This window comes from Quercus lobata, chromosome 2 (genome assembly GCF_001633185.2).
Source record: "Quercus lobata isolate SW786 chromosome 2, ValleyOak3.0 Primary Assembly, whole genome shotgun sequence".
Lineage (NCBI taxonomy): Eukaryota > Viridiplantae > Streptophyta > Magnoliopsida > Fagales > Fagaceae > Quercus > Quercus lobata.
This window is the reverse complement of record NC_044905.1, coordinates 65,366,662-65,499,748: the sequence shown is the minus strand read 5'-3', so window position 1 is coordinate 65,499,748 and position 133,087 is coordinate 65,366,662. Positions and strand designations below refer to the sequence as shown.

At 35.7% G+C, this 133,087-nt stretch overlaps 2 protein-coding genes and 2 pseudogenes across 2 annotated transcripts; 1 reads left to right on the top strand and 3 right to left on the bottom strand.

The window, feature by feature from the left end:
- Positions 1 to 24,805: 24,805 nt before the first annotated feature.
- On the bottom strand, positions 24,806 to 42,802 carry LOC115968502 (annotated as a pseudogene).
- Positions 42,803 to 49,378: 6,576 nt separating this feature from the next.
- Positions 49,379 to 56,695, top strand: LOC115968495 (annotated as a pseudogene).
- Positions 56,696 to 59,758: 3,063 nt separating this feature from the next.
- On the bottom strand, positions 59,759 to 62,005 carry LOC115968488. The gene is made up of 2 exons (XM_031087901.1): positions 61,862 to 62,005; positions 59,759 to 60,555 (listed from the first exon to the last, which is right to left on the bottom strand). Exons 1-2 carry the CDS (start codon positions 62,003 to 62,005, stop codon positions 59,947 to 59,949), a joined length of 753 nt encoding a protein of 250 aa, XP_030943761.1. The 3' UTR covers positions 59,759 to 59,946.
- Positions 62,006 to 79,433: 17,428 nt separating this feature from the next.
- Positions 79,434 to 91,404, bottom strand: LOC115968479 (ankyrin-3-like). Its single transcript, XM_031087890.1, has 5 exons — positions 91,296 to 91,404; positions 87,400 to 87,729; positions 87,261 to 87,313; positions 79,708 to 80,211; positions 79,434 to 79,588 (listed from the first exon to the last, which is right to left on the bottom strand). Exons 2-5 carry the CDS (start codon positions 87,720 to 87,722, stop codon positions 79,434 to 79,436), a joined length of 1,035 nt encoding a protein of 344 aa, XP_030943750.1. The 5' UTR covers positions 87,723 to 87,729; positions 91,296 to 91,404.
- Between the last annotated feature and the right edge of the window lie 41,683 nt (positions 91,405 to 133,087).

Here is a 133,087-nt window from a genome sequence, read left to right as displayed (position 1 = left end):
GTCCATCATCACAGTTGACAACTATGAGGACTTGAGCAACCACGCAACTGAAGCCATGGGGGAGACGGGGCTCTTTAGCATTACTCAGGTAACTATGTCCGTCCCCTTTCTCTTTTTCTTCCCTTCTACTTGCCTCGTTACTAACCCTTCTGTTTTCAGGTGATGTTAATGATAAAGGGGTTGATAAATCGTTGCCTTATAAACTACGAAAATGATAGGCGACTAACCAAGAGCACAGACAGAAATCTTGCAGGTCGAACGAGCAGGACGAGCTGGACTGAGCCGGTAAGGCCTAGAAGGACAGGTCAAGAGAGAAGCTGTGCTGGTCAGAGGAAGGAGGTGGAGGCTAGACAGACAGGAGCTGGCGAGCAGGACATAAGATGAAGGTCAATCAGACACCAAGGACTGCCTCAGAGTGCGAAAGAAAGAACTCGATACATCATACCAGTGACACCTCATAAGCTAGCCACATTCACCTACATTAGTTGTCAACTATATGTCAATAATATCTGAAATAAACATCTTATGACTGCGGACACGACAAAACACTAATTGTATAAGTATCGGAACTAAGTCTCACATACTTACCATAACAAGTCCAAATGGATCATACTACTCGTACTATTAGAACTAACTACTAACAAATCCATTATTCAGGTATATAATAGCTATATTAAAAAAGAGGCTCGAAACCATGAGGCACTACGCAGGCCACCGAGCTCCAAGCATTATAAAAAAAAAGAAAGACACCGACGAAATGCAAATTCACAAGCATAAGACACAGTCCCGATCCAGTATATCGCTCAGGTAACAGTACATTCAATTTAATATCGAAAAGAAAGAAAGAAGAAAAAAAAAAACAGAGAGAGAACAGAGAAGAGATCGGCCCACGCCGAGAGAAAGAGAGAGATCGGAAGGGACAGAGGACAGAGGGCACGACGTCGACGTCGGAGCTCGCCGATCGGCCCGATCTAACTCCGACGAGGGACAGAGGGCAACGGCAGCGACAGTATGGGTTGAGAAGAACTGAGATGTGGTTTCAATTTTCAGTCTAAGAGACTCTAAACTTGCTATATTATTTTAGGGTTATCACAAAATCGATGGTATTGGTAAGTTCACCGATCAAAACTTGTGATTTTTTTTTTCTCTGCTGGCGTGTCGGCGCCGTCGGAACCACGTCGACGCCGCATCGAAGCCGCGTCGACGCCGTTTCGAAGCCGTGTCGAACAAAAAAAAAAAAGAAAAAAAAAAAGAAAAAAAGAAAGAAGGACACCGCCGGACACCGAAATCTAGCGCGTCGTCCCCGTTCCGGTGTCCGACACGTGTCGGACGCGGACACAACGCCAAAAATGGCGTGTCCGTGCAACCTAGGTCAGGTACCTACAAGCAATTATAGAGAAGTAATATTTAGGGACACTCATTCCTATGCTCAAGTTGTGTATCAATTAATTTTAGCATTTTCAAGTAAATACGGTGGATCGAAGTAGAATTGCTAAAATTTAATCAAGAGTTGACGAATTGCAATGAAATATTTTCACATCAAAAAAAAAATAAAAATAAAAACAACATTGATAAGAAAAGCGTACAATATCTTGCAAGACAAACATAAAATATTTCAATAATAAATACAAACCTCACCGCACGTACTTTGTGCGTATAATGAGACTATTTAAATAGTTTTTTTTAATAAGAACTTAGGGTAATTTTTTTAAAATGAACATGGGGTAATTTAGGTTTTGTAAATGGGGTAGTGAGAAGTTTTATAGAATATAGGATGGTTTTCTAAACATGGGTAAGTTATTTGTTTTTAATTTTTATCAATTTATAGCTTTAACCTCATTTTTATGTTTTAGGAATAAAGATAAGTTAATTAATATATAGAGAAGAGACTAATAATTTTGGGAGAAATATTTAGGTGTAAAATTATATTAACATTGGTAAATATTTTTCTAAATAAATAATGGTTTTGTTAAAACTTAAAAGTATAGAAAATTATATATGAATATAAAACCTTAAACCCCGTTTTCATAAAACTTTAAAAACATAACCTTTTTTATTTGATAATTTTTTTAGGTTAATTTCTTTTAATTTGAGCTTAATTTGACATAAAAACACTTCTAAAATGTTATATCTTTTTTTTTAGTAAATATTGATAGCTATCAAATTATTATATATTTAAATTTATTTTTTATAATTATATATTCATTAATTAAATTATTTATTACGTCACTAATTTAACCTTCAATCCGACCCCAGTCAGACCTAAAAATCGATAACCAATCCCTTTTACGATTCTTTGACCGATTCAGTTTTTAAAATCATGGTCACAATACTAGCATTAAATTTTAAATAATTTGAATATTTTCTTTTGAAAAATTCACATAAAAAAATAATTTGTTTTCAAAAGGTAACATATTGTAGTTGATTTTCTCTTAATTTACGAATCAAATAATAATTTTATATTGATTATCTAATTATTTGTCCAATAATATTCTACCTAAAAGACTAATTATTGTTAAAATGTAAAGAATAATACAAGCATGTGGGCAGTGTGCAAAAATTGCACTAATTATTCTCAAATCAAAACTTCTAATTTTTCTCATTATTACGTAATTAATTATGTGTGATATTATGCAATTAGAAAAATGCTATAAGTTACTACAAATTTTACCTTAAAAAACTTATAAACTTTTGTATCAATTTATTTGATGGGTCAAGGGCACACATTAAGCTATCCATTTTTGGAAACATTTTCGCAGAAATTAAAAAAAATTATCAATACTTTTTCAATTACCGAGAAATATTTTTCCAAAAATGAAAATTATTATGTGTCCTTAGAGCACATATTAGCAAAATCCTTATTTGATTGGTGTAACTTTAATAAAATAATATATTATTAGTGTATTAATTACCTTTTTTCATTGGTGACGCATGAATTTGTAAATCTCATATAACGAAACTTGTAATATCTCTAACATCACTCATGAAACTAATTATTCATCCTTACAATAAATTTATTTATTCACATATTGCAATGAATTTTTATGTCATGCAATTATTTATTAATCAAACAAAAAGACATAAATTACCTATGACCCAATCACTCAACCTTATTAATTAAAAATTATTCAACCACGGACCCACTATTATAAGAACTAAGGAAGGTACAAAGACACCCAGACAAAATCACAATAAAGTACTTAAGTCACAAAAACGGTAAAAGTTGAGCTAGATGAGACCAGAGTGCAAAAGGGAGAAACCATATAACTAGATCAAATCTAAGACAGAGTGAGAGCCAGAGAAGCAAGAGAACAAAAGAAGAGACGAAATACCAGTTGTTAGAGATAAATCACGTTAAATATACAGAAATAGGTCCAAAAATAAAAGCATAAAATAGAAAAACCCAAAAGCACGGGGGTTAATATATTGTACAAAAAAGTAGGATGGGCTTGATTCTATACTATTAGATTAATATATCTCTAACACCAATTATAGGGTGGCAACGCGACGAGGACCATCGGCCTGCTGGCGGCAATGGTGTGGCCTCATCTCGTGGAAACAAAATAAAAGAAAAGAAAAGGGTGGCGTGGAGAGAAACAAACCAAAGTTACGAAAAAAAAATCAACTGTATGGACAAAATCACAAATTCAACGACCAACAAACAATCCCTTACAATATGAAAAAAATCAAAAGAGAAAAATGACGGGTTACTGACGTACTTTCCCCAAGATCCAAACACGCAATTGTATAGATACTAAAAAGGAACTGGTGGCAATAAGATAGAACATGAACTCTTGAAGAATGAGAGAGAATTAGTGTGGAAAAAAAAAAAAAAAAGAAGTGAGTCAATGAAAGAGAATTAGGACCGGTTTGATAGAAGAGTATAAGTAATATTGTTTGTAATTTTTTAAAATGCATGTAAGTAAAAAAGTGTAAAAATATATTTAATGCTATATAAAAACTGAAAATAAATTGTTTAACAATTCTACCGAACAGAGCCTTAACAGGGGATGGGAGAGAACATAAATAGAGGGGGAAAAAGCTAGTCCAGAGAGAACCAATGAAGACAGGTTTAAAAAAAAAGGGTTGGCATGCATGATGGCAAAGAAAGTGGGAAAAACGTGGGCCGTAAAAATAATTTTTTTTTTTAAAAAAAACTGACACAAATGTGAAAATCGCGTGGGTAGTAAAAATAAAATTAAAAAAAAAAAAAAAAAGACTGGCACGCATGGCATTTCACTTCTTTTTTTTTTAGGGATAATTATAGCAAACTCACTTGAGTTTGGTCCGTTTTCACTTTACTTACCCATAGTTTAAAATTTTACACTTTACCCACCTGAACTTACTTCCGTTTAGTCTCTGTTACCCACCTCTGTTAAAAATTATGTCTCTCTTCTCTCAAAACAAGAAAAAAAACAAAAACAAAATAAAACAAGATCAAAATGGGCATCTCTTAGAACATGACTCAAATCAAAAAAATTTCAAACCCAGAACACATGATCAAAAATTTTTCAAACCCAAAACAAGATCAAAAATTTCTCATACTTGAAATATCTCTCTGAGATCTTCCTAGACATGGCAAAACGGGTCAGAATTTTCTGACCCGTCCCGAAAAATACCCGACCCGAACCCGATTTTTTTGACCCGAAGCAAAAACGGATTGACCCGTGACCCGACCCGTGTTTTGTGCGGGTCAACCCGACCCGAACCCGAACCATTTTTTTAAAACTTTTTTTTTTTGGGTAAAAAAAATAGTGAAATTAAGACAATATTAGTTTAATTGTTTATTATGAGTTTTAAGGAAACAATTGATACATTTACATAACTGCATGCAAATTAATTGAAAAATAAATGGTTGAGCATTCTGTAATGAGTAAAGATTTTTAGATATCAAATAGCAAAGTACATGCTAAGATAATCTGGTTACAGTAAAGTTAAAAACAGATTTAAAATTGTAGATATGTGTGAGACACATTCACAAGTGTGAAAATAGTAAAGCCAAAGTATCAAATTAACATAAATTATGAATGCTTAGATCTATTTTTTAACAATTTATGTTCAAAATAAACAGCTTTTCAAAATAAATTATGATATTTCCTAGAGTGTGTGCTGCTTAACAATGATATGATCTTCATAAAAGAGACTAGGTATAAATAAGTAAGCAATCAAACTTTAATGTATATCTCAAATTGAAATAGAGTGTCAACCACAATTGATAATAGATTATAAAATTAAATTTTAAAATTGTAACTTTCATATATGTTTTTATTCTTTATCAAATGAGTTATCCAATAAGTCATTTGTAATTTTTTTTTTTTGGAATGTTGATATTGTGTAAAAATAAAACTTGTATATTTGTTTTACTTATCTTTGTGTTATTTTGTTTTAGATAGCAATGTTAGGATTTGTATAATTTTAAAATTATTGAATAAATATTAATAAGTTTAACTGAGTTTATTCTTGATCTAAGTAGTGAATTCAAAATAATGCATTTTACATCAAGTAATATGTTGCATAACTATCCAAATGACAAATACATATTGTTTTCTTTATAAAAAAAAAAATAAAATAAAAAATTTCATGTGAAAAATACAGGTCAACCCGACCCAACCCGCAACCCGATTGACCCGAATCCGATTTCAACCCGCTTAAAATGACTCGTTTTTGACCCGTGACCCGATTGACCCGACCCGAATCCGACCCGACCCGACCGTTTTGCCATGTCTTCATCTTCCTATTGGGTTGGGCGTGAGTATGAGTCAGAGTAGAAGTGTCGTGTGTGTTTCTCAAATAAATAAATAAAAATTTATTCAACCATACAATAAATTTATTTATTCTCATAATGCAGTGAATTTTTATATCAGTTGCAATTAATTATTCAATTAAACAGTTTCTCCAAAAAAAAAATTTATTCAATTAAACAAAAAGACAAAAATTACCCATGACCTAATCACGCAACTTTATTAATTAAAAAATTATTTCGACCACAGAGTCACAGACCCACACCCATTGCAATTTGCTGGCACTATTAACCAATCAAATAAAAATGCTCCAAAACTTTTTTTGACTAAAGAAGGTAAAAATGCTCCAAAACTTTACTACCAGTTCTGTGGTAGTAAGTAGTTTATCCAAAAAAAAAATTCTACTAGTAAATAAAGCCTCGAACTAGAACTAAGAAAGGCACAAAGACACTCGGACAAAAGTCACAACCCACAGATCATCAAAAAAGTCACAACCCACACAGACGCTAAGATAAAAAGTCACAAAGGCGGTAAAAGTTGAGCTAGAGATGAGATTAGAGAGTGCGAAACAGAGAGAAACCATAAAAGTAGATCAAATCTAAAAGAGAGAGAGAGAGAGAGAGAGAGAGAGAGAGAGAAGAAATACCAGGGATGAGGCGGCGACACGGCGAAGACGATCGGCCTGCTGGCAGCGGTGGCGTGGCCTCCTCTCTTGGAAACAACATAAAAGAAAAAATAAAAGGTTGGCGAGAAACAAACCAAAACTGTTTACCAACAAACAATGCCTTACAATATGAACAAAAAAAAAAAAAAAAAAAATGACGAGTTGCTAACGTACTTACCCCAAGATCCAAACACGCCCTTGTATAGATACTAGAAAGGAACTGGTGACAAGAGGAACTCTTGAGGATTGAGAGAGAATTGGTGTGAAAACCAAAAAAGAAAGGAGAACGAGAGATTAATAAAAAGTCACTGAGAGAACCAAGGAGAGATTAATAAAGAATCACCGAGACTCTGAGAGAGAAAAACTAGTGGGAAAAAAATAAAGGGTAAAGAGAGAAGTTGCGAGGGAACCAACGAAGAAAGGTTAAGAAAGGAGGGTTAGAGGTTGTTTGGATTGAGTTTTTTGATAACTCAATTCTCTGTTACCATAACTCATAACTTAAAAATGGTGGGACCCATAGTAAAAAGGTTGTTTGGCCAAACGATAACTCTGTTTCCATAACTCTGTTTCCATCACTCAATTCTCTGATTTTTGAGTTATGAGTTATGGAAACTGAAAACAATAAAAGGCTGTTTTCAGTTTCCATAACTCATTATTCAATGACATTTCCGTAAATAAACACACATGAGGGACCCACAGCCGCAACTTTTGACCACCTTTTGACTTTTTTTTTTTTTTTTTTGGGTTGGCGTTGGCTGTTTTTTTTTTTTTTTTTCTTTTCCTGGTTGGCCGTTCAGTTTTTTTTTTTTTTCTTTTCTTTTTCTTTTCCTGGGTTGGCTATTCGGATTTTTTTTTTTCTGGGTTGGCGTTGTTTTTTTTTTTTTCTTTTTTTTTCTTTTTCTTTTCCTGGGTTGGCTGTTCGGTTTTTTTTTTTTTTTTTGGGTTGGCGTTGTTCTTTTTTTTCTTTTTTTTCTTTTTTTTCCTGGGTTGGCTGTTCGGTTTGGTTTATATATATATATATATATATATATATATATTAGCTTCGGTGAGTTGGGTACTAAAAAAAAAACTGTACTGGCTGATAGGTGTGGGACCCATGAATAGTGTGAAAAAATTGAGTGATGAAAATAAAAGTGATGTTGCCAAATGAGTATGAAAAAATGAGTAATGAGTGATGAGTTATGAGTGATGAGTGATGAGTGAGGGAAATTGAGTGACGGAAATTGAGTGATGAAAAATCATTACACAAACAGGCTCTTAGGTTCTTAGGTATGCGTGATGAGAAAAAATAGTGGGAAAAGAGAGTGCTGTTGGAAATTTCTTAGATGTTCAAATTTTAAAACGCGCACGGCCGTAAAAATAAAATAAAAAAAATGACCGACACACATGGCTTTTCCACTTTCCTTTATTTTTTTAATCACACAAATTCTGGAAAATTTTACTACAAGACAAACTTTGAAGATGCTTGAGCTAGAGCTGTGAGACCAACTCTGCCACTACATGCACATGTCCGCAATCTGAGGAGCCGTCTTGCCCCCATTTGTGATTTTAGCACTTATTGCATGGGGAAGGCCAAGCAACTCCCCAACTCCCCAGCTTCATTTCGATCACCAACGCAATTAAACATGGCAAAACCGGCGGGTCATGTTAGGTTTGGGTCAGGCCAATTAGATTGTAGGACAATTGGGTTACGGGTTAAAAATGGTCATTTTAAGCATGTTAAAAATGGATTCAGGTTAATCAGGTTACCGGTCGGTTTGGGCTAGGTCGGGTTGACCCGTAGTTTTCACATGAATTTTTTTTTTTTAAAGAAAACATGAATTTGTCATTTAGAAAATCATGCAACAAATTACTTGATGTAAAATGCATTACTTTGAATTCATCATTTATATCAAGAATGAATTACACTTATTAATACTTATTCAATAATTTTAAAATTATAGAAATTATAACTGTAGGGACTCAATTCGTAACGACCCCAAGATGATATTGGGCTCGTACGTAAAGGGCCCAAATAATATAATTTGTAGAGCGTGGGTTTGAAAGGCTAGGTTTTGGTCTCCGGACAGTGGTTTGAGTGGCTCCGGCCAGTAAATCTCGTTCGAGGAGTCTGTGGAGTTTTGTGCTCTTATTATCCTCCTTTTTTCTAGGACTCCATGGCTTGGGAGACGGGTTGTCCCCCTCTTTTTTTGGCGCATCAGTCTTTACGTTATATAGACCTTCCCAGTCGATCCTGACCCTCCATCCGTTGATCAGGCAGGTACCTACTCGAGTACCTGTCCCATCAACCGCTTCACCCTACTTTTTGTTAGTTGCACTGACCGAAGCCACACTGTTTAGGAGTCTTTTCCCCTTAATACGGTTAGTACGTTTATGGGCGCATTTAATGCGGAGGTGACGTTTTCTCCTTAAACCAATTACACACTTTATTCCCATATGAGTCCCATTCTGCTCGCCTTCTCTTCTGAGGGCGCTCTGGAAGTTGCCTTTGACGATAAACTGATCTTTCTTTTGAAGTCTTGGGAAGCCGAGGACAGGGATATCCTCGGCTGCGCCTATGGGTCATTTGGCCTTTCACTATTTGTCCTCTGCAACACCTATCCTCGGCACTGGCCCTGGGTCCTAATGGGAAGTGGGCCGGGTTGTGAGCTCTCTGGCCCCCACAATAGGCTTTCAAAATCCTGCTGTCTGGCTTTTCGGATGGATAGGAGGGTTTTGATGACATCAGGCCTCTGCTAAGGCTTGTCAATCCTTGTCACCTATCGGTTCTCGAGACTCTTTATCTGCCCGAGACACGTTCTGGGAGCCTTTGGAAGGCGAAACGTGTCTTCATTAAATGCGGGCGGCTCTGTGTTCCCCACGTTCAATGGTGCAATGATGATCTAACGGTGGAGACTCCTTTGCCTTTATGGGCGGGAAAATTTGGGCAGTTACTTTCGATGGGAGGTATAAATGATTTTTAGAACCGGTTTGTTTCTTCACTTTCACACTTAAGAGTTCCAGCGCATATTTCTTGGGTTCATCCCCACTTTCATCCAAATCCGAGTCTATCTCCAGCACAAAAAGCCTGTCTGAGGCACCTTTCCTCTTTTCTGTAAGTTCTCTATCTTCACTAACTCGTGCTTTTTCTTTTTTGGGTTTATTTTTCTTTGGTTCCTTTCCTTCTCCCACCATCCACTGAATTTGTTTAGTAGCTCTTAAAGATGGTTAAATTGAGAAAACTGAGAAAATTGGTTGATACTGAAGAGGCAATGGAAAAGTTCATCGCCGACTATAGGATTCCCCCTAGCGTTAGTTTGAGGCACTGTAAGATGGGGGAATGGCATCTTTTGAGAAGGACGGGCGAGGTAGTAATCCCTATTCTCGCCTTCGTAGAGGGGGGTATGAGAATCCCCATGGGATCAGTAATGAAGAATTACCTTAGGCATTTCCGATTGGCTCCCACCCAGTGCGCCGCCAATATGTTTAGGATTCTGGGTTGTGTGAACGTCTTAAACGAAAAAATGGGGCTAAGACTAACCCATCATAACGTGAACTGGTGCTACAATCTCCAAAAATTAAAAGGCAAAACCTACTACATGAAGACGAGAGATGAAAGGGTTCGGCTGATCCAATGCCTCCCCGACTCTAACAAGGGGTTGAACAAGGACTTTCTCATCGTATCTGGGGAATGGCACGATGGCGTTCCATGCCCAATGGTGGAGGGAGAACCAGGTGTGGTACAGAGAGGAGAAGGGTGCCAATCCCTTGCGCCATTTCGATTTGATGTGGCTCGGTTACTAACCATGTACATTTTTTTTTTTTTTTTTTTTACAGACCTGAACGCCTTTCATCGACACTTTCACCTAGTTAACCGAGCAGACTTGGAGACTGTTCTCAATATGGCAGATTTTGTAAATGAGGAGAACGGTCAAGTCAGAGCCGCCCACGAAATCTTAGGGTACGTTCCTCTTCAGAAGTCGTTTGCCGACCCGAAGCATGTGATCAGCGCTCACCGTCCTCGGCTTCCGAAAATTACCGTAGTTGAACAAGGGTTTTTAATCTCCAAGGGATCTCTTGTCCTAGAGGGCATCCCATTGGTGGATCTTTCCCCATCTCCTCAGGCGGCGGAAGGTGAGGGTGAGTTGGATTTGTCCGAGGAAGGATTTGGGGCGTTTGAACAAGCCGATCCGTCCAAGAATCCTTCTGGTGATCTAGGGGACCCGGCCTTGTTCGAGGCGGAATTGTCATCAGTGGGCACATCCTCCCGAGCCGAGATGGGTCTGAAGAGAAGGCCCCCGACCAGCTTACTCGACCTCCTAGAGGGTCAACCGGGGAAATATGCACAGGGCAAACCACAGTCCAGTGTTCCAACTCCCCCGCCTCAACCTCAGCCCATCCAAACTAGGTCCTCTTCTACCAAGTCGCAGCCACAATCCCCTTGTCCCCAACTTCCTGTCCCTTCTCAATCAGCTCTGCCTCCTCGGCTGGAGCCCTCCGACTCAAAGAGAAAGAGGAGTCCCAAGGGGAAAAAGCCCATGGAAGGGGGAAAGTCCCAATCTTCTCAGGAGAGGGATGAGGCCCCACGACCCCATAAACAGCTAAAGATTGGGCACCAAAGCAAGGGGAAAGGAACCGAGGCCCAATCCACTGAAAGCAAGGGGAAAGGGACTGAGGCCCAATCCACGCCGAGTGCTTGGCTTCCCGCCCCCATGCTCCACGGAGAGCCATTGCTAGAAACTGCGTCCATGAGGGACCTAGGAGACGGCGAGGGCTGTTATGTGGCTGACGCATTAAGGAGAACCATGTTGCTTCCCACCGATATGGAAGAATTGAAGAACATGAGGATGCAGGAGGTTTTCCTCAGTGCAAAGAGGTACTTGGGCATGGTAAGACTCTGGAAACCTAAAATTCTATTAACTTTTGCTCCCGGATTTTCACTCACGACGTATTTATCTCACTTGACAAGCTCTCCAGACCACTTATAGGATGGAGGAGGAAGTTAATAAGCAGAGTAAGGCCGCCGAGAATGAACACGCCAAACGTATAGACGCCGCGTGGACCCTTAAAGCTTCCGAGACTGACCTCGTAAAAGCTAAGGATGACTTAAAGGAGGCTATCCGAGAGAGGGATAGTGCCTTAGCAGGTTTAACTGGCGCCTAAACACAAGCCGAGGAATAGACAAAGTGCCTACTCGACGCCGAGGATCAGCTGCATATAGCCAAGGAGCAAATCAACGATCTGAAGAAAAAACTGATCATGGCAGAGAATGCTAAGGGCATAGCGAAGTTTGCCCGGGACGAGGCCATGAGGGCTAAGCAGGAGGCTGAGTTTGCTAGAAACAAGGCCGAAACTGCCAAGGACAAGGCTGAGGAGGAGGGTTACGAGGCAGGTATGGCTGACACCCAGGCCTCCCTTAAAGCTCAAATTCCTGGAGTATGTAGATTATACTGCTCCCAGGTTTGGGAAGAGGCCTTAAAACGAGCTGGCGTGGATGCTTCGTCTGATTTGTGGAAGACGGAGAGCATTTTTTATCCTCCAGCCATCCGTGAGACCGCCTCCGCCAGCTCCGAGACTATGCGTGATCCATAGAGGGCCAGGGTCGTTCAGCCCGAAGCCGCTCAGATCATCGTCCCCTCTGGCGAGTCGACTGAAGGAGGAGAGCCTCAAGATGCGATGGAAGCACCCGTAGGTCTAACTCTCGAGATGCCCAAAGAGGGTGCAGAGGCTACACTCAATGCTCAGATCTCTGGTGCCGAGGAGCCAGCAATCCTTGCCCAGCCCCTACAGGTAATTCCCCTTACTGAGGTGCCCCAAAGCAGAGAAACCGACCCCACTCAATCTTCCCAAAAAGGGGAGGTCTCCCTGAGCCTTGGGGCTAGTCCTGCTCTGCCTTCCGAGGACATGGACAAGACGACATCGAAGAAGTAGCAGCCCTGGCCGACCTTTGTATTTGTTTTCATTTTAATTACTTAACTCGTTTCCCTTTTGTTTTGAAAACTTTATATTTTGCTCATAGTTGAGCTCATTGAACACATGTATGAAACTCTTTTCTTCCTTTTTTTCTTTTAAGCTATATGTCAGCTGCCCTTGCCGTTACTCATTATTGTTGCAGATCTCATGATGAATTTTTTTTTTTTTTTTTTTTTCTATCTTAATATGTATGAATGGTTATGAATATGATACATTTGGGATCTTGTCCCGGCCTTCTAACTTACCCGCGCCCATAGGGCACCGAATTGATGCTTGAGCATATTTCAATGGAGATATAGGCATCATCCAGGATGCCATGTGTATTGCTAGGCCTAATTTGGTACCTAGATTTCTTTTAAGTAGTTGGGTTTCCCATAGGCTTGAGTCCGAGGACTATACAATACCTTGGTTCTGTCCAAAACTTAGATTTTTAAGTAGTTGGTTTCCCCATAGGTTTGAGTCCGAGGACCATGCTGTAACACCCCGACCCAATTTTTATAATTAAACTTTGTATTTAAGTGGTTAAGTATTATTAATATTTTAAGCCACTTACTTACAAAAATTAATATAAGAGTATTTAATAAACATATTATTTTATAATGTCATTGAATGAGAATTGTAAAGATTATAAATAATTGAAATGGTTATTTGTATTATAAATATATATTTAGTATGTGCAAAACTATAATAAGTGGTTAAGTTATGAGATATATATGTGTATATATATATATATATATATATATAGTTGTTGGTATTTTAACTAAGCATGATGCATGAGATAGTATAGTAGAATTCCACCCACATGCAATCAATTGAAATCCAACACATGTAAAGCCAAAGAACCATGCATGATAACAAACCCCATAGACCAAGACTTAGACATGCAATGAGCAAGCTCCACATAATCTCTTCTTTGACTTTCTCAAGCTCTAGGACATCTCATAAACTCTCTTGCTCTCATTTTCCATGGGTACTCATACAAATCAGAAATTTCAGCTCTCACTTTGCTCTCTTTATCTCCCAAGGAAAGTGCTAGGAAGCTCTCTTGAGTCTTCCCTCAAGTCCACCGGTTCACACACCAAAAAGAATTTGTAGAGCGTGGGTTTGAAAGGCTAGGCTTTGGTCTCCGGACAGTGGTTTAGGTGGCTCCGGTCAGTGAATCTCGTCCGAGGAGTCTGTGGAGATTTGTGCTTTTGTTATCCTCCTTTTTTCTAGGACTCCATGGCTTGGAAGACTGGTTGTCCCCCTCTTTTTTTGGCGCATCAGCCTTTACGTTATATAAACATTCCCAGTCGATCCTGACCCTCCATCCGTTGATCAGGCAGGTACCTACTCGAGTACCTGTCCCATCAGCCACTTCATCCTACTTTTTGTTAGTTGCACTGACCGAAGTCACACTGTTCAGGAGTCTTTTCCCATTAATACGGTTAGTACGTTTGTGGGCGCATTTAATGCGGATGTGACGTTTTCTCCTTAAACCATTTACACACTTTATTTATATATGAGTCCCATTCTACTCGCATTCTCTTCTGAGAGCGCTCTAGAGGTTGCCTTTGACGATAAACTGATCTTTCTTTTGAAGTCTTGGGAAGCCGAGGACAGGGATATCCTCGGCTGCACCTATGGGCCATTTGGCCCTTCACTATTTGTCCTCGGCAACACCTATCCTTGGCACGGGTTCTGGGTCCTAATGGGAAGTGGGCCGGGTTGTGAGCTCTCTGGCCCCACAATAACATTGCTATCTAAAACAAAATAACACGAAGATAAGTAAAACAAATATACAAATTTTATTTCTACACAATATCAACATCCCAAAATATAAAACAAAATTACAAATAACTTATTGGATAATTCATTTTAAAATATTAAAAATTAATTTTATAATCTATTGTCAATTGTGGTTGGCATTCTATTTCAATTTGAAATATATATTAAAATTTGATTGTTTACTTATTTATATATGATCTCTTTTATGAATATTATATCATTGTTAAGCAACACACACTTTAGGAAATATCATAATTTATTTTGAAAAGCCGTTTATTTTGGACATAAACTGTTCAGAAATAGGTCTAAGCATTCATAATTTATGTTAATTTGATACTTTGGTTTCACTATTTTCACACTCGTAAATGTTTCTCACATATGTCTACAATTTTAAATCTATATTTTTAATTGTACTGTAATCAGATTATCTTGACATGCACTTTACTATTTGATATTCAACGATATACTGTAATAAATTTATTTATTCTCATAATGCACTGAATTTTTATGTCATTAGAAATTAATTATTCAATTAAACAAAAAGACAAAAATTACCTATGACCTAATCACGCAACTTTATTAATTAAAAAATTATTTCGACCACAGTCACAGACCCACACCGATTGCAATTTGCTGGCACTATTAACCAATCAAATAAAAATGCTACAAAACTTTACTACTAGTTCTGTGGTAGTAAATAGTTTATCCAAAAAAAAAAAAAAAGGTTATACTAGTAAATGAAGCCTCAAACTAGAACTAAAGAAAGGCACAAAGACACTCAGACAAAAGTCACAACCCACACAGACGCTAAGATAAAAAGTCACAAAGGCGGTAAAAGTTGAGCTAGAGATGAGATTAGAGAGTGCGAAAGAGAGAGAAACCATAAAAGCAGATCAAATCCAAAAGACAGTGAGAGAGAGTCAAAGAAGCGAGAGAAGAGAAAAAATACCAGTGATGAGGCGGTGACGACGATCGGCCTGCTGGCAGCGGTGGCGTGGCCTTCTGTCTTAGAATCAAAATAAAAGAAAAAAGAAAAGGTTGGCGAGAAACAAACCAAAATGCAAAATAAACTGTGTGAACAAAATCACAAATTCAATGACCAACAAACAATGCCTTACAATATGAACAAAATATCAAAAGAAAAAGTGACGAGTTACTAACGTACTCACTCCATGTCACGCCCGAACTCAACAATACAGACAGGCACATGAGAATGACCACACTTTTATAAATTTTTATCTTACAGATGTGCAAGTTCTTCTTAGTAAATAAAAATTATACTCAAAGAAAACTTCATCAATAAATCCACAACCATCCTCAATAGTGCAATTATCAAAAAAATCTCCAAAATACTAATAAAAACAATAATCCAAACCTCATGACCATTAAATAAAAGATATACTATTATTACTAGATCATCTTATTATTAAACAAAAGATATACTATTATTAAACAAAAGATATACTATTATTACAAAAGATATACTTCATCATCTTATTTCAAATTCCTAATCTCTATTGAAGCATACACCCTCAGCAAAAGTTTCAAAACTTACTATTTTTAATTCATAATTTGAAATTGGAGGAGAAAAAAAAGGGTGAGTTGACTACTTAATAAGTAAGCAAATACCAAACTAGTTGAAACAAGTATATAGATTGACAAAATAATATAGATTTATGAGATTAACATATTTCACAGATGTCAAAGTTATAATATAGTATGAGTTACACTTCACTATCAACTTGCCTACTATCCCTGCATGTTGATACTCCAAAAATCTGGAGAACCTTATCTGAAACAGGACCAAGCACTCTAGAGGCTTATTGACAACAATGAACATATGAAGTTTTCAACACTTAAAAAAATAAAAATAAAAATTAATAATAATAATAATAATAATAAAGAAGAAGCAAGGGTACACTCATCTTCAACGCTTTATTAAAAAAAAAAAAAAAAAACTCTTTTCATTAGTTGTTTACTTCATTAATGAGCAAGTCCAATGTTTTGATGTGACCAATTTAGAGAATTCAGTAATATGTATCTTCCTATCCTTGGCTGCAAGAGAGATTTCAAAGGAGTAGTCTAGAATGATGAGATTTTTTAAGCTCTTACTTCAAGTGTGCCGTCAATCCTTCTCTACATAAATATACTAAGAAGTCCTTCTTCAAAAATATCTATAGTTATAAGCTAACTTGATTAACTTGTATATAGCTAGGGTTGCAAACTAGTTTTCTAAAAACTTCCTTAATAATATTAATTATAAACTTGACTTTACAAAGAGATTTACTTAAATACCCCATCTTTAAAGTCCTCTTTTTTTTTTTTTTCTTTTTCTTTTTTTTTTTTTTTTCTGTGGATATTACACTCCAAGATCCAAACACACACTTTTTATAGATACTAGAAAGGAACTGGTGACAAAAGGAACTCTAGAAGATTGAGAGAGAATTGGTGTGAAAACGAAAAAAGAAAGGAAAAGGAGATATTGAAGAGTCACTGAGAGAGAAACAGTGGGGAAAAATAAAGGGGAAAGAGAGAAGTTGAGAGCGGAGCCAATGAATAGACATGGCAAAACGGGTCAGACCCGTTTTGACCCGACCCGTTTGACCTGCAACCCGTTTGACTCGTAACCCGATTGACCCGTTTAAAAATGACCCGTTTTGACCCGCGACCCGATTGACCCGACCCGAACCCGAACCCGACCCGCATGTGTTTGCCACTTTTACCAATGTTGAGTAGATTTAGATTGAGGTGTAATTTTTATAAAATATTTACTTATTCTTTTTTACTTAATATGTTATGTACTCCATTATAGTTTGTCATTTTTTACTTGTCACATTTATTTTCTCTTCCTACTTTAAATAGATTGAAGATTATACCAAGATTAGTTTCTAGAAAGCTGGAACAAGAGTTGCACCAAATTTGGGTATCAATTCAAGTGTTTAGTGGTAATTGGTAACAATATCACTAATGAGAATCTAATCACAATTAAGGAACTCATAAACAATTGACAGATTGCATCTATTTCCAAAAAAAAAAAAAAAAAATTGTTTGAAAAATACGGGTCAACTCGACCCGACTCACGACCCGATTCAACCCGCGACCCATTTGACCCGCAACCCGATTGACCCGTTTTAAAAATGACCCGTTTGGACCCGTGACCCATTTGACCCGCAAACCCGATTGACCCGACCCGAACCCGACCCGACCCGCCCGTTTTGCCACGTCTACCAATGAAGAAAGAAAGTAGAAAGAGAGATTGGGGTGGGGCATATATTATGGAAAAACAAGTGAGAAAAAAGAGCAGGTTTGGAAATTTTCTAGCGTTCAAAATGAGTACGCCCATAAAATTTAAAATTAAAAAAGAAAAAGAAAAAAAGAGAGATACTGACACAGATGACGTTTCCACCTTCCATTTTTTGTTTTAAATACATTATCCTTCTTAAAATTTTAGAGAATGAAACTCAACTTAAAATTAAAAAAATAATAATAATAACACTCCCCTATTGTGTTTATATGGATAATGGAATATTTTAAATTTTTATAAAATTTTCTTTACAACCATGGTTAATATAAACATAACTATTAAATTTAAAATAAAAATGTAAAATTTGTCAAGTATTAAAGGCCTTAAAAGTTGAAATGGCAAATTTCTCCACTTGAAAAAAGAAAAAGAAAAAAAGCTAAGGTCATACTTTATAATTTAAAATGCTATTTTTTACTTTGAAAACCTGTTCTTTAGCAAATAGTACAAAAAACACAAAATTTTAAATATTAATTTAACAAAATTTAGTCAAATGGATGTACAGGAAAAAAATATTTTTCCCTCAAGATTTAGAGTAAAATGTCATTCCACCAAACCTAAAAAAATAGTGTAATTACCATTTTTCTTTTAGTAATTCAATAGTTATACACTTATATCGGAGCATTAAAATTTTGGGGTGCAAATTAAATGTTAATAATTAAGCTATAAGGCTATTTATCACTTGCCCTTTTATTTTTCTTTTTCTTTGCTATAAGCCACTTTCAATATCAATTGTACAGAAAAGTGAACTTTTCTTCCCATATGCTAAGAACAACACACATTCCATGCAATGTAGCCAAAAAAAAACTCTTAAATTGGATATAAGATTTGGTATATCCCTAGAATTATTCCGTTCCGCAAAAAGTCCAAACAAATACTATTCAAAAGTCAAAAGTTCCATTTTTTTTTTAACAAAACAAAACCTAACAAAATAAATAAATAAAAAATGACAAAAGTTTTGGGCATTCCCTGCTGCTACTATTCTTCTCAAAATAGATTAGCATTAGCATTAAAATAACCTAAAATAAACCCACTATCTATTAAAAAACAAAAAATAATAATAAAGAGAGAGGAAAGAGATATATAAAAGAGATATCAAGGTGATGGGTGGAGCAAACAAAGCCGACAAATAGCCTATCACCAACATCGACTTTTGACTTTTGGGGCAATTGGTGGGCTCAATGTGGGGTGTGAGGAGACTGCCTTTGAATAGAATAATGGCACTAAGTATTATAGAATGTTTGGGGAATGGGATTTATGATGGGATTGGAATTGGCAAAGTTTCAAGGTAGGTAAGAAGCCACATTATCCTTACAACCTTTCAAGGATAGAGCAAATTTTATATTCAAGCATTATTTTAGTAAATATTTCGTTAGTTGGCATATTTTTGAAACATTTTAGCAAACTAGTATTTCAAGTATTTGAGACTCGAATTTAGTGAAGAAACTTGAGTTTCAAGCTGATACGAATAAATAATCCACGTGTAGAGACTCAAGTTCCATAGAGTGTGTAATACAAATTAAGAGACCCACGGCAGGAACAAACCCAGCATGCACAAACCCAAATCTTTCTTTAGCAAGAACTCGAGTTTCCCGTGGATTTCTTTTTTTTTTTCCACAACTTTGAACTCGAGGTTTAGAGACTCGAGTTCCTTCACAAAACTCGAGTTTCAGAGCCTCGAGATGCTAGTTTGCAAACTTGACAACTAACTAAATAATTGCTAAAATAATGCTAAATGCCAAATTTCCTCTAAAAGAATATCTCCTTAAATCTTCTCCAAAAAAAAAACAAAAAAAGCTTTTCAATATATAGATCGAGGTGTCATATTCATTTCTGGGATGACGTGTGGTGCAATGACGTTCCTCTCCAAGCGTCCTTTCCCATGATGTATGGGATTGCTCAGAGGAAGGATGCATTTGTAGCTAATGTTTTAGGTGGACAGAATGGGTTTATTCATTGTGATATTCATTTTACTCATTCTATCCAGGATTGGGAGTTGGAGAGTTTATAATCTTTCTCTACTTTATTGTATTCCACTAATATTTATTGGAATGGGGTTGATAAAATGGTGTGAAAGCCTGCAAAGAATGGATCTTTCAAAGTTTAAATCTTATTATAGAGCCCTAACGACTGGAGGAAGTCATGCCTTCCCTTGGAAAAGTATTTGAAGGTTGAAAGTTCATTCTGGAGTGGCTTATTTTACTTGGACAAGCTAGGGGGAAGATTCTCCCTTTGGATAATTTGAGGAGGAATGTTTATATTGTCAACAGATGTTTAATGTGCAAGAACAGTTTGGAATCGACGGGTCACTTGCTCCTTCACTGCTTTTATGCATATAATTTGTGGATGTTTGTGTTTAGCCTCTTTGGGGTTTCTTGAGTGATGCCTAAGCAAGTGGTGGATCTACTAGCTTGCTGGAATAGAGGGGTGGGCGGCAGGTGGGCAGTAGTTATTTGGGGAGCAATTCCACATTGCATCATGTGGACTATTTTACAAGAATAGAATCTTAAAACTATCAAAGGGGAGGAACATTCAATCATTGAATTGAAATGGTTTTTCTTGCTTACTCTATTTGATTGGATGACTGCATTGAGCGGTCCTTATATCCTTTCTTTTTGGGAATTTTTAGATTTCTGTTATTTTACTTAATGTTTTGTTTCCTTTGGTACATGTCCTGTGTACCATAGGAACAGTTTGTGTGCTTCCCTTCTTCTATTAAAAAATTTCTTTTACCTATCCAAAAAAAAAGCTTCTCAGTGTTTATATGTTTACAACTCTAGGTTGTCTGCTATCACCAGTATTTAAGTGGTAATGGTGCAGCTGAAGTTTGCAACATTTTTTTCCCTAGATCATTACTACTTAGTTTTGGGTGCATGAATACTGATGCCTTTAGATGTGGAATATTTTCATTATTTATTTTTTAAAATGTAGCTTTTCATTTTAAAAAAGGGTAAGATAAGGAAAAAGATATTGTACTTTGGTTCCACAAGCCAATGTGAGGCAAAACATTTTGGCAATATTAGGTGCAAACCACCTTGAACTTTGAATACCAAACTCCCTATGGCACTTCAAAATTGATGTCCATCTTATTACGATTCTACCCTATATCTAATATGAGACTATCTAAGAGCAGGATGCTATCTCTGTGATGGTTGACCCATCAAATTTCAAATTCCACCTGTGGAAGAGCTCTCAGTTGCTTTGGCATAGGGTGACAAATCCTTTAGACTAATTTCTCTTGGTTTTTCTTAATCCAAAAAAATAAGAATAAAAGAAACAAAAGGGTTTTGGGTTAATTTGGTGCAGCTAGTAAATTAGATTTTTTTGGCAATGAATTATGAAGTAAAGGAAGATAATGATATAAAGACCTAGACAAATCAAATCTAGTTTATTTTAGCAATCAGATTTTGGAAAAAACCAATCACACTTAGAGGAATTAAAAAAAATGGTGGAAATTCTTTGCAATGTTTTCTGAAAAATTCATTTCTTACCTATCTTTGATCAGACTAGGATATATGGTTTATAAACTAAAGAAAATTTGAAAAGAATAAAGAAATAAAAACCTTCATTTTTGGCTATGCCAATTATTAACAGGATACTAGTACATCATATAGCACAATTAATGAATATGTTAAAATGGCTTCATTTTCCTATCAAAAATGTTAGGTCCGTAAGTTGAAATTGCCATGGCAACAAGAAAGGTGAACTGCATCAATACAAAAAGGATGATAGGAATACTAGCCAAACAAATGGCAGGTTTGAAAATCCATGATTGTTCATGTAGCATAAGAAAAAAAAAACAGAAGAAAAGGCTATCATCATGGCTATAATAGAGAAGAAAAGGTTGGAAAGGCCTATTATCATCTTTCTAGGCAAGGACTGAAGAAAATATTCTTCTGCATAACGAGATGTGAGGATTTCGATAAACATCAAGACTGAAGTTGAGGAAGAAAGGAGTAAGAGAGCATCGGATACTATAAAGGCCATAAATAATTTTTTATTTAAGAAAATTGGGAAGCCATTATTCTGGTCATTACCACCTGGAACGGTAAATACTGCAGCAAACATAATGGTAACAATGAGAGCACCCACCACAGTAAAAGACATTGTTGTGTCCTTCATCCATTGCTCTCCGTCTTTCCTCATGTCCTTATAGTTCTTCGTAAACAATTTTCGGGGAGTCAATCTCTCTTTGTTTAAAAATCCCCGAACCTTGGGAGAAACAATGCTCTCCACCTCCTGCATTAGTTAAACAAAGTCTTAGAAACCAAAATATTAATATTGCAACATTAGAAAGACGGAAATTTACCTCATTCATATATTATTAATATGGCATCCTTTTATTTGATGTAAACAATACTAGCAAAACGACTTCGTTTCAAGTTAATGAAGAAATTTCTGGCAAATAATGTCGTTCTAATAAAGCCAAAATACACATGACACTAAACGGTTGCATTCCACTAAAGAATAAGTTGGACATGCGAGTCACACGTGTGATAAAGCTTGGTCGTTTTGATAAGTACTAGACACGAATTATAACTGAATTGTAACTGACTTTTTCACGTATGGTGCCAAAGCTAATCCAGTAGTAACACGTGGTTCAAGTGGTTACCACATAGTTTGTAATAGTACACGTGTAAATAATAATACCGCATAGTTTGTTAGTTTAGAATAGTACATAAATAGCAACAGTGTTCCTCTTGTAATATTATCTTAATTGATTCTTTCTCTTAATAAGAAATCAGTTTATTTACACTTGTGCCTTGAGAGAGAGAGAGGAAGAGTGAGAAATTTTATAAAGTGCAAGATTTATACTTCAAGAATGTGGATAAAAAAATTCAGCAAAAAAAAAAAAAAAAATGTGGACAAAAAGGGGTAAAAAAAAAAAAGACAATTGAATTGGTCCAAGACTGATCCTTATCCCAACTCAGCCTTTTACTACCAGAAATCAAACTCCAAAAATCACAACAAAAGAATATTATTTTTTATTATCAACCGAAAAATATTATGCCAGATGTTAAGTTTTGTATTGTGTTGGCATATTTACTTGTAATCATGTTTAAATATTTTGTATTTTACATTTTGTGGATCTTTTTTTATTTGGGTTGAGGATTCAAGAGCTAAATTTGTACTGCAAATTTGTATTTATAGTGGATCATTTCTAGCTTAAATGCCGCAAAAAGGTTGTCCTGCCAAGTTCTTGGTTTTTTTCTTCAATAATAGATCTGGTGTTGTCTTGTTGTTTTTTCCCCCTTGTGGTCGGCTTCTTTTATGTACTTCATGCTTTTAATTACCTTGATGTCCATGAAAATAGAAATCACTTAAATTCAGCATTAATTTTTAATTTAGCTTAAAAATAATTAAGGCATAAATTTAAGATTTAGGTTCTAAATCATTACTTAAGTTGGGTTAGGTAATTCTCAAACTCAAAAGAGAAAGAGCTGCAAAATCCTTACTTCGAAAACTAGTTAAACTAGTACAAATAGAGCAAAACATATTTAAAAATATGATGTCAAAGCCAAAGGCTTATTCCTCAAAGAAATATAAAAAATTTCAAGGTGTCTTTACTTAAAAAGTTTGAGAAATCTTGTTCAAAGTATGGAGGTCTCTTAACTTCATGCCATTGATGTATGGCTTAATTGAATTGATCATTGAAGTCTCGTACTAAACTATAGACTAATTCATACTTGATATTCACACACAACACACAAGTTTGACGTTCAATGAATATCTATTCCACTTGTATGATTGTAAGTGTTTGAATTTGATGTGTGTGCGCTTAAGCTTATTGTGATTAAATCAAAAAGATTTTTGGTCTTTATATTTGTTTTTGGAAGTGATTTTCATCACTCATATTTTGAAGTTTTTATAGTTGTTTTTGTGTTTGAAAAACTATTGTTTGGGTGTTTTCACGAATAATGTTACAAGTGTCTCATGACTCACCCAAGTTGTGTGCTATTGAAACTTTTTCCTAAAAACTTCAAGTTTTGGACAATAGCCTTTATGAGTCAGTCGCGATTGTGTCGTGAGTAAACTCTAACCCACAAGATTTTCAATGTAAAATCTCCAGGTTTACTGTTTTCGCGAGTAATGTTGCAACTCTGTCGTGAGTCGCCTAACTCACGAAATGCGTAGAAATTCAATTTTTAAAGGACACTATAGTTTCAATTTTTGAAAATTTTGTCTTTTTCTCGCTTACTACTCCAACTTCCCAAAACCTTGATCTTCTTCATCAAAACTCAACCAAAATCATTTGCACTCCACATCTTGGACTACTCTAATCTCTAACACTTTATCTGTTTTAAATCCTTAGATTTAGTTCTAGATTTCCTAAAATCCAAGTTACTCAAGTTGTCACAAACCCACCAAGTTTGACTAAGTCATATGCAAAATCATCCATTTAAATACCCGGACCGATTTAGGTGCCAAGTCACTAGGTTTTCAGTCCAATCGGCTAAGTCAATTTGGGTTTAATAACTATGCTCACAAGTCATAACCCATTGTCTTCTCTTCACTTATGAACCCTTTTTTTCCCCATTACTTCATAGAATGAATTTGACCTATTCTCATTTCAATTCTTTAGGGTTTTTTATTTTTAGCATATTTTACTTTTCAAAATTACATCATTTTAAAAGACTTAACAATTTAGACAAAGAGCCTATATTGAAAACCAGTCAAAATTTAAAGGAACGAATTGATAACATATAAATAAATAAATAAATAAATAAATAAGGTGTAACTTATAATTTAACCTTTATTTTTTAAGAAATGTTATGTTCATAACACTTTCAAAACAAATTTTAATTGACAAATTGTTATTTATTGTTATTGATGAGCAAAACAAGTAATTTCAATAATGAGTTTAAATCAGAACTAATAACAACTTAATTATGATTTAAGATTTGTTGTGAAAGTATGATAAAAATGTTATGAATATAACCTTTATCTTCTTTTTAAAGCTTTAGTACAGAGTTTTGATTGAATCCATATATTGGTGCACGTAATTGATCACAGCCCCATAGTAATGCATTCATCAAGATATCTCCATATATTATTGCTGAGAAGATATCAAATGGAGTTTAATACTACAAATCAAATTATTTCTTTTATAAAGCAAAAATACACAAATATTGCCGAACGGTTTCGTTTTTTCAACTCCTGCGTGTTGCAGTCACCAGTACATGTAGCATAACCTTGTACAGCTGTACCCCCTCCCCTCTCTTTCCCCTCTATTTCTTATTTCTCTAACCAACCAAAAACTAGAAACAAGAAACAAAAATCACAGCACAATGCTCCTCAAAACTATTTTGTCAATTGGAAAATGGGGAATACCATTCAACTATAAATAAATAAATATTAATATATTAAAAATAAATAATAATAAAAAACTTACAACACGCTATTTGTGATTTCTTTACTATTACTCATTCAGTACATGGTTAATTCATAAGCCTTGGAGACTTCAGGGAATAAACACTCCTCACAAATCCTTTACCGAATTGACCAACAGATTTTAATACATCAACTGGATCTTCTCCTTCTTCTCGACCCCGTTTCTAGAATAATATATAAATTCAGGGCAGAAGATTCAAGTTAATAAGATCAGTACACTACACATTGCATCTCATCAAGTTTCTCATCAGAACTTAGGAAAGATATTGTGAGGGATTTCACAATTTGCTCCAATACCAATGGGCTTGGTCTGCGATTGAATGCTATAAAAGATATTTGTCCCCTCATCCTTCACCAATTGGTGGTTGGATAGATTGGTAAGGCACACGGTCTGACAAGTGGTATCAGGACCAAGGTCATAGGTTCAAGTTATTGGAGCCGCATTGTGAGGGAGGGATTGTGAGGGATTTCACAATTTGCTCCAATACCAATGGGCTTGGTTTGCGATCGAATGCTATAAAAGATATGTGCCCCCTCATCCTTCACCAATTAGTGGTTGGATGGATTGGTAAGGCACACGGTCTGACAAGTGGTATCAGGGCCAAGGTCATAGGTTCAAGTCATTGGAGCCGCATTGTGAGGGAGGGATTGTGAGGGATTTCACAATTTGCTCCAATACCAATGGGCTTGGTTTGCGATCGAATGCTATAAAAGATATGTGCCCCCTCATCCTTCACCAATTGGTGGTTGGATGGATTGGTAAAGCACACGGTCTGACAAGTGGTATCAGGGCCAATGTCATAGGTTCAAGTCATTGGAGCCGCATTGTGAGGGAGGGATTGTGAGGGATTTCACAATTTGCTCCAATACCAATGGGCTTGGTTTGCGATCGAATGCTATAAAAGATATGTGCCCCCTCATCCTTCACCAATTAGTGGTTGGATGGATTGGTAAGGCACACGGTCTGACAAGTGGTATCAGGACCAAGGTCATAGGTTCAAGTTATTGGAGCCGCATTGTGAGGGAGGGATTGTGAGGGATTTCACAATTTGCTCCAATACCAATGGGCTTGGTTTGCGATCGAATGCTATAAAAGATATGTGCCCCCTCATCCTTCACCAATTAGTGGTTGGATGGATTGGTAAGGCACACGGTCTGACAAGTGGTATCAGGGCCAAGGTCATAGGTTCAAGTCATTGGAGCCGCATTGTGAGGGAGGGATTGTGAGGGATTTCACAATTTGCTCCAATACCAATGGGCTTGGTTTGCGATCGAATGCTATAAAAGATATGTGCCCCCTCATCCTTCACCAATTGGTGATTACATGGATTGGTAAGGCACACAGTCGAATGCTATAAAAGATATGTGCCCCCTCATAGACCTTGAACATGTTGGAAAATTCTTTCTGCATGAGTCAAAAGAAAATGTAATGTAAATAATAAGGAGAGCAATGATTTCAAGATTAACATCAAACCAGTGAAAATGCTTGCCTCTAAATCTCCAACAAAGAACCTCAGTGGATCAAAGTTCACCAATAGCTTATTTTTCAGTTCCTGTAAGCTACCCTAGAAGTCTCCAGGCGACATGAAGGGTTGGAAAACCTTGCTAGCATTCCCCCGAGCCACATGCTTCCCTGCTCAGGATATGCATGTTATGGAACTCAATTTACTAAAAAGTTCAGCAATGCTAGTGAAAAAGGCTGCAGAAGTTTACCTTGGTTTAGCTCAGAAGGAAAGAGAAGACGTTGGGGGTATGGTAATTTGTCCCTGTGGAGAAGAATGACAGCATCATAGTTGTTCAAAGGAGTTCGGAGAAGGCACTGCAAGAAAAAAATGATGCTGTAAGCCTGTAACAACTCATGTACATAGAAATCAAAAAATTAAAAAACCATAATCCTCTAAAACCTGACAAATGTTTCAGACTCACCTCCCATTTATAGGAATCAATCTGATCCTGCAAGATGAGTTTGTTCAACAAGTTTGCACTGCTTCTAGCATAAGCCACCAACCTTTTAAGTTCCTTTTGAGTAAAAGAGTTTCCATGTGTCAATATAGAATAGGACACAATCCATACTAAATCTAACACTATTTGCACATACAAAAACAAGAACTGGATGCAGGCAAATAGATGTTGAGAGTGTCTCCACTGAGCAAAATCTAGATGATACCAAAGAATTTCTTCTTGGCTAAGTCAATGTTTGCAGGAAAGCTACCAAGATACTCTCACAATACAACTCGCAAGAAATGTTTTAATGGAAAAGGAATATCCATTGGAAAGGTAACAATATTGTCAAATAAGCGCAAGCAAATTGAATTTAAAGGAACTACCAACCGATGCCATAAATTAGCAAGCACGAACATATGAGAAGATGCTTCAGCTTTTAAACAATTAGGCAACCAAGTTGAATTTAAAGGAACTACCAACTGATACGTTTGGAGAGAATCTGGTCCAAGCCTTAGATGCCTTGTCATAAGCTGTAGCCAGGAACATTGCTGCATTTACATTTTGTTTGTTTTCTTCGTAACCTTTTCTAGTCAACATAAAGTTATTCTGAAAAAATGATAATGGACATCCAGTGAAAAATAAGATCACAAATTTAAGTAAGAATGAACCAAAATTATTGTATACTATTCAATAATAATTCACTCAATACAGTGTGATGTCGGTGGCTTGATTATCCTAATCAATGAATGTTTGGAGTGGCGTGCAAGACTTGAATTCTATTTCAAGTAGGATTCTATTTCCTATTTCAAGTGCATCTATATTTCCTAATTGTAATAGACTAGGATTCATAGCAATTTTGGTGCAAAGCAATCACTACTAGCCGACTATCTCTATGCATAAATAGGACATAGGTGTTGCGGCAATTGAGAGAGAGGAAGAGATGAGAGGGTGTGAGAAAAGAGGCTCTCTCTTGGTTTGGTTCTTTGATATTTGTGGGTTACAATTTGGAATAATGAGAGAGGTTTGTTGCCGCTTGGTTTCGGTTTTGTGGTTTGAAGATTTGCTCTTTCTTGGTGTGTTACAACTTTTGGATTTGATTTATAGCTCTCTCTTTGGTTTGTGTGCAATTTGTATTTGGTATTTGTGAACCTTTGGTTCTTTGTTTTGTATTTATGAGAGAGAGCTATTTGGGTGTATTTGGGATTTGGATTTGTGAGAGTGCCTCTACACCAATTTGTATTATCCCAAATTTGATATAGTAAAATTCGTTTGTTGTCATCTGTGGATGTAGGCTATTGCCGAACCACATAAATCTTAGTGTTTTGTCTATTTTCTTTTGGATTAATTTTCTTCGTTCCTATTGATTAGTTTTGAGATCTTTCTCAAGCCTAAAATATTTTCACAATAAATTTTGATAAGTTGAGCTTCCACTATTTTACAACAAACTGGTATCAGAGCCAAGGTTCGCTACCTAGGCATTTGGATTTGTTCTCTTTGGAGATTTTGGTGATTGGTTCGTGGATCTGATTATTGGGGAGAAAGATATCAAGTGATTCCTCTACAAAATCTTCGGCAGATTCTTCTGAAAGATCTTTGTCAGAGTCTTCTGCAAAACCTTTGGCGGTTAGGACAATGGTTTCTAATGCCTAATTTGAAGTAGAGAAATTTGATGGAATGAATAACTTTGGCATGTGGCAATGCGAAGTTATGGCTGTCTTGGTCCTTTGGATATTAATTTGGAAGACAAACTTGAAGGGATGTTAGACAAGGATTGGGAAAAGATTAATAGACAAGCTTGTGGCACCATTTGTTTGTTTTTGGCCAAGAATCAAAAGTATTTTGTTATGAGGGAGACGAATGCTAAAGTGCTTTGGAAGAAATTAGAGGACAAGTATATGACCAAGAGTGTGGAGAATCGTCTCTACTTGAAGAAGAAGCTCTTTCGTTTCCAATATTGTGCAGGTATTTCTATGTCTGAACACTTGAATGATTACAATAAAATACTTGTTGATTTGCAAAATTTGGAAGTTGATAGTAGCAGTGAGTATAAAGCTCTCTTGTTATTGAATTCATTGCCTGATACTTATGATCATCTAATTACTACTCTTTTGTACGGAAAAGATAAAATTAAGTTTGATGATGTGTCCAATGCTTTGACTAATAATGAGTATCGTATGAAAGATAAGCAAGCTCAAAGGGACACGATGATTGAGGCTTTGATTGTTAAGGGCATGTCTAATGATAAGAAACTCAAGAAAGATGAGTGTGCCTATTGTCACAAAAAGGGGCATTGGAAGAAAGATTGTCCTTTGTTGCAAAACAAAGACGAGAAGGATTCTAATGCAAATGTAGCACATGATTGTGATGAGGATTCTGATTTTGCATTGACTAGTTCATCATTTGTTTGCCATTCAAATGAATGGGTTTTGGATTTAGCTTGCACCTTCCATATGTGTACGAAAAAGGAATGGTTTTACAACCTAGAAGAGTTGGAACTTGGTTCAGTCGTCATGGGTAATGATCAAACTTGTGAGACTTTGGAGAAAGGTAAAATCAAGCTAAAATTGCATGATGGAACAATTCGTTTTCTGAATAAGGTTCGATATGTACCTAAATTGAAAAGGAATCTCATCTCAGTTGGTTTATTAGAATCCAAGGGTTTCAAGATTACTATGGAGAATGGTACTTTGAAGGTACAACATAGTGCTTTGGTAGTGATGATGACCACACGTTGTAGGAACATGTATTTTCTCAAAGGGAGTACTGTTTTAGGTGGAGTAGCAATTGGGTAGGTTACTTCAGGCACTATTAGACATTTGGAGCATGCCAATGATAATACTTTGTTTGAGAGTGTCAAGAACTACAAATTTGAAGTTTGTGAGCCTCGTGCTTTGGAGAAGCAAACAAAGGTCAAGTTTGGTACAATGGTTCATCATACTATGGGTTTGCTTGATTATGTACATAGTGATATATGGGAGCCTATTAAGGAGACTTCTTTTGGAGATAGGAATCACGGTGTTATTTTTGGTGGTGACATGGTGATTAAGCATTTGCACAAGTTCAAGTGTTGCTTGGACTTGTTCGGTATTTGCAAATTGAATTAGCCCGTTGTAATACCCCAATTTTTGTTTTTATGATTATCACTATACCTTGTCAATCTTATTATAGAGTTGAGGTAGTATATGTGTGTGCACAGTAAGATGGGAGTAGACAATTTTTGTGGTGCTACAAATAGGTGAGAAATTAAAATTTTAGTGCATACAATTTGGTGCAGCAATTAAAATGATAAATAAAAAGGATGAAGATGTTTTATGGGCTTCTTGGAGACTAAAGAGATAAGCTCAAGAGGATTTTAAAGTCCAGCCCATTTTCCACCAAGCCCACATCAGATTAAAATATATAGTGGATGAAAAGATAAATTAGGGTTTCATCACTAAGGAGGCTAAGAGGTATTTTTTCCGTGGAGTTAATTGAAGAGGCAGCTGATTGTTTCAGGTATGATTTTTCATCCATTAGAAACAAAGAATTAAAGGATTAAAATTTTATCTTAGAAACATTGGCGATATGTAGAATTGTTTCTAAGAGATATCTTTTCCTAAAAGTTGGTCCTTGAATCCTAGATTGAGCCACGGAATTTCTAGAATCCGTAATTTTGGCTAAATCCTCTTCGGTTTTGCATGTACAAATTATATATATTGCCATCAAGTCTTCTATTAGATTTGTGTATATTAGGTCCTACTAGATTTTCCACGTTTTCCTTGATTATATCACTAGTTTAGGATTGACCCTAAAGAGAAGGTGGCGGTCAATCATAACATGAAGTCTTGTAGTTGGTTAAATTTGATATTTGATATACTGGATGATTGTTTTAGAATAAACTAATAGATATATTCAGATTTGATGTTTCTACGTGTGGGAACTAGTTTTGCCTATATTATGACTCTAGGAAAAAAAATTAAAAAATAAAATAAAATAGAAAGAGAAGGTTGTGGAGTATTATAGTGTTTTAGGAAGTAGTTTATGATCATGAAATTTCTTGCTTATTGATTAAAGTAATTTTCTGTTTAGAGCTTACGGAAGACTAAAAGTGCTCAGTTGTGTTCGAATATATTAGCAAGAGAGGTAAGTAATTATGCATAATATGCAAAAGTTTTATTCTTTAGGTTCTTAGAAGTCAAAAGTTTTCAAAAGTTATGTTTCTTCTAAAGTTTATCGAAAGCATTATTTTTATATCATTGAAAGAGAAACTTCAACTTTTAGACAATGTTTTAAAGAGAAACTTCGGATTTTAAATGACGTTTTGAATGTCCCAATCTCTTTTAAAGGATGATTTATAAACTAAACTATTTTCTAAAAATAATTAAGTTTCAAAGTAAGTTTTCTAAAAAGGTTCTTGTTCTTTAAATTTGTTAAAACCAAGTGATTTTAGTCCTATTCCTATTCTCCAAATGGGTATTTGAAATGTTTCTTTTAGCAAATTAAATTTTCAGATTTACTCAAGAATTGTAATATATTTATATAAACTCCTCAGTTTCTATTCGTTCCCCAAGAGAGTCAAGCATCCTTTGATTTATGTTCTATTCGATATTGTGATCTTTGATATGCCTCTATATTTGAAAAGAAATTGTTAATATCAAGTAAATGATTATATTTTGTATAAACTTTGCTTTGTGATATGTGACTCAAAATAAGTGTTTTTAGAATTGATCAGATATATCAGATATATGTGTAAATCCGCTCGCAGGATTGTATGTGAGAATATGTGTTGATCCCTCACCAGCAGGGGTTAGATGTTGGTATCCACTCACAGGATTGTATGTGAGATTATGTGATGTGTATATGTGAAACTGTGCTCTGATCAATTATATGTATGTGATTTCAAATGACTTTAAGATGTGACTACATATGTATTAAGTGATTCATTATATGTTTTGGAATAATTATTTTTGATATCATTGAATGAGTTGTGAAAAAAAATCAAAATATTCGTGCTTTGCTTGACTTTATTCCGTTGTGTATTCTGTATAATTACTTACTGGATGTGTGGCTCACCCCATCAATTACAATTTTTCAGATTAAAGTTTAGTTGGGTAACAGAACCTTTGGATTGCTTCGTAAGGTGCAAGGTAGAGTGTGGGAGTTTTAGGCGAAGTCAATAATACTGGAAGTCTTAAAAGATTATTAGTTATTTATTTTTTTTGTTATTCCGCTTTAGATTTCACTGTATTTTGGAGATTATTCTAAATTTGTGGAGTTTGGATTTTGTAAGAGGTTTTATTTAAGAGTATTGTTTCTTTGGAGTTTTTAATTTATTTTGGATTAATTATGTTTATGGAGTTATATAAGTTTAGTAGTTTGGTCATGCATCTAAATTCATGTTCCATGGATTTGGGTCGTGACACCCGTAGGGGCTTTTGGTGGTGGTGACGGAGAAGTTTCGTTTGTGTTGATATGCACTTTGTTTTGGACTCTTATTTTTATTTGGCACCATCTTTGGGTGCATTTGGCGTCCATTGGCGTATTTGGAAGTTGTTTTGGATAGTTTGCATTTTTTTTTTGTTAGGTTCTAATTTGATTGAGCGCTTTGCATTTATGGTTTGAGAGATGTCTTGTCATGGTGGAGACTTGTTAAGGATTCGTATTTGGTGGTCTGCAAATGTTGTTTATGAGGTTTGATTGGATTCAAGCCAAGGTGGAGATTTGTGATATCGATGGCTTGATTATCCTAATCCATGAATGTTTTGGAGTGGCATGCAAGACTAGAATTCTATTTCAAGTAGGATTCTATTTCCTATTTCAAGTGCATCTATATTTCCTAATTGTAATAGACTAGGATTCATAGCATTTTGGTGCGAAGCAATCACTACTAGCCGACTATCTCTATGTATAAATAGGACATAGGTGTTGCAGCAATTGAGAGAGAGAAAGAGATGAGAGGGTGTGAGAAAAAGAGGCTCTCTCTTGGTTTGGTTCTTTGATATTTGTGGTTTGCAATTTGGAATAGTGAGAGAGGTTTGTTGCTGCTTGGTTTCGGTTCTGCGGTTTGAAGATTTGCTCTTTTTTGGTGTGTTACAACTTTTGGATTTGATTTGTAGCTCTCTCTTTGGTTTGTGCGCAATTCGTATTTGGTATTTGTGAATCTTTGGTTCTTTGTTTTGTATTTGTGAGAGAGAGCTATTTGGGTGAATTTGGGATTTGGGTTTGTGAGAGTGCCTCTACACCAATTTGTATTATCCCAAATTTGATATAGTGAAATTCGTTCGTCGTCATCCGTGGATGTAGGCTATTGCTGAACCACGTAAATCTTGGTGTTTTGTGTCTATTTTCTTTTGGATTAATATTCTTTGTTCCTATTGATTAGTTTTGAGATCTTTCTCAAGTCTAAAATATTTTCACAATCAATCTTGGTAATTTGAGCTTCCACTATTTTACAACATACAAAACTTACGCTTATCTCTTCCTCGTCTTTTGGGCTCAAATCTTCGTTTATGTCAACAACCAAAGCAGAAAAGGTCCAGTCATATTCTGATTGTAATCGGAGGAACCTATTAATGATGTTGGAATGCATATGACAGAACACCATCAGGCCCAAGGAGACTAACTAGTTTGTAGATATAATAGTCCGAGCAACCCATATATTAAATAAGCCCACATATGGAGCCATCATAGTTTATATTAACCAAAATTGGATTCAGAAGAATTAGTAGCTGTTTCTAATTCAATAGAGTTACACGTTATAAAGTCTTGGAAGAAAGGTTTCTTGAAAATCTATTTCTTCGTAATGTTTTAAGTTAATATCTATGATTTAAGATGCAAAATCAAGCATGTAATTTACATAGTTACTAATTAGTTAAAATTCCTTATACGCAGGAACAGATAAACCATCCTTAAAAATCCAGTGATGCGAGAGCAAGGAGCATTAAATGGCAAAGGTTTTAAAAAGAGATGGCGACCAAAAGCTCGACTGCCTCTTCTACCAAGCAAGATGAAAATAGATGCCAGGCAGATAACAAAAGGAAGTTATTCAGAGTTGGTGGTTGAACCAGGAAGATAATTTAGCAGGCAAAAATAAAAGCTCACCAAACTACAGGTCCATATAGCGGATAACGACCCTGTAATCCATTAATCATGCTAGAATGCTGACTGCGAACAAAAAGTTCTTTGTCTATAGAGCTGACCCACTTAAATTGGTCACTTCCATCTGCAAATTAATTGGTTTAATCAAGTCAACATCATAAAAGTCTGACAAGCAGACCCATATATATGTAGTCATATGTTAGACTTAGAGTTCTTACCTTCCCTTTTCAACAAACTCAGGCCCCTCTCATGCCAAATTTTAAGACGAAATACATATCCAGACATGAAAACATCAACATCATCCTCAGTAGCAGTACATGTCATCCCCCAAGAATTCTGGAGACTGCCATAGTAGTATCATTAGATAAAACCTTTCAAAAAGAAAATAGCCATTGTTGTGAATATAGAACCCCAGCATGACCTACCTCTCTCCAATTTTAAGAAGGAAAGCAGTTTTAGTTTTCTCAATCGCTATATCATCCATTGGCCAGTTCCCAGAGCCTTCCAACTGGATCAGAGAAAATTATAACTTTCAGAAATTAAATAACAAGAATAAATAAAGAAATCAAGACAGATAAACAAGATATCATGCCTGAATCATAACTTCCAGAGGCTGAATGCAGGATGGCATGAGCTTTTGTAGCCTTGGAACATCACCCTTGTCAATAGCCAGTGGATGAGGTTCGGGAGGGAAGACAGAAGTGAACCTGAAAGCTGCAATTTATGATAAGTGCACAAGACAATAATTCTTGGTTGAGGAGGGTTAATTGGCTATAAAAGATAAGCCAAATCAAGAATTTTCCTTAATTACAAAATAAACTCTGTATAAGAACAATCCAAACCCAAATTCTCGATAGAGTTTTATGAGCTAAGCTACCATTATAACTTCTATAAGCAACAAAAAAATCTTTTAAACAAAGATAACAAAACATGAACAGAGATTTCCAGCTATGAAAAGATACCTGGATCCAAGGGCTGCACACTAGATACCTTCAATGGGATGTCTTGGATAAGACGCAGGCGCTTTGATAAAACTTCAAGTGCCTCAAGCAAGCTTCCAGAAAATGATATAGGATCTAATAAAATTATCACTTTCTTATTACAAAGCATTGAGCAATTCCAAGAGAAAAGAACAATAAAAAGAATTGGCAAAATTTAAAAATACTCAGTGGCCAATTCATTACCACGAACACCATGAAGTAGAGAGAAATCAAGTTGATCCACAATATGCACAATATTCTCCTTTGATAAAGAAAGATGCCGCAAAAGTATATATTCAGCAATTCTTTTCAAAATGAGATGTCTATTCCAGTGCTCACATTCCCATACTACGAAAAATGGGGGAAAAAAACCATCAGGTTTATCATCTTGACACTTGATCTTAGCCAAATGGGTAAAAAGCATGCAAAACCTCCAGAATCAACTAAACTTGATTACCAGCAGCCAAAAGAAGCATGAAGGAATACCTCACCTGTGCTTTCTGCAATTGTACCATCTTTAAATCTCCTAAGCTCAGCCTTCTCCCCCCAAAACTTTCGGAATTTGAGGGCCTAAGGCAAATCCACCCACCCCCCCACACACACACAACAAAAAAAAAAAAAAAAAAAAAAAAATCTAAAAGAGAAAACCCAAATACCTCCTCCTTATTTTCAGCATTTGGGCCAATATCAACAACCCTGAAAGCATTCTCCATAGAGCTCACTGAAACTCCAACAAGCAATGGCTCTCTATCTAATATTGAAAAGCCCTGGAGTGATAAGCTGATTAGAAGATGTCGATCCAAAACAAAAGCAAACTGGAATGGGAAGTTGAAGTTAAAATTAGATTCCATACATTCTCTATACTGCATTCTGACAATGTGTTTCTCCAGGTAACACGAATCAACTTTGCTTTATTATTCAACCCCTGATTCAGAAGACTCTGCACGTTCTGCTCATATAGTTTCCAACATTCATCATCCAAGCAAAATCCCGATGTATGAACCTCACTTTTCCCCTTTAAGTCCAATCTGAATAAGCAAAAGTGTAAAAGAAAAGGGCAATGGAGATATAATGTAGCTTAAAAAATTCCAAGCAATAAATCACAACAAAATCCAATGAATGCAATGACTATTAACAAGAATAGATTGTGCAAAACATTAAAGTTGTAGACATGTAGACCAGAGACTTTCTAGAACTACCAGTCCAAAATCACATGCATGGAAAATGTGCCTAGATTGAGAAGTCATAACCATACTATACTAATTTTTTATTGGGGGAGGGGGGAAGTAATCTACTACAATATAAATGCCCCAACATTATCCATATCCACTACCAACCTGCCTAAATTTTCAAAAATTGAAGGCATTAATAAAAAAATTTATTGAAGAAAGAAACAAGTGGAAGATCAAAGAAAAATTTTCTTGACTTAACTAAATTTTAAGGAGAAATAAACCATAATTTGAAAATTTGAAAATCTACACTGTAGTTGACTCCATAACCCTATGTGGGGGAAAAAAAAACCCAACTAAACCAACAAATGTGAACAATTTAAGCTGAGATTAAAAGGCAGCACCCTATTTGACCATCACCTTAACAAAACACAGACATTCGCTTAAAGTTCAAATGTTGGGCAGTCATTTCTTAGGATGAGGGCCATCTGATCTTCTAGCTTCTGTTGGGGTTATTTTTTACTCCAATATAAAGATAATGACTGTAGAGCAGGTTTAATAAGCTCAAGTTAGATTCCCAAAGAAAGTCATAATCTTTGTTAACTCCTCAATTGACATGCCTTTTTTAACTACTATTAATGGTATTTTAGGTCTTCTTCTACCTTCTTCTTCTTCTTCTTTTTTTTTTTTTTGACATTGACTTGATCCAATCTCTTTCTAGTGCATTAATCATGTTAGGACATATGTGATTCACTTGTTAGGAACATATGTCACTATTTTATGTAATTGGCTAATTCTTTGACAAAACATGCTTTACTTGTAATTGGGTAGATCTAGGATGTGTTTAATACTTCAAGAAACATGTTGTTCAAGTCTAGTATTAATGCCATAAAGATTGGACCAAGAAACAAGTGAAGAAAAGCTGTTCACTAAAGCTGAACAGATAGCTTGACACCTACGGACAGATAGCTCGACAACTGCTCGACAGATAGCTATCGAGGTACTTATCGAGGTATCTATCGAGGTTACGGGAATTCAGATTTTCACATCTGATTTTCGACCTATGCTTATGTATTTGTGTAAGGTTTCTTTTCTCACAACCTTAGACATATATAAGGCTTATTTTAGAGGCCGTCACATAATAGAATACAAGGAGAACAAATGCAAAGGGTAACCGATGCCTTATTCTCTCTGAAAGAAGCTACTGCGTCTTTGTGCCTTAAGGTTTTGTAACCAAGTGCTTCTTGATCTTTATTGTTGATGAAGTGAAGAACTTTGCAGCCAACAATCTTCTTCTAATTGGTGATTAAGTCGCATACTGGGATCCGCGCAATTGGTTAGTCACGTACTGGTATTCGTGTATCAAACGGTGGCGTTCATATATTGAAGAGTTCAGAGGTTCTGAAGCGGTAGAAGGTTTCTGCTGTAAGTTCATCTACGAGATTGTAGAGTCTAGGGACAAAGGTTTTGTACTAGATCTGAAACTTCTCTTTACTATAATGGATTGATTTTCGGGAAAATTTCCCCCTAGGTTTTTTACTGTAAAACTAGTTTGTTTTATTGGTTTTCTTAGGTCATCATATCTTGTCTTATTTATTTTTTTGCTGCACGATTTTGACATGATATGGATGTTAGTATGTTTTAACAAGGTTTATTCATAATAAATCTAATTAATAACTTGGATTTGAAACTTGTTAATTCTATAAATTGGGGTCTAAATTTCCTAATAAGTGGTATCAGAGGGGGTACACTCTGATTGGATTAATTTCCTGAGTGTGATCCTTGACCCCTGTTGTCATGGATCGTGAACAATCTCTTTTGATTCCTCTTTTATTTGATGGAACTAATTATGTGTACTAGAAAGTTTGTTTGAAATTTTTTTCCAGGCTCTAGGTGAACAGGTATGGCAAGCTGTTGAAGTCGGGTGGATTAAGCCAAAGGAAGCGCTGGTGAATTGGGATGATGCAACAATCATAGTAGCGAATTTCAACAGTAGGGCTTTAAATGCTTTGTTTTGTGGGGTGATTAATGGGGAATTCAAGAAAATATCATCCACAGAAGTTGCCAAGGAAGCATGGACCATTCTTGAGACCACCTATGAAGGTACCAAGGTAGTAAATATTGTGAAGCTTCAAAGACTCACTAGTAGTTTTGAAGAAATAAGGATGGAGAAGGATGAGACCTTTGATGAGTTCTATGTTAAACTCAAGGATATTATGAATTCTACCTTCAATCTTGAAGAATCTATTGCAGAATCCAAAATTGATAGGAAAATCCTTAGGTCCTTACTTGAAAGATTCCATGCCAAGATCACTGCCATTGAAGAAGTAAAGGATATTGATCAACTTCCTTTGATTGAGCTTGTAGGGAACCTTCAAACCTATGAGATGGGATTAGGTTTAATGGGAAAAGGTGGAAAGAGTAGAAACTTGGCTCTTAAGGGTATAGAGGAAGAGATTGAGGACTCTGAAGATGAAGATGAAGATGATGATGAGGATGAGGATCTAACCTTCATAGCTGATGAGATTATCAAGCTTCTTCAATTTAGAAAAAATGATAAGGGCAAACCTCCATGGAAATCTAAATTCTCAAGGAAGGGCAAGAATGAGAAACCCGTCATCCAATTTCATGAGTGCAAAGGTTTTAGTCATATGAGGATAGAGTGCCCAAACTACCTTATGAAGGAAAAGACCAAGAATTCAAAAGATAAAGGGTTAATTGCTACCTGGAGTGATACTGAGAATGACTCTTCTAATGAGTATGTGGATGAATGTAGTCACGTTATAGCTTTTACTGCCTCAACTGATAAGGTGATTATAGAGAGTGCTAGTGACAATGAGGATTCTTCTGATGATGAAGTACCCAAGAAGATGACCTTTTAGGAAGCCTATGATAAGCTATGCAGTGAATTTATAAAATCTGAAAAGACTTCTCATCTTTGTAGAAAAGAGCTTAATGAGGTAAAAACTGAAAAAGTTAATCTGTTAGTCAAACTAGATGATACTACAAGGTTAGTTGAGACTCTTGTTATGGAGAACGCCTCATTAGAAGAGAAGGTCAAAAATCTTGAGGTAGAGCTTAGTCAAGTTAGGGCTCAAATAGAAAGGATGTCTAGTGCAAAGCTTGATGAGGTATTGAGTGCTTAAAAGCCTAGTTCTGATAAGATTAGCTTAGGATATGCTGTTTCCACTGGCCCCTCCTCTTCCACGGCTTCTGGATCAAGGACTGTCTTTGTGCCCTAATCTGAGAAGGGTGATAAAGGTATGAAATCTAAAACTGATTTGACTAATTCTAAATCCTTTGTTAGACCCCATGTTTGTCACCATTGTGGTGTTTCTGGACACATTTGTCCTAATTGTTTTAAGTTATATCCTCATAAGCAATTATCCAAACGGTCACAGGTTTCCTCTCAAGGACCTACACCTTTGTTTAGAGAGTTATTAAAAACTTGAAGCTTTTTAACTCAATTTTAGGAGAATTCTAATTCTTTTAAGTTTTTTAGTAAACATACTAGGACACGTGCCTTTTCATTTTCACGGCCAAAAACTTGTGTTGTGTGGGTAAGAAAGGAGCCTAAGACTTAATTGTCTTTTCTGTTTGTCCTCTACTTTAATTCTTTCTATCTAAAGTAGGACTATTTGTGCTTGATTTCTTATCTATCTTTGGAATTATGCTTTCATGCATTTGCACCCTTTTATCATGCCTTCATGCATATGCATCTTTCTTTCATGCTTTCATATTGCTTGTCTATTTTTGTTTGGTTATTTAGTTTTTATTTTGTTTTGTTCTCAAAATAAAAATAAAAAGGTAAAATCAGAAAAATACAAAAACAGTGTGTTTGTGTACATTGGTACTTGTGTACCTTGGATGGCCATTGAAACAAAGTTTTCTAAACTTTGTATCTCTTGTAGCTTAGATAAGCACCTCTATGCACAACTAAGTAAGTGAGCTTTGTAGCTCTTGTTTGTGATGAGTAAGATTAAGTTATCTCTTGTACTTAATACTTGTATCATTCTTTTTTACGGGAAGGACTAGAAAATCCTAAGAGAAAGGTATAAATAACCATCTCACCACTATTGCTCGCCAATCATGAAATGACATCTGTATGCTTTGACCTAGCAAAAGTTCAATGTCAATGACATTTGTGTGCTTCAGCATAGCAAAATTGGAATGTCAAAAGCTTAACATAATTGAGTTTTTCTTCTTTATCTCTTATATGCCTATGCAGGATTTGCTTAAAAGAAAACTATGCAAAGAAAAATAAAAAGCTAAAATATCAAAAATACTTTTAAATATGATTGCAAGCGTGTATTCTAGGAGATGTGGGAGTTATAGAATGTACCTCGAAGGTGATAGTCCTCATCAAACTGTTATGATTGTGTGTGAGTTAAAGTGATTTTTTTATATCTCAAATCATCATAACATGTATATACTTATGCAATCTTGCGATATTTTTCATACATAACACGCAATATTCTTTGCTACTCTTGATACATGTGCATGTACAATGTGATTTGGCCATCACAAGGTTTTACATGTGTTAATGTATGCTCACTAAACTATCTTGACTTGTTTTTGAAATATAAAATTGGTTAGACTTGTTTAGTGTGTGTGTGTGTGTTTTGGGAGCTATGTGCATAACATTTTTCTTGTTGAGAGATTTGATTTTCACATGTTTTGCATCCTTCTTTTATCGTCATCCATAGCATCTTGTTTCATTACATTCATGCATTTATATGGATTTCTTGTACCCCCTTGATCATCTTTATGTCTCTCGGGTAAAGCTTTCTAGCTTCTTGTACCCATTGTCAATCATGACAAAAAAGGGGAGAAATTGTGATGTGGTTTTTTTTTTTTTAAAAGATTCTACATGTTAGGGGGAGAAATACATTCCTTTGTAAGGGGGAGTTGTGTTTCATCTTGTTAGGGGGAGTGTTTACCTCCTTTTTCATGTACACCGGTCTTGTGACCATGTTTACATACATTGTGCATATCTTTGAGATATATATATATATATATATATGTTGATGTATGTCTTCTTCACCTACCCCTTCATGTGTTGTTTATTTTCTCCCTTTATGCACATGTTTCTTATACTTGTATGCAATCTATTATTTTTGTTTCACATAAAGATGCCTTGATGAGTTTTGTTTAAAGTGTTTCAGAAATACAGGTTGTCAAAATCTACTTGACATAAACTCTCTTCTTGCAAAGTTTTTCAAGAGTTTGTGTTAGGACAGATTTTATTGTATTCAACAAATGAATATGAGTTGAGTGATTTATGACTTCTCTCATATGTTCAATTGTTTGTTGTGGTTTTGTCACGGATTGCCAAATGGGGAGATTGTTAGGACATATGTGTTTCACATGTTAAGAACATATGCCATGATTTTATGTAATTGGCTTATCCTTTGACAAAACGCACTTTACTTGTATTTGGGTAGATTTAGGATGTCTTTAAATACTTCAAGAACCCTTGTTTCAAGATCAAGTATTGAAGTCTTCAAGTCTGTTCAAGAAAACAAGTTCAGAGTGCAAAATCATTAAAGCTTGACAGTTGGCTCGACAGCTGCATCTATCGAGCTTAAGGAAGCTGTTCTACATTCGATGTGCTCGGCACCTCTCGACAGTTGTGGACAGATAGCTCGACACCTCTCGATAGCTGGTGGATCAATTGAGAAAGCTTTTGTCTCCTTGATAGTTCCTCAATAGCTTCTCGATAGCTGTATCTATCGAGGTTTAAAGCTCGGCACTTGCTCGACACCTGCTATCTATTGAGGTTACGAAAATCAAAATTTTCAAATCTGATTTTTGGGCCAGGCTTTTGTATTTGTGTAGGGTTTCTTTTCTCACAACCCTAGACCTATATAAAGCTTATTTTAGAGGTCGTCACATAAGAGAATACAAGGAGAACATATGCAAAAGGTGACCGATGCCTTATTCTCTCTAAAAGAAGCTACTGCGTCTTTGCGCCTTAGGGTTTTGTAACCAAGTGCTTTTTGATATTCATTGTTGATAAAGTGAAGAACTTTGCAGCCAATAATTTTCTTAGTTGGTGATTGAAGTCACGTACTTGGATCAGCGCAATTGGTTAGTCACGTACTGGGATTCGTGCATCAAAGGATAGCGTTCATATATTGAAGAGTTCAGAAGTTTTGAAGTGGTAGAAGGTTTTTGCTGTAAGTTCATCTACAGGGATTGTAGAGTCTAGGGACAAAGGTTTTGTACTAGATCTAAAACTTCTCTTTATTATAGTGGATTGCTTTTTGGAAAGGTTTTCCCCCAGGTTTTTTGCGGTGAAACTAATTTGTTTCATTAGTTTTCCTGGGTTATCATATCTTGTCTTATTTATTTTTCTGCTGCATGATTTTGACATGATATTGATGTTTGTTTGTTTTAATAAGTTTTGTTCATAATAAATCTAATTAACAACTTGAGTTTAAAACTTGTTAATTCTATCAACCGGGGTTTAAATTTCCCAACAGAGCCACATAGACATCTTCTTTAAGTAGCCCATTCAAGGAAACAGTCTTTACATCCATCTGATAAAGTTTGAACTTCAAATGACATGCTAGGGCTAGAAGAATTCTGATGGACTCCATACGGGCAACTAGGGCAAATGTTTCATCATAGTCTACTCTTTCCATTTGTGTGTATCCTTGAGCTACAATCCAAGCCTTGTTGCGGGTCACATTGCCTTCCTCATCAATCTTATTGCGGAATATCCACTTTGTGTCGATGATGTGCTCAGCCTCCAGTCTAGGTACTAGAGTCCAAACATCATTCCTCTGAAACTGAAGTAGTTCATCATGCATTGCTTTGACCCAAATTTTATCCTAAAGAGCTTCGTCAACTTTCGTGGGTTCAACCTGTGACAAATAACAAGAATAAGACACAAAGTTAGCAACACAATTATCAACTGTACGTTTCCTTAATGTGACTTCATTCATGTTTCCCACAATAAATTTTGGAGGATGATTTAATTTAATCTTGGAGGAAGGTCTTTCTCTTCATGGGATTTAGAATCTGGTGAAGTGGGTATATCTGCAGAATCTTCCATAACACTGGAAGTACTGGGAGTATTTGGAGATGCAGGTTCTTGTTCAACAGTTTCTTGAACTTCCTTAGGCTCAATAGGAAGAGTTACTTTGGGGAATTCCTCAATACCTTTCTCAGAACCGGAATCTGAAGACTCATCAATAACAACATTCACTGTCTCCATTACCTTCATAATTCTTTTGTTGTATACCCCATAAGTCTTGCTTGTGGAGGAGTAACCCAGAAATATACCTTCATCATTCCGGGAGTCAAACTTTCCCACATTCTCTCTATCCTTAAGGATGAAACAAGTACTTCCAAAGATTCTAAAATACTTCGCATTTAGCTTCCTTTCTTTCCATAACTCATATGTAGTCTTCTTGGTACTGGGTTTGAAGTACACCTTATTAACTGTATGACATGCAGTGTTAACGGCTTCTCCCCATAAGTTTCTAGCCATATCTTTGCTGTGCAACATGGCTCTGGCCATCTCCTGAATAACCCTGTTCTTTCTTTCTACTACACCATTCTCTTGAGGAGTAATGAGAACAGAGAATTCTTGAGATATACTTGATCTTGTGCAAAAGGACTCCATATGAGTTCTGAAATTCTTTACCATGGTTACTTCAAATTCGATCAATCTTCAGGCTCTTTTCATTCTACAGTCTTGTGCTCAAGAGCATCAGACTTGGATTGTAGGAGAATGACCCAAGTGTACCTAGTGAAGTCGTCTACCACAACCATGATATAACTCTTACCACCAGGAGACTCGGTTCTAGTTGGACCTATAAGATCCAGATGTAGAAGCTCCAATGGCCTAGATGTAGCTGATGTCTGAGTGCCCGAATATTTAGTTTTCATTTGTTTCCCAAGCTGACATGGTCTACACACCACATTGCTCATTCTACTAAGCTTTGGTATCCCCAAGACTGATTTATGCTTAGATATAATAGAAAGATGTTTGTAACTATCATGTCCCATCAGTTGATGCCATAGATTTTCATTTGGCAAACGAATGCTATTGCACACAATATCAGCATCAGGAACCAATCCATAACAGTTGTCTAAAGTACGAACACCACTTATGAGTTTCTTTCTAGGCTCATCCATGACAAGACACTTTCCCTTTGAGAATAGTATCATGAAGTCTTGATCACATATCTAACTTATGCTCAACAAGTTCACCCTTAGACCTTCTACATATAAAACATTTGCAATGTCCGACAGTCCAGGTAGAGAGCTGATTCCTTTGCCTTTAATCTGTGATTTGCTCTCATCACCAAAAGTGACATTGCCACCTTTCTTAGACTCAAAAACTTTAAAGAGAGATCAGTCTCTAGTCATGTGTCTCGAGCAACTGCTATCAAGGTACCACAAACACGTGTCCATAACTTTAAATGCGGACTTCATCATAAAACACACTTCGTGCTTAGATGACAGATCAGTGGGAATGATACTTTCTCTCATCTGCCTTTTACAAGCTAAGCCTTTAATTTTTACTCTTCTCAGACAAACTCCTTTGCACATTTTCATTCTGAGACAGTCTAGTTTCTTCTTAGTCAAATTAAAATCTTTTCCAATAGTCATCATAAGAGAATTCAAATAACTTTTAGACTTGTATTTTCTGAGACACTCAAACAAATAGAGATTAGAAAAACAAGATGTATTTGAAAACAAAGATCTTTTCAAGCTGGTTACAGCCATGATAACAGGGGTCAATGGATCACACAGCAAAGATTAAAACCTAATTAGAGTGTGCTTGCTCTGATATCACTTGATAGGCCAAAAACGTATTGACCCCTTGTGATAAATTAACCAATTAATTTAGCCAAAAGAAATAATTAAGTTAATTAACATACAAAGCACGTGGTAGCACAAACAAATCACCAATTAAACTAAGTGCAGCGGAAATTAAATTGACACGGTAATTTGTTTACGAATAGGGAAAACCAACACAGCAAAAACCCCACCAGGTGATTTTAAGGTCACTAATCCCAAAAATCCACTATTATCACAACAAGAGGTTATAAGTAAAGAAATCTTAATACCTTATACCAACCTACAGTTGAACCCTTACCCCAATACCCAGTTGGACTTGTTCTGTAGTGACAATCTCTCCTTATAATGCACGACTCCTAATACGTGACTAATTAATTACGCGGATCCCAGTATGCGACTTCAATCACCAACTAGAGAAGGTTGTTGGCTACAAAGTTTTTTAGTTCATCCAGATAATGAAGATTAAGAAGATGCTTGGTCACAAAACCCTACTGTGCACAAACACAGCAAATTCTACACAAGAATGATGAATTAGGGCAAATTCTGTCTCCAATCACAATTTGCTTAAACAAACTTTGCTCAATACTTGTGCAACTTGTGTCACTTTGACGACTCTTAAAATAATCCTTTTATATGTCTAGGGTTGTGAGAAAAGAAAACCTAAACATACAATCACGGATTGGAGTTAAAAAAGGACTGAAACTCTGTTTTTCATAAACCTTGACAGATAGCCATTTGTTGAGTAGCTGTCGAGCCACAGGGCTAGAGCAGCTCTTCAAGCTCGATAGATATTAGCTGTTGAACTAGTTGTCGAGCTTTAATGAACTTACACTTTTCAGCTTGAATCTTAGACAAATTTGCATGGCTTTAACACTTGATCTTGAAACAAGATTTGCTGAAGTATTAAACACATCCTAGATTTACCCAAATACAATTAAAGTGTGTTTTGTCAAAGAATTAGCCAATTACATAAAATAGTGACATATGTTCTTAACAAGTGAACCACATATGTCCTAACACCTAACAATGAGGTAATCCAGGTGATAAATTGGGAGAAAAAATTAATTTTTGTGTTCATATGGATAAACAAGAAAACATGCAAGAAAAAAAAGACAAAACACTTGCCTCTTTTACTCTTTCTTCTCTTTTTCTATCGATTGGCTCACAGCTGAATTTTTTTTTCTCATCTCTGTATCTCACCCTTTTCTCTATTTGTGATTGTGAGGAACTTGAGTGGCTAAACAAAATGACAAGGCACACATGGCAACATTAAAGAAGCATCTACATTCTAGGGTTAACAGGTGAAAAGACAGAAATACCCCCATGTTGTATAGGGTTGCTCAGAGGAAGGATGCATTTGTAGTGATGTTTTGGGTGGAAAGAATGGGTTTACTCATTGGGATATTCGTTTTACTCATTCTATCTAGGATTGGAAGTTGGAGAGTTTACAATCTTTCTTTGCTTTATTGTATTCCTCTAATATTGATCGGAATGGGGTTGAGAAAATGGTGTGGAAGCTTGCAAAGAATGGATCTTTTGAAGTTAAAATCTTATTTTAGAGCCCTAACGATTGGAGCAAGTCATGCCTTCCCTTGGAAAAGTATTTGGAGGTGAAAGTTCCTTCTGGAGTGGCTTATTTTATTTGGACAGGCTAGGGGAAAGATTCTCACTTTAGATAATGTGGAATATTTATATTGTCAACAGATGTTGCATGTGCAAGAACATTTGGGAATCGGTGGGTCACTTGCTCCTTTGCTACTCTTATGCATATAATTTGTGGATGTTTGTGTTTAGCATCTTTGGGGTTTCCTGAGTGATGCCTAAGCAAGTAGTGGATCTACTAGCTTGTTGAAATAGAGGGGTGGGCGGCAGGTGTTGGGTAGCAGTTATTTGGGGAGCAATTCCACAATGCATCATGTGGACTATTTCATGAGAACATAATCTTAGAACTTTCAATGGGGAATATTCCATCATTGAACTAAAATGGTTTTTCTTGCTTACTCTACTTGATTGGATGACTGCATTGAGCAATCCTTATATCCCCTCTTTTTGGGAATTTTTAGATTTGTGTTCTTTTACTTAATGTTTTGTTTCTGTTGGTACATGTCCTGTGTATCATAGGAACAGTTTGTGTGCTTCTCTTCTTCTATTAAAAAAGTTCTTTTACCTATCCAAAAAGAAAAAGAAAAAAGCTTCTCAGTGTTTATATCTTTACAACTCTAGGCTATTTACTGTCACCAATATTTAGGTGGTAATGGTGCAGCTAAAGTTTGCAACTTCTTTTTTTCCCTGGATCATTGCTGCTTAGTTTTGACTGCAGAAGTATTGATGCTTTTAGATGTGGAATAATTTCATTATTTTTTTTTTTAAATGGAGCCTTTTATTTTAAAAATGGGTAAGATAAGGAAAAATGTATTGTACTTTGGTTCCACAAGCCAATGCAATGCAAAACATTTTGGCAATATTAGGTGCAGACCACCATGAACTTTGAATACCAAACTCCCTATGGCACTTAAAAATTAATGTCCATCTTATTACAATTCTGTCATATATCTAATATTTAACTATCTGAGAGTAGGATGCTATCTCTGTGATGGTTGACCCATCAAATTTCAAATTCCACCTGTGGAAGAGCTCTTAGCTACTTTGGCATAGGGTGACAAATCCATCTGACTGATTTCTCTTGGTTTTTCTTAATCCAAAAAAAAAAAATAATAATAAAAAAAAATAAAATAAATAAACAAAAGTGTTCAGGGTTAATTTGGTGCAGCCAGCAATTCAGATTTGTTCGGCAAGGAATTATGAAGGAAAGGAGGATAATGATATAAAGACCTAGACAAATCACATCTAGTTTATTTTAGCAATCAGATTTTGGAAAAAACCAATCACACAGTAATTAACCAAAAAAAAAACTAGTGGAACTTCTTTGCAATGTTTTCTAAAAAGTTGATTTCTTACCTATCTTTGATTAGACTAGGATATATGGTTTATAAACTAAAAAAAATTTGAAAGTTAACTACTAGTCTAAGCTTTAAACTACTAAAGGCCATGTAGAGCATAACTATACCCGCATAATAGCCATTATGCATACCTAAACTTCATTAAATTGCACCTAACAGAATAAAACATAAGAGCATACAAAACACCTAACTAGCAACAAAATGATGTAGGGAAGACATAAAGTAAGTGTCAGGACAGATTTACAAGTGCTGATTCCTAGGTTTATCTTTATCTCTATCTTTTTTTCCCTCTGTTCAATTTGTTTTTCCTGCAACTCCCTTGAAGAATTATGTGCTCTAACTTTAGCATTAGGGGCCTGTTTGGTTAGCTAAACAAAGTGCAATATTTTGTATTCATTTTCAATTTTCAGTGGGACCCACCACTAAAAAACTGATTTGGTTTTAGCATTTGTACTTAGTTTTCATTTTTAGTATCCTAAAAATTGGATTTGAATACAAAAACTGAAAACAACTTTTCAGCATTTTTGTTTTCTATGAATATGAATACAGTGGCATATTTGTAAATATTGTGAAAACACAAAGTTACTTTTTTTGAGTGATGTGAGTGTGTGTAAGTGAGAGTAGTTACTTTTTTTTTTTTGAAATAAAAAACAATGACCATACCTGGGTATTATGTATTCTATACCCAAATTATGTATTCAAAACAACTTATCAAATACTACCAAATGTGAAAAGAAGTGCTTTTTTCTATATTCAAATTCAAGATTTGAATATAGAATAAAGAAAATGAAAAGTGGATACACCACTTTTTGAAACCAAACAAGCCCTAGATCTCTTTCTTCTGCATCGAATGGTCTTTAGACCCACCAAATGACATCTCTTCTCCCATAAACAAAGGATAGAGTGTGAGGTTATGGATTCATTCTTTTATGGAAGCATGACTTATGTTTATCTTTAATATATATATATATATATATATAGAGAGAGAGAGAGAGAGAGAGAGAGAGAGAGAGAGAGATTTCAAAAGAATTATAAAAAATGAAGTAGAACAAAGAGTAGAGAAGGGGAAATCATCTTCTTACTCTAAATTCCATTAACCTTACTTGAGAAACTACCTAACAGGATTCTTACATATTACTAGGACTCTGAATTTAGAGTATCTAATAATATAATATGTAATCCAGAAAAGGGGAATAAACTACTAGGACTCTGTGATAACAATTTGAGAATTGTAGACCATGCTCAGCTAAGTTCGTATTGGGAAATCCAAGTTTGTTTAGCAGTAGAAGGTTGTGTATATATTAGGATTATTAAAACTGATCCAATTTGCAATTCCCATGTTGTTTGCATGGTCCTTCATTGGCATTGTAATTATGTCATTAATATTAAAGCTTGCTAGTGAACTGCTGTACCTAATATTTACAATTCTTTTCTAATGGATTTGGATTATTCACAGAGATGATGTGTAGATAATTGACATATGTATGCATTGTTATTTTCCCTCATTGATCTAATCCAATATGACATATGCATTCTAATATATATGGTGTAGAATTGGATGTACACATAACATTGGAGAAAGTAATAATATAAGGACATGAATAGCATAGAATGATGGAAATGAATACATGTGTTCAACCTAGGTAAGTCTATTGAAGATCCCTAGTGAACTCCATTATTTTGAGACTTAAGGTTTTGTTGTTATATTATACACACACATGTTATTTTTAAGTTTAAGTATCAAGATGTTCAACAAGTACTCTTTTGTTTTTCTTAGGGATACTCGTTCTTCAGTTCTAGAAGAAAGCCTCTGAAAATTGGGAGCTGAAAAACTTAGCAAAGAGGATGTTCAGAAGATGCAATGGGAGGTTTTGGAGGCCAAAATTGGGAATTGGATTCATTTCATGCGTATTGCTGTAAGTACTTGTCTGGAATTTGAACAAATTTGGTAGTTTTCATGTTCTGAATATATGGTTATGCATGAACAGGTCAAATTGCTTTATGCTGGAGAGTGAATAGTTTGTGATCAAATATTTGAAGGCTTTGATTCTCTTAGGGATCAGTGTTTTGGTGAGGTCACTGCAAGCAGTGTTTCAGTGCTACTTAGTTTTGGGGATACAATTGCCAAGAGCAAAAGATCACCAAAGAAGTTATTTGTACTTCTGGACATGTATGAGATAATGCGGGAGCTTCACTCAAAGGTATAGTTGATATTACTAATCCATAAAAACCTAACTAAGAGTGCTACTTATGACTCATTGGGACTAGGGTGGATGACAAGGCTATGTGGGACAATTCATAATTATTTCATTTTATTTTGGATGGAGCTGAAAATTTTGTTTTTGAGATTGTTTTTTTGAAAAGTCTAGCATCCTTGGAGCTAGTGGTATCCACTCTATTGTATAATTCATAGAATGCCTCTCATTTTGATTGTAATCCATTCATAGTTTTCAAAGAATCCCTCTTCAAAGAAATTTCTTGTATTTACTAGGTAATTCAATATGAGGTGGATAAATTTTGCTTAAAATGTGATGTATTTACTAGGTTCTTTAGACTGCTGCTTTTCTTTGATTATATAAATTATTCCAAAAAAACTAAAAATGCGTTACTTTTAATTGAAGAAAGAAATTGACAATTTTTTGAGGGCAGGAGAAGAAGATAAATTTTGCTACCTATCAATCTTTTAAAGGTATCAATTCAAAATTTTAAATAATTTTTAATTTTGAAATCATCCTACAAGCTTCCCTTTTGTTTCAATCCTATATAGAACAGTATGGTTTCTACATTACCCTAATTCTGGGTATGTGATTATATTTGATGAAATCATTTTATCTTCTCATTTGTACATAATATCTACCTTGTAAATGATTTCAAGTTATAACAGATTCTTATGCTTAATTAGCGGTTGCCCTTTGTATGCAATCATATTTCAATAGTGCAACAAATCAGGTTATTAACTTAGGTAACTGAATTTATGTGCAAATTGAAATGATTTTCAAAGGTAAGGCTTGCAGTGAAATAAGAGATTGATTCCACATTTGGTTTGACAAAACGGCTTGCTCAGACAGCTCAGGAGACCTTTGGAGATTTTGAAGAAGCTGTTGAAAAGGATGCAACTAAAACTGCTATCTTGGATGGAACAGTCCATCCTTTGACAAGCTATGTCATTAACTATGTGAAGTTTCTGTTTGAGTAAGTTCAGCTAACCGTTCTTGCTATTTCTATAATCCCGTTCTTTGTGGTAGGGTAAAATCTAGTTTCATACATTCTACTTTGTTCTAGTTCTTGATGATTGAGCCATTAAAGCCATAGTGACTTCACATGTATCCACCTATGAAAAATAAAAACGTGTCTTTATATTAGTATCTTTCATTGTTTATATCTTTATTTTCTATTCTATCCGTTTATATTTGTTCTTTTACTTTTAATTTTTAGCTGTCTCGGACTTTGCTTCATGTTCTAATTTGTTGGGAGGTGCTGCTGCCTTAAAATAAGGTTGAGAGCTTCTCTCTTACTGACATTACAATTCAATAGAAATCCTTGTGAGGAATACTTTTAGAAGATCCTAGAAAGGAGACTTGAAGGGCAATTTTGGTAGTTTATGAGAAATACGTGGAAAGGAAAACTCTTGAATTACAAGCAAAAATTCTTTTGCTTTTTTTTTTGGGGTGGGTATTTACAGGTGACCATTTTTATATAGGAAGAATTCATAGTATCAAACATTGGGTTAAAAAAGTGTTCTAAAATATGATCAGGGGCTGTTTGGTAGCTAGTGGGTAGTGAAAATGCAGGGATTTTAAGGGTTTCAAATTGGTAGGAGAAAAGGGCTTGATTTAGGGTTGAAAGAGAGATGAAAATTGTGTCTGTTGAAGGGCTGTGAAAAACATTAAAGGGGGAATAGGTGGGAAGAAAAGAGAGAGAGAGAGAGAGAGAGAGAGAGAGAAATTTGGGGTTGCAAAGAGGGAAAGAAAATGGCTGAAACTGGAAGCTGTCCAGGCCTGTGAAAAGTAATAACTTTGAGGAACTAAACAATGCTAAATGAAAGCTCATTTACTGAAATTACATACTATTAGACTAAAGACCCATGACCTAGAACTTTAGCCCACAAAGAATTCAGATATGTCAAATTATCACATACTTTTATGAGATTTAATCTTGCCATAATCCTATATGTTAGGTTATTATTATTATTTTTTTGCCTTTAAAGAGTTGAGCAGTTTTTTTTTTTTTTTTTTGTTTGATTTAACTACTAAAGCTCGATCAAATGATTGACTTAAGATTATGCACCAAATTTTTACAGCTATCAATCAACCTTGAAGCTGCTTTTTCTAGAATTTGATAACAAAGATGAAACGGGTTCGCAGTTGGCCTCTGTAACAATGAGAATAATGCAGGCTCTTCAAACCAATTTGGTTGGAAAATCTAAGCAGTATAAAGATCCTGCTTTGACCCATTTATTTCTCATGAATAATATTCATTATATGGTCAGATCTGTGCGCAGGTATGTCATGTACATATTATCAGAATTCTATTTTAAATCTTGAATGATTTTCTTGCCTGTGAATACTAGGTGCTTCTTTAATATCTGTTTTCAGGTTAGTAGCCAAGGATTTGTTAGGGGACGATTGGGTACAGAGACACAGGAGGATTGTGCAGCAACATGCAAATCAATACAAAAGGAATGCTTGGGCAAAGGTAACATTCTACCGAATGAAGCTACATCTGAATCTTCTGTTGATATGTCACGTTGCCTGGTGTTGCATTGATTTGTTTCTAGAAAGATAATTTTATCATCTTATCTTTAAAAACATGTGGCTTTATTTGGGGTGTGTGTGTGTGTTACAATTTTTTGGTCTGAACCCGTGGGAGCAACATTGCCATCTATCAATTTAATGTCTAAAGACTCTAAACTCTAAACCTTACATGTATGTAGAGTTTCTTTTCTTCTTTATTTGATAGACATGAGCCTGGCTGTATGCATACAATAAAGCTCACACTGTTCTACTCATTGATCTGTGTATTTTTGTCAATTCCATCTTAAGTCATAATATATATGAGCATAGTATCACAGATATCTTTGATACGTTTTTCTCTGGGATGAGTTGCCTTGTACTCTATATGAGGCAAACAATATGATGCAGCATAGGGTGTGTAGAAGCAGAATCTGTAACACACAATTACTACAATTCTTCCACAAAACCTAAGTTCCACAAGAACACTAGGCTAGTAGGCAAAATAATAGAGAAAACCTCTCTAACAAGCTTTTATTAATCAACACATAACATCAATAATCAACCCCTCTAAAGAGTATTTATAGGAATAGAATTTCTCCTACTCCTTTTAGGAAAAGACATAATAAACCTACGTCTACTTGAGAAAGGAAAAACAATTTAACTTGGAAAAGAAAAATAATTAAAATCCTAATTCAACTAGGAAAAAGAAAACAACATAAAATATTAAAATATTTTATTCTTTCTTAACTAATCTGCATCATTCTCTCGGGGTTGGGGAAAACTCGTCCTCGAGTTTTGTGGCAATCTTCCATGATCAATTGGAACCCCAAATAATCCTCTTCATCCTATTCTTCTGTGCAAGACAAGACAAATCAGTATACTACTTATCAATCTTTTCTCACTCATAATAAATCTTGATGTACGGATTTTTATTCTTGACCTCTTTTGCTATGGCGGGATATATGAAGCAAGTACTAAAAAAGAATCCATGCACATATCCAAAAACTTCATATTGCCTACTCCACAAAGATTACTTAATATCACTTGTTCACGCCTCTTGTTGACCTCTATCAATTCTTGCTCAATAAAATCCTCCCAGAAGGGATCAATAACGTTTTTCATTAATCATTCTAAATTGATGTTAACTGTATTACCAAAGAAATTTGAGAGAAGCTCATCAACCCCAATGAAATCATAGTGTCTAATGTGTTCAAGCTTTAATAGATTGAAACTTTGTTCATCAATTGAGAACTCGTCTACTACTGAACAAACTGATTGTACCAACCTATGATTGTAATCAGTAAAATCAATAACCTTTTGTCTTTGAACATCGAAAGTCTCATCAATGGTGTGAGTTATGGGCTTACCTTGTATGTATATGACTTTATTTTTATCAAGCTCAATCTTGTCTTCTTGACTAAAATCTTCAGGATAGTCATCATAAATTGGTGGAGAATCCCAATTTATTACACAGACTCTTTCAATGTATTCATCCTCCTTTTTGATATCGTAGTCCTCCTCCTCGACATCAAAATACTCCTCCACATAACATGGATTTGGATGGCAGTTTTGAGGTTGGTTTTCAATGGCTAAGGCGGCGAGCTGCTTTGAAAGCGCATCAAACCACTCCTCTGTTTGTTGAAAGAATGCCTCTAATTGCGCATCGCGTGCAACCTCATCGCATTCATACACGTCATCTATGGCAACAAGTCTTCCCTCACATGCTCCTCTTTGTGTCATGGTAGGAACCCAGCCTGGCTCTGATACCAACTGATGCAGCGTAGGGCGTGTAGAAGCAGAATCTGTAACACACAATTACTACAATTCTTCCACAAAACCTAAGTTCCACAAGAACACTAGGCTAGTAGGCAAAATAATAGAGAAAACCTCTCTAACAAGCTTTTATTAATCAACACATAACATCAATAATCAACCCCTCTATAAAGAGTATTTATAGAAATAGAATTTCTCTTACTCCTTTTAGGAAAAGACATAATAAACCTACGTCTACTTGAGAAAGGAAAAACAATTTAACTTGGAAAAGAAAAATAATTAAAATCCTAATTCAACTAGGAAAAAGAAAACAACATAAAATATTAAAATATTTTATTCTTTCTTAACTAATCTGCATCACAATATATTACTTCTATTAAAAAAATATAGTGCAAACTCAAAGAAATGCCTTCTTAACCGAAATACATTTGATTTAGTTTCATCATATGCACTAATGGTGTTTAAAAAATTCCTCATTTTGTTGTATTTTTATCATAGTTAATTTGAGCTCTTACTCTGAAATTTTACATCTTATGCTGTCCTAATGGTTGAAAATCAGAACACCCTCGATGTAACCTGTCCTGATTATGCTTAATGCCTCTTATTTCCCTTCAAAGTATTGATCTGGAAAGGAACTTGGTTTCATATTGCTAAATGCAGGTGCTTTTTTCCTTTGCAGATTCTTCAGTGCCTCACTATCCAAGGCCTAACCTCATCCGGGGGTGGGAGTTCAGTAGGTGGTGATGGAGGAAACAGGGGCGGCTTGATGTATTTGGGGGCCTAAGACGAAAATTGATTATCTTGTTTTAAATGCAAAATTACTACTAATTAACATAAACTATGTAGAATTTTTTCTTTTTTTAGAAATTTTAGAAATAGAAAAAATTTAACAAAATTTTTCATACTTGTTGATATAGTAGATTGATAATAATATGTAAAAGAGTGGTGTTAGTGGTGGACTTAAATGAGAACTAGTAAAAGTTTGCTAACTAAATTCTTATTATTATTCTTTTTTTTTTTTTGTTAAGTACAACATTCACAATATTTTTTTATAGCACATCCTAGGTTTTAAGTTACTTTTTTTTTTTCCCTCTTTGAAAATATCACTATAATTATTTTTTTGTCATCAATAACAGGTTGTAACAACCTACTAATTAGCATAATTGTAAAAGTGTTGTAAAAAATATTGTGGACATTGCATTTTTCTCTATTTTTTATTTGTTTTTCATCTGGTAAAAAAATATTATTTTATTTATTGATTATAAATAATCCTATTGGTTAAAATTTGGGGGCCTTTTTTTTACTTGGGACCTTAGGCGACTGCATTTTTTGCTCCACTGCTCAGTCGGCACTGGGAGGAAATAGTAGTGGATTTTCTAGAGCATTGGTGAAAGACAGGTTGATAATGAGTTAAATCTTTATAGGATTTTTTCAAGTATTTTTTGTCACAAATGTTCTGACCTGGTGGGATTTCTCAGGTTCAAGACGTTCAATATGCAATTTGAGGAACTTCATCAAAAGCAATCTCAGTGGACAATTCCTGACACTGAGTTGCAAGAGTCTCTAAGGCTTGCAGTTGCGGAAGTGTTGTTGCCTGCCTACAGATCTTTTGTAAAACGTTTTGGGTGCGTTTTCTCATACTTGAAGTAACACATACGCACACACACATACGCATGTGTTTGTGTATGTGTGTGTAAAAGATGTTTCGTTCAGGATGTGTTTATTACAAAGTCAATAATGAGGTCTATTTAGAAATTTTCAAACAACAGTAATGGATAAATGAAACACTTGAATGTTGTCATTCTTCACATTTTTTAAATTTTAAATGGTCATATTTAAAATGCTAGAAAAGCTCTATGTAAGAGCTACAAATGATTTAGGGTACTTGACCCAAAGCTATGCAAAATACATGCAGATAGATTGTATTTTCATTGGCTGTCTAATGATTCCTCTTTACTTTCTTGTTTACACTTGCTTTTGGATGTTTTACAGGCCTCTAGTTGAGAGTGGCAAGAACCCTCAAAAGTACTTCAAGTATGGAGCAGAGGATCTTGAACAAATGTTGGGTGAATTTTTTGAGGGAAAGAACTTGAATGAACCTAAGCGATAATGAAGATGATACGGGCCATTAACCTCTGCTTTGGTGGTACACGTCACTCTCCTTTTGTAGAGAGTTGTGGTTTAGTTCCTGTGAGGTTCCTTTTACAGTGCCATGCTTCTACCCTGCATTATAGGTGATCACATGTATGTGTCTACCTATTGTTGGAAAAAGTTGGTGAAAAGAATAAAAGAGAGCAGATTATATTGTATGCATTTGCTATGTAAAATACTGAATAAGAGTGTGACTTCATTCTTTCACAAAATGGCTGTGTACTCTGGTTTGGTGGTGATCCAAGTATATATTTTTATCAGATTTATTTAGTTATTTACCACAAAGGTTGTCATGTCGGAGCGATTTCAGTTGTGAAAAAGGCCAATGTGTCTCGACCAACAAATGCATGTGGATTCTTTTGCTAAATTATCTGAAACATTAAATTGTTATATAAAAAAAATATTATATGAAATGAAATACAGGAATAATTGTAAAAATAGTTTTTTTTTTGGTAATCGGGAAATATATATAAAGCAAAGCCAGCAACTACATAGCCCAAGGGCCAGTATTAGTACAAAACCTATTACATCCAAGACCGGTGAGGTCATATAATAAAAGCGAAGACACCTCCACAAGCGGAGTGTCTAAAAGAACAAAAGGCTGCTGGAGGTGAAGTGCCATTCTTGCAAGTTGGTCGGCACATGCATTTGCTTCTCTAAAGCAGTGTTTCAGCTTTCACCTGTGGATCCGGTTCATTAAGATCCTGCAATCATCAACCAAAGGGGCATAGTCAGCAATGGAGGCACTGCTACTGTTAAGGAGGTCCACTACTGATTTAGCATCAAGTTCTATCTCTACATCGGGCAATTGGAGTTGAATGCATAGGGAAAGCCCATCCCTTACTGCCCACAGCTCAGCGTGTAGACTGTTTTCCCACCCAATGGCCTTGCAGAATCCTTCAACCCATCTGCCATGGTGATCTCTAATGAGTCCACCACCCCCCTGCAAGACCAGGACAGCCTAAGGCAGATCCATCGGAGTTAAGTTTGTGCCAGTGGGGTTGAGGGGTTTTCCAGCTGATCGTGATAGGGAATTTCTGGTTGGGGTTAGGGGACTTAAGAGCAATGCAAGTAAATTCAGTTGCCATAAAGTCAACTTCTTCAAGCAGATGAGGGTTTGGTTGGGACAGTTGGAAAGTACTTTTATTCCTTTGGAGCCAAAGCTTCCAAATTGCAAAGAGGAAGAAGGTACCCCAGGTGTAAGGTTTATTGGGTATGGGATTTTGGTTATTGGCATTCAGATGAAGCCATTGATTGAGGGGTGTAGTGAAAAAAAGTGGTGCTGGTCCGAGCTTGATTAGTAGCTAACCAGAAATTGCTAGCGATTGGGCAGTCCCTAAGGACATGGGAACAAGTCTCATCTGCATTAGGACATGAAAGGCAGGAGGAGTATCAGATATGCATCTGTGGTGAAGTATTAGCATTGACAGGGAGGCCATTGTGTAAACATTTCCATAGAAAAATATGAATTTTTGGCAGTGTAGAGTTTCCACAGCCACTTGCCCTCAAAATTTTAATGGGGTCTATCTTCCTCTAAGCTAACTTATAGTAGGCATGATTGGAGTCAAAGTTGCCTTTATCATTTCCATCCCAGCTAAGCATATCAGTGCAACACGAGGCTTTCCTGATGGGGACTGCTTTGAAGGGAAGAAGTAGGTATGTAGGTATTACAAATGAAAGGTATGGGATGTACCACTGCCCATTTCTAATGGCATCCTTGACCATTAAACTATTTTCCTCAAGGATGAGGGGTCGTTGTATCAAAGATCGAAGGGAACCCAGTTTAGACCATTTGTCATACCAGAAGGATAAAGTGCTACTATAGGTGAATGTCACAATCAATTGATGCGCTACAATGCTTTTGTTATGTACTATTTTGGAGTCCTTCATTTCTAATTGTTTGGACTTTGGGGTGCTTACAAGTTTTTTTGGTTGATAATTCGGTAGTAATAATAATGGTGGATTTGAATTTTTGGAAGTTTTTCTTTAAAACATTAAAAGATGTTAGTGGAGCTACAAACACTTTTGTGATATTTTCAAATGCAGCCTGACAAATTGTAGTTTTTCCAAAAAAAAAAAAATGCACTGTAAGCGAAAAACAAGCAACCAGAATTTATAAATAAAAAATAAAATAACCAGAAAAAGTCGCAACTTTAATTAGGCTTGTTACACACAAATGACTCCAACATGAATTGCGTATCCACAGGGTAAAATCCGGATCATTTATTAAAATAAATTAATAAGGTTAAATACTCTCTTTGGTCGTATAGGGACTCTTGGTAAATTGCCGTTAATTCATGAACTGAGCCTAACAGTAGCTATTTTCTTCAAGCACTTATCTGTGCACGGTAGTGGTTGAAGCCAAATTGTTTGGCTTAAAAGCTATTTAACCTTAAAAGCTACTTTGAAGAAGTGTATTTTAGAGAATTTTGCTCTAGTAAGAGGCGGATCTTCACTCAAGTGATAAAGGTACTTCACTCAAGCTAGTGAATCTCGGTCATGCGAAATAATAAAGGAACTCGATACTTCACCTATCATTTATTCAAGGCTCATTTGTGCAAATAAAGAGTTCATGGTGAAGATTCACTTAGCAAGATTGCACAGGTTTAAGGGTCACTACGATTAAAAGGCAAGCAGGGAATTTGCAGAGTTTGTAATAGAGAGTCTAGCCATACAAATATTTTGTAAGTAGATTACTTTAACTACTTTTCTTGTAGTGAATTTTCTACAAGATTTTGTCCTTGAAGTGGTATTTCCATAAAAAAAGTTATTTAGTTTTCCACTTCGTTATCAAATTTTGTGCCTTACTTATAATGCTTTCATACTTACTACTTTTAGATTTGGTATTGATATATGTGGTTAACTATTTATCAATGCGGTTTAACTCATATCGTGTAAGATTTATCACTAAATTCAATAATTCCGTTGAATAAATCACAAAGGGTCTAAAATTTTTCACAAATGAACCAAAGCAAACAAATAAATGAATTTTTAGCCACTATATTAGTAAATGACCTACCAAGAGCCTTGTACTTCAATTGGTTGGCACTTCCAAGGTTCAAATTCTCTCCCCATTATAACTATTGAATTATCAAAAAAATACCTCTTAAAATTGAGAATGGTAACATATCAATTTGGACCATAAGCAACACATGACATCAAAGATTCCTTTTATATAAATAAATAAAATAGTTATTAAATGATGGACATTGATAACCTTGTAACCTGAGTAAGGTCCTAATGTTGAGGAGGTAATCTACTCAAATAATAGGCATTATTCTATCCTTCCCCAAAGTAACTAAATGAATAAATATTAAAGAATAGCACCGTAGATGTATGGTTTATATAATGGAATTATAATATGTGCAAGACCAAAAAATCACAAAGTATACAATTGGAGCTGAACATTCAGTAGTTACCTTCCAAGAAAAAGAGAATAAAGAAAGAAAAATCTTCATGTTTGGCTAGTATATGCCAATTAATAACAGGATACCAGTACATCACATAGTACAATTAATGAATATGTTAAAACCAACGCTTCATTTTCCTATCGAAGATGCTAGGTCCGTAAGTTGAATTGGCCATGGCAACAAGAAGGGGGAACTGCATTAATACAAAGAGGGTGATAGGAATACTAGCCAAGCAAATGACAGGTTTGAAAATCCATGATTGTTCATGTAGCATAAGTAAAAGTGCAGCAGAAAAGGTTGTCATCATGGCTACAATAGAGAAGAAAAGGGTGGAAAGTCCTATTATCATCTTTCTAGGCAAGGACTCAAGGAAATCTTCTTCTGCATAACGAGATGTGAGGATTCCCAAAAACATCAAGACTGAAGTTGAGGAAGAAAATAGTGAGAGAGCATCGGATACTATAAAGACTAGAAATAATTTTTTATTTAAGAAAATTGGGAAGCCATTATTTTGGTCGTTACCACCTGGAACGGTAAATACTACAGCAAACATAATGGTAACAATGAGAGCACCCACCACGGTACAAGAAGATGCTGTGTCCTTCATCCATTTCTCTCCCTTGCTCATCATGTCCTCATGGTTCTTTGTAAACAATTGTTGGGGAGTCAAACCCTGCTTGTTTAAATGTCCATGAACCCTAGGAGGGACAATGCTTTCCACCTCCTACATTTGTCAAACAAAATCTTAGAAACAAATATATATATATATATATATATATACACACACAAATATATCACAACATTAGAAAAGACATAAATTATTTTCCTCATTTATATATTAGGCGGAAATACTATTTTCATCCCTACATTTTCACCTCATTTCTACTTTGATCCATACTTTTTTTTTTTTACCGCTTTTAATCCCCAAAATAAAAAACCGTTTTGTTTTGGTCCCTATCGTCATCTCACTAACGGAGGGGTTGTTCACATAAGAGTTGAGACTAACAAATGTTTTACACTTGCCCTAATGGTTTAGTAACCAGTTTTACTTCTCACTTTGGGCCTATTAAATGAGTGTAATACATTTGTCAATCTCAACTCTCAAGTGAAATGATCCAAATATCCCCTTAAAATCTTCAAAATGACAGAATTCCTCTAAAATTTCCAAAAATATTAAATTACCCTCTCAAAAGAGTCAAAACCTTCAAAATGTCCCTGAAACTTTCAAAACAACCAAAATACCAGTAAAACCACTAACATGATGAGAAAAAATATATCTGTTGAAATCCTCTAGAATAAGACCTAGTAAACTTATAAAATTACAAACATACCTCTAAGATTTTCAAAATAATTAACCAAATAATAATAATAATAAAAACATCCAAAATAATGAAAGTAACTTACAAAGTGACCAAAATATTCTTGAAGCCTCCAAATGACCAAAAAATACTTTCAAAAACCTCTAAATCACTTAATTTCCCCTTCAATCACCAAAAAAAAACCCTTAAAAACCATTGAATGACAAAAATGCCTTATGAAATCTTCAAAATGATCTCGCTATTCCTGAAAACTTAAAGAATCGCCCCCCAAAACTTTAAAAGTTACTGCTCAAAAATAACTCAAGTGTCCTTTTACAGGTTTGAAGTGTTTGTAATTTTGTATGTGGATGTATAAGTTTATTTGATAGTTTTTATTAATTATTTTAGCATTTCTTTGTTGTTGGACTCTTATTTTGATTGTTGTTATTTTGATTGTGTTTTTTTACGTTGATTTTAGTTTTCTGTATTAGTATTTTAAAGTAATGAATTAAAACTTATAATCTAATATTCACATAAAAATATAGAAATTTTTTGTAAATTTCTGTACCAGCGAAAGTAGTACAACCAAACACCAAAAACTATTCAAAAGGGCCACAGTAACATTTTGTAGCCTACTGTTACCGCTTGATTAAAGACTTTAATAATTAATAGTTTAAGTGTAACATATAGCCAATAGATAAAGACCAAGAAATTGAAAGCGAGAGAGATAACCTTAAACCATTGTAGTTCTCTTTGCATCTGTAAAGCTGCACCTGCGATGTGATCAAGTGATGTAGAAGGTGCTGACATCCCTGCCATATGTAATAAGGTATTGCCGTAGGAGGAATCTGAAGCACCCGCCAAAGCGCTTTTCATATTAAAACCATAGATAAGGCCAAAGATTTTGGCTCGACGATATTGGACAGCAGCCGAAAAAATGTTGCTTGATTCTGCATCATGGCTGAACACAAATATGGGATCCGCTTTCACCATTTCAAATACAAACTCAAAAATCCCTTCCTTGGTTGCACGGACGATGGCATCTCGAACGCGACCAGTCCGCATTTGTTGAATATTTGAAATTGATAACTGTTCCTTCATGCGACCCAGGAGTTCATTGGATTGGAAGTGGGTCAACTTCATTTCATATAGATGCTTGATACCTTGGTGAATAATCAAAACATTGAAATTATCTAAACGACCTTAAAGATTAGAGTACTCCATTTAAGGTGCGTTTGAGATTAATATCTACAAGTCTCATTTACTTGTTTCCTTCGTTTACTTAGCAAAAAGAATACAATTTCCGATCCCATGGACTTAGTTTAATAGTGTTAAGAAGTGAGTAAGCACGTGTGCTTATAATAAGAAACAAAATTACCCAATAAGTTAAGAGTATTATTTTTTAGGTGAGCTTTTAAGACTAACACCTATAAATCCTATCCACTTGTATTCTTCATTTTCATTAGGTGATAATAAGCAAGTGAAAAACTGAAAATATAAAAGAAAAAAATAAATAAAAAACTGGAGGGAATGTAATAAAGAACCAATTGGAGTGAATGTGATGTTAATATTTTTAAAATGGGAGGAATATGAAAGTTAGAAACAAATTTTAAGTTTCGATTATGACGGGAATGTAACTTTGAAAAAAAAGAAAAACAATTTAAAAATAGTTATTTAAGTAAATATGTTTGTTCCCATTATGAAACAATTTTTTAATAAAAAAATAATTAAACTAGAAACAATTAAAAATTAGTCATATTATTCTTAGTTGATGTCAGTCTTTGAATTTTGAATCTTCAAACACACAGAAAAATTAAATTAATGTGCAAAACTTAGATACAGTTTTTTAAGTTTAGTACATTAGGGTTTCTAATTAAATTTAAGCACATAGTAATTAACAAATAAAACATAAATAGTGTTATTATTTCAAAAACAATATAACTCAATACAATTATATGTTTGAATTTACTTATGTAATTTAATTATTGTACCTAAGGAATTATAATAAATTGAGTTCTAGAGTACAATACCCAAGAGAGTTTGGAGATTTGAAACTAGTCGGCTCAACGAAGATAGCCCTGCAATGTAAAAACCTTGCTAAATTGTAAATTTGAAAATTATTCTCATAAAAAGAACAGACAAGATAAGCATTATATATGTAAAATCCTAAATTTTAATCCTAATTTCAAATTAAATACTAAAATTTAAATTTCATTATTTTCCATCTTATAATTTCACATTGTTATGAATGCTTTCATTACAGTTTTCTATGATGAAAGGGAATCATGGAGTGGTAATTATTGAAAAAAAAATCACAAAATTTGATTGTCAATGTTAGCATGCACATTGGTCTCCCTAAAATAGGATAAGAGACCAATTTAGAGAATGAACCCCGCCCCCCCCCCCCCCCCAAAAAAAAAAAAAAAACTCACAATGTCTTCCCAACACATCATCTAAATAAACATTTTGTTAGCATTTACACCAGCTTATGCAAAAATTACTATTTATTTTAGAATAAAAACCATTTTTAACTGTTTAGGCTAACTATTTCTAAAGCACTTTGATATTTTATTCTATACTTTATTTCATTGAAATATCATTTTTCTTGATTTTTTTAAAATTTTTTTCTCTTTGTTTACACACAACAGCCACCATCCACTTTGTCTCTCTTCACCCTTGGAAAGGCCCAAAATGTATGTGTGTGTGTGTGTGTGTGTGTGTGTGTGTGTGTGTGTGTTGTATAAGCTACAGTTGTTTGTATATTTGCCCAAGCACATTTTGCAAAATCATATTTTGCATAATCAGCTCATGATATGATGTGGGTGATTTTTGGACTTCATTGAGAACTTTATGCTATTTTACATGAACCGGTACAAATGCAATACTTCTCTATATTCAAGAAAGCATTGTTTATTCCCAAACTCTTATATATTATTTTTTGTGTCTTATAACTGAAAAAGAAAAAGAAAAAAAGGTGCTTTGCATAGTTTTAAAAACTAGAATGGTCAAAGAACCAAAAAAAAAAAAGTACCAATTCCTGGTTTTTTACTAGTTTTGGAAGTTTTGATTGGACCGAATTATAGTTCGATTCTCAGTTGAACTTGCCAGTTTAGTTCGGTCTGGTCTTGTTTTTAAAACTGTGGTATGATATTTTGAAAAGTGGGTTGAATAAAAAAAAATTAAATAAGTAATATTTTTATAAAATAGGGATTCTGATGTGGATGTTTTGAAAAATTGTTAGCTAAAACAAGAAAAATAAATTCTTCTATAAAATTTGGAGAAAAATTTAGAGACACAAGATGACTGCTCTTTCACCACCCAAATCTTGAGAAAATGAACTTTGGACAATGACATACCTAATCCACTAGTTTCTTTATCACTGCTTCGATTTCCTACTTATTTTTGAATGTTCAAATGAGTTTTATTGATCGAACCCACTGATTGAATATGAATACCTTTAAAGGAAAAAAAAAAGCACAAAATTATATAATTCAAGCTTCACCATATATGTTTCTAAAATAATAATTAAAAAAAGGCTTCACTATGTCCAAGGATAAATTGATATTTTGAAAAAAGAAATAATTACAATTTGGCTTTATCTTTGGAGTAGTGTTATTTCATACAAACTATTTTATATACGCTTCTCAAAAAAAGAAAAAAAGAAAAAACTATTTTATATACTTTTACACACATCCCAAAAAGTTATTGAATTCGTGACATGAAATCACGATTTCTAACTTATGAGATATATGTAAAACTATAAAATAGTTTGTGTACAACAAATTAACTCTTATTCTTCTCACAAAAAAATGAAATAAAATAAAATAAAACTCTTATCCTAAATTATTAACTGCAATGTTCAAAAGGAAACATATATAGAATCAAGACAGCTATAGATTATATTAGGGGATGATTTCTTCAAACAATTGATTGCCACGGTTTAAATCTTGAAAATTTGGAATCCAAAGTAATACGGTAAAAAATATTAAAATCTTCAAGTAAGGGACATAAATTATAGTTGTGGTGTTTTTCAAAAAAATAAAGTTATAGTTGTGGGTAGGGACGTCCCATTAACAATTCTAGGGTGCTACCTATTTTATGTTTAATTTTTATTTGTTTTTTGATAATTCAATAGCTTGAAAGAAAGTTTAAATTCGGAATGTCTTTTTGGAAATATAAAAAATGTACGAGTCACAAGACTTTTGGCCAAAATGTTATCCATTTTAACATGTACTTTTAACTGCCTTAATAAATTTATAAATAACATAAACATCTCTTAAATTTGGTTAAAATTATTAGTCCAAAGGCTCCCCCCTCCCTCCATTTACATTCAAAGTAGCCATGCATATATGGGCAAATATAGGGAGGACCTATTTTTTGTGACAAAATTATTTACTTTTTTTGTGTGGAAAATAATCTAAATTTTAGTTTTAAAAAACAAAAGAGATTTGAATGTCTGTTTTTAACTGTGATAAAAGTATTGTAGCAAAAAGTAGAGTGGGACACTAGGATCTACAAAAAAAAAAAAAAAAAAAAAAAAAAAAAAAAAAAAAAAAAAAAAACTTGGTTTTTTGAGAAAAATTCATAAAATGAGACCTACAAATAGTTAATTGGACCTGACTTTTTGGCCAAAACTTTGCAGTAGAATACGTGTAACGTGGAACGCTAAATGCGAAACGAAATAAGCTTGGGTTTTTGTGGGACTCACTTGGAGCCAATAAATAGTAAATAAGTTTTAGCAAAAAGCTAGTAAAACCCGGGTGCCAACATATCCTCATCCTTTTATAGCACATTTGATATAAAAGTTACCAAAAACTATATCTTTTGATAAACACTATACAAATAAGCTACTGAAATAAGTAAATCCCAAACGGACATATTAATATAAGGACAAATTTTAGTTACAAAATTGGTTGTAGCCTTAACCTTACTCAATATCATTAACATTACTATATATTTTGAAAATCTAATCATTAGATTGTATGTTCTTTATGCTCTTAATACACATGTCAAAATTTTGTGCCAATCGGATATTATTTACTAAATGATCTATAAAATTATATTTTATGCATAATTTTAAACTATAGAAACTTGCAATTTAAACAATCTATTGATGACATAGCTATTAATCTTTAATTTTCTAGAAATTTTGCAAGCATGAAGAATATAAGAAAAAAAAAATGTAATCCAATAGTGGGTTTGTCAAAATTCACCTCTAATAAAAATATATTGAGTAAGGTAGTTACAACCAATTTTGCAGCTAAATTTTGTCATTTATATAATTTGCTAAGTGATTATTTTATTTTTTTAAGAATCAAATTTTTAAGCAATATACTTATACAAAAAAACCTTTTTAAGTAATATAATTATGTGGTTAAGATATAAACAAGTTATTAATATTAAATCATAGTTATATTCTGTATGTGCCGACTCACATTTTTTATCACTTTCTCTTTCATGTATAAAAATAATATATTATTAGAATGTTATATATGAGTATAAGTCCTTTTTTTTTACATTGATTTAAGTTGGGTCTTACACATTATGCTTATGCAATATGATTTTGGATTAATGTCAGTGTTACACGTCATAAAATATAAAAATATTATTTTGGACACATTATAAGCACATTAAAAGTATAGACACTCTATAACCAAAGTTATAACAGATTTTCCCCTAAAAGGAGTTATAAGAGGTTTAAAAATGCTTTTAAAAAAAATTAAAATTCAATTATAAAAATTTCAATATATCTAAAAAAATTATTTATTTTAAAATATTTTGATCATTTATCATAATTGTTTGTGTAAGGACTCAATTTGTAACGACCTCAAAATGATGTTGGGTTCGCACGTTAAGGGCCCAAACAATATAATTTATAGAGCGTGGGTTTGAAAGGCTAGGTCTTGGTTATCGAACGGTAGTTAGTCATGGTACTCGTGGTAGACACGCAAGGACGAGCCATGGTTGTCCGTGGATCTTGCCCATCAAGCTTAATGTTCATATTCTTCCTTTTTCTCTCTCTTGGTCTCCCCCCCCCCCCTCTTTGGCACCTAAACCTTTACATTATATAAGCCTTCACGGTTGATCCTGATCCTCCATCTGTTGATCAAGCAGGTACCTACTTAAGTACCTGTCCCATCAGCCGCCTCCCCCTACTTGCTGTTAGTTGCAATAACCGAAACCACACTGTTCAGGAGTCTTTTCCCATTAATATGACCTGGACGTTTGTGGGCGCATTCAATGTGGAGGTGACGTCTTTTCCTTGAACCACTCCCACTCCGCATCCCCATGTGAGTCCCATTCTACTCGCCTTTTCTTCTGGGGCGCTTCGGAGGCTGCCTTGGATGACATGTCTCTCTTCCCTTTGAAGTCTCGGGATGCCGAGGACAGGGTCATCCTTGGCTGTATCTCTAGGCGGTTTGGTCTTTCACCACTTGTCCTCGGCAACTACTCTCCTCGGCACGGGCCCTGGGTCCTAATGGAAAGTAGGCCGGGTTATAAGTTCTCTGGCCCCACAATAGCCCTTCAAAATCCTGCTATCCGGATCCTCGGCCGGATAGGAGGGTTTTGATGACATCAGGCTTCTGTCAAAGCTTGTCAATCCTTGTCACCTATCGGTTCCCAAGACTCTTCGTCTGCCCGAGACACGTTCCTAGAGCCTTTGGAAGGTGAAACGTGTCCTCATTAAATGCGGGTGGCTCTGTGCTCCTCACGTTCAACGGCACGATGGTGATCTAACGGTGGAGATTTACTTGCCTTTATAGGCAGGAAAATTCGTGCAGTTACTTTCGATGGGAGGTATAAATGATTTTTGGAACTGATTTGTCTCTTCACTTTTGTACTTAAGAGTTCTAGCGTGTATACCCCGGGTTCATCCAAACTTTCATCCAAATTCAAGTCTATCTCCAGCACAAAAAGCCTGTTCGAGGCACTTTTCCTCTTTTCTGTAAGTTCTCTGCCTTCATTAACTCGTGCTTTTTCTTTTCTGGGTTTATTTTTCTCTTCTTCCTTTCCTTCTCCCGTCATCCACTAAGTTTTCTTAGAAACACTTAGAGATGGTTAAATTGAGATTGAGAAAATTGGTTGATACTGAAGAGGCGATGGAAAAGTTCATCGCCGATTATAGGATTCCCCTCAACGTGAGTTTGAGGCACTGTAAGATGGGAGAGTGGCATCTCCGAAGAAGGACGGGCGAGGTGGTAATTCCCATTCTCGCCTTTGTAGAGGGGGGGATGAGAATCCCCATAGGACCGGTAATGAAGAGTTACCTTAGGCATTTTCGATTAGCTCCCATCTAGTGCGCTGCCAATGTGTTTAGGATTCTGGGTTGTGTGGATGCCTTAAACGAGAAAATGGGGCTAAGACTAACCCTTCATGACGTAAATTGGTGCTACAATCTCCAAAATTTGAAGGGCAAATCCTACTACATGAAGACGAGAGACAATAGGGTTCGGCTAATCTAGTGCCTCTCCGACTCCAACAAGGGGTTGAACAAGGACTTTCTTATCGTATCCGGGGAATGGCATGATGGCTTTCCATGCCCGATGGTGGAGGGAGAAACAGGTGGGGTATAGAAAGTAGAAGGGTGCCAATCCTTTGCGCCGTTTTAATTTGATGCGGTTCGGTTACTAACCATGTACATGTCTTTCTTTTTTTTGCAGATCCAAACGCCTTTCACCAACACTTTCATCTGGTTAACCGGGTTGATTTGGAAACTGTTCTTCAAGCAGCAGTTTTTGTAAATGAAGAGGATGGTCAAGTCAGAGCCGCTCACAAAATCTTAGGGTACACTCCCCTTTAGAAGTCATTTGCCGACACAAAGCACGTGATTAGCGCTAACCGTCCTCGGCTTCCAAAAATTACCGTAGTTGAACAAGGGTTTTTGGTCTCCGAAGGATCTCCTGTCCTAGAGGGCATCCCATTGGTGGGCTCTTCGTCGTCTCATCACGCAGCGGAGGACGAAGGTAATTTGGGTCTGTTCGAGGAGGGTTTTGGGGCATTTGACCAAGCCGACCCATCCGAGGATCCTTCTGGTGATCTAAGTGACCCAGAATTGTCCGAAGCGGAACTGTTGTCAGTGGGAACATCCTCCCGAACCGAGATGGGTCTTAAGAGAAAGCCCCCAACTAGCCTGTTCGACCTCATTAAGGGCTAGCCGGGGAAGGGTGCACAGGGAAGACTGCAATCCAATGCTCCGTCTCCGCTACCTCAGCCCCAACCCGTCCAGACTAGGTCATCCTCCATTAAGTCGCAACCACAATCTCCTCGCCCCAAACTTCCTGCTCCTCCTCAATCAGCTCTGCCTCCTTGGCCGGAGCCCACTGACTCAAAGAGAAAGAGGAGTCCCAAGGGGCAGGAACCCATGGATGGGGGAAAATCTCAATCCTCTCAAGAGAGGGATGAAGCCTCGCGAGTTAAAAAACAATTAAAGATTGGGCACCAAAGCAAGTGTAAAGGGATCGAAGCCCAATCCGCCCAAAGCAAGGGGAAGGGGATCGAAGCCCAATCTGCACCGAGCACTTGGCTTCCCGCCCCAATGCTCCATGGGGAGCCATTGCTGGAAACCGCGTCCATGAGGGACCTTGGGGACGACGATGGCGGTTATGTAGCCGACGCATTAGGGAGAACCATGCTGCTTCCTACTGATGTGGAAGAGTTAAAGAACATGAGGATGCAGGAGGTTTTCCTTAGCGTGAAGAGGTACCTGGGCATGGTAGGACTCTTGAAACCTAAGGCTCTGTCAATTCTGTCTCCTAGATTTTCATTCATAATATACTTGTCTCAATTGGCAAGCTATCCAGGCCACCTATAGGATGGAGGATGAAGTGAAGGGGCAAAGTAAGGCCGCCGAGGATGAGCGCACCAAACGCATAGATGCTGCGCGGACCCTCAAAGCTTCTGAGGTTGACCTCGCAAAGGCTAGGGAGGACTTAAAGGAGGCTACCCGAGAGAGTGATAGTGCCTTGGCAGGTTTAACTGGCACCCAAACACAGGCCGACGAACAGACAAAGCGCCTACTCGATGCCGAGGAGCAATTGCAGATAGCTAAGGAGCAGATCAGTGACTTGAAGAAGAAACTGATTATGGCAGAGAATGCTAAGGGTGTAGCGGAGTTGGCTCGAGACGAAGCCGTGAGGGCCAAGCAGGAGGTTGAGTTTTCCAGAAACGAGGCCGAAGCTGCTAGGAACAAGGCCGAAGAGGAGGGTTACGAGACGGGGATGGCTGAAACCCAGGCCTCCCTTAAAGCTCAAATTCCTAGAGTATGCAGACTATACTGCTCTCAGGTTTGGGAAGAGGCCTTAAAACAAGCTGGGGTGGATGCTTCATCTGACTTGTGGAAGGCGGAGAGCATATTTTATCCTCCAGCCATCCGTAAGACCGCCTCCGCCAACTCCGAGGTTATGAGCGATCAACACGAGGTAGGGGTTACTCAGTCAGAAACTGCACAGATCATCGTCCCTCCTGGCGAGTCGATTGAAGGAGGAAAGCCTCATGATGCGACGAAAGCACCTGGAGGTATGAATCCCGAGATGCCCAAAGAGGGTGCCGAGCCTACGGTCAGCGCCCAGATCCCTGATGCCGAGGAGCCAGCCATCCTTGTTCAGCCCCTACAGGAAATTCCCCTTACTGAGGTCCCCAAGAGTATCGAAACCGACCTTGCTCAGCCTTCCCAAGAAGGGGATGTCTCACAGGGCCCCGAGGCTAGTCCTGCTCTGCCTTCCAAGGACGTGGACAAAACAACATTGAAGAAGTAGCAGCCCTGGCCAACCTTCGTATTTGTTTCCAGTTTAATTATTTAATTAGTTTCCCTTTTGTTTTGAAAACTTTATAGTTTGATTGCAGTTTGAACTTATTAACCACATATATGAAATTCTTTTCTTCCATTAAATTACATGTTAGTTGCCCTTGCTGATGCTTACTATTGTTGCGGATCTCCTGATTTTTGAACTAGTTATCTTAACATGTATGAATGGTTGCGCATATGATATATTTGGGATCATATCCTGGAATTCTAACTTACCCGCGCCCATAGGACGTTGAATTTGTGTCTGAACACACTTCTGGGGAGATATAGGCATCATCCGAGATGTCATGCACATTGTTAGGCCGAGCCTGGTATCTAGATTTCCTTTAAGTAGTTGGTTTCCCCATAAGTTCGAGTCCGAGGACCATACAATACCTTGGTTCTGTCCAAAACTTAGATTTCTTTTAAGTAGTTGGTTTCCCCATAGGTTTGAGTCCGAAGACCATACAATACCTTGATTCTGTCCAAAACTTAGATTTCTTTTAAGTAGTTGGTTTTCCCATAAGTTTGAGTCCGAGGACCATGCAATACCTTGGTTCTGTCAAAAACTTAGATTTCTTTTAAATAGTTGGTTTTCCCATAGGTTTGAGTCCGACGACCATGCAATACCTTGGTTCTGTCCAAAACTTAGATATTTTCTTTAAGTAGTTGATTTCCCCATAGGTTTGAGTCCGAGGACCATACAATACCTTAGTTCTGTCCAAAACTTAGATATTTTCTTTAAGTAGTTGGTTTCCCCACAGGTTTGAGTCCGAGGACCATGCAATACCTTGGTTCTGTCCAAAACTTAGATATTTTCTTTAAGTAGTTGGTTTCCCCATAGGTTTGAGTCCGAGAACCATGCAATTCCTTGGTTCTGTCCAACACTTAGATATTTTCATTAAGTAACTGGTTTCCCTATAGGTTTGAGTCCGATGACCATACAATACCTTGGTTCTGTCCAAAACTTAGATATTTTCATTAAGTAGTTGGTTTCCCCATAGGTTTGAATCTGAGGACCATACAATACCTTGGTTCTGTCCAAAACTTAGATATTTTCTTTAAATTTGGGGGGACTAGCCCCTCGGCCAAGGTGTGGGACGTTGATCTGATGTTGGAAGCCCTAAGAACTGCCCGTGCCACTGGTGCTTCGAAACGCAGCCCCTAGTGGAACTTTATGTTAGGGCATAACAACGGGCCGTTGGAAGTGGTGGAGGGACTTTCTCGACCCACCGCCTGTGCCAACGCACAAGCCTTCCCATAAACGGCGCCAATTGTAAGGACTCAATTTGTAACGACCCCAAAATGATGTTGGGTTCGCACGTTAAGGGCCCAAACAATATAATTTGTAGAGCGTGGGTTTGAAAGGCTAGACCTTGGTTACCGAACGATGGTTAGTCATGGTACTCGTGGTGGACACGCAAGGACGAGCCATGGTTGTCCGTGGATCTTGCCCATCAAGCTTAATGTTCATATTCTTCCTTTCTCTTTCTCTTGGCCCCCCCCCCTCTTTGGCGCCTAAGCCTTTACATTATATAGCCCTTCACGGTTGATCCTGATCCTCCATCTGTTGATCAGGTAGGTACCTACTCGAGTATCTATCCCATCAGCCGCCTCTCCCTACTTGCTATTAGTTGCAATAACCGAAACCACACTGTTCAGAGTCTTTTCCCATTAATATGGCCTGGACGTTTGTGGGCGCATTCAATGCGGAGGTGACGTCTTTTCCTTGAACCACTCCCACTCCCACTCCGCACCCCCATGTGAGTCCCATGCTATTTGCCTTTTCTTCTAGGGCGCTTCGGAGGCTGCCTTGGACGACATGTCTCTCTTCCCTTTGAAGTCTCGGGATGCCGAGGATAGGGTCATCCTCAGCTGCATCTCTAGGCGGTTTGGTCTTTCACCACTTGTCCTCAGTAACTACTTTCCTCGGCACGAGCCCTGGGTCCTAATGGAAAGTGGGCCGGGTCATAAGTTCTCTGGCCCCACAGTTTGTATTAATAATAAAAATTGGGTATTGTGCTTCTGCTATTTAACTTGACTTAAGTATTATCCATTGTAAAACGTGCTTTTTCAATGTATTGCACCATAAATATTAAAACTATTAAGTTAGTTTGTTATAAATTGAACTCTACTTAAAATTTTCAAGAAATTTAAAATACAATTCCAATTAAAATTCAATTACTAAAACTATCAAGAATTTTAAAGAAGTTTCACTATTTACTATAAATTATAATCTACACTAATTATTGGTTTTGATAAAAGCAAAATTTACACAATTTTATTTAAATAATTTAGGTAAATTATATTTTAAACCCAATAATTCTATTATCTATTTAATGTTTTAATTTTAAATATTTTATTAAAATATTTTCTTTAATTTTCATATAAGTTTGGATTAACCAGTACTTTGCATACAGATACTATAATAATTAAAATGAAGTCATTTCACTTGTCTTTTTTTAACTGCAATGAGTTTCTAAGAATTCTAACAAATTTAAAATATGACTCACATGCCAAAAGCCTTTTAACTCAATTAGTTAGTATTTTGATGTTTTCAACACATCTAGGATTCAAATTTTCCCTCCATGTTGTAACTATCGAATTATTCCCCCAAGAAAAAATTCACGATACAAATTCACATTACATTCAAATTCTCAACAAAATAAAAAAATAAAAAAATTACATATTAATTTATATAAATTAATATTATTCCTAAAAAATTAAATTAGGATTTCTATTTCAAAATAGATTCACACAATTATTGACTATCGAAATAATTTCTTAAAAAAATCCTCTTAATTTTTCTAATTCTTGCATGTTTTTTCCATAAGCATGTCAAAATTCATTCTTTGAAATGCTTATTTTCAATTATAATGCTATCGAAGAGATCAACAATTTATTAACATAAAATCTTACTTTTTTAATTTCGATTAATGTTTAAGACTATTAATACTACTTGATTTTTTAGAATTTTTATTTTATATTTTGGCTTATGAATCATATGGATAATCTAAAATATATTCATATTTCAATTGATTTATATATATATATATATATATATATTCATATTTCAATTGATAAAAATCATTTTCATTAGATCAAAATGGCAGTATAGTACCACTACATGTGTTCCCTAATGCAGTATTAATAATGTTGGGTGTTACAACCTATTAGATATGCTGTTTAACATTCAAGGTTTTTGTAACTCAATTGGCATCTCTTTATTTATTTATTTATTTTCCTAATTTGATAGTTACAATAGGGATGGTGGGTTTGAACCCTAGTGTAATTAGGTGCCAAGGTGCCAACTTGTTAAGCTATAAGGCTCTTGGAAGCACCTCTTTATATTTTTAAAAAAAGATGCATCTGTAGTTCAAATCTCTCTTCCCATTAGTGTAACTATCGCTTTATAAATAGGTGGGTGGGTGGGTGGGGGGGGGGGGGGAAGATATGGGATTTGTAAATTTAGATATGAAGAATGAAAAGATATGATATTCCCAGTTTCAACCAATTATTTGATGATTCAAAGTTGAAAAACTTTTACCAAAAAAAATATATATATATCAAACACACCTCCTCCCTCCCCTTCCCTCTCAAATGGGCCTCTTGTAATGCCTAGAGCAGTGCACCATCTCTACTCTTCTCCTCTATTTTGGCCTAGATTGGATCTACAGATAGAAGAGATGGGCTTGGTCCTTAAGGGCCCCCCTTTTCATAGGTTTTTATTTATTTCTCTGTTTGTCGAGACATGTGGTGGCTTTATTTCTTTATAAAGTTTATCATTTGTGTTTTACTAGGGACATTAGCTTATGTTCCAGCTCTATTACTTTTGTTCAGGAGTGGAACTGACGGTGACAGCATGTGTTGGTGAGTGTACAGTACACCAGCCAAGGCAAACATGAGTGCTGACCTAGCTGAATCCATACCTTATAGGTGGACAAGCTGTAAGGAAAGAAAATGAGACGTTGGCAAAGAGAGGGTATCCATGGATCGTGCCAATGGTGATTACCCTTGGGGAGAGTGAAGTACGTGCCTGGCATGGACACCTAGCACTAGTGTAAAAGGGAGATAGCAACTTCCTATGGTCAACGGCTGTAGAACACTCCTCATTGACTGAAGCTATGTTGGACCACTGCTGAGAACGCGTGTATCACTCCTGACCTCCTTGATGCCCCTTTCCTTGTCTATTACTTGTCCTTCACAGTGTCACAATGCCACCCTTCATCCCACTACATTGACATCGGTGAATTTTCTCTCTCTTCCAGCCATAGTATAGTACAGTAGTTGTATTAGGGTTTGAACGGAGGAATGAGAGCTTGACACCTGTTTTAATGTACCTAACAATATTCCTCGTGATATAAGAGGAACATGTTGCTGAGCAATTAGGGCAAGAGATAGAAACAACAACAGCCACAACAACCACTACCACTATCACTACCCCCTAAAAACTACAACTCCCAATTACCAAAATCACAACCAAATCACAAACCCACAACCACATCACCACCATCATCTGGGAAAAGAAAAACAAAAATGAAAATCAATTGGACCACAAAGCCCCACTGAAGCACATATCAATCCACCATAAATATGATCGGACCACCGTAAATCTGATCGAAACCCAACCCAACTACTACAAGCCAACTTGTGAGAGGAGAGTGGAATAAGATAAAGTGAGAAAGTTGATTTCAGTTAAAAGGGAGAAGGGGAGAGGCTGGGCATGAAGACGTGGGTGATAGAAAATTAGAAACAGGGGAGAAGCAAAAAGAGAGAAAAGAAAAACAGCCACAACAACCATTGCCACTGTCACCACCACCCAGAACCACATCCTCCAACCACCAAAATCACAACCAAATCACAAACCCAAACCCACATCACCATCACCACCATCAACCGGGAAAAGAAAAAGAAAAACTAAAATTAATCAGACCCACGAAGCCCCACTGAAGCACATATCAAACCACCATAAATCCGATCGGACCATCGAAGCACACATCGAACCGTCGTAAATCCGATCGGAACCCAACCTAACTGCCACAAGCAAACCCAAGAAAGGAGAGAGTGACAAGATAGAGTGAGAAAATTGATTTCAGTGGAGAGGGAGAAGGGGAGAGGCTGGGCATAAAGGCGTGGGTGATAGAAAATTAGAAATAGAGGAGAAGCAAAAAGAGAGAAAAGGGAGGAGAGAGAAGTAGCACGTGAACCAAATAAACAACATTATTTGAGTTTAACTTCCATCTACAATCAGTTGCTAAAAATGGCAATTTACTGTAGCTAAGAGTTAAATTTTTTTTAAGTATAATATCTTTGATGTTGTGGGTATTTTTAGCACCACTACTATGAATGCTCTTACAACCAAAATCTTGAGAAAAGGAACTATGTACAGTGACATACCTGATTCAATAATTTCTTTACCATTGCTTCGGCTTTCGTTTCCCGTAGGTTTTTGAATGTTCAAATGAATATCATTCATTAACTATTGCAGTTTGGCTTCATCTAAGAGTAATGTTTATCACATACAAATTATTTTACACAATTTTATACACCCCCAAAATTAACTACAATCATGACTTAAGTTTGTGTACAACAAATTTAACCCTTATCTTAGATTTGTAGCAATATTCAAAGGGCAACACATACAGAATCAAGAAAATTACGAATTGGATTAATGGGAAATGATTTCTTCGAACAATTGATTGACACACTTTAAATATTGAAATTTGGAAACAAAAGTAATACTGTAAAAAATATTAAAATCTTTAAGTAAGGGACTTACATTATAGTTGTGGAACTAGTAGGAGCGTCCCATTAACATTTGTGGGGTGTTACCCATTTTTTGTTTAATTTTTATCCGTTTTTGTATAATTTAATAGTTTGAAAGGAAGTTTAAATCCTAATTTTCTTTTTTGGAAATATAAGAAGGTACGAGTCAAAACTATAAAACTTCTGGTCAAGACGTTTCCCATTTTAACATGTACTATTGGAATTGTTTTTGGTTCAGAACTAATTCAATAAATTTATAGATAAGACAGACATCTCTTAAAATCAGTTAAAATTAATACAATCCAATGACGTTACCCATTTACATATATGGGCAAATATAGACAAACTATTTTTTGTTTCAAATTTTTTGCAAATAATCTAACTTTCATCTTTTTTTGAAATAAAGAAGTTTTTAGTGTCTGTTTTATAAGAACAACTTATCTAGTTTTTTGTTAAAAGATTTTTGCTGAAAGTTTTGTAACTAAAAGCTAAAACCTAAAAAAACAAAAGTTGATACTGAAAGTATTTTAATTAAAAGCTAAAAACTTTATTAAAAAAAAAAAAAAAAAACTAAAGCCCAAGATGTTCCGAGTCTGGTTCTCAAAAAAAATAAAATAAAAAAAACAAAGTTAATTGATTTTTTGTTGAAAATACTATAGCAAAAGTGTAAAGTGGAACACTCGACTCGCAATAAGCAAAAATCATAAAATGTGACCCATAAATAGTTGATTGTTGTTAACTTTTTGACCAAAACTTTGTAGTAGAATACATATAACATGGAATCCTAAACTTGAGCCAAAATAAGCTTGTATTTTTTGTGGGACTTGCATTGGAAAAAAGCAATAAGTTTTAGCAAAAAGCCAATAAAAAGCTGGTGCTAAAAGCAACCTTAGCCTTTTACAACACATTTGATAAATACTATGAAAATAAGCTATTAGGAATAAGCAAATCAAACGGACATATTAATATAAGTTTCAAAGTGAGTATTATTATTATTATTATTATTATTTTGAGAATCAACTTTTTATGTATTTATACAAAAAATTTTCAAGTAATATAATTACAAGGTTAAGATATAAACAAGCTAATTTATAATAAATCTTAGTTATATTCTATATGTGCTTACTCACATTTTCTTTTACTTTCTTTTTCATGTCTAAAAATAGTAAATTATTAGAATGTTATATATGAGTAGAAGTTTATTTTTTTCAACATTGATTTAAGTTGTTCTTGTGCAATATGATTTTGGTTTGATGTAAGTGTTACACGTCATAAAATATACTTTCACTGTGTGGACACAGCACATTAAAATTATAGAAACCCTATAATCAAAGCTTTAAGAGGTTTAGAAATGCTTTTCTAATTAAAATTCTATTATAAAAAAAATTCTATATATCTAAAAAAATCATTATTTATTTTAATTTATTTTGATTATTTCTAATAATTTTTTGTATTAATAATAAAAATTGGGCATTGTGCTTGTGCTATGCAACTTGACTTAAGTATTATCCTTTGTAGGGCGTGCTTTCTCAATGTACCGCACTATGAAATTAAATTTATTAAGGTAGATTTTTATAAATTAAACTCCACTTAAATTTAAAGAAATTAAAAAAAAAATGACTCCAATTTAAATTTAATTATCAAAATCTATCAAAAATTTTAAAGAAGAGCTTCACCATTTATTATAAATTATAATCTACAATAATTCTTGGTTTTGATAAAAGCTAAACTTACACAATATATTATTTAAATAATTTGGAAAAATTATATTTTAAACCTTATAATTCTATTATCTATTTAATTTTTTAATTTCAAATATTTTATTAAAATATTTTCTATAGCTTTCATATAAGTTAACCAGTACTTTGCATAAGCATACGTATACTATAATAACGAAAATGGCGTCATTTCACTTGTATTCCTTTTAGCTACAATGATTTTCTAAGAATTCTAATGAATTTAAAATATGACTGATCATATGCCAAGAGTTTTTTAGTTCAATTGGTCATTCCTAAAATATTAAATTAGGATTATCTATTTCAAAAATAGATTCATGCAATAACCAACTATAGAAATAGTCTCTTATAGAAATAATTTCTTCCAAAAATCCTCTTAATTTTTCTAATTCTTGTATGTTTTTTCCATGTCAAAATTCATATTTTGACATACTTATTTTTCATTTCCAATGCTATCAATGAAATCAAGTTATCAATGTAAAATCTTACTTTTTTTAATTTCAAATAATATTTAAGACTATTAATCTTAACTTAATTTTTTAGAATTATTATTTTGTATCTAGGCTTATGAATCACATGGATTATTCATATAATCTTAACTTAATCATATAATCAAATGGATTATTAATTAGAATCTATGATATTCCAAATTTCAACCCGTTATTGGATGATACAAGCACCCCCCCCCCCTCCCCCTCTTAAATAAACAAAAACTGTTATTGCATGATGTTACCTAAAATATCCTTAATAAAATTAAATCCATTTGCCAAATGGGCCTCTTGTAATGCTTAGAGCCTTGCACCATCTCTTCTCTTCTCTTTTGGGCTATACTGGATCTACAAATGAAGGATATGGGTTTGGGCCTCAAGGGCCCCCTTTTTCATAGGTTTTTTTTAAGGGATATCATCACATAATTCACATTGATATAATTAAATTCATCCATTATTTGCATAATACTAAAACAAGTCAACGAAAAACAAGGGTGAAGGGTGAAGAGTGAAGAGTAAAAGGGATGGTACTAACCGGAATAGATCCATCGTTTCCAAAATACGAGCCGATTTCCACTTGGGAAATAATCGGACATACAAGCCAGTGCATAAAAAGGGGAGTCACCAGTTACGCCTTGAGCAAAAACCAAACGTGGACAACGCTTGACTAAATCCAGAGCAATATCTATATTGTGTTGTACCATATGGACAGAGAAATTAATCAATCATACAGAATTATATTGCGAAAATTTCAAGTAGGAAATAATACTCAATGGACAGTTAAGACGAAGAGTTAATTCTTACCCAAAGCTTCGTTATATATTGCCTCGCAAACAACTGAAGCCCCCATGGTGCCATTTTCTGGCATTAGAATTTCTAGCGGAGTGCGCCGATAGAGATAACAACCCAATTTTAAATGCCCGTTGTAAAGAGCCAGAACAACTGGAATATTTCCATCGTCATCTCCAATACTGATCAAGTTCTCATTCTTTCCAAGCATGCATTCTGCTATACGGTAGTTTCCAAAATAAGTTGCCTGAGCTAGAGCTGTGAGACCATAAATATCTTTTATTTCCAAATTTTCTCCAGACATTTGCTTTACCAACTCCTCCACTATATGCACATGTCCAGCTTTAGCAGCAACATGAAGTGCGGTCTGGTCCCTAACTGTGATTTTTGCACTTATTGCACACGGATGGCGATTAAGGAACTCCTTGGCAGCATTCCAATTACCAATTTGCAAAGCTTTGTATAAGTCCATATAAATCTCAACGCCATCATCAATGTTTCCCTTTTTGTCACTTTCTCCTGCCAAACAAAAAGTAAAGGTTCATATTTGCTTAGAAAATATAGATCGCCATTTTATTTATGATGTCTATTATATATTTATATGCTTAGTTTGAAAACTATTATTTAAGACTAGGCCAAATGTCAAGAATGAACTGATTGGTCAATTGCCGTAGAGTAATTGTTGCAGCAAGTAGTACAACAGCAGTATCAACTCAATAACAGCATTGAGTTAATGTGCAATTAGTGGCATATGGTTAATTGTAATCCGCACGTGCTTATTTCAATTAGGTCACATGCGTATTTGAATCAGGACATGTGTTAGTATGAGCTATAATAGTAGTTAGATAGCTGTTAGGAGAAAGATAGAGTTAGTTACTACAGTTAGTACTCTAGAAGAAGTTCCTAACCAAGCCTTGAGTATAAGAGGCTAGTTCTTGTAATCATGGAAGTTAAGCAATAAAGAATTAAGTGAATTCTCTTCTAAGTCTCTAAATTCTCTCATTCTCCCTCTTAATCTCTGGGGGCTCGGTTCCCTTTAAAGAACCCCTACAGTTTCCATTACCTAAACAGACTATGATATTCTCTTGAGGGATTGTAGTTGGTTAGGGACTACGGAAAAATTGTGATAATCAAGGTGTTGATGACATTTAAATTTTGCTGGACTTACAATTTATGGTGAAAAAAATAAGATGATGAGAGAATTGTCTTCCATTGAAAATCTGACCAAATTTATGAAGATGTATCATTGTTAAGCAATCAAGAAATAGCTTTTAGAGAGAAGCTAAGCCACTGTAGCTTATTCATAGCAATGTGTTTGGACCGAAACCATCATTGCTTTGTACAAATAACTATTTTCTTCTCTTCATTGATTAGTCAAAAAGATGATTTTTTTTCTTTCTAACATAGAATTATGAGGATTTTAAAATTATTTAAAAAGTTTAAACTGTTGTAGATAGGTATAGTAGTTATGAAATTAAGACCTTGTGATTCGATAGAAGGGCAAATTCAGATAAAATGAATTTAAAGAATTTTATGAAACATATATTATTGGTCATCTTTAAAAGTCCTTAGAACGGTAAATCAAAATGGCATAGCTGAAAGAATGATTTGTTAAATTCTTAAACTGATCGAGAGCTTTGATCCAAGATTAGAGCAGATAAAAGATATAGTTTCGACTTACATGTGTTTAGGAGCATAACATGGTGTTATCGTCATTATTTGTATGTGTTGAAAAATCCATTCCAAAATGCACTTTATATGCATTTGGAGTCTAAATTTTTTAGTGTCCAAAAGTGTATTGGATATCCATGTTGAAGAATGAAGAAAACTGTTCAAGAAATTGCTTGAGAGTGCTGAATTTTGCATCTCTACTGCACTTCGAAGAGACATGCATATTGAGAAGTTGTTACGACTTTGTGTGCCTAAGGTTTTGTACTGAGCTACTACCATTTGTATTGGAGCATGTTACTGTGAAGAACTTTGCACAAATCAACTGCATCAATCGAGGATTGTTGTAAGATTCAACCACACATTGGTAGATTCGTGTACATTGAAGAAGTCTACTAAAAAGAGCAGTCCAACTAGGTTAGATATGGGCTTGGATAAGTAAGTAGGTTCTAGTATAGGTAGGTAGGTACTTTAGGATCATGTAATATTTCTTGTACTCGTAAACTCAATATTTGTTAGCGGATTATTCAAGGAGTGGTGACCTAAATGTTACACATTGGGGTTATTCTTGCATTGGTTTTCCTATCATAACCATATTGCCAATGTCAAATTTATTTTCTACTACACTTAACTCTAGAGTCTAGACTAGCAATGTAGTTGTACCTTCAATTGGGCATTCCATGTAATTGGACCAATCAATCAACATGAAATAGGAACACCCAAGATGATGGGAAATATCTTGTTTTTTTTTTTTTTTTTTCTTTACCTAGAGAAGAACATGTTAATTAAGTTTGGAAGTACTTTCCTATCCACGTCCATCACCAAAATCTCTTATTCATAAAAATATTTTCATTATCATCACTAGAAAGAAGTTCTAGTGAAATACTATGGTAAATGGGAAGTATACAAGATCTCAATGATTCAATTAGAGAATATCAATAATCAAACATGTTTTTTTTCCTGTTTGAGGACCTATAGAATATAGAGAATTGTTATCAACAAAGAGATCAAGGCAATAGAAAAGAATGATAAATGGAAGTAACAACTTTGCTATATGGAAGAAAGGCTATTGATGTACAATGGTGTATAAGACGAAAAAAAAAAAAAAATGAGGTAGAGAGATACAAACCAAGAATGGTACGCCTAGCGTTGGGTATTCATTAGGATGAGATATTTGCCTCAATTTCTTGTTTGGAAATTATACCACTAATAATTACTAGAATAGCGTAAAATAAATATATAGATATCAAAATTATGATAAATATGCTTTTTGAATGCTTATCTGGAGGAAGAAGTGTTTTTCCACTTTGTTGCCATGGGCTATACTCTCAAAAGGAATTAAGAGTTCACATATATTTACAATGAGAAACAAGAGAAACATTCTAAAGGAACACTAACAACAGAAATAGTATGAAAGCTTTAACAAATAATAGAAATATCCTCTAAAATTCAAGAAGTTATAGAGGACAACTTAGGCTAAGAATTTTCATATAGGGTAGTAAGGTTGAAGAACAACCTCGATCGGTAGTGGAAATTAGAGCTTTTTTACACTTTCATGACTCTCTCTTTTTAAGTCACCAAATCATCTTTGTCAATACCAGTTTGAGTAGATGGCAGACTTCTTCTTTTTTTTTTTTTAATTTTTTTTTAATTTTTTAGAAGAAATACTGTTATCTGTAGATGAAGGTCAGAAGAAATAGACCCCATCAATACCAATAAAGGAGATGATTTTCTCGCTCTCTGGGTTAAGGCATGAACTAAGGCATTGCCTTGTTGAAAAGTGTGTGAGAAAGAAATGCCTTGTCGAAAAGTGTGGGAGAAAGTTTAAGTAGAAGGAGGACATTTTTTAAATACAAATAAAAGTGCACTTTCAATTGTGATTTTAGCTGAATAATACACTCCTTTGTAAGTCACATGAGTTGAGATATCTTGATTGAGTTTGTGTGTGTGTTTTTTTTTTTTTTTTTTTTTTTTTTTTTTTTTTTTTTTTTTTTTTTTTTTTTTTTTATATATATGTAAATGGTTTAATTTTGACAAGCAACGGACCAAATATGTTTGAATAATTCAATATATAAAAAATAAAATAAAAAAAGCAATGGTTTGTATATACGTATACGGTTGGGCTTATAGCCTGTCATAACAATGAAGATAAAGTAAACCTAAAATTGTTAAATAGTTTGGCTAAAAGCCTGAGTTATCTAACATGTACAATAGAGGACATTCTCTTTGGTATTGAACTCGAAAGTCACAACATGAAAAGCTCTTACTAGGACACATTTAAAGATTGCTAATAGAATTATTGCTACTTGAGCTTTTTTACGCTTTATGTTAGATTTCCTTATTCACTTTTTAAAGAATTTAAACTTTTGGGATATAGCGATAATGAAAGGGCTAAAGATATGGAATTATGGATGATAGAAAGAGCATTGCTGGGTTTGTCTTCTTTTTTATTTTATTTTTACGAGATAGAAATTTTACTCTAACCTTATCTAAGTGTATATATGTGTGAAGCTCCCTCTTAGAAACTTGAACCCTGATCAGTGTTATGCTTGAGCCTCGATCTAGACTTTGTTGTTTCCTTGGTTAGAAACTCAAAAAGGGTATCAGTGTTATGATCCTGTCTCTCATAGACTTCGTGTTTCTTGTAATGTTGTCTTTTAGGAACATCGATTATTTGTTGAACTCTCTCACTTTTGTTATTCCTTAACTACCTCCTCTGTTTTAGAAATATTTCCAGATGAGTCTCTTGTTCCTTCTACAAATACTTCTGATCCTCCTTTGAACTTCTTTCCAGATATTTTTGATACTTCTCCTAGACAGGTCGAAGATGAATAGGTTGATGACGAGCTACCCTACCTTGAGCTTGGGTCTCCTGCTCCTGCTCCGCCCGAAGATCCTCCACAAGACATTCCGCCTCGCCACTCAACCCGGGTAAGATCCATTCCTCCACATTTACTTGACTATCATTGTTACACTGCCCTTGCTACTCTTCACGAGCCTCAGACCTATCGTGAGTCCTCCACTGACCCTTTATGGCAGATTGCAATGAAAGAGGAACTTGATGCATTAACCAAAAACCATACTTGGGATTTGGTCACTCTCCCTCCTGGACAGTTTGTGGTTGGTTGTAAGTGGATCTATAAGATCAAGACTCGTTCTGATGGGCCCATTGAGCGCTACAAGGCTCGTCTTGTTGCAAAAGGCTTTACACAGGAGTATGGGATTGATTATGAAGAGACCTTTGCTCCAGTGGCTCGTATCTCCACTGTTCGTGCTCTCTTAGTTGTTGTTGCTGCTAGTAAATGGGATCTTTTTCAGATGGATGTTAAAAATGCCTTCCTTAATAGGGATCTGAGTGAAGAAGTCTATATGCAATCTCCTCTTGGTCTCTCTATTGAATCAAATAAGGTTTGTCATCTTCGACGTACACTTTATGGCCTTAAATAAGATCCACGAGCTTGGTTTGCCAAGTTTAGCTCCACTATCTTTCGCTTGGGTTACACTGCCAGTCCATATGATTCTACCTTATTTCTTCGTCGCACTGATAAAGGCACCATTTTGCTTCTTCTATATGTGGATGATATGATCATAACTGGTGATGACCTCAGACGCATTCAAGAACTGAAAGATTTTCTCAGTCAGCAGTTTGATATGAAAGATCTTGGATATCTTAGCTATTTCTTAGGTCTTGAAATTACTCATTCCACAGATGGTCTCTATATTACTTAAGCTAAGTATGCTTCTGACCTTTTGTCTCGAGTTGGACTCATTGATAGCAAAACTGTTGACACTCCAGTTGAGCTTAATGCGCATTTGACACCCTCGGGGGGGAAACTATTGTCTAATCCTTCTCTTTATAGATGATTGGATGGCAGCTTAGTTAATCTCACAGTTACTCGTCCAAACATTTCTTATGTTGTTCATCAGGTAAGCCAGTATCTGTCTGCTCCACGATCAACTCATTATGCTGTTGTTCTGCGCATACTTCAATACCTGAAGGGCACTCTCTTCCATGGCCTTTTCTACTCAGCTCAGTCTCCTCTTGTACTTTGTGCATACTCTGATGCTGATTGGGCAGGAGATCCCACTGATCGTAAGTCCACTACAGGCTATTGCTTTCTCCTTGGTTCTTCCTTGATTTCTTGGCGAAGTAAGAAACAAACTTTTGTGGCCCGCTCCAGTACTGAAGCGGAATATCGTGCTCTTGCTGATACCACATCTGAGCTCCTTTGGCTACAATGGCTTCTTAAGGATTTGGGTGTGTCCACATCCTCTGCTACTCCCCTTTATTGTGACAACCAGAGTGTCATTTATATTACTCACAATGATGTCTTCCATGAACGGACTAAACACATTGAGATTGATTGTCATTTTATCTGTTATCATCTTGTCCATGGTGCTCTCAAGCTTTTCTCCGTCTCCTCCAAAGATCAACTTGCAGATATTTTCACCAAGTCACTTCCTAAGGGACACACTCGTGATTTGGTTGACAACCTCAAACTGGTCTCACATCCACCTTGAGTTTGAGGGAAGCTGTTAATGTATATTATGTTATGAGTTTTAGGCCCAGCTAGTTTACTTCTATAGCACACTTGTACTTGTACTATACTTTATTTGTACCGCACACATAGGCTTACTTGTACTGCACACATATGCCTCTTATATAAAGGCACACATGTATATTCTTTGATTATGAAATACAATATAATCATTCTGTGTTTCTAACAGTCTTCAAATGTTCCATAAGCTCATCCACTGTACATTTCGCAGTAAGGGTTTTTTTTTTATTTTTTGAGAAGGAGCGTTTCACAAATTGCAATAAGTTAAACTTGAAAAATAAATAGGATTATTTTAATATATACAAAAAATTAATAAGATTATTTTAATCTTTCAATTAGTTGAATTTTTACATCAATAAATTTGATTTATGTAAATTAAATCAGATTAATTACAACATTTAAAATGGATCAATTTCATGGTTCACACATTAAGTGTGTGTTTGGCTTCAAATTAAAAAGCTAGCTTATTTTACTATTCAACTTATTTTTGCTACTATTCATAGGTCTTATTGTACTTTTGATACTATTCATAGGTCTCACTTTATTATTTCAGCAAACTTTTACATTTATCTACAGTAATTTCAGCAAAAAGTTTTCAATTTCAGCAAAATAAGCGGATCCCAAACAGACCCTAAGAGTCTGTTTGGAATCCGCTTATTTTGTTGAAACTGAAAACTTTTTGCTGAAAGTACTGTAGCTAAATGTAAAAGTTAGCTGAAATAGTATAGTGAGACTCATAAATAGTACTAAAATGTGCAGTGGGGTCCATGAATAATAGTAAAAATAAACTGAATAGTAAAATAAGTTGGCAAAATTAATCTTTGCCAAACAGATACTAAATATTACAATTTTTAAATTATATCTAATATCATGTTATTTAAAATTTTAACTAATGAAACAGTTCATATAACAATATATATATGAGAATCTAATTATTTCTAATGAAATGGAGAGGACTTCCAAAATTTTAACCATTAACTGCGCGCAAAGTGCAATTTGTAAGATTTGTACTAAACAAAAACAACAAATGAACAAAACAATGAAGAAGATGGTGACAATGGTAACTATTTGGACCTTAATTCCAATGTAGCACGTCACTGTCTTTTCCAATTCTTTGGATGTGAGGGACTTTCTTCCTAAAACGTGACCTCAAGGCTGTAACGCAATCACAACCTATCTCATATTTTCCCCCACTTTTTAGGGAATGCTTTCAAGCTTTTTTTTTTTTTTTTTTTTTTTTTTTTTTTTTTTTTTTTGGTAATTTTGTCGTCGTCTTGGTTATCTTACAGCCTGTTTTACACACCCGCACACACAGAAAATAAGATAGAGAGAGAGATGTACCTGGCTTAATACTTGAGTCAAGCTTGCCTTCTTCTAAAGGAACTGAAGCCATACTGTCCAAAGTAAAACCGGTTTTTAAAATCACGTGAGAGGGAAAAATACTTGACTTTTAATTAACGAATTGAATGATCTAAATTACCTGCTACTTGGGTCAGGACCTTTAGGTTTGTACTTTCCTGCCAAAGTTTCCCAAGCAATTCTGGCCGAAGTAATCTCCCTAATATCAGAAAATGTGTCCGGCCCGCATGAAATCTGGATCACATGTAAAGCCATGTCATTCGTCTTGCTCCAAACCTTAAAGGCAGCTTCATTTTCTGGTGTAGGAGAATTGCTCCTAGATTCAACAATGTCCCAAATATCTTGAGCCATCAAATATGTCTTCACCCGAACACTCCAATCCAAATAATTGTCTTGCTTAAGAACTTCAACCACAGCTGCACTGAAGGCAGGCTTTGTTTCCATGTTTGATCTGTCAATATAACCAAATTGTGTCTGAAAGAAAATAAATGAAGATTTGGTTGTATCGTATCTGCTACAAATTCAACTTTTTAAAATTTTGTTTGATAATAATTTGGAAGTCAGTATCGACATTTTTTGGAATTGAGATGTCAAAATTTTTAGAGATTGATACATGGATATTAGTGGTCGGCAGTGCTGCATCACTAGCATTGAATTTCAAATAATTTAAATATTTTCTTTTGAAAAATTCACATAATTAAAATATTTTATTTTCAACAGGTGATTTTCTCTTAATTTACAAATCAAATAAAAATTTTATATTGATTATCTCGTTTTATGTCCAATAATATTCTAGCAAAAAGCCTAATTATTGTTACTATGTAAAGAATAATACAAGAATGTGGGCAGTGTGCAAAAATGCACTAATTATTCTCAAATTAAAATTTTAAAACTTTTAATTTTTCACATTATGTAATTAATTATTTGTGTGATATTATGCAATCAGGAAAATGCTAAAAGTTACTACAAATTTTACTATAAAAAACTTAGAAATTATGTCAATGTACGATGTCACTTTAATAAAATAATAAATCATTATAATAAATTAATAATGTATTAATTACCTTTTATGACGAGTGATCCAACAATTTATAACATTTTTTAACAAAAAAATTTTGTAATATTTCCAACATCACTCATGCAACTAATTATTCAACCATACAATAAATTTATTTATTCTCATAATGCACTGAATTTTTATGTCATTTGAAATTAATTATTGGCAAAAATCTAAAACTGACCTTCTAACTTTCAGCTTTTATCATTTTAGTCCTTTAACTTTCAATTTTTTTCAATGTAGCCTTCTGTTAGAGCTTTGTTAGTGTTTTCCGTTAAAGGCTCAAAACGACGCCGTTTTGGTTTTTTTTTTTTTTAAATAATTTCAGAATTGAAGGAATTTTTTAAAAAGATGTTAAAAAAAAAATAAAAAAAAAAAAAGAACTATGTTGGGACTAGGATTGGAAGAGACCCATGACTTGCAAGCTTTCTAAAGATGAGAAACACATTGGACATCTGAACGGTGGCCAATTGTTACGCCACACAACTGCAACTATGTGGAAATGTTAGGAATGCTATAAGCATATGGATAATAATTGTTGTATTGAGATTTAGTTAGTTAGTTAGTTAGTTACAATTCCAAGCATGTTAATCACATTTAGCACATGTTGGAATTATTAATGCACATGGGGAATAATAGAACCAATAGGATGAGGCCATGTGGACCAATGAGATTAGAGCTAGTCTCCTATAAATACGTGATTGTAATCCAATATGAGGAATAAATGAAGAATAAACCAATTTGTTAGTGCATTTCTCTCTCTTAATCTCTCTCTTTCTCTATGGAGGGTGACTACCTCGAATTAAGTCAATTTTCCTACAATCCCCATCCATTTCCCTATAATTCTCATCAATCTCCATTAGGAACCACCGGGTTCCTAACCAATGGTATCAGAGCCGTTGATCCAGAGACGAGCAATTGTGATGAAAGAAAACTTTTGAAAAAAATACAAGGAATGTTGAACAAAGCTTTAGAAGAAGCTAAGGATATTTCAAAGAAGATGAAGGTCTTGGATGAATCTAACATGGCCATGAAGGAGGAGCTCTCAAGATTGCAAGAGGGTCTCGAGAACATGACGGAAGAGGAGTTACAATTTCTTGATTCAATGAAACTCGAAGAACAAATCAAGTTCCAAGAATCTACTACTGTTGTTGCAAGCCGAGATGTTGATTTTTGTGTCAAAGTGGATGATGATATACATGTACATGCTGCCCTTGAAGTTCAATCGAAAGAATCAACAAAGAAGGTGATGACGATCTTCCAAGAACCCATTCTTGATGCACCAATGGAGGCTTCCATTCAAGAGTCTATGATTCAAGAATTGGCAATCCAAGTGTCGGTGATCCAAGAATCCAAGATACAAGCTCCAAGAATTCTAATGGTTCTAAAATCAAATGAGGTCTTGAGGATACTAGAACATTTCAAGGTTCAAAGAACCAATGAGACCTTGAAGATTGAAGAACCATTGAAGGCTCAAGAATTTGAGCAAAGTTTGAAGATCTACGAAGAAGAAACCTTCATGTGCACCGGACCGCTTGTCAAAGAGAAATGCATGAATATGGTGATCAAAATGTCACTACGGTATTGGTCCATTGGAAGATTTCCTTTGATGAAGATGTTATTTCACAACAACACCTTGTGGGCAAGGTGTTAGGAATGCTATAAGCATATGGATAATAATTGTTGTATTGAGATTTAGTTAGTTAGTTAGTTACAATTCCAAGCATGTTAATCACATTTAGCACATGTTGAAATTATTAATGCACATGGGGAATAATAGAACCTAGTTAGTTAGTTAGTTACAATTCCAAGCATGTTAATCACATTTAGCACATGTTGGAATTATTAATGCACATGGGGAATAATAGAACCAATAGGATGAGGCCATGTGGACTAATGAGATTAGAGCTAGTCTCCTATAAATACATGATTGTAATCCAATATGAGGAATAAATGAAGAATAAACCAATTTGTTAGTGCATTTCTCTCTCTTAATCTCTCTCTTTCTCTATGGAGGGTGACTACCTCGAATTAAGTCAATTTCCCTACAATCCCCATCCATTTCCCTATAATTCTCATCAATCTCCATTAGGAACCACCGGGTTCCTAACAATCACATATATCTGATAGCAAGTGAATCTCTACTAGTATTTAAATACTCCTACATCAGTCAGATAGTGGTTAAGACACAGTGAGTAAACATACGTATAGTTTTGAGTGCTCTCTCAAAATAAGCCGTCTCTCTGGGACATCATCTACTGTTCCCTAGAATTTGGAGTGTGGAAATTAGGAGAGACTCTAGTAGCCTTTCCTGCGACTTGGAGGTGTTCCACAAAGGAGATCGTGAGGAGTTCGTAAAGCAAGCAAAGTGAAAGATCCGGCAATTTGGTGATCTGCTCTACCAAAGGTATGTGTCTACATGACATTTAGTAAAGTATATATTTATTCAATATAACCAATCCAATAAAAATGCTCCAAAAATTTACTACCAGTTCCACTAGTAAATAAAGCCTCAAACTAGTAACTTTACTAAGAACTAAGGAAGGCACAAAGACACTCCGACGAAAGTCACAACCCACACAGAGACGATAAAAGTTGAGCAAGAGAAGAGATGAGATTAGAGAGTGCGAAAGAAAGAGAGAGAAACCATAAGTAGATCAAATCTAAGAGAGAGAGAGTGAAAGAAGTGAGAGAAGAGAAGAAATACCAGTGATGAGGCGGCAACACGGCAAAGACGATCGGCCTGCTGACGGCGGTGGCGTGGCCTCCTCTCTTGTAATCAAAATAAAAGAAAAAAGAAAAGGGTGGCGAGCTGCGAGAAACAAACCAGAATTATTTAAAAAAAAAAAACTGTATGGACAAAATCACAAATTCAATGACCAACAAACAATGCCTTACAATATGAACAAAAAATCAAAAGGAAAAAAAAAAAAAAAATGAGGAGTTACTAACTTACTTACCCCAAGATTCAAACACGCACTTGTATAGATACTAGAAAGGAACAGGTGACAAGAGGAACTCTTGAAGATTGAGAGAGAATTGGTGTGAAAACCAGAAAAGAAAGGAGAAGGAGAGATTAATGAAGAGGCACTGAGAGAGAAACAGTGGGGGATAAGATAAAGGGTAAAGAGAGAAGTTGAGTGGGAACCAATGAAGAAAGAAAGTGAAAGACCGACACACATGGCGTTTCCACCTTCCTTTTTTTGTTTGAAGTGTAATTCTACAGTACTTTTTTTTTTTTACGAATATATTAGCAGGCCACCTATTATATACTAGGTTACTAAAACATCACCTGTTATACAATATTACTAAAACATCATATTTGATTATATTATTCTTACATTGTACAGTACCAACATCATATGTGACTGTACTTTTATCACATTCGGTAGTTCCCTTATTTTTTTTCTCACATTTGATGGTACCATCATCAGATTGTGCAGTACCAACATCACATGTGATAGTACTTTTGTCATATTTGATGGTTTCTTTATATTTTCTCACATTTGATGGTACCATCTTTATATTATGCAGTATCAACGTCACATGCGATTGTATTTTTGTCACATTCGATGGTTCTCTTATTTTTTCTCACATTTGATGGTATCATCCTCACATTGTGCAGTACCAATGTCACATGTGACTGTACTTTTGTCACATTCGGTGGTTCTCTTTTTTTTTTTTTTTCACATTTGATGGTACCATCCTCACATTGTACAGTACGAACGTCACATGTGACTGTACTTTTGTCACATTCGGTGGTTCTCTTATTTTTTTTCTCACATTTGATGGTACCATTCTCACATTGTGCAGTACCAACGTCACATGTGACTATACTTTTATCACATTAAGTAGTTCTCTTATTTTTTTCTCACATTTGATGGTACTATCCTCACATTGCATAGTACAAACTTCACATGTGATTGTACTTTTGTCATATTCGGTAGTTCCCTTATTTTTTCTCACATTCGATGGTACCATCCTCACATTGTGCAATACCACCATCACATGTGACTGTACTTTTGTCACATTCGATGATTCCCTTTTTTTTTTCCTCACATTTGATAATATCATCCTCACATTGAGCAATACCAACATCACATGTGACTGTATCCCTTATTTTTTCTTACATTTGATGATACCATCATCACATTGTGCAGTACCAACATCACATGTGATTGTACTTTTGTCATATTCGGTGGTTCCCTTATTTTTTTTCTCATATTTGATGGTACTATCCTCACATTATGCATTCAGCCTACTGATTCTCGTGCATTATCACCCCCAATATTCCCTCGAAAACCTAAAAACCCTTAGAAACTTGAAAAATGCCAAAATACCCTTAGTATCTAAAAAATGGCCAAAATTCCCTCGAAAACCTAAAGAATGATCAAAATTCCCCCAATTCCCTCTAAAATTACCAAAATAACCCTAAAACTTAAAAATGACCAAAATATCATTAAAACCCTCTAAAATTACCAGAATACCCTTGGAACCTAAAAAAATCATCAAAATACTCTTAGAGACTAAAAAAGACCAAATGACCCTAAATTTTTTTTAAAAAAAGACTAATATACCCTTAAAACTTAAGAAATGACTCTATGCCCCTAAACCTAAAAAATTGTTGAAATAATCTTAGAACCTAAAAAATGACCGAAATACCCTCAAAATCTAAAAATGACCAAAATACCACTAAAACTTGAAAATGACCAAAATGCCCCTGAAATCCTCAAAAATTATCGGAATACCCTTAGAACCTAAAAAATTATCAAACTACCCATAGGACCTAAAAAATGACCGAATGACCCTAAAACCTAAAAATTGAATAAAATATCTTTAGTACCTAAAACATGACTGAAAAACCTCTAGAACCTAAAAAATTACCGAAGCATAGAGAGAAATCTGATTTGCTGTTTTCTCTCTCTTTTATATATATATATTTTATATATATATATATATATATATATATATATATATATATATATATCTTGCTTTACTGGTAACCAATTTCCACTCGAATTAAATGAATGGTCAATATCAAAACACCATTAATTTAATGGTTCAGATTTAGTTTAGTACCATACCCCTAAAAAAGGGGAGGTACGATAGAATGACCCGCAGTATTAACATCATATATGACTAGACTGTATAAAGAGTTTTGCTATGTCTATCACTCACTCACTTTCTCGACCTTTCCAAGTAACTATTTGGAATGGGTGGCATAAATTGTTGTTGTTCATCAATTTTAATAAACATGATAGTGATTTTGTATAAATTCCAAAATATCACCATCGTTGTCATCTCAGAATTAGAGAAATGCATTGGATCATTTATTTTTTTAATAATGAAATTAAAGGTAAAATGGGTTAGAATAAGTTACATCATTCTACGCCAAAAAAAAAAAAAAAAAAAAAAAAAAAAAAAAAAAAAAAAAAACCTTTAAGCAAACATGAGAAATTAAATCGAAAGGATATAGATGATTATTTCTTGGCTCATTAAATTTATTTCTTAAAAATCACATCAATTTATCTACTAATTTGACAATTACACAATTTGACCATGTTGATGCTCACTTTGGCAAGAAGGCCCAATAGCAGGAAGAAGCCCAACAATATGGGAGGAAAAGAGTTAGTAAATTGAGAAGAAAACCATTAAACCTAAATGGCAAGAATAATGGATCATAGGCCTAGAAAATAATAAATGGGCCTCAAAGGAAGCAAGCGGGCCTAAAGGAGCCTAGAGAAAGAAGTAATAAACCCATGAGCATTATGTGAAATAGAAAGTAAGCAATAATGGGCAAAAGAAGACCCAAAGTAATGAATTAATTGAGTAAGGGGTTGATGGGAAGCCCATGAACCCCAAAAGTAAATGATATGATAATTGGGCCGGGAAAGCCTAAAAGACTTAGCAAAGGCTCATGAGAATGCAGAATTAGAATGGGTCGAGGATGCCTAAGGAAAGGAAATGGGTCGTAGATGCCCAAGAAGGAGGAAATGGGCCGAGGAAGCTCGTAAGCAATAGAATGGGTCAACAAAGCCCGAAATAGCATGAATGCTAGCCCAATAATAATACTGGGCCACTGGAATTAAATAAAAGAAAAGCATACAGCAGGCCTAAAAGAAGCCCAGCAGGCACAGATCTAACAATACTACAGCAGGAATAACAGAACGGCAAGGCAGAAGCGCTAGCAGGCCTACAAAAAAAAGCAAAGAATAGGCTAAAGAAATGAAAACCCACAATCAAGCAAGGCCTAGCCCATGAAGGAAGCGAGCCATAAAGAACAAAGGCTTAGAAACCCATTCACACCATAAGAGGTCAAGAATGAGTAGCAGGATGCATAGACAAGCCTTCAGGTCATGACAAACGTATGAGCAACAGACAAGCTATGGACACACATGGAAGTGGAGCACGCATAAGGCTCAAGTACCACCAACTTGTACCCAGCCAATACAGGAGTGGTGAGCCATGGGTTAGAGGTAAGAGAGGGTATGGTCTAGCCGTGGGGAGAAAGGGGGAGCCTATTTTGGGGTTCCTGCTCAAACTCTTTTGGGGGAAATGTCCTGTTAGGATGACATATCACCCAAAAGAAGGAAAGATGAGTTGAAATCACTAGGTGCATGTCATGAGGGATAGTGAGAGAGAATGCCCACCCTTATTCGGATGGGAATGCCACAGTGAACAAGCAAACAAAATAAGACCCTTTGTTTGGTAATGGGATGTGGCATAGGTAAGCAGTGATGACTAGGCAGCTGACAAACCAGTAGGTGGTCTAGAAGGACACCCACACCTAGACAAAAGTGGTTAAAGGGTGAAATGGTAAAAACCCAGCCATGACAGGCAGTATAAAAAGAGCCTCTGCCGTGCACAGTAAAACAACATCACAACATCAGAACAACAACCACGAAAAGACCAAGAACACAGAAGTAAAAAGAAAGAATAGAGTGATAAACAGAATAACAAAATCTTAAAAAAGAAAGAGAGTTAGAAAGAAAAACAGAGAAAGTAGGATGGCAAGCATGCACCAATAGGCTAATCCCTTCTCTTCCTCTAAAAGCCTACCCTCTATTAAGGATTAAAGATTTTTGGACATAAGCCATTTAGGCCCATTCTCTCAAAGTGGGTAATTTCTACAGCAGGACCTTCTTGTGAGGTTATCCACATTGAGGAAGTGGTTCCCTCCTTATTCTTAGCTCCGTAATGCAACTAAGCATGGCAGACTGACCATTTCTTCTTTGATTTTATTGATTAAGTATCGGTGTTATCTCTTTTTCATCATTGCTATTTTATTTATAATGCGTTTTCTATTGTTGTGCTGCTCTTTTCTTTATTTTAATTAGGAATTCTCTGATTGTCTTGGCTAACAGTAAGCACATTTCCTTTAATGTTGTTATGTTATACTTGCCTGCCATAACTTTCTTGTAACAGTCTCATCTGCCATGGGCATGTGACTAAAGTTTCAATAAAGGGGCTTTAGTTTGCGCACAAGCTGGTTTGAGGTGAGTTGCAATCAGGCCGGTCCTGACTCTCCTACCTAGAACCTTTGGGCTGTAGTGTGGCAAGAAGTAGCCCAACCCACAATCTCAAAAAGGCTCACCATAGACCATTACATAAATTGATTTCTATACATCATTTTCATCCCAACGAAGAAGAAAAAAAAAAAAAACTTAATACAAAAGACTTCAAATTGAGAAACATTTACTAGGGAGAACCTTCATAAATACAAATCAAATGACAATACATTTGAAAATTAACACTTGCAAAAGGTCAATATTTGGATTATAGTTTTAGTTGAGGTAATCAATTTAGAAATATACTCTCAAAGCTTCAACAACTTTCTTGAACTTGTCAAAATAATATAACTTTCCCTAAACCAGCAATATTTTTTTATTCCATCTACAAGTACAAAATCCATAAATTCACAATTCATTAGCAGAAGGTTGAACACCATATTAGTAACACAAGAAAAACATATAGTTAGTAAAATACACAACTATATTTATTGGAACTTTGTAAATATGACCATTGTCGACTTTATAAGACTAGCCATAATTGTTGCTGAATATAAGCCATGAGTGTGACAAGGTGACTATAATAGGAAGCAATACATGAAATTAAACAAAGGTGGAAAGATTCCAAATTAAGTTCTCCAGCTCAACCAAACATTAGGCAAAAGTTGTGGTTCCTGCACAATCCCTTGTACCAAATGACCATAGAATGAGCCCCTATCCTCCCCCTTCATGATAGAGTTAATAAGGATATTGGAATCACCTTCCTCTATTAGTCGCCTGAAGCTTGGTTCTCTTGCTAACACCAGCCTTGCTTACATCACCATCTCTTCCACCTGAAATATGCCATCTATTCTATTGCAAACCAGCTTATTTGGAGCTCTAGCCTCTGTGGCTGCAGTGCTCCACTGCCTGCATATAGATGACTTAAAAATGAAATACACAGACACTAGTTGATGAAACTATATCACCTATTCACCTTTGATGGCTGCCTTATATCAAAATTTCCATAAAGACCAGATAATAGCTATATAGATTATAGAAAATCATCCAAAGCACATCTTTCAACAAATTGCCAGTCAACTAGGTAGAGACCCAAGCTTTAATGAGTTCAGGAATCAAGTTATCTACTAGGATTGATAATACAGAACCAAACCACACAGCTTGAGCCAAAGAGCATATGATTCGAATAAGATTAGGAGTTTCCTCGCGAGCCTTACATTGAGGAAATAATATCCTACAATGTCTGTTCCCTCTTCAGTTGTTTATAAGTTTGCTTAAGAAGATTGTACTTAATTTAGTGTTCACTTTGAATGCAGAGGCAAACTTTCTCACTAGTAAAGCAAATTAGTGCTACATAGAACTTGCATCAACAAGTGTTTGTACCTCACCCTCAAATTTTTCTATAAGAAAATCATGATATTTGTATCACATAATGTAAAACTCTAATTTTATGTTTGCCTATGTTCTGTAAGTGTTATTTGGCTAAAAATGATTTTGATCGTGCATGAGTGGTAATAGCAAATGTTTAAACCGAGCATTAGTCAGCTTGTATAAAGGCATACCAGAATTCAGTAGTGGTTGCATTCTTGTACTTTTTCCCTTTTCCTTTTGAGAAGTGACTGTCTTGTTTGATTTTTTGAGGGGTGCTTCAACACTGTACCACGAGCCATCGAGAATATGTATTGTGAAATTGATTAAAATAGGAAAAACATAATTAATATATCAATAGCAGAGGAAAAGAATGGGTTCCATTCTGCATAATCTGCAATTTCAGGGAGCATGATGAAGGCAGTTTGAAGCCAGTTGCTACCCCATCTCATGATTGCTTCTCCCAGTACAAAATACCCATCTCATGAAAAGCGAAGACAATATCAAATAGAGAGAGAGAGAGCAGTGATGTGATATCCCAATTAAAAGATTTCCCAATTTGAAAAGAAATTACGGTTTGTCGTTTTGATCTTTACCTTCAAGGCTTCAACCATAGGCAAAGCAATTTTGATCTTTCTCAAAAAGCTTTCACCAATTACTCTAATGTGACAGGATGCCGAAAGGAAATTCACCGAACACAGAAAAACCAAAGATGGAACGCGAGAGAGATTATCAGACTTCCAAGAAGGGAACGCGAAAGAGAATAGAAGACTGTCTATTTTTTATTTTTTCTAATATACGTTACCTGCTTGACCGGTAATTGGTCTCCTATTAAAATTAAATCCATGGTCAGCATTATAACAAGCGAAATCTACGGTTCAAATTTAGGTGGGTACCATACCCAACAAAAAAAAGTAAGGGTACCATAGAATGACCCTTTTTTTAAATACATTATTCTTCTTAAAATTTTAAAGAATGAAACTCAACTTCAAATTTAAAAAATAATAATAATAACATTTCACTTTTCTGAGTTTATATGGGTAATGGAAAATTTTAAATTCTTATAAAAATTTTCTTTACCAAAGTTTAATTATGGTTAATAAAAATATGACTAATAAATTTAGAATAAAAATGTAAAATTTGTCAAGTACCAATAGATTTAAAAGTTGAAACGACAAATTTCTCCACAATCCTTTGAAAAAAAAAAAAAAACAAAAGTCATACTTAATTATTTAAAATACTATTTTTAACTTTGGAAACATGCCCTTGAGCAAATAGCACATTAATACACAACATTTTTAACATAAATTTAATAAAATATAGTCAAATGGATGTCAAAGGAGAAAAATATTTTTCCCTCAAGGTTTGGAGTGAAATATCATTCCACCAAATCTCAAGAAAAATAGTATAATTACCTTTTTTCTTTTAATAATTCGATAATTATAAACTTATAGGAGCATTTGAATCTTGGATGCAAATTTTAATCAATCAAGCTTATATTTATCACTTACCCTTTTATTTTTATTTTTCATTGCTATAAGCCTTCCATATCAATTGTACAGAAAAGTGCACGTTTTTTCCCATATGCTAAGAACAACACACATTCCATGCAATGTAGCCAAAAAAAAAAAATCTCTTAAATTGGATGTAAGATTTGGTATATCCCTAGAATTATTCCGTTCTACAAAAGTCCAAACAAACACTATGCAAAAGTCAAAAAGTTCCATTTTTAATTTTTTTTATTATAGAAAAAAAAAACATAACATAAAAAAAATTTAATTTAAAAAAAAAAGAAAAGAGAAATAAGGAGGGACAAAAGTTCTGACCATTCCCTGCTACTACTATTCTTTTCAAAATTGAAATTAGATTAGCTAAGTACACCTCTACTAGTAGAAGTTTACGGTAACATGTGTTAAAATAATTTGACATATAACACATGTGATGTGGTTTGATTTTTGGTGTTTAGTATACCAAATGCTAAAAACTTATCATTTGACTCACCTAATTCTTGAGCTCTTATGTCTTCACTCTTCTTAAGGCCTCAACACTCAAAAAGTCATTTTTCTTTCTTATACAATCACACACTTTAATGTAAATTCTTCTCTTTATTTATTTTTATAGTTATATCTTTAAAAGAAAAAAAAAAAGTTATATCTTATTAGGTTTATATATATAGTTAAAAGTAGAGGGACTTGAACTCTAAATATTTCTTTTTGAAATACTAAGAGGTATCACTTGAATCACAAGCAAGGTGGTTGATTTCGTAGGCTAGTATTACTGATATTTTCCCTATCGACATGCAATATGGTACGGAAAGTCGAAAACACCCCTAAATCGTACTATGTTGAGTGCTGATCAAAACTGGGGAGTTTCGGCCATATCAAGAAATATATTGTGTTTTTGCCAGTAAATAGGCATTAGATCAGTATTGGAATCCCTATTTTTTGCCTCATTCTCTCTCTTGAACCTTGCCTTTCTGTCTCTCCTCCTCACATGACGAATCAAAAATGGCAAAACCCACGAAATCCACACAAAATGTATTTAAGAGCACAAACTAATTCTAAATGGGATGTTGCACAAAGACACTAAATTAGATGTTGCACTAAGACACTATATGCAAAACAGGGCTCTACCACGACCCAAACCAATAGGATTTTCAAAAGTATAAATCAACCCAAGAACAGCGGAAACAAAACATAAAATAATAATATTATTAATATTGAAATGAATCACTAATATCATATTACAAAGATCACACAAGTATAGAACTAAGATTTATGTGTTTATGGGTGAAATAATTTTTCCGTATAAATCTCATAGAAGAGCTGCTTAGAGGCTAATATTGTTCTAGTGTGATGAGATGTAAAATGAAGGATGTGATGTAGATATATTGTTAAGTGGTAGTGTAAAATAAATAAGGCAGTGTAAAGGACTCTTATTTTAGTGGGGTCTATTTAGTTGTTCACTTACTTGTACTACATTTGTTAGCAGGCCAATTAATCTGTTGTTCACTTGTTTGTGTATAAAGAAAATAGGACTCTATCATTATTATCCTTAATTATATAAGATATATTGCAAAAAACAATTAAGGACAAAAACATGGTTTTAAAATATCTAACTTACTATTAACGCGTTTAAAAAAAGATTTGGCATAACTTTTGCACATGATCTTTGATGGGAATGATGAGATCATGTTACCCTGACGAGATCAACACTAGTGACGGGGTAAACCTTGACGACAAACGAGTCATCACCGACGAGGTAAAGAAAATCATTCAATGGCGCCAGCAGGTAACCTGGACAGTTACGAAACCAGCAAAGCAGACCGTTGGAGCCTAATAAAAGCCCTTTAATTGGGCTAAAGGCGTTACAAGAAAGAGGCATTAACACCCCAACGGCTAGCAGCCAAGCTCACATATATAAAGTCCTCACATTGACAGCAGAAGGTACATATATACAAAAGCTCACTAAAAATACCTATTATCTTCTAGCTCTGTGAATTGTTATATTGTCCTAATTTTGGCATCGGAGGCGCTGTGGCAGGCACCACACCGGTGACCACCTTACCTGTAGATAATCAACTGCTGACAGGGAGTTCCGTTTGTCTACTGTGACTGACGAGTTTGCACCTCATCAGTTTGGCGCCGTCTGTGGGAACGATATTTTCAGATTCATATTTGAGAGCGTAGTTCCCATCAACCCTCTACATTCAGATGGAATCCAACCTAGACTCAGCAGCCTTGGCCCAGCAAGTCCAAGCCCTTGCAGCCACCATTGAAGAACTCACCAAACAGAACCAGGAAATGAAGCTACGGTTTCAGCAAGTCTAACAGGCTCAACAGGAAGAAAACCGATCCAAAGATAACTTGGAGGAAGAAGGGGATAGTCAATAGAGAGGAACCCCTCATAGACCAACTACTCCGGATGAGCAAAACTCGGACCTCCTTTGAGAAATGAGGAAAGAAATGGACGAGCTGAGGAGCGCCATTAAAGAAAAGACGGACCGAAGCGTGGACAAAATGGTCAGAGCTACGGATTCACCCTTCACCACCGCAGTACTAGAATGCCCTGTGCCTTCAAAATTTCGCTTACCTTAGCTTGAGCCGTTCGACGGGCTAAAAGACCCCTAGGATCACCTTAATACCTTCAAGACGACTCTAGGACTTCAACAACCACCTGATGAGATACTGTGCCATTCCTTCCCAACGACTCTCAAAGGAGCTGCAAAAGAGTGGTTTACTAAGTTGCCAAACTCGTCCATAGACAACTTCGATCAGCTAAGTAGCGCCTTTTTGCGCCACTTCATAGGAGGGCAACGCCCAAGGAGGCCAGTAGACTACTTACTCACTATAAAACAGGGGGAGAAGGAAACCCTGAGATCATATGTCAAACGATTCACCCGGGAAACTCTGGAGGTAGACGAAGCTGATGACAAGGTGCAGCTGACGACTTTCAAAGCAGGGCTGAGGTCCAGAGACCTCGTGGCCTCTCTCGTGAAGAACCCCCCGAAGACGATGGCAGAGATGCACCTGAAGGCACAAAAATACATGAATGCGGAGGATGTTCTAGCTGCCATAAAAGATACCGAGAAGCCAGGAGACAAGGCCAAGAGGGAAGACAACCGTATGGGGCAAAAGAGAGATCGACCAGACCGTCGGAACAATGACGGGAATAGGAGGAAGGATGATAAGAGCCCTCGGACGGTAAGATTTACTCCCCTGGTTATGCCTGTTGATAAAATTTTCACGCAGATCAAGGACGAGCATTATCTCAAATGGCCCAGGCCATTACACTCATCCCCTAATGTCTGGGACAAAAACAAGTATTGCCGGTTCCACAGAGACCATGGCCACCACATAGAGGATTATAGAGATCTAAAGGAACAAATAGAAGAGTTAATACGGAAAGGGAAGTTACAAAAGTATGTAAAGAAAGGAGAATATGGTAAGTTCAGGGACGACAATAAAACTCAGCATGAAGCCTTCTCTCAAGATGACGACCATACATCCCAGTCTCCACGCAAGGTGATCGGGGAGATAAACACAATCACAGGAGGACCATTCTCAGGAGGATCGTTCAGATCACTCAAAAAGGCATACCAGAGACAGGTGAACAGCGTCCATGCTGTACCTCCGTCAAAACACCGACGAACATACCAGGATATGTCTTTCAGCAAAGGAGACGCCGCGGGAGTGAAGCAGCCCCACAATGATCCCCTGGTCATAATGCTGAATATAGAAGGGTTTAATACCAAGAGAATCCTCGTTGATAACGGAAGCTCCGCGGACATCATTTACTTCCCAGCCTTCCAGCAGATGAGATTAGATCCAGAAAGACTTCGCCCTTTCGACTCTCCACTCGTCAGTTTCAGCGGAGACAGGGTCTACCCCAGAGGCATAGTAACGTCGACGGTGACTGTAGGGACCTATCCAGTACAATTGACAAAACAAGTAGACTTCCTGGTGGTAGATTATCCCTCATCCTACAATGTCATCATTGGGAGGCCCACCCTCAACAAGTGGAGGGCGGCGACGTCAACCTACTATTTGAAGGTGAAATTCCCGACCAATAACGGCATTGGTGAAGTGAAGGGCGATCAAGTCCTGGCAAGAGAATGTTATCAAGCTGTCCTAGCTGGAAAAGAAAACCACACGTGGATGATTGAAGAAAAAGAGGAAGACGGGATAGAGGCCCTGGAAACAGTGGAATTGGTAGAAGGAAGCATGAACAAGACGACCAAGATAGGGACGACGCTGAGCCCCGAGATGAGGACAAGACTCATAAGGTTCTTAAAGGAGAATCTAGATGTCTTTGCATGGAGTCACGAGGACATGCCGGGCATATCTCCAGAAGTCATCCAGCACAGGCTGAATGTGGACCTAGAACGGAAGCCTGTCCAGCAACGACGGAGAACCTTCGCTCCAGAATGAGATCAAGCAGTTGCAGAGGAAGTTAACAAACTCTTGACAGCTGGATTCATCTGGGAAGTGTATTACCCTGAATGGCTCGCCAATGTCATCCTGGTCAAGAAAACGAACGGGAAATGGAGAATGTGCGTAGACTTCACCGACCTGAACAAGGCATGCCCAAAAGACAGCTTCCCTCTACCGAGAATAGACCAACTCATGGATTCCACTGCCAGGCATAAGTTACTGACGTTCATGGACGCCTTCTCAGGGTATAACCAGATAAAAATGGTTAAAGAAGACCAGGAGAAGACCGCCTTCATCACAAATCAAGGACTCTACTGCTACAAGGTAATGCCTTTTGGGTTAAAAAATGCTGGAGCTACGTATCAGAGGCTCGTGAACAAAATGTTTAGCCAGCAGATTGGCAAAAACATGGAAGTATACGTGGACGATATGCTCGTCAAGAGCAAGGAAGAGCTTGCACATCTGGACGACTTGAAGGAAACTTTTGCAACCCTCAAAAAACACCAGATGAGGTTGAATCCAATTAAGTGCGTTTTTGGAGTAGCCTCAGGTAAGTTCCTGGGATTCATGGTGTCCCAGAGAGGAATAGAAGTAAACCTAGAAAAAGTGCGAGCCATCATCGACATGGCCTCACCCAAAACCGTCAAGGATGTTCAAAAACTCATAGGAAGGATAGCGACTTTAAACAGGTTCGTCTCTAGGGCTACAGACAAATGCCTCCCCTTTTTCAAAACCTTGAAGCAGGCTTTTGCCTGGACCGATGAGTGCGAGGTAGCGTTCCAAGAGCTAAAGCACTACCTGAGCAGCCCACCTCTCCTAAGCCCGTCCAAAGAAGGAGAAAACTTATACTTATACCTAGCAGTGTCAGCCTTGGCAGTAAGTGCAGCCTTAATTAGAGAAGAAGGCAAGAAGCAACTCCCGGTTTACTACGTCAGCCAGGCTTTCCAAGGGGCTGAGTCCAGATACCCAAGGATCGAAAAGATTGCGTTTGCACTAATAGTGGCCTCGCGCAAGCTCAGGCAATATTTCCAGTCAAATCCTATTCTCGTAATGACGGACCAACCAATCAAGAAGTCAATGAACAAGCCAGAAGCAGCAGGGAGAATGATCCAGTGGGCAATTGAACTAAGTCAATTTGACATCGAGTACCATCCAAGAATAGCGATCAAGGCACAAGTTCTGGCGGACTTCATCACAGAATTCACACCCCCTGACGAAGACAGGATTACCGACGAAGCAGATAAATTAATAATATAGACTGATGGTTCGTCAGCCCAAAAGAAGGGGGGAGTAGAGGCCATCATAACCACCCCCGACGGAGAAGTGCTGAAATATGGGGTCCAACTAAAGTTCCTAGCCACCAACAACGAAGCTGAATACGAAGGAATACTGACGGGACTGAGGCTTGGGAAAGCTCTTGGTGCCAAAAATTTGTTGATCCAAAGTGATTCAAAGCTAGTGACTGGACAGATCAAGGGAGAATACGAGGCAAAAGAAGAAAGGATGCAGAAGTACCTCAAGTTAGCAAAACAACTAGCTCAGGAATTCGAAACAGTGGAGTTCATGCAAATCCCAAGAAGTCAAAATATGGGGGCTGACGAAGTGTCAAAGCTAGCGTCATCAAAAGAAGAAGGGACTAGCACGGACCTGGCGATGGAAGTCCAAAAACACCCTAGTATCGAGGAAGTTGCAACATTCACCATCCAGAGCACTGATACCTAGATGACGCCCATAATGTCCTTCCTCTAGGACAGGCACCTACCTCAAAATATTGAAGAAGCCAGAAAGATCAAGAAGAGGGTAGCCAGGTTCACGATCTTGAATGACGTCTTGTACAAGAGAGGCTTCTCTATGCCTTACTTGAAGTGCGTCGACGAGGAAGAGGCCAAATACATCTTAGAGGAAGTACACGGAGGAATTTGTGGCGACCATGCCGGCTCCAGATCCCTAGTAAGCAAAGTGGTAAGGGCAGGATATTTTTGGCCAACCATGCAGGTGGACGCTGCTGAGATCGTCAGGAGGTGCGACAAATGCCAACGATACTGGAATGTGCAGTGGCTTCCAGCAAAGAAAATGACGACCATAGCTTCCCCATAGCCATTTGCACAATGGGGAATCGATATCGTCGGTCCTCTGCCCCAAGGTAAAGGTCAGGTAAAATTCCTTCTTGTTGCTATTGACTATTTCACAAAATGGGTTGAAGTAGAAGCCCTAGCAACGATCACTAAGGCTCGGATCCAGAACTTTGTGTGGAAGAACATAATCTGCAGGTTCGAGATTCCCTCGACGATCATATCAGACAATGGAAGGCAGTTCGACAGTCAAGGCTTCAGGGAATTCTGCTCAAACCTTGGGATCAAGAATCAGTTCTCATCCCCAGGGCATCCTCAGGCAAATGGGCAAACGGAAGTGACGAACCAGACGCTGCTCAAGATTATCAAGACCAGACTGGATGATGCGAAAGGTGCCTGGCCAGAAGAACTACCAAATGTCCTGTGGGCTTACAGAACCACCGCCAGAACCCCAACAGGAGAAACCCCCTTCAGGCTTACCTATGGTACAGAAGCAGTAATCCCAGTCGAGGTAGGGGTCACAAGCATCAGGTGTGGAACTTTCAACGAAGAGATCAATGACGTCGAACTGCGACTCAACCTAGATTTTCTTGACGAAGTAAGAGTCAACGCATCTAGCAAGATGACGAAGTATCAAAGAAAGATGGCCGAATACTATGACAAAAGGGTCAAACTGAGACGCCTGGACATAGGTGACCTCGTCCTACACAGGACCACCATGGCAACTAAAGACCCTACCTAGGGAAAGCTGGGTCCTACGTGAGAAGGTCCCTACCGAGTCATTCACTACTCAAGACAAGGAAGTTATCACCTGGAAACCATGGACGGACAAAGGCTTCCTCGACCATGGAATATTGAGTATTTAAAAAAGTACCACCAGTAAATGTAATAGACAAAGGCGATTACTCCTGAATTCAATAAAAAATTCTTATTCTTTGATGTCTTTATGCAGACAGGTCCAGTCAATTGTAAGTCAAACTAACAAGAGTACACCTTGACAAGTGCATGTTACCGACGACAACACCAACAAATATGAGAAAAAGGCTAAGTGATAAGATTCCGCCGAGACGGATGTAAATCACTGACGAAGCCCTAAGTGACGAGATTTCTTAATGGGACGTGAGTCACCAAAAAAAAAAAAAGAAAAAAAAGGAAAAAGAAAAAAAGCTAAGTGATAAGATTCCGCCAAGACGGATGTAAATCACTGACGAAGTCGTAAGTGACGAGATTCCTTAATGGATGTAAGTCACCATAAAAAAAAAAGGAAAGTGGCCAAGTGATAAGATTCCGCCGAGATGGATGTAAATCACTGACGAAGCCCTAAGTAAGTGATAAGATTCCGCCGAGACGGATGTAAATCACTGACGAAACCCTAAGTGATAAGATTCCGCCGAGACGGATGTAAATCACTGACAAAGCCCTAAGTGATAAGATTCCGCCGAGATGGATGTAAATCATTGACGAAGGCACACGAGACGTGCTGGAGATATAAACATAATCCTAAGGCCTACGCGAATGGCAAAGTCCCACTGAACGAACTAAGGACACTGACGAACCCGCAAGGAAAAGAACAAAAAGAAGAAGAAGAAGGATAGAAACCCACAACAAGAATAAAAAATGACAAGCAAATCACAAGGAATTTGCACTAAGTACCAGCTAAATACAAGGTACGCTAAGAAGCTTATGCTAAATCACGCACATGTTCACAAACATAGACAGTAGTGTAACCACAAAAGCAGGGAAACATTAAATCGTAGAGAAGCCCAAAAACATAGGGCAATTATCCTTGTTCTCTTAACTGGGCCAAAAGATATTGTTCTGAAAATTAAAATAAAAACAAAAAATATATGTACATTTCCAAAAAAGGGCCCAAAACACAACTGGCAGATATGAAAGATAAAATCTCCTAAGTGTCAGGTTTGGCAGTAACATGATCGTTAGCAGCAGGAGCATTTTCAGCAACAGGAGCGTCGTCAGCAGCAGGGGCATCGCCGTCAGGAACAGAAGACTGGGTAGCCTCGTCAGCAGCCATCACTTGATCTACCACCTCTAAATCCAGATTTGGTAGATCAACCCCTGTAGGGTACTTGACGAGGTACCGACGGAGGAGTTCAAATCCCTTGAAATACTAACTAAAAAGTACAGTGGAATACTCCTCCGTCTGCTGAAAGGCCTCGACGGACCTGGCAGCGATTGTCTTCAACTTCTCTTTGGCCGCTTGAAGTTGGTTATCCTTCTCCAGATTCAGCTGACGCTCAACCCTTAGGTCAGAATTTAGAGCCTTGACTTTCTCCTTCAAGGTGGCAGACTCGTCCATCGACTGTATAAGGTCCTTTTTCAAAGTTGAGTTCTCCTTCTCCAGAGCCTCCATCCTAGAAGTCAAAGAAGCCACCTTAGCCTCTTGAGTAAGACACTCAGAAGCCAGATGAAGGCTCTCCCCCAACACCTGACGAAGCAAGATAAGAACGTCAGTAAAAAAAAAAAAAAAATGGAAAGAGAGGCCAAGGAAAAATGTATGAATAGCCTTACTTGCACAATCTTGTGGACGTGCTGACTCGCGACCACGTTGACAGGTACCCCAGAAAAGACCTTAAGGTCCTTAGCTTTCACAATGTTGTGTGCCCGCTCCACAGCCACACCCTCGTCATCAAAGACGGATGAGCCTACTTTCTCCTTCTCTTTGTCCTTGGCTGACAGCCTCGGCCTCTTTGATGACGGAGTAGGGATCTCCTCGACCGAGGTAGCAGGCGAAGCTACTCGGGCTCCCTCTACTCCTGATATGATTGGGGTAGCATCCACGGGAGGAACGGCGGAAGGACCCTTCCCCGTCACACGAACCACTTTCTTGCCGATACTAGCCAAGGGTTCGTCTTTTTTGGCCCTCATCTTGGCGTACATATCCTTATTGAATTTGGTCGTCATCTCTATAAAAAAAAAAAAGGACTAAGAAATCCAAAGTACGCGATTGAAGGTCAGTATGGACGAAGTAAACACTTACTCTTCTTCTCCTCAATGCTGATGCTGCGCAAAACGTAGGGAGACGGATCTGGGCCCAAGTAGTAGAAAGCAAGTGTCCGTGGGTCAAGGAGATCGTCCCAACTCTCAATCGACTTGGAATATTCGATTGCCTTTTGAAGACGCTCCTGGTATTTGCTCTTCAACTTGGGACACTGTTTAACTGCAAAAGGAAGTGAATAAGTGGTTAATGACGACCAAACATGCAAGACAAAAAATAAACAGATGAGAAGGAACATAGACGCACCTAAGTTTGGGGTTCCCCACCGACGAAGTAACCTTGGGATATCACCCCAAGCCTCGCTGGAAGGGGTCTCAAAGTCATCCTCGGACACAAAAATGAAATGGGACTTCCAGTACCTGAATGACGAGGCTAGACCCTTAATGATTCTAGTCCTCCTCGTCCAAGGGACTAATTCGTAGTACCCATACTCTTTTGATTCTTTCAAACGATAAATATGGACGAACTCACTCACTTTGATCATATCCTCGTTGGCAACTAGCCAAATCTCCATGCAAGTAATGACTATCCTCCAAGATTTCGGCATGAGTTGCCCGGGGGCAATGCCAAAATGATCCAATAGCTCCATCACCAAAGGATGGACGGGTAGCCTAAGTCCAGAGGTGAAAGCAGCCTCGTAGAAGCACACTTCACCTGGGAAGAAATGGTAGGCCCAATCCTTAGGACCAGGCCGACGAACCCGGACCCGCGCAGGGAACTGGAACCTGTCCTTGAACCTGGCCACGGTATCAGCGTCCAGCCCACACTCTTCGTTGATAGCGTAAAAAGACCTAACCTGACGAGGGGTAGAAACGGCTGTATCACCCTCGACTGGGTCGCCGCTAGGCGACAACCCAGTATCTAACTCACTGGATCTCACCTCAGACATCCTCTTCGTCTCTCTCTCAAACCAAGCCAATGACTGACCCAAAATCGGAGATAACTCCCCTAAAACCACACTCAAACCACTACCTTCAAATAGATAATCCCCAATCAAAGGAAAAAAGTCCCCAGAAACACCCAAAGCCGCCCCTAAGTGAGCAAAAAAGAAAGAAACTGAGGGGCAAGCTACCCAAACCTTAAAGGAATTAACCATGAAAGGGGATACCCAAATCTAAATGCCCAACATACCAAACAAGAAAATAAAAAGACAAAAGGAGAAAAATCAGAGATTTATAAAGAGACTTTGAAGAAGAAATCTGAGAAATCGAAAAGTAGCGTACCTTGATGAATGAAACAGTCGAGGCCGAAGAAATTCGTCGCCGGAGTAAGGTCAGAGTCGCCGGAGCAGGATTGGGATGGTGGCAGAAACAAGCAAAGAAAAAAGGACAAACACTCGGAGCAGAAAAAGAAAGAAAAATCAGAGTGAAGAAAAATGAAAGATCTTTAAAACCAATAACTCAAGGAAACTGAAAAGTAGCGGGAAATCCAAGGGGTCATGCCAATCAACCTATGCCACGTGGCCACTTCCCATACTGCGCCGCCATCACACATTAAATTCGGAACGAAACCCCAAGCGTCACAAACAATCCAGAAAAAGAAACTCTTCACCTTCTATGGCCTTCATGACATGTCACTGACGACCACAGAACCTGGGGGGCAACTGATGGGAATGACGAGATCACGTTACCCTGACGAGATCAACACTAGTGACAGGGTAAACCTTGACGACAAACGAGTCATCACCGACGAGGTAAAGAAAATCATTCAATGGCACCAGCAGGTAACCTGGACAGTTACGAAACCAGCAAAGCAGACCGTTGGAGCCTAATAAAAGCCCCTTAATTGGGCTGAAGGCGTTACAAGAAAGAGGCATTAACACCCCAACGGCTAGCAGCCAAGCTCACATATATAAAGTCCTCACATTGACAGCAGAAGGTACATATATACAAAAGCTCACTAAAAATACCTATTATCTTCTAGCTCTGTGAATTGTTATATTGTTCTAACTTTGGCATCGGAGGCGCTGTGGCAGGCACCACACCGGTGACCACCTTACCTGTAGATAATCAGCTGCTGAGAGGGAGTTCCGTCTGCCTACTGTGACTGACGAGTTTGCACCTCATCAATCTTTATTTTCTTCAAATTATATACCACTCCAACTTTCTTCAACTTCTATTCCCACATCTCTACCATTCTTTTTTCATTTATTTATTTATTATTTCACAAAAATATGGCATGTTTTCATTTCAATTTTTTCTATCTTTTCTTTTTAATTTAAACGACATTTCTAACTTTTTTTTTCTTTCTTTTAATTATTTTACAAAATTAATAAAATCAAAAACCCAGGATAGAAATAAGCATCATTCAATGTCTATGTTTATTTATTTTTTTTTTTGAAGACACTATCCTTTGTAAAGGATTAAAAAAAAACACCTTCACCACTTTCGTATTTTACTTTTACTATCCACATCCACATGTTTCCTCATTTTTAAATGCGAGTCACATTTGGATATTCTCCTCAAAAATCAAAACAGTCACATCAAGATATTTGAATTCAAATTAGTTTAGCCACATACACATTCAAACTTCCCATAATCATCTAAACTGGAGAAAATGGGCAAATGCCCCTTTCAAAAGAAAAAATCTAGCATTTTGCCCTATTTCCCAAACTAATTAGGGAAATGCCCCTCTTTGAAACTTGATTTTCTCAAAATCGAGTTATAAAAAAAAAATTCTAGAGCCCTATAGTGGCGTTTTAAGAAGCCTATAGTAACGTTTTAAGGACCTATAGTAGCGTTTTGTAATCCGATTTCCATGAAGTCGAGTTATATGCAATTTTTTTTCTTTTTTTTACCTATAACTCAACTTCATGGAAATCGGATTATAAAACGCCACTATAGGTCCTTAAAACGTCAATATAGGATCCTTAAAAACGTCACCATAGGGCTTAACTCGATTTTGAGAAAATCGAGTTTCAAAAGAGAGGCATTTCCCTAATTAATTTAGGAAAGAGGGCAAAATGCTGGATTGTTTTTTTGAAAGGGGCAAAAGCCTATTTTTTCCCATCTAAACTACTCTCTAAAAATAAATATAAAAAATTATATAACAACATGTATAAATAAATAATAAAAAAATATATATATAATTTTTTTTTTTTTTTTTTTTTTTTTGTGGCGGCCTAGCCCGCAGTACTCAGTGGAGGTTGGGCTCCCAATTTATTTTTTTAGAGTGGGTAAAGAGTTTTCTACTATGGGTAAATCCTTTTGAGGCTAACCTAACAACCCAAATGAAGGAGTTTATGACCCAACTTGAACCTTATCCCCTTCTGTGTGTTTCCCGTGGAGTCTTGGACTAGGTACCGAGCTTCTTTCCCTATTACTATTTCTCTTCTCTTTCCTCTCGTGTATCATACTCTCTCTCTTTCCCCAAATTTGCCAACCTCCTCCCACCCCATCTCTTCCCCCTTTTATAGCCTTCCCTTAACGGGTTTGCCATCATGAGTGGTGGTTTTCCTAAAAAAGTTGGCCCATTCTAACGTATATTCCTAATCGGATAGGACTCACTGCACATTTCTGAATTGATCTTGTTGGAACTTGTGCCAACCTCCAAATCTATGCTTGACGGGTGGATATCCCCAAGGCATTATGTGACGTTCTCGTTGATGCCTTGGATTGGTTTATAAAATACCGTGCTCAGACCCTCCATCACTTGTTCGGTACGATTTGGGTGGGTTTGACTTATGTGGGCCTTGGTCTTTGGCCTGTACTTGATTCTTGGACCATACATATATATATATATACACACTAGCCTATGAGCACGCGCTTATGTGTGTGCTCAAAGGCTCTTCTATTTTTTTTGGGAAAAAATTAATAATTTGTATTCATTATAATTTGAGATTACTATATTTTCCAATTACAAAAAAACTTAGGGGTGTGATGAAAAATTATTTCACCTGCAAAAGCTATTATGAAGAAGTTGATAAATCAATGTAGAAAATTGAAATATTTACATACGGTAAAACTAGAAAATTATGCTGGTTATGGTGGAGAAGTTGGTGGGGCAATGTTTTTTGTTCCACATTCTAATTGCTTTCTAGCAGCATTTGCCATGAACATATGATACAAAATGTGTTACTTTGTGTTATTAATAGACACTTAAACGTACACAATAATGAGAAGTACACAATAATGATAAGTACAATACAAATCAAGCATAAACTTGTGAAATGAAATATTAGAACTGACCTTGTGATGATATTGCATAGCTCCATGTATGTGAAATGGCCTACTTTAGCTTGAGACTTGAAAAACTGTCATTCAATGACAAAATTTTTTATAAAAAAATTTAAATAAAAACTATCTAATTAAGTTATTTATTTATTTATTTATTTTTTATAAGTAGATGTGGTAATGATTTGTACCTGCTTTAATATCACATTGTCCTTGACTCTCATTTTCAGTTTGTTTTTACTGTTTTGGATGTTGAAAATTGCATCATCCTTGGGAATTTTTGAATTGCCTAGTGGTGAAGAATCTTCAAGCTATCAACTTGGAAATGAAATATCATCTGAATTAATTGAGTTTGGCTGTGCCTGTGAGGAGATTTAGTAGAATTACTCAGGGGATTCTTTATTTTGTTAGGGTCTTTTCTCTGTTTTTGTTGGTTAAAGTGAGTTTGGCAGTTTGGGATTTCATTAGAGAGAACATATTTGTAATTGTTGAAATTTATAATGGTTTTGTTTTTTGTTATGGGTTTTTTTACTCTCTCTAAAATAGTTTCAATTATTTAGAAAAGAAGTAAATTTGTTCCCTTCTTTTTACAAACTCTCAGACAGTCTATAATTAACTAAGAATTTAAAATCCAATAACTATAACAGTCCAAACTTAAAGGAAAAATAAAATATAAGCAACTTGAAGGCAAGAATAAAGTGCTTATTTTCTAGGTTGCCAAATCCAATTACCAATCAAATTTGTCATAGAACTTCTCACATGCATCCCCACTTATACTTTTAGTTTCAATAGAAAAGCAAACTTAATGTATACCCAATAGTTTCACAAAATGAGTGATCCCAACCCCAATAAACATCACACAGGTTAAGGTAATTTTCTTCTGCTAACATATTGACCAAGATTTCTAGTTTACATTGCAAAAGATGAGAGCAAATTTAATAATTAACCCAGATTCTTTCTTTTTCAATATATTCAATCACTACAAGAAATTTGTACTATTGCGGTGGTTTTTTTGCGTCGGGTGCAAAAACCACCGCTATATGTCACATATTGCGGCGTTTTTTAGGACCGCCGCAGTAGCTCTAGTCTTTTGCGGTGTCCTACAGCGGTGAGCCATAAAACTACCGCAATATATATGTTTTAGTGGTGTTAACTTAGATATAGCAGTGCTTCAAAATCCCACCGCAGTAAATATATCATTTTGCACAAATACTTTAGTGACAATATAGAAAACCGCCACAATATGTCACCTATTGCGGCGCTTTTGCGGACCGCCGCTATACATCAGCTTTATTGCGGCATTCAAGTGGACTGCCACTATAAATTTGGTCTTTTGCGACATACTACAGTGGTAGGTTGATGGAGCGTTGCAATATGTATGTTTTAGCGGCATTATTCCTAGCTATAGTGGCGCCCCATAAACCCGCCGCTATAGCTAAGATTTACCGGCATTTGTTTCAGTCTATAGCGGTGGTTTTGTGACCGCCGCAATAGACCTTTGAATTGCCCATAATTAGTCCAATTTTTTTCCCTTCCCCCCCCCCCACCTAAATCTATCAATTTAGACCCTAACCTTTTCATTTCTTATCGAATTGTATCCCTCTAAAAAAAACACACACTTTGTCTCTCTCTCTCTTAAATTAAAATCACATATCGTTGTTCTCAATACCTAAAGATTGATCTTCCCACCACCACCATGCATTCTCATTCTCAAACCCTAGATTGGGCCTCTCTCTATTAGCACTCACCACCGTTGCTAGCTGATTGAAGCCCCCAATGATCAATATTTAAATATTAATTTCACCAAGTCTAGTGGTATTGGGACTATCTATTAAGTTTGACCAGGTTTGACCAACTTAAACTAAACTTTGACCGTGCCTTTCTCTAAATCCGACCGTTTGATTGTGATCATAATTTACTAAAATTAAATTTTCATTCCACTCTTCAAATCCAACAGTTAGATTTCAAATCTAAGTCTAGCGCATGATAGACATGTGTTGTGTACCTGTATGGTTATGTTTTCTCAATCTGACCATCCAGTTGGTCTCAAATTTCACCAACACTAATATGTTACTATACTCTTCAATCCCAATGACCAATATTTGAATATGATTTTCACCAAGTCCAGTGGTCTCGGGACCATCTATTAAGTTTGACTGGATTTGATCAACTTTGACTAAATTTTGACTGTGCCTTTCTCTGAATCCAATTGTTTAATTGTGACCATAATTTACCAGAATGAACCTTTCATTACACTCTTCAAATCCAATGGTTAGATTTCAAATCTAAGAATGACACGTGATGGACATGTGTTGTGTACTTATATGGCTATATATATTCTCTCAATCTGACCATCCAATTGGTCTCAAATTTTACCAACACCAACATGTCACCATACTTTTCAATCCTAATGATCAAGATTTGAATATGAATTTCACCAATTCTAGTGGTATCGGGACCATCTATTAAGTTTGACTGGGTTTGATCAATTTTGACTAAATTTTGACCGCGCCTTTCTCTAAATCCAACTGTTTAATTATGACCATAATTTATCAGAATAAACCTTTCATTACACTCTTCAAATCCAACAGCTAGATTTCAAATCTAAGAATGGCACGTGACGGACATGTGTTGTGTACTTATATGACTATGTTCTTTCAATCTGACCATCTAATTTTTCTCAAATTTTACCAACACCAATATGTCATCATACTCTTCAATCTTAATAATCAAGATTTGAATATGAATTTCACCAAGTCTAATGGTATCGGGACCATCTATTAAGTTTGATTGAGTTTGACTAACTTTGATCACGCCTTTCTCTAAATCCAACCGTTTAATTGTGACCATAATTTACCAGAATGAACCTTTCATTACACTCTTCAAATCCAACGGTTAGATTTCAAATCTAAGTATAGCATGTGATGGACATATGTTGTATACCTATATGGCTCTATATATTCTCTCAATTTGACCATTCAATTGGTCTCAAATTTCACCAACATCAATATGTTACCATACTTTTCAATCCTAATGATCAAGATTTGAATATGAATTTCACTAAGTCCAGTGGTATTAGGACCATCTATTAAGTTTGACTGGGTTTGACCAACTTTGACTAAACTTTGACCGCGTCTTTCTCTAAATCTAATCGATTAATTGTGACTATAATTTACCAGAATGAACCTTTCATTACATTCTTCAAATCCAACGGTTAGATTTCAAATCTAAGAATGGCATATGATGGACATGTGTTGTGTACTTATATGGCTATATATATTCTCTCAATCTGACCATCTAATTAGTACAAATTTTACCAACACCAATATGTCACCATACTCTTCAATCCTAATGATCAAGATTTGAATATGAATTTCACCAAGTCTAGTGGTATCTGGACCATCTATTAAGTTTGATCGGATTTGACCAACTTTGGCTGCGCCTTGCTCTAAATCCAACTATTTAATTGTGACCATAATTTACTAGAATTAACCATTCATTACACTCTTCAAATCCAACGATTAGATTTCAAATCTAAGTATGGCATGTGATGGACATGTGTTGTGTACCTATATGGCTATGTTCTCTCAATTTGACCATCCATTTGGTCTCAAATTTCATCAACACCAATATGTCACCATACTCTTTAATTCTAATGATAAAGATTTGAATATGAATTTCACCAAGTTTAGTGGTCTCGTGACCATCTTTTTAGTTTAACTGGGTTTAACCAACTTTAACTAAACTTTGATCGTGCCTTTCTCTAAATCCAATCGTTTGATTGTGACCATAATTTACCAGAATAAACTTTCATTACACTCTTCGAATTCAATGGTTAGATTTCAAAAAATTAATAATAATGAAAGGAATAAATAAATAAATTTAATTATCTTATTTTATTTTTTAAAAAATTTAGAAATTCAATTTTTTTTTAATTTTTTATGTGATTTATTATTTATTTAAATGCTGACGTGGAATTTTTAATATGCTAAATACATTTTTTTAATAGCCATGTCAGCATTTAGTGTGCAAATAGTACACTCCATTTGCTATGTAAGCAATTTTCGTTAGTGGGATGACGGTAAGGACCAAAATAGAATGCATTTTTCATTTTAGGGAATAAAAATGATAAAATAAAAAAGTAGGGACCAAAATAAAAATAACCCCAAAATGTAGGGACAAGAAAGTGCATTTATGCCCCTTTTTTTTACCCTTCCCACACAAAATTTCCCATGCCTAACTATTTTTATGGCGTAAATGCACTTTTGGTCCCTACATTTTGCAATTTTTTCATTTTGGTCCCTACATTTTATTTTTACCACTTTTTGCCCCTAAACTAATTAATGCATGATATTTAAGTCCTTACCGCCAGCCAACTAACGGGAAAAGCTATGGTGGCAGACGAAACACCCTATTAGCTACGTGGCGTTGATATGGCGATTAAAATATTATTAAAAAAAATATTATTTGGCATTTTTATATGCCATGTTAGCATTTTAATTTTTCAAAAAGGCCATGTCAAATAAAAATAATAAAAAAATTTCTAACCTAATTATTTTAAAAAAAAATTAGTTAAATTATTATTTTTTCTTTTTTTTGGAAGAACATGAAGAACTTAGAACTATGTGTTCTTCATTTTCTTCCCCAACTAAGCTTGCCCAGAAAATTAAAAATTCTAAATTTATTTTTCTTTTCTTGCATTTTCTTAGCAACCAAACCCATAAAATCACTCAAATTTACAAAATAAAAAGACATGCCTATAAAAATTTACAAAACAAAACACAGAGACATTCAACAGTTACACAAAGCCATTCAAAAAGATTTTCTTATGCTTTGAAACCAAACACAAAAAGAAAAAACAAAAACCAAACACAAAACTCAAACTAAACTCTGGAGAGTTGTGTGGTACATCTGTGAGCCTTCGTTGCCAGTTGCCGTCAGAGGATCTAGATGCTCTAGTATCGATCACCTCCGATGAGGACCTCGCGAATCTCATCGAAGAGTACGACAAGGCCACGTCACCGCCTTCGTCTCTGAAGATTAGAGCGTTTCTCTCACCACCGAAACCTCCTAGAAAATCAATCTCTTCTCCTTTTCCTCCTCCAATCCTTAACTCCTCGACGTCTTCATCGAAATCATCGTCGTCATCATCGTGTTCCACTTCATCTCTGTCTCATAGTCCCACCGGCACCACCCCGAGGTTTTCAACGTTGGCAACCGACATGTGCCTCTGCCAGATCTCACCGCCGATCGCTCCATTTCAGAGATTCGTGGCGAAGATCAAGCCTTATTGTGCTTACCGTGCTCATGGAAACCCTAGCAACATCTACCTCATCCACAAAGGGAATCACTGGCAATAGCACCAAATCAGATGGACTAAAATTCAACAAATCCAAAAAAAAAAAAAAAAAAAAAAAAAAAAAAAAAAAAAACAAAAAAAAAAACAAAACGTATGAGAGGATGCATGTCTTTTGATTTTAGTGGGTGTATGTTAGGTTAAAATTTCTGAATATGCAGATTTGTTTCTGGGTTTGATTGTTGGTGTATGTTAATTTTTGTGTTTTTAATTTTGATGGGTGTATGTTGATTTCTAGGTTTCCAATTTTGGAGGGTGTATGTTGATTTCTAGATTTTGGTTGGTGTATGTTGATTATTGTTTGATCTAAGTTTTGATTTTGATTTGTTTGGTTATAAAGAAAGTACTGGAAAGGCAAAGAAAAGAAAAGACAAGAAAATAAGAATTAATTTACTAAAAACATGAAGAATATGAACGGTAAGAACACAAAGAACACAAAGATGATCTTCCAACAAAATAATGAAAAGAAAAGAAAATTTTATTTTAATTATTAATTATTATTTAAATAATTAAATAATAACTAAAAAATTTAAGTTTTGTTTTTTAATTTATTTTCTTTTTTGGTTTAAGCTGTCTGACATGGCTTTTTTTAAAAAATTAAAATGCTGACGTGGCATATAAAAATGCCAAATAATATTTTTTTAATAATATTTTAATCGCCACATCAGCGCCACGTCAGTTAGTAGGGTGTTTCGTTTGCCACCTTAGCTTTTCCCGTTAGTTGGCTGACGGTAAGGACTTAAATGTCACACGTTAATTGGTTTAAGGACTAAAAGTGGTAAAAATAAAATGTAGGGACAAAAATGGAAAAAGTGCAAAATGTAGGGACCAAAAGAATGCCTATTTTTTTAATCTCCTCCCCACCCCCCCCACCCCCCCCCCCCCCCCGGAAATGTTTTTTTTCCCTTCCTGCAAAAAATTTCCCCAAATTTTTATTAGTCAATCTCTCTTCCTCACTCATTCTTACTCTCAGCTTCTCCTCTCTTCCCCAAATTTTTGGACACAATGGATTGGTTCAATTAATTGTTTTTTACTAGACCCAAACCATAACTACTCATAATGGATTGGTTCAATTAATTGTTTTTTACTAAACCCAGACCATAACTCCTTCCCTTGGGTTCTGGTCATCCCAAATTTCATCCTCATCAACCTCTCTCTCTCTCTCTCTCTCTCTCTCTATCTATATATATATATATATATATATTGGTGTTTATGGTCGAGACAAGAGTAGTGGTGCGTGTTTTAGATTTTGAATTGGTGATCTTTTGCTGAGGGTTTGGGGATCTTGTGAAATTAGGGTTTCTCGATATGGCTTCCAAGTGGATCTTGAAGGAACTCAAGGATTTGCAGAAGGATCCTCCTACTTCTTGCAGTGCCGGTACTCCATTCTCTCTCTTATCTTCAATTTTGTTTATGGTAGCTTTGTTTTGCTTGATCTCTGTGTTGGGGTTTATGCCCTAAAATTCAATTTATTGGCATGCCATAAATAATTAAATAGTTTAATTATATGAGACTATCTATAAATGAACTAATAGGACATTATCTTAGTCCATGAGATGCATTGTATGTGATTTATGTGAAAAGTCACAGAAGATATAAATCAAAAGTTCTTTGTAAACTCAGAATTTTAGTTCGTAGTCGGTGATGAAATTGGGCATTTCATCTGCGAAGACTATAACATATCAATTAATATGATTTTGTCTTGATCATGGAAGTAAAGACTTCTAGTTGATATGTTGATATGTTTTAAGAGTTAAGACATATTGAACTGGACCACTGTGAGATTTATTATTCTTCTAATGACTGTCAAATGAATAATAAATCTCACGACTTCTATTTACATCAACTCTAAATCCTGAGAGAATAATGGACCTAATCATGAGGTGTAGGTTGTTTTAATATATCAGGAGTGAGATCTATAAGATGTGATCAAAATCTCAGTATGTTGGGCAGCCGCATTTAGTGTTGATAGAACATATGTTCTCAAGATGGAATTCATAATCTTTTAACGGAGATATAAAATATTCATTTGAGATAAGTTTAATGAGTTTGGTTATTCAAAATGTTGGGCCTAACCACTTTAGTAAGGAGTTACTAAAGTATATATTTATGAAATTGGATTTCATAAATATATAATGAATAACATAAAAGATTAAACTGGGTACTCAAGGATTAAGATGTAATAATCTTCAAAGTGGCAGTCTACATTCATGACTTTGTATTACTACGAATATTTTAATGAAGGGGTTGCATGTATAATAAAGTCTTGGGATATAATTTATTAATAAGGCCTAGAGTGCAATTATATTCTTATAGTGGTATTGAATATAATTAATGGTAACTTTGGATTTGTCAACAGTTGACAGAAAAGCCCAAGGCCTATTGGAGCTAGAGTCTTATTTGTTCCCTTTGGTCCTATCTCAAGCCACAAACAAAAGCTCAATTGGGTAGGCCCAAAAGGCTAACCCAATTAGATAATCAATTTTTCTTTAATAAGAGTTATTAAATAAAGAAAATACCAAGGTAGTTATTTTATGTACGTATGATGAAAAAAAGAAAAAGTTTTTCTCCATAAGGAGAAGAAGAAGAACTTTCTTTGAGAATCAACGTACAAAAGGACTGATTGAGAGACCACACTTCTTGGGCACCATGTGGAATTGAGATGAAGATTAAAGGTATTGTCAAGTCTTGGTTTTGAATTTCACTTCATCAAGGTACGCTTCCTATTCTTTGTTCTAGAATTCAAGGTTACATGTTATCTCTCATGAATGAAGTAGATCCATGATTGTTACTTTTGCTGTGGGTTTTGTATGAGATGCAAAACCAGATTTTCCAACACTCTGTACTTTATTTGTGTGTGTGTGTATATATATATATATATATATATTTGCCGATTTGTTTTTTTTTTACTTATGCCATTTTCAGAGATTATGCATGGCACCGTAGTCTTCTCATATATTTCGGTTTAAATAGCTAGTTACTGTCAGCCACTATGACCTTGGAATTATTGTTGTATCTTGAGGCAATCAAACCTTGATCTTTTGAATGGGACAGAATTTAATATGTTTGCAATTGTGCATTTCTGAAGAAGGGTAGATTCAAGGAACACTCGATGTTTTGGTAGTACTTGTTTTGTTTAATAACACTAGGACTTTATTGCCAGGATCCATTTTAAGGTACTACTGCAACACCACAGATGTTCACTTGCTATAGTTCCTTTATATTTTTTATATTTTTTATTGGATAAAGGAGAATATTCTATTAACATACAAGAACCTGAGGCACAACCACCACCCAAAAACCTTACCCTTCAAAAGAGTTGTCTTTAAGAGAGTGGACAGTACATTCCTAGAGTTAATGAATCTAAATAATTTATAGTATGTTTGCATAAATTGGGATGAAGTTGGACCACCATTATTATCTCTTAAATTTGTGGTACAAAAACTGAATTTATGATAATGGTTCAGCCGGTAAACTCTTTTTTAGTAAGATCTTTAATTTATTTTAAAGTATAATGTACCATTAAATTTATTAAATTTTAAGAAGTGCCACCTTTTCTTATTATTATTTTTTTAAAGAGTTTTATAGTTGGCCCGCACAAATGTTTTTTTGGGTGCAAACTATGAGGGGCATTCTAGTGCTGAACATATAGCACTCAAATATTTTCTAAATTTCAGTGGGAGAAATTGCCTCAACTCAATGTAAGGTACTTTCACCCAGGCTTTTGTAATGGCTGTCTAGGTGTTGAAGTTGGGACCAAAGAATTTGTTTTTCCTACAAAAGTTTACTCTAGTTAAGGACTTTTGATAGCTTTGGATTTTTGTCCCATATAAATTGAAATTTGTGATTTGTTATGAACATCAATCATGAAGCTTTGCAATGATTTGAGGATCCTTGTTTGGAGTTGGATGGGGAGAGTGATGGTAACCTTTGAATGGAGTTGGGAGAAGCATGTTTGAGTGGATTGTTGTAGTGATACTATCTACTTTTTGTTGACTGAACCAATGATCAGGCCATGCTACCATTCTTCTGGTTAAACTGGCAAATCTGGCTTGGTCTTCTAAATTTTAATATTCTTCTTGACCTGAGCTACTCATTGGGGTCAACGCATGGAAATTTGATGGATCAGAAATCAAGAAGATGCTCTACAGTTTATCATCAACAAAAAAAAAAAAAAAAAAAAAAAGATGCACCTACATTTCTTGGATTTGCAGGAAAAGAAAAATTCTTTTTTCTCTCAATACCTAAAACTGAAGGAAACTCTTGATCTAGTTTTACATTGGCAACCATATTCTTTCACTTTTTTTGGGTTTGTATTATGTTAATTGTCCATATGAGTTCTTTGCTGTATTATTGCAGCTAATGTATCTTCTTGTAAGAGGTGTAAAATTTGTGTTGCAAGAAAAAAAAATTTTAAATCTATATTCTGATATTCGTTATTTATGTGTCAAATTGGTTCTTCCCCTGGTTTTGAGGATGGAGCATTTGAGTCTGCCAAATTGGTCCGTCCAGCAGCTTCATTTTATCATGTTGTAGATGATTGCCTATATTTTGTGGATTCAGAGGTATACTTTTGGAACTTAGAAATTTCTTACTGAACTGTTATGACGTATACACAAATATTCATAACCTTTTAGATATCTCAACAATTGTATCAAGGGAAAGGATAAAAGCATAGATATTCATTTTCATTAGTGAAAACATATCAATAATTCAATTAGCCAATGTTGGTCCAGCTAAGGCAGTGCAAAGATATTACTGCCCAAAAAAGTATGTTGTAGTGTGTGAAGTTTGCAGATAGAACATAATTTTGAGCATGCTGATTATGCTCAGTGTCCATAATTTTGAGAACTCAATATCTCTTTTCCAATTGATTTTCAATTAAGGAGAGTAGTTTTGAATCCATATTTAAGGTCAAACTTGTTTCTCAATCTTTCTCGTCAATGGATGCAAATCTGAAACCATAATGTGAAAAGCATGTTAAGAGTTACCAGCAAATTATCTAAGTGATTGTGCATGCAAATGAGCTAAATATTTTCATGAGAAATTGCAGCCATATGGACGTCTGTTTTCTTATACTAACCATTCTTTTTTATTGTTATACTAGAAGGTGTTATATACGATTGGTTGAACTGATCATCCTTTTTTCTTTTTTTCCTTGAGAGTATTTTGTTGAATTGATTCTTAATTTTATACTGCGTATCAATATGATAGATGAGAAAGGGAAGTTTGACGAATTGGTTGAGGACAAGGGTGTAAAGATATTAATAGATCCAAAGGCCCTCTTGCATGTAATTGGGACCAAGATGGATTTTGTGGACGATAAACCAGGTACCCTTTATTTTTTTTTTTATTTTTTTTTTTTTTTGGTCCTGTTTGGGGTTGTGGGGGGTGTTTAAAACATTGTAGACATTAAATATTTAATAGGAATACATGGGTGTATACTAATTTGGCTCCTACATTTGTTGGAGTGTATTTGGATCTTAATCATGATTCCACCAAATCAAAATAAGCTTTTCTTAGCTACTCTTTAGATTTTGCCTGCATTGACTGAGCTTCTGCTGTTCTGGAACTGGAATTACTCTTCAAATTCTTCTAGTTTTTCATTTATTGTTTTGGTCTGGCCATAGGGTACCTGATGCCAGAATGGAACTGAGTACTAACACAGGCAAACTGATTGGAGGAAAATATGCCTCTAATTTCCTTGTAATTTTTAGGGAAGGTGAATTCTCTAATTTGAGAGGAGCTGAATGGTTAAAAAAACCATTATATAATAATTTAGGATTAAATATTGCTGCCATTGCCATTTCTATAAGCTAGGCATTTTCATTATTTTCTTTCGTCATTACCCTACTCCAAGAAGCTATTTTGTAAGGGATTCTTAACCGAACCACCATATTTTGTAAGGGATTCCTCATTACCCTACTCCAAGAATACATTTTTAGCATCCATTACCATGATGGACATCTTATTTTGGTTAGTTTATGATTGAAAAATGGTTGATTTTGAACTTTAGGAATGTTCTTGGGACATCCATCAATGCAAATAGTCTTAGGAAGAAATTGCTTTCTCAATAATTATTATTTAAAAAAAAAGAAAAAAGAAAAAAAAGAAAAAGAGAGAGAGACAGAGAATTTGCTCTAGATAGAGTTCTTAAAAGTTGATAAATCTTCAGAGCTTTTAGGAGAGCTATAATCATTTTAGTAAGCACAGTTGCAAGGCAGCAGGCCTACAAAAATAGTGTTTTGTATATTTCTTCTTTGTGCCTTTCTTTATTTCTAGTTGTTTGCTCTTTTTCCTCGTTGGTGGAAAAAACGAAGGGTGGAAATGGAGACTAAATTGGGAGCACTTGCTTTGCTTTTCACATCATACGGATACGCATGAATATGTTGTCTTTGAACTAAATGATTCCTATGGTTCGGACCATCGGATTTATTGAAGCCAAAATTATATGTTTTAGTGCTTGCACACTAAGACATAAGTAACTATTATTTTTATTTTTTGCATGTTTTTAACACACAAGCACTTATATGTTGAAGCCATATCGACCTTGTCTGTTTTCATGTGGAGCATATTTAATACCATTGATTAATTGCACATTCTACTTCGTTTGTGTCTTCTGACTTTTAAATGACTATAGGTTTCAAGATTGCAAGAGCACTTGCAAGCTGAAAGAGATCTTCAAGCTGCACTTGAAGTCGGTTTGAGCATGTCTTCTGGACAATTTTCCAGTTCACGTAGCACGGATTCTAAGGTTTGTATAGATCTTAAGGTAGTTTTCTTTTCCCTTTCATGTTAAATGCTTGTATAACACATGCTTATGACTTCAAACTGATGTGAAGCCAAGGGCTAAGCTAGAGGAGATTGCACTTGCCGAAGCAAATGTGGCTAAGTTGAAGCAGAAAGTTGTAGAATGAGTTACCACTACTAAGTATACTATTACTAGCAGGTGTGGAGTTGAGACTACTGGTTCTTCTTGCAAAAGTGTACGAAGGGCATCTTCTTGCAAAAGTGTTGAAGGATTTGTTTAAATACCTTGGAACTTTGATAATGGTTATAGACAATGTTATCTGTATTTGATAATATATTTCTATGTTAATATTACGTTAGTTTGGAGACATTTGTGGTGTTGTTAATTAGTTTCATTTGTGGTATTGTGTTAGTAGAGCTAAAACTATTACAGGTTCTTTGTAACAGGTCTGTAAAAAAAATAGTGGTTTTAATACATGTTGGAAAAAAAAAAAAAAAAGAACCTATAGCGGCAGTCAAAAAGCGCCGCTAAAGATGCATATATTATGATTTGAATGATGCCCTATAGTGGTGTTTTTGCCCGCCGCTAAAAGTTCAATGATCCATTTTAATTGGTTCCCTATAGTGGCGCCTTTTGCCCGCTGCTAAAAGTCAATTGACATGAATTTTGACAGCATATGGTGGCGGTTTTTTGCTCACCACAAAAAACCAAAAGCACCACTAAAAGGTGCATTTATAGTAGTGTTTTTTATTACCGCTGCAATAGAGCTATTGCAGCAATGCAAGGCTGGTGGGTGGAACCGCCGCAATAGGCCAAATGGACCTTTTGCGGCAATTTTGGCCTGCTGCAATAGTTCCTTTTTTTTTTTTTTTTTTTTTTTTTTTTTTTTTTTTTGTGTAGTGAATATGAAAGACTCACTACATTGATCACTTTTCCAATGTATACGCTCGATTGAATTTTCAATTCCTAAAATTACCAAATTTTGAAAACAAAAATTAACATTTACAAAGATGAATAAATCTAGTCATAGAAATGGTTGTAGAAATACCGATTACAATTCTCAGTTGCAGATTCTTACTCCAAATCAAATACATTCAATCTAAAAGCTCAAATTCAATAATCACCTTGCCATGTTATGTGCTTGATCGAAATTCAGATTCCCAAAATTTCCAAATTGTAAAACCAAAAAAAAAAAAAAAATACCATTCACAAAAAACAAATGGAGAATTTGAGATAAAACCCAATATTTCATTATCATTCTAAATGAAGCTTTACATAACAAAAAGCCACTTCATTACAAAGCTATCATACACATAACCTAATGAAACCCAACAAACCTAATACACCTAAAATTCTTGAGAAGTAGACCTAATATCATCCTTTCCTTTCCCAGCTTTCTTGGGCAACAAATTTTGATGAATACTAGGCAAAAATACCACCATTAGCAATGGTCACAGACCCCATAAGCTTGCTTAACTCCTCGTTATTCCTCATAGTAAGCTGAATATGCCTTGGGATAATCCTGTTCTTGTTGTCCCTCATTGCATTCCTAGCCAACTCCAAAACCTGAAACCAAAAAAAAAAAAAAAAAAAAAACCCAAACCATCCGAAACAAAAAACAAAAAACAACAAATCCTAGAAAACGAAAAACGAAACAACGTTATTTTAATGAACCTTAGCAGCGAGGTATTCAAGGACGACAGAGATGTAGACAGAGGAGCTGGAGCTAACATGCTGGGCGTATAAAAAACATACTCTTAGAGAGGTAATGGTTCTTACGGTTAAGAACATCTCCAGTAGTTTATCTAAATTTTTGTACTGTTTGGATAATGAACATTGACATTTAGCTTTTACCTACTTATTTTTTCAAATATATTTTCCAACAAATTCTCTATCATTTTCTCCATCTCATTTAAATATTCTTTCTTCATTCATTCTTTATTCTTTTTTTAATCATCATGTATTCTTCCTATGTTCATTCCCAACAACTATGGCCCTATTTGGTACATGATCTTAAACACATGTTTTTAGTTTTTAAACAATATTACACGTATTTCCACATACTTTTCACCCATACGTATTTCCAAAAAAACTGAAAACTGTTGTTTAAACACACGTACCAAACGGATCCATATTTTAAAAAATTTTAACAACTATATTTTTTTTAAAAAGAAAAACTTCTTCAAAATTTTCAATAATCAAATTTCTCAAATGGTAATATTTCTTAAAGGATTTTTATTTTTATGAGTAATGTTACAGTCACAAATTATTTTACAACAATTTTATAAACTGTTGATAAGGCCAGCTTTTTATTGGTTTTCATCTAAACCTACCATTAACACCACATTTTTATTTACCAATAACTACTCACCACATCAGCAGTTTGTAATTTTCTTTGTAAAAATATTTGTATCTCTAGCATTATTCCCAAATGTTCAGACCAATTCTTTGCTATTATTCACTAACTTATAATTAATTAATTACTTTTTAAAAAAACTTACCATTCTTTTCGTTAAAAAAAAGTCCACCACACACCACATGGATTAGACCAATTCCTTTTAATTTTTATTATTCATTAAATTATAATTAATTTCCTTATAAAAAAACTTAACATAGTTATTATCATTAAAAACCATTCCACCACACCACACGTTTTCTGTTTTTTCTCCACCCCTTCCTTTTATGTTTCAGAGAGAAGAAAAAAAAAATCAAAGAAATCTTCCCACAAGAATCGCCGAGATAGAGAGGTCGCCACTGCGAAGGACGGTGGAGATCATCCACTCACCACCGCTGATCCTCCTCCTCACCACCAAGTGCATGCAAACCTGGTTAGGAAAGATCGGCTTCTATCTTTTTTTTTCTTCCTTAGTTTCTTGTTCTGATTCACTTTGTTGTTACAATGGAGCTTAGATAGGCTTTCATGTTCTTGATTTGTTGTTTTTGTTTTGATTTTAGATTTGTTGTTCTAATTAAATTTGTCTTTTTTCGTGTTCTTGATCTGTTGTTTCTATTCTGATTTTAGATTGTGTTTGTGTTTTGATTGTGTTATCGTTTAATACATTTGAGAGAAAGAGATGAACAAAGAAGAGAGGAGGAAAGAGAGAATATTATTTTTTATTTAGCTGGGTATTTTTTTAAGATAAAATAATGATTTGGAGTTGCTATAGTGTTCTCTAAATCAAGAGAACAACTGTAGCAACTTCAAAAAAAAGTTTGGAAAAGTTTTGGGTTTAGAGAATCTATTGGAGCTGATTTTTTGGGTTTAGTCTCCAAAAAATGGCTTTGAATAATCTATTGGAGATGCTCTATGGTACAAAGACACAGATAGAGGGCTGTGAATTGGCCAGTTTGATAAGAAATAGATTTTTTTTTGTTTTTTTTTACAAAGACGTAAATCATTTGAATTTTTATATAACTCTTTTTTTAGAATCTAATTTATAGGTGGATAAAAAATTTTAAAATTAACAGAGATTTCATAAAAAAAAAAAAAAAAAACCAAAAGTAGAATGGTCCTTATTTGTAGGTAATGTTTTAGTGGAAGTTAGAGATGTATTTTTACCGGATTGTTCTTTAGTATTGTCTCTATGGTTGTAAGGGTATTTTTGAAAAAAAAAAAATCCTGTCCAAACAGGGAAGTCTCTTAAATAATAGTGTGTAAATAGTTAGTAAAATACGGTATGCATTTGATATTGTAAATATACGAACAGGTTTAATTCGACATCTTTTTAAAAAGTATGTTTCAAAAAATCGGCATAAAAATATGGAAACGGAGAAAGAACGCTACGTGTATAATACAAATATATTACGTTAACTTTTAAAAAAATTCGTAACAAAGCTATGGAAACATAAACCTATACTTTTTAAAGATAAAAACTAGAGACGTGAGTCTTTTTATAGATTACAGATGTACGTGATCAATGTGCGTTTCTTACGCATAAAAACTATACTGTACTATACTATATAATATATATATCAGGGATGGACCCAGGATTTCAAGCTTGGGGGGCGGAGATAAGCGAAAAAAAAAAAAAATTCAAATACGTATCCATATAGGTTTGAATTTCATCACGTTGATTAAATGTAAGCCCGTCGAATTTCATCACGTTTTTAGAGGAGGTTGGTACGGACCATTTTTAATGTAAGCCTGTCGAATTTCATCACGTTGATTAACGTGATATTTCCATATTTGTTTGCGTGTTCTGGGATCATAATCCAAGGAATCAAGATCAACTCTTTGAAATTGTGTTTGAGAGATTGGAACATCAACATTTTCCGGAATTGGGGAATGCATATTTTCTAGAATTGGAACATCCACATTTTCTAGAATTGGAATAGCAATATTAGTTGTTGGCAATCCCACGTTGATTTCGGAAGAATTTGAATCTTTTCTTTTGAAAAAAATCAAGCATTGTAGTTGATTTTTTCATGATTTACAAATAAAATAAGAATCATGTATATTAAATTTGTGTGACAATTTTCTATATTATATGATTTGTTTTTTTTCTTTTTGTCTTTGGTCTGCCTTTATTTATCTTTGTCTTTGTGTTGTCTCCATCTTTCTAACATTGACCCACTAACCCAATCCCACTACGGCACTACCGACACTCTAAATTTATTTTGCACTACTAACAAAAACTTTCTTAACTTAACTTTTTTTTTTTTTTTTTTGTCACTTGTCCCTATTATGCCCAACTACCAGTCAACAAAGCACAAATAAACAGTCAAACAAATATTCTCTAATTTGAGTAATCTCTACAAACTCTACTCTATCTCTATCTCTCTTATTTATATAATACAAGAGAGAGAGTCACAAACACAGAGTGACAGAGAGTCACAAAGCCAAAAAGCCAAAAAAAAAAAAAAAAAAAAAACACCACAAGTTGCAGCACAAATTCAATTCACAATCACCAACATCAGTAATCAGTTCATCACTCATCAGTAAAACACACAAACACTCCACAAGCACAGATTGTTAGATTCTAAGATTCACAAACATTTTATTAGGTTTTGAAGGAAAGGATCATAGATTAAATACCTGTGAAGGCTCGAGCAACTGGCAATGGCGGCAAGATGGGGCTCGCGTGGGCGGCGGCAAGATGGGGCTCATGTGGGTGGCGGCGACAGCTGAGAGTGATGATGAATGATGATGATGGCGTATGACTACAAACTATTCTATCTCGCGTAGCGTTGGCGTGATGATGATGATGGTGTCGCGTTGGCATCTGGGCTCACTATCTCACGTCGCGTCGGCGTTTGGGCTCAGTGGCTCACTATCTCTCTGTCTCGCTTCACTATCTCTCTATCTTGCCTCACTATCTCTCTGTTTCCTTTCTTCTTCTTCTTCTTTCCCTCATCTTTCACTTTCTCCGTTAGGGTTTTTTTTTTTTTTCATGGGCTCTCTTGCCTCCTGGGCTGGTCGGCTGGGCTTGGAATTCAAGATTTTTGGGAGGGGGGGCTTGAGCTAAAAAACTAAGGGGCCCAAGCCTATATATATTATATATATTTTTTTTTTTTGGAAAATTTAATCTGCTAATTTTTTTTTTTGGGGCCCGGGCCCCTTTAGCCCCCCCACTTGGGTCTGTCCTTGATATATATATATATATATATATATATTTAACAACTTTAAAACATGTGCAAATGTTTCGGAAGCACAATATGAGAAAATGGAATTTGGGAGAAAACTGAATTGCTTCATTAATTAATTAGCACAAGGCTTTATATACAAGATCGGGCTCAACCCAGAAAAGAAGAATAGCAAAACAACCTAACTAATAGACTAACAGAAAGCCTAACAACCTCACGCACGTGTGAACACAGCAAGACTAAAAAGAAAGCAAACTACGTGTCGTTTTCTATAATAACTAATACAACAGTAAGACTAAACTACAAGCGTTTCTGGTCTAGCTCCTCCTTCTCAGCAAGTCTGATTGATCTTCAACTGCAGGTGCATTTACTAAGGCTTGCTCACTCTATTCTAACTGATCTCCTAGCTTTGCATATGAACTCCGTTGATGTACATTGTCTTGATACACAATCCTAGAAATGATGGAGAAAGGTAAAATTAAGTGGGCCAAAAATGCCACACCTTGAGCTTTAGAGATAAGATAGGAAAAGAAATCGCATGTAAGGTTAAGCATAGTGTGGAATGTGGTAACAAGAGTCAGGATCAGAGTCCCTATTTGACTCCAATCAAATCGACGATGCACTCTACTGCAGGTTCTCGGGTCATCGGTCATCTTGTTTTGGTGCATGTAAATTTGCAAATCACCTACACAGAAAAAGATATATATGAAAATGAATGAGGGTTCAGTGAGAGACATACGAAAAATGAAAGAGGTTGTAGTAAGTGATACCTTGATCGTATCAGACTAAACAAATACCAAAGGCAGGCCTCCTTATACTCTTACATTTGGATTTTTCAAATTTAAAATTTGAAATCAGTCCAAAACAAACATGGTTGCTCTATGTATAATAAGACAGAAGAGAGAAATATGTAATATGAGAGATTTAAAGATGTAGAGCCCACTTTTACGAAGGCCTCAAGGGTGAGCAATTAGAGAAAGAGAGACAAAGAGAAAGACAAAAGGAAAGAGAAAGCAATATAAAGAAATTTATTAAAAACAAATGGTATGTATGTAACTTCTTAATTGAGTTTTGAGTGATTACCCTCCTTTGAAGACCCTTTCCAAGTTCTCAACCCTCTTAAATATGCCTAAATGCTTTCTCTAATGTAGTCAATATTTGTTATTGGGATGTTTGAGACTAGTGAGAACATAGTAATAGATGTACAGGATTATATCTGTTTGTTAGAATTTGAAGAAAAAAGAGAAAATATGATAAGGATTGAGAGATATGTAAAATGAAATAATTGTTTCCTATTAGGAGTATAAAGTAAGTTGCGACGTGTCATTGGGAGTATAAAGTTAGTGTCAAAGTAGGAGTGAGTATGCTTAAGAGAATAAAGGGAAAAAAATTGTTATTTTATTTATATATTTTTAAAAATTTTGAATTTGAGAAAGAAATGTGGAGGATTTTATTTTATTTTATTTAATAGTATAATTTATCTCAAACTTAAATTTAGGAATTTTAAAATTTAGGAGCTGTTTTATTTTCTTAAAAAACAATTTTTAAAAAAAAAAAAAAAAATTGAATTTGACATAGAAACATGGAATGGGGAAAAATATGGATGGAAAAAAACTATATTTCTTAAAAAATTTATTTAAAATTTAGGAGTCTTAAAATTATTAATTTAACATATTTAACCATATTATTTAAACTTTTATAAATGAGTGAATTTGGGGGATATTTTGAACATCCAAAAGTCTAGAGTCCAAATAGGAGAAGCACTTAAATAGATATACAAGTCGAGCCACTTAATATCCATGCTCGAGACCTCTTAAGGATGAATTTCAGACCCAATCCTATGGGTATAGATTTTACCCCACCAGGTAATATCCAAAAGGCAAAAATGCACTTTTGGTCCTTACATTTTGGGTCCATTCTCATTTGGGACCTAACTTGATTTCGCGCCTACCTCAATCCCCAAAAACAAAAAAATCATGTCTATTTTGGTCTCTGCCGTTAATCCAGTAACAAAAAATGTATACGTGCAAACGAAGCGCATTGTTGGCATGTTAGATGCTAACATGGCTAATTATGGAGTTGATGTGCTCATTAAATAATATTTAAAAATGTCACGTTAGCATATAAATTAATTAAAATGAAAACAAAAAAAATATTATCAATTTTAATTTTAATTGAAAAAATAAAAAACAAACAAAAAATAAAATAAAATGCAATCTAATTAAAAATAGTAATTAAATTTTTTTTTTCTTTTTTCCTTTTCATTATTTTTGGAAGAACAAGAGTAACATTTCTTGTTGTTCTTCAGGGAAGAACATGTATGGTTGCCCTGAATATTAAAATAATCTACATTTTCTTTTCTTTTCTTGCATTTTCATAGCAACTAAATATGCAAAAATACATGTGAAATCCCAATCCTCCACTGAAACCTCCAACCAATCAAACCTAAAAACCTAGAAATATCAAGAAATCCACATAAAAAAAAAAAACCCATAAAATTTTCCCCCCCTCTCTTAGCAACCAAACACAGCAACAAGTAACAACACACACATGAAAAAAAAAGTCTCATCTCCTTTAATTTCATAACCCAACACCAACCCAAATCCAACCAAGATATCTCTCTCTAAAAAATCTTAGCTTTGTAAAGAAATTTCTTGGTTGCTTCCTGTTGGGTGCACTACACCATGAGTCCAGCCCACATGCTTTTTCAAGAGATCATTTAATGAGCATGTCACCCTTGTCTTCCATGACTTGTGAGAAGTTTGACTTCTCTTACACGCTGAAGAAAAAAGAAAAGAAAGATGCAAAGGCCATTCGGCCTAAGGAGCTAAAGAAAGAGATTTTGGTTGAAGCAAAGTCAAAGTAAGTGGCTTGCATTTATTGTAATTTGATGTCAAGAGTGCAAAAGGGAGAAAGGAAGTAAAAGATGAACAGATAAATAGGGAGGCCATTCGGCCAGTGAAGAGTAGAGAAAAAAGAAGTGAAGTCCCAGA

Coding starts and splice junctions, on each gene's coding strand:
- LOC115968488 (XM_031087901.1), bottom strand. CDS start 62,005: ATGAAAAGCGCTTTGGCGGGTGCTTCAGATTCCTCCTACGGCAATACC. Junction 60,556..61,861: donor GAGAACTACAATGGTTTAAG/GTTATCTCTCTC, acceptor TGACAAATGTAG/GAGGTGGAAAGCATTGTCCC.
- LOC115968479 (XM_031087890.1), bottom strand. CDS start 87,722: ATGGAAACAAAGCCTGCCTTCAGTGCAGCTGTGGTTGAAGTTCTTAAG. Junction 80,212..87,260: donor TGACTCAAGTATTAAGCCAG/GTACATCTCTCT, acceptor TTTGTTTGGCAG/GAGAAAGTGACAAAAAGGGA. Junction 79,589..79,707: donor AATATATAACGAAGCTTTGG/GTAAGAATTAAC, acceptor AACACAATATAG/ATATTGCTCTGGATTTAGTC.